General features: G+C 43.1%; 3 protein-coding genes across 6 annotated transcripts; 1 reads left to right on the top strand and 2 right to left on the bottom strand.

Moving 5' to 3' along the window:
* Nucleotides 1-11,067: 11,067 nt before the first annotated feature.
* Nucleotides 11,068-77,500, bottom strand: NFX1 (nuclear transcription factor, X-box binding 1). 4 transcript variants are annotated; one of them, XM_027550006.1, is made up of 24 exons: nt 77,373-77,500; nt 72,861-73,859; nt 62,735-62,893; nt 60,964-61,041; nt 57,276-57,381; nt 54,092-54,163; nt 52,441-52,580; nt 48,874-48,973; nt 48,573-48,790; nt 42,984-43,081; nt 38,426-38,498; nt 33,988-34,070; nt 32,863-32,971; nt 27,971-28,090; nt 25,666-25,745; nt 23,184-23,414; nt 22,243-22,316; nt 21,346-21,447; nt 20,572-20,613; nt 15,456-15,554; nt 14,730-14,796; nt 13,176-13,321; nt 12,404-12,505; nt 11,068-11,362 (listed from the first exon to the last, which is right to left on the bottom strand). In XM_027550006.1, exons 1-24 carry the CDS (start codon nt 77,395-77,397, stop codon nt 11,290-11,292), a joined length of 3,396 nt encoding a protein of 1,131 aa, XP_027405807.1. In that variant the 5' UTR covers nt 77,398-77,500; the 3' UTR covers nt 11,068-11,289. The 4 variants fall into 4 exon arrangements, with proteins under 4 accessions (XP_027405807.1, XP_027405808.1, XP_027405809.1 ...); XM_027550007.1 differs by having other exon boundaries at nt 33,988-34,067; XM_027550008.1 differs by having other exon boundaries at nt 38,468-38,498.
* A 10,986-nt stretch (nt 77,501-88,486) lies between these two features.
* Nucleotides 88,487-102,582, bottom strand: CHMP5 (charged multivesicular body protein 5). Its single transcript, XM_027550005.1, has 9 exons — nt 102,509-102,582; nt 102,303-102,400; nt 101,359-101,463; nt 99,920-99,966; nt 97,442-97,535; nt 97,241-97,312; nt 92,805-92,913; nt 90,319-90,431; nt 88,487-89,185 (listed from the first exon to the last, which is right to left on the bottom strand). Exons 2-9 carry the CDS (start codon nt 102,369-102,371, stop codon nt 89,135-89,137), a joined length of 660 nt encoding a protein of 219 aa, XP_027405806.1. The 5' UTR covers nt 102,372-102,400; nt 102,509-102,582; the 3' UTR covers nt 88,487-89,134.
* BAG1 (BCL2 associated athanogene 1) lies at nt 102,459-114,199 on the top strand. Its single transcript, XM_027550004.1, has 8 exons — nt 102,459-102,558; nt 102,941-103,205; nt 105,082-105,210; nt 106,699-106,781; nt 108,295-108,408; nt 111,187-111,294; nt 112,609-112,671; nt 113,199-114,199. The coding sequence occupies exons 2-8, from the start codon at nt 103,079-103,081 to the stop codon at nt 113,286-113,288; spliced, it is 714 nt and encodes a 237-aa protein (XP_027405805.1). The 5' UTR covers nt 102,459-102,558; nt 102,941-103,078; the 3' UTR covers nt 113,289-114,199.
* The last annotated feature ends 2,498 nt before the right edge of the window (nt 114,200-116,697 follow it).

Raw genomic sequence — 116,697 nt, 5'->3', positions numbered from 1 at the left:
GTTTGATCCCTGGGTTGGGAAGATCCACCGGAGAAGGGAATGGCAACCTACTCCAGTGTTCTTGCCTGGAGAATCCCATGAACAGAGGAGCCTGGTGGGCTACAGTTAATGGGGTCTCAAAGAGTCAGACACAACTGAGTGACTGAGCATGCACGCATGTGATGAAACTACTTAAAAAAAAAAGGGGGGGGGGACTTTCCTGATGGGCCAATGGTTGAGGATCCACCTGCCAATGCAGAGAACATGGGTTCAATCCCTGGTTCAAGAAGATTCCGAATGCTGCAGGGTAACTAAGCCCTTCGGCAGGCAACTACTGAAACCCGAGCGCCCTAGAGCCCAAGCTCTAGAAGCCGTCGCAAAGAGAAGCCCGCACGCTGCAACTAGAGAGTGGTCCTGCTCGCCGCAACTACAGAACGCCTACATGCAGCAACGAAGACCCAGCACAGCCAAAAATTTGAAAAAAGATAGTAAACTCCTTGAGAGAAGGGACCAACTTTTCACTAAAAAAAAAAAAGGCATACTTCCTTCATGGAGACAGAGACAGTGCTAAGATGGGGAGGAGCATGGGCATAGGGTAAGCTAGTAATGATTTTCCAGTTTTGGGGTTGGGGAAAATTTGGGGGTTCATTATGTGATTGTGCTTATACAACTGTGATACATATTCATTCAAAGGTATCATTTATTTTAAAAGATGAAGAAGAAATAGCAATAGCATGAGAACAGGTGATGGGAAGAGTGCCAGGGATGCGGCTCACTGAGATTAGTGGGCTGGGGGCACAGGGGGGAGGAGAGACGTGAGTGAGTCTGACATCCCACGTGGGAGGAACCTAGCCAGGGCCTGGGTCTGGGCGCGTCTAGGGAGCCGCCCACAGCTGTAAGTGTCAGTCAGCTGCCTCCCTCTGTGACCCTGGACCCATCCCTTCCCCTCTCAGCCTCGGCGACCCTGTGAACACAAGGAGGGTGGCCACTTTCTTCCCTGGTGTTCCTTGCAGAGCAGTGTGACCCTAAGACCTCAGTCATTGATGAGAGGGGCATATACAGACCCTCCTCTGCCCCACTGACCACTGCAGGCTTCTGGCATCCTCAGGTGCCAGGGAGGTGGCTTTGGAGGCAGGCCAGCCACGGGGTCCACCCAGAACCCCTCCAGCTGTCTGGAGCTATGCCTCAGACCTATAGTCGTCCCACTGCCTGGAACCTCCTGCTGAGGCTGAGCCCAGTGTCAGGCTCAGGTGACCTGGTCACAGCACTTCTGGGCTCACGGCGCAGACCCCTTCATTCTCTTGGCAGAGAACCAGACACCATCCTAGAGCTAAGGATATAAGCATTTAAAAAGTCTTTGTTCTCCTGGAGCCGATATTCTGTGCAAAACATGTGTTTGTGATACATGCTAAGCAGGAAAAGCGGAAGAGGAGGATAGGAAGTGTGTGTGGGTGTGAAGACTGGAGGTAAATGAGTAAAGACTTGAAGATGGTGAAGGAGTGAGCCATGCGGACATGGGGAAGAGCGTGCCAGGCTGAGGGAATGGCCAGTGCAAAGGCCTTTGCTGGGATGGCAAGAGTGGGGGAGCAGCAGAAGACAAGGTCAGAGAAGTGAGTGGAGGGTGAATTGCCCCTGCCTGGAGAGAGGTGAGGCCAAGGCTTGTGCCAGAGGTGAGGAAGGTCTCTGGAGGAGAGAGGCAGGTGACACGGCAGGAGGGAAAGAAGGGAGGGAGGCAGGAAGGGAAGCAGGAAGATGAGGTGGGGCAGGTGTCATGGTGCCTTATCCCTGCTCTTGGCTTTGCTCACACACACAGCCCCTCCTGTAAGTATTCCCTGGCTGGACTCCTGAGGGACATCTGTTCAGCTCTGGGAGCCAGGCTGGGATGTGAGCTATAGGAGTCCTAGCTCCTCTCCCATTCTTCTAGTCCTAGGCTGGCATGGACTGGCTGTGTGACCCACACATGACCCTTCCCTGCTCTGGGCCTCAGCTTCCCTATCTGTAGAGTGAGGCTGGGACCTCTTGGCATCTGAGGAGCCTACCTGCTCTGACTTCTTGCAGCACTTCAAAGCTTCATATCACAACCTCATTACTGCCCCCTGCCTCAGGCTGGCTGAGGCTCTGTTTGAGATGGGGACACGGATGGGACAAGAAGGAACCCCCCCAACACCGTCAGCTCCAGGCCAAGCTTCTCCAGGGCTTTGCCAATGAAGGCCTGGTCCTCAGTTTGGTGGTCCTGGCTTTGGGAAGGGCTCTTCTTACTCCTTGCCTGGCCTGCCGCTCTCCCACTTGCACTCAGGTGGCACCTCGGTCTGCCTGGTCTCACTGTCTCCTCCTCAGATGAGGTTCTGCAGATCTGGGAGAGGTGGGAGGAGCCATCTTGGGCTGAACCTTGATGCTGGCAACTGCAGAGGGAGAAGGCTGTGGCCACACAGCCTGCTCTGGCTCTGTACCCACCCTTGTGCTGAACCCAGAGCAGGTCTAGAGCTCTGTACCCACCCTCCCATGTGCAGGACTCATAACCATGGCATCTACGAACACAGACAATGAGGCCAGCCCTCCTGGTTCAAACAGCTGCTCTGCCACTCACGGGCTGTATGAGCTTAGGTAGGTCAGGACGTAACAGCACTCACCTCCCAGGCTGCTGGGATGACGGAATGAGCTCAGCCTGGCACGTGGGGAGGGAGCATCCTGTCACCACTCCACACTGTCTCGTGGTCCTCATGTCATCACACCCATCTGACACCCAAGGAATCTGGGGCCTGGGGAGGCTGGCTCAGCAAGGGGTACAGAGTAGGGATTCTAGTTCTTTGCTGATATGATCTCTACTGGGTTTTATTTGGTCTTTAAACTGTGAAATATATTCTGTATATATTCTGATATATTCTGTATATATATTCTGTGTGAATAGAACATACAGTTAAGGGCTTCCCTGGTGGCTCAGTGGTCAAGAATCTGCCTGCCAACGCAAGAAACATGGGTTAGATGCCTGATCTGGGAAGATCCCACATGCTGCAGGGGAGCTAAGCCTGTGAGCCCCAACTATTGAGTTCCTGTGCTCTGGAGCCCGGGAGCCACAAGAGAAGCCACCACGATGAGAAGCATGCCATCACAACTCGAGAGTAGTCCCCGCTCACCGCGACTAGAGAAAAGCCCGAGCAGCAATGAAGACCCAGACAGCCAAAAATGAAATTATTTTTAAAACACAGTTAAAATAACAGTGAAACACCAAAAAACAAATAAGTACACTCTATATAAGTGAAAAGCCCAAACATTCAAGTACCCTGACCCAGCTCTGGCAGGTTATTGAAACTCTCTGGGTCTCAGTTTCCTTATCTGCAGAATGGGGGTCATGTGGCCCAGAGGAGTGAGGTGCTTTAGGTTTCAGGTTTGCCACTGGCATTGATGGAGCAAGGCTGGGCAGAGTTTACCAGAGTTCATGGTCTCCCCTTGTGTATGTGTTCAGAAGCCAGGGTGGCAGTGGGCGGATACCAGAGGGTGTGTGAGGGGATGCTCAGAGGCTGAGACATACAGTTTAGAGGCAGGTACACCCAGGCACACAGCTGAGGTCATATGTCCAAGGCTGAGCCTTTGAGTCCTCCAAAGTGAAAGTGAAAGTGAAAGTGAAGTCGTGTCCGACTCTTTGCGACCCCGTGGACTATAGCCCACCAGGCTCCTCCGTCCATGGGATTCTCCAGGCAAGAATACTGGAGTGGGTTGCCATTTCCTTCTCCAGGGGATCTTCCCAAGCGGGGGATCGAACCCAGGTCTCCCGCATTGCGGGCAGACGCTTTAACCGCTGAGCTGAGTACTCCAGGGACCAAGCAAAACCCTTGCTGGCTGATAAAGAGTATTCCTCAGACGGGGGTTCCTGTTGCAAGGACGTGTTCTTGCCCTTGCTGCCCCCCACATTCCTCCACGTATGCCCTGGTTCCTCTGGTCCCAGGTCAGGGGACATTAACAGGAAGATGAACTCCTAATGGAGGCCCAGCCCCAGGGCAGGGGAGACTGGCTCGGGTAGACTGGCTGGTGGAGACACCAGGGGGCAGTCTGGAGGTTGGGTGTGTTGAATTAGAGGTACTTGAGGGCTATCTAGGGAAAGGCCTGGTCCCAGGCTAGAGAAGGAGCTTTTAAGCCGAGGGAGGCAGTTAAGAGCTTGCAGGTGGACGAGGTGGCCCAGGGAGAGACGGTGGAGCCCCTCTGAAAACGGTGTTTCAGGGATGGCTGAAGGGGAGCAGGCAGCCAAGGTCTGTGATCTCCCCTGACTCCAGGAACCTGAACTCTATGGGGCCTTACCTAACTTGTGCTTTGGGGCCAGTCCCTTCCCTCAGGCGGTTCAAACAAGTAAGGGCAAATGAGGGAAGCCCATACCTTCCTCGGCAATGTGTAAAAATGCCCCAGAGACGCTCGCCTTACAGGACTGCCCTGTAGCACTGAGTCACACAGCTCGGGCCCAGCTCTGGCTCTGGCAGTCTCTGCTACTCGCCCTGTCCTCATTTCCCTGTCCTCCAGATGACAGAGTGCCCATGGCAAAATCCTTGGACTTTTCTCTTTCACCTTCCCTCCCAATATGACTTCACCGGCTTTTTAAATACCACTGGATGCCAACAGCTCCCCAAATTAGATCTCCAGCTCAATCCTGTCTCCAGATTTCAGAGTCTCATGGACAACTGCCTGCCGGTCAGATTTTCCTCTCACAAGCTTGCTCCTCCTAGATTTTCCTATCCCAGTAAAAGGCACATTCAATCTTCCCATTTCTCAGGCCCCAAACTTTGAAGTCATCTCGGCTCCTCCTCTCACACTCCACATCCCATCTGTCCACAGACCCTTTAGGTATGATTTGCAAATTGTGTCTAGAATCCAACGACTTCTCAGAGTCCTTGGTTTGAGTCACTGTCACCTTGCTCTTGGATTACAGCAGTGGCCTTCTGACTTTTCCCAGCCTCTTCTTTGGTTCTGACTCAGCCCTACAGTCTAGTCCCAGGTGCTGCTGCTGCTGCTAAGTCGCTTCAGTCGTGTCCGACTCTGTGTGACCCCATAGATGGCAGCCCACCAGGCTCCCCCGTCCCTGGGATTCTCCAGGCAAGAACACTGGAGTGGGTTGCCATATCCTTCTCCAATGCAGGAAAGTGAAAAGTGAGAGTGAAGTCACTCAGTCACGTCTGACTCTTAGCAACCCCATGGACTGCAGCCTACCAGGCTCCTCCGTCCGTGGGATTTTCCAGGCAAGAGTACTGGAGTGGGTTGCCGTTGCCTTCTCCAAGTCCCAGGTGGCGCAGTGGTCAGATCAGATCATATCAGATCAGTTGCTCAGTTGTGTCAGACTCTTTGCGACCCCATGAATCGCAGCACGCCAGGCCTCCCTGTCCATCACCAACTCCCGGAGTTCACCCAGACTCACGTCCATCGAGTCAGTGATGCCATCCAGCCATCTCATCCTCTGTCGTCCCCTTCTCCTCCTGCCCCCAATCCCTCCCAGCATCAGAGTCTTTTCCAATGAGTCAACTCTTCACATGAGGTGGCCAAAGTACTGGAGTTTCAGCTTTAGCATCATTCCTTCCAAAGTAATCCCAGGGCTGATCTCCTTCAGAATGGACTGGTTGGATCTCCTTGCAGTCCAAGGGATTCTCAAGAGTCTTCTCCAACACCACAGTTCAAAAGCATCAATTCTTCGGCACTCAGCCTTCTTCACAGTCCAACTCTCACATTCATACATGACCACAGGAAAAACCATAGCCTTGACTAGACGAACCTTTGTTGGCAAAGTAATGTCTCTGCTTTTGAATATGCTATCTAGGTTGGTCATAACTTTCCTTCCAAGGAGTAAGCGTCTTTTAATTTCATGGCTGCAGTCACCATCTGTAGTGATTTTGGAGCCCAGAAAAATAAAGTCTGACACTGTTTCCACTGTTTCCCCATCTATTTCCCATGAAGTGATGGGACCGGATGCCATAATCTTCATTTTCTGAAATGTTGAGCTTTAAGCCAACTTTTTCACTCTCCACTTTCACCCTCATCAAGAGGCTTTTTAGTTCCTCTTCACTTTCTGCCATAAGGGTGGTGTCATCTGCATATCTGAGGTTATTGATATTTCTCCCGGCAATCTTGATTCCAGCTTGTGTGTGGAGCAGTGGTAAAGAATCCCAAGGCCAATGCAGGAGATGCAGGAGACATGGGTTCAATCCCTGTGTCAGGAAGATTCTCCTGGAGTAGGAAATGGCAACCCACTCCAGTACTCTTGCCTGGAAAATTCTATGGACTGAGGAGCCTGACGGGGTACAGTCCATGGGGTTGGAAAGAGTCGGACACGACTGAGCGACTATGAACATTCATACAGTATAGTCTTAAAACAGCAGCTGGTATGACATTTTCCAGAAACGAAACAGATCTTATCATTCACTCCTCAGCCCTGTTTCCAGTGACTTAAAGGCCCCTGCTACTCTCTCCTTTACTCATCCCGCTACTACCTGGTGGCTCTGCTGTTCCCTTCAAGGTACATGGCATATTTCTACCACTGAGCATTTGCCTTGGCTGTTCTGTGTGGGAGGGTCTCCCTTCAGGTGTTTGAAACTTTAGATGTTTTTTCTCCTGTGCTTATATTATGTATACCAATAAGCAGAGAGAAACAGCATTAAAAAAAAAAAAGGAAACGAAAAGGTGATTAACTTAAAAGATACCGGTTATAAACTCATCTAAAAAGTTTTAGTGTTTTCCTAAGGCAAAGTGTAAGTAATCCCCTGGCCCTGGTTTGGGGATACACACTGCCCCCTCATGGCCAGTGCACAAAAAGGCCTCACCGGGACGTGGTCTAAGCTTCCCTCCCACTTGTCCTGACCTGCTGGGCTGTGCAGGCTCAGGGACTTCAGAATGAGCTGTGTGAACAGCTGCTGCTCTGTCTGTGGAGCTGGCAGACACAGGTTTTGGAGTCAGAGCTAGTAGGGATTTCAGATCTCCAATTCACTGAGTGATCTTGGGCAAGTGACCTAACTTCTCCAACCTTCAGTTTCCTCATAGGTAAAACAGAAAATAACGATACACACTTCATGGGGCTTTGGGGAGTAAAAGATACGAGCACAGTGCCTGGTGTATCAAAAGTGCTTGAAAGCTATTAGAAGTGCTCAATAGCTACTAGCAGCTTTCACTTAGAAGCTTCCGCTATTAGAAGCTAATAGTTCTTCACTATTAGAAGAGAGTCTTGGGAAAGTGTGGGTAGGTAAAGACTCCTGATTCCCTCACCCATGTGGCAAGTGGTGGTAGTGGTGTAAGGGGGCAGGTGACTGAAAACCCCAGCCCTTGCCAGAGCAGCCTCACGACGGCTGTCCCTTCCCTCCCTATGCCCGAGAGACAGTCCCAGGACAGGCTCCAGAGGCTTGACCATGTTGAGCTGCCACATGACACTGGGAGACCCTCCTGACCCCTCAGACCCTGCCAACCCACTCTTCTTCCAAAGGCCCAGGGCAGTACACAGGCAGGAACTACTACTACTCAGCTGACAGGTGGGAAAGTCAGTGCCTGGACACTGGAAGCAAACTGCCCAGGAACAGAGTGAGCGGAGGGAGACAATCGGGCCCGGCTGTCCAGCCGAGTTCTCTGCAGTGGGTGTCCCGGGAGGCTGTGCGCGTGAAGCTGGGGCTGAGGGCAGGACTCCACAGGAACTCTGTTCCGGGAAAACAGATCCTCTTTTTCTGAGAACCAGCCCCCTCTGCTGGCCTAGCTTGGGGAACCCCAGGCCTGTCTTGGTCTGGCACACAGCCCTTGGAGCCCTGTCCCTTCTGGCTGGGTCTTTTCAGACTGGGGTGGGTCTGGCTTGGAGAACACCCTGGGATATGTGAGTGCTAAAAGGCCACGGGAGATACTATGGGACATCTGTGGAACTTTCCCAATGGGTGTGGCAGGGCGCGTGAGGGACTGAGGAAGGAAGGCAGGTCTGTGACAGTGAAGCAGTTCTGGCCTGTCCCTCCTTGCCCCACCAGTTCTGGAAGAGGGCAAACTGGCAGGTTTTCCTTAGAGAACACGGTCTCCAGGCATGAAGCAACACTGGTACCACTTGGGAAGGACCCCCCAAACCTAAACCTCAGGGCCACTGTTTGAGCCTCCCCCATGCATTGGAAAAAGAAATGGCAATCCACTTGTGTTCTTGCCTGGAGAATCCCAGGGACGGGGGTGCCTGGTGGGTTGCTGTCTATGGGGTCGCACAGAGTCGGACACGACTGAGGCGACTTAGCAGCAGCAGCAGCATCCCTAGGACTGACATTCCTTCTTCCCCTGGCCTGTCCACCACTGGCATGGCCAGGAGCAACCCCAGACCCCGCAATCAGGAGGACGGCTTTCATCTCCATTCTGCACACAGCCTCTCACAGCACACCAGAGTGGTACCACTGCTGAGTGGAACTAGCCCTGCCAGACAAGCCAGAGGGAATTCCAGAGTTCAGAACGTGGCCTCTGGAAAGCTCTGGTCCCAAGAGTAAACTCCCATTGGAGACTGGAGCTGGAGGGGCAGGAAGATACCACTGGATTCTCAGGGAGCAAAAGTGGGGTCCTGATACCCACAGGCCCCCTCCATGTAAGAGGTAGAGGTGTTTTTCCTTTTAGCCCACACACAGTGTAATGTACTTAGATTTGCAAGGTTTGGTCTAAGGGCACTGTTTAGTGGGGAATCCACCAAACCCATGAGAACCAGCCCCCCTTTGCTGAGGGGGTCTGGCTCCCTTCTGACCAGCAGCCTGTGCTCCCTCCTAGATCTCCTGACCTCTCCCCTTTGCAGCACCAGCTCCCACCACCTCCTCCTCTCATCTGCATCACTCTGGCAGCTTTGGGCTGCTTTCTTGCCTCAGTTAGCCCTCTCAACCCTTTGACACCCTCTGAGTGGCTACTCCAGAACAGGGTGGGCAAACTAAGGTCCTGGCCAAAACCAGCCTGCTGCCTACTTCTATACCGAATACAACCCACGAGTTAATAGTTCTCTCATTTCTAAATGGTTGGAAAAATATAAAAATATTTTCTGACACATTGGAATTCTATCAAGTTCTGATTTAGGGTCTATGAAGTGTCAAGACGAGAGCCACACTCATGCCCGTATTTATTGTCTGGGGCTAGTCCACACAAAAGGGGTAGACCTGGGGTAGCCACACCAGAAACTCACAAAGCCTACAGTATCCGGGCCTCTACAAAGACCTCTGCCGCCTCCTGCCCTGTTTTAAGTCCAGCTGTGATGCTCTGCTGAGAAACCCTCTATGGCTCCCGACAAAGTGATTCCTGTCTACCTCTCCAGCTTCATCACCTGTCCCTCCAGTTGTCTGCCCACTCCGGACAACCAATCCTTCCTCAAAACTCCCACAGACCATAGCCCTGGGCTTGTCTCAGGCCGTTCACTTGGAATGCCTCGCTCCTCCAAATGGCAGTCTGCCATCTCAAGACTCAGCTCAAATGCTTGTTTTCCTTCCCCATCCAGGGGTAGCTCCCCCAGGCATGAGGGCTGACTCCCTCCCAGCATGCCACAAAAAACTCCTTGTATGGCTCCTCAGCTTTTAATAAACAGACTGATGACCTATCTGTGCCAGACCAAACACTCTCACTCTATTTGTTCTGGTATGTTCCCCGCTCTGGATTACTAACTGCAAAAGAGCAGGCCATGTCTGTTCCCCACAGCCAAGCACAGCCCAGCACGGGCAGGGACACACGTGTTCACCATAAGTGGCTGGTTAGCATTCTAATCCTTTACTTGGCGGGAATGACGGAGAGAGAGGCCTACATATTTTCCGAATGCTGTCAAGTTTCAGCACGTGTAACAGTTCAGGCACCTCCATGTACATTATCTCATTTAATCCTCAGGACTCTGGTGAGGAAGGTGGTAGCTCCACTCCATCAGGCAGCTGCAGAGTGTCCCATGGCAGAGCTGGAAGCTAAGATCAGGTCTCCACCTCCTGCTGGTGTGGAGAGGCTCTCGCAGTACAGCTCACCCACTCAACCCACTGCTTCAAAGATGAAACAGATGCTTGAGGCCCCTATCGGGTGTGGGGCCACTGACCCTCTGCTAAACGGGCTCGGGAGAGGTGGCTCTGTCTCCTCCCTCCAGTCACCTGTCCCCACCCTCCCACCCGTCCTGCTGGACCTGATGTCTTTCGAGGCAGAGTGCCTGGGTCAGGACCAAAGGGCAGCCCTGCTTTTCCTGGTAAAACTAAGTGCCAGTTTTGTGACATCACTTCTCATTTCTCCTTCTGTTGCTCTGGGGTTTGTGGCTTTTCTGGAGCAGAACGAAGTTGCTGAAGTCTGGCCTCCATGTTGAAGAGGTACCAACGCAGAGGGCTGAACTAATGTGACTGCAGCCGCACCTGCCTTACAGGAGCCTGAAGAATACCTCGGGGGCGTGCTGGCGTAAGCCCTGGACCGTTCACATGGTTTTCTGAATATGCAAACAGAAGTCCAGAGCTCAGAGATAGGGAAAGCCCAATACGGTTGCTGCAGGCCTGGAAGAAAGTGACATGGGAAAGGCAGGCGCCCAGGAGACTCCTTCTCAACCAGACAGGAGGGGTTATGCCTGCACATGTCAGTGCACAGAGGCCGCAGTGTGAACCAGTGGGAGGAGGAGCTCATGCTATGTCCTCCATCATCATGGTGGAGAGGGAACCTGTCACCACACAGGATCAATGCTAAGAGGCCCTCTGTGGATTCTGGAAGACAGGTCCCCCAAACCCTCTCCTAGGTCTGCACTGATGCTACTGAAGACCACTCAGATAAGTTTAGCTAGGTAGACCAGGCAGAGCTTTTGGCAAAAGACTCAGCAAAGACAGCTGGGTTTAACCGCACACCTGACTTCAGATACGGTGTACCAAGCCGTTGTTTGGGACTTTGGACTGCGAAGTTTTAGCCTTTGTCTTTCCGAAGATAGTGATCACTTTGGATTAAGAATGCAAGGCATTGTCAGGAGGAGGATGGGTAACTGGATGGACATCTGAGGCCATGCCTAAGTGACATTTTCAGGTTAAAATTCCGGTTTGACTAAAATCAAGTCCTACGTTCCCCCAACCCTCAAAGCAATCATGGTGATGGTGTGAGGAGTCTGTGCAAATTCAACTGAATCACTAGTGATCATTCAGTCAGAGACATGGCAATAGTGAGACACAGTGAGACACTTTACACACAGCAGAGCGGACAAGGGGATTTCTGACACAATCGTGGTTTGCAAGTATCAAGGTCAAGACAGTAGGTGAGCTGTGAGTCCACCAGGCAGTCGGGAACAAGCATGATTTATCTGCGGGGAAAAAATCTCCATCACACCCAATGATTTTTTTTCCTAAGTGTGTCATGATCTCCTCAGTCCTGGACATCAAAGTAGTCAATTACGGGCTCCTTCGCTATCTTCTGTAAATTGCTGCTCCCAGGATTCCTGAAAAGCAAACACAGAATGAGCAATCTTTTCTTGCTTGGGGGAAACCGATTCAGGCAGGTTTCAGAAAGTGAAGGGTCAGCTTCTTTACTGTGTGTGAGATTCTGCTAAGACAGTGCAGTCCACACGAGCAAGTAACTGCTGGAATTTGGTGAAGGGCACACAGGAGTCTATATTAACACTATTCTATTCTAAAATTTTTCCAAAATAAAGACCTTCCCCAGGGCAGGACTGGGGCTGGTCCTGAGAGCTACTTGGCCCCAGGAGCTCCTGGCTGACGCTGTGCCCAGTGGGCAACACTGATCTGTCCCGTCCAGTTCCAAGGGAACAGAGATGGCTAGGACCCTCCTGGTGACCTTGTACACTTCCCTACCCACCCTCCCAGAGGTGTAGGAGGCTCTGGAGAGCTTCTGTGTGGAAGGCCAGAGCAGGAGGAGAGACCCCACTGGGTTCCCAACAGCTTCCAGCTAGGTGGCCTTGCTCTGTAGGGCAGCTGGTCCCCTCCTGGGAAGGGAAGGCAGGATGACGACCCCTCTCTGCTCCTGGCTGAGAAAACACCTGCCAGACCTGCTGCTTGCTTGTGCTATTTTCTTTCCTCTTTAATCACTAGCATATGGAAAAATGATTCAAACCATATGTAAGCAGAGCAAAACACGCAAGTTTCCCCCTTCACTGCCAATGCCCGCCTAGAATCCCACTTCTGTCTCCAGAGTAACTGCTGTGAACTGTGAGATGTTCCCACATCACCTGGTGTGGCAGACTGAATCCATTTCCCAGTGTCACCATCTATACCATGGAAATTACGGCTAGTGACTTTGCTCCCTGGAGGGCAAGTAGGCATTACAAACAGCAAACCTGGGACCCCTCTGGCATGAACAAATGTGTGTCCAGCATCTCAGTCAAACATCATATATCTGAATGCAACACCCCAAGGCCAGACCCAATGAGGTGCCAATGACTAGTGCAGCCCAGGGCAATTTACTCCTCGGTGGCATCTCCGAACAGACATGGCCCTTTGGGAAGCAGCTAAAGAATCCTTACTTGTCTGTCTGTCTGTGATGAGCAATCGGTGGCGGAGGCCGTGACTGATTCTCCTTTTCGAGTACACCTGTCAGTGTGGTAGAAGGACAAATGGACTTCCCTCTGTGAAGTCAGAACACAAAGTATTGAAAAGTGAGAACTGTTTGTGGAGACAGGCAGACAGCTGGAAATCCAGTCCATGACTCTTAACGTGATGCTGCAGGGCACTCTCTGATATGACCTGTCACCTTTGATTAATCCTCATCCCTTTCATCTACCTCTGCTGAGCCCACTACCTTCTTCCTCTAAACTCACTTGAGTCTTCTTTGTTGGGAGGTTCTTCCAATTCCCCCAGATTCGGATAGTGATCCTAGGTCTTGCAGTCCCCTCCTCGCTCATACTCCTGCTTCAGTCTCCTCTAATGGCAAACACTCTTCACAGAGGATGCCCTGAGTCCCAGGCCAGCACTGTTTCCATGATGCCAGGAGGACACAAGGGGACAAGGGATGGATCTGATGTGAAATATGCTTTAGGTGTGTCTGCTCTGAGGTCTGAGGCATGGGCTTTACTTTCTGGTTCAGAGCCTTAGATCAGTCAGAATGGCTGGCCCAGAGGCAGACTCTTCACCTAATCTTCCAAAGAAGGAAGTAAGAAAAACAACAGCCCAAGGCCAGGCCCAAGGAAGCACCAACGACTAGTGCAGCGCTCCTGCACTAGCCACTGGCCAGCCCAGCTTCTCAGGTCCAGTGTGCCTCACCGAGCAGTTTCCCCTCTGACAGCAAGATGCACCCACCTGACCGCAGTGACCACGACGTTGCGCTTTGGCTCACTGTCATAGCTCACGCTCTCCAGGCCGTACACCTGGGCCAGATCGTGGATGATCCGGCGGTGGTCTCTGTTCATGGGAGGGAAGCAGTGGCTCTTCTTACTACTTTTCCCCTGTATGGAAGGAAAAGAAGACTGACTGGTAAACATCATTTTGAAAAAAGGCTATGCCTATAGAGGTCCTTCCCACTCTCCTGGAACAGCCTGGGTCAATAAAGAGGTGACGGAGTTTGGGAGGCCCATGGTGCATGGCAACTCTCTGCCTGCGGGGCAAGGGTCGGGGCGTGGGGGGGCGTGGGGAAGGGCATGGGATGTACTTCCTGCATCTCCTCTGTGAGCCATGTGGCAGCAGCTGGCTGGGGCCAGGGGGACCGTGGGCAAGTGAACTGAGCCTGACGTGGATACTGCAATGGTCGCTCCCACAGGGCCTCTAACTGGGGAGTGAGTGATGTTTTTAAGAAATGACTAAATAAACTGAAGAGTTACAAAACAAGAAAATCTCACTTGTACACTCCACACTAAAAATTGTGAATTTATAGAGACAGGCTAGCAGAGAACTACATCTGCTCAGGTTTCCTAATTAGGAGGGGAACAATGATTCCATTTTCTTCTTTGTGCTAGTATCCTGCTGGGAAGCAGGAACAGAAGGGAGGCAGGGCAGAGGGTGAGTAGACAGCAGGAAGGAAACCTATTTTCATTAGATGTGGAGCCAAAGGAGCCATCTCTCCCTCACTCACATGCCCTCTGAATGAAGAGGGAGTCGCCGCAGGGCTGGCTATTGCTGACTACATGAGAGGCTTTTTTGATTAAAGCCACCTCCTCGACATCTCCGCTGCCTCCAGGACAGGCTTCCCTCTCTTGAAGGAACTGATACCATTACTGTTCAACTCTACTCATTCAACTTTATATCTTTGCCCAACATATTCTTTCCTGCCTTTGGGGTAATAAGAACCAGTGAGTCCAATCATACAACAGTCCTTCAGAGATCTCTGTATGTGCGTACTCAGTCACTCAGTCATGTCTGACTCTTTTGTAACCCCATGGACTGTAGCCCACCAGGCTCCTCAGTCCCTAGGATTTCCCAGGCAAGAATAAAATGGGTTGCCATTTCCTCCTCCAGGGGTTCTGCCTGACCCAGGGAGAACCTCCATCTCCTGCATTGGCAGGCGGGTTCTTTACCACTGAGCCACCAGGGAAGCTCATCAGAGATCTGAGGAGTTGGCATGTCTTCCTAAGTATCCCTACTGAATCCCCTTCATCGAGAGTGTTTCCTCCCATTCTTGGGCACAGGGCTAGGATGTGTATTTACATTTAATATTACTGCAGATATCTTTCTTGAGCCAGGCTAGAGCTTCCATGAAGCTATAATGGCTGGGCTCTGGAGAAAGGTAAGGATCCTCAAGGCAGCTCTGACTTTTTCCTACAACTACTTTACACTGATAGTGTTTCTGGGACTTGATTTTTTTTTTTTTTAATCAAGTTGGCCTTAGAAACATGTAGAGTTGGATATTTTGATTTCAACCTTATTCACAGCCTCCACAAGGGCTTCCATTTCCTTCTCAATGTCGCTGACAAACCTTAAGTCCTTCCTGAAATGAGAAATAGCCACAGTTAATTGCGTTTGTTTCTGCTCTTTTGAGATCCTTTCCATCCACCCTCTGCCTATACAGTGCAGAGAATGGACAATGTGGGCAGGAAAATTGCAGAGGCCAGGCAGGAACTGTCAGATAACAGAAGGCTGAATGTGACAGAACAAAGGAAGAGAAAGTAATAAGAAAACAATTATGAGAAGAGAGAAGACAGAAAGAGAAACAGTCATCAGAGGGCCAGGAGACAAGAGGAAAATAAGACCTGTTACCACCCAAGTGAGGACCACCCATGTGACAGAGACCTGGATGGGCAGAGGTGGAACATGGCCAGAGACCCTTCACTGCAAGCCAGTCCAACCCTTGAAGGGCCCCAGCTCCTATCACAGGGACTAAACACACACACACACACACACACACACACACACACACACACTCACACTTCCAAAGTTCAACTCTTCAATGGGACAGTTTTGAGAAACCAAGAGAATGACTTATTAAATACCATATAATTTCTTATAATAGATATAGATATAGATATATAGATATATAGATAGATATAGATATATATAAAAACTGACTCAACCACAGAGGACTGCATATCTTAAAAGAGCAAATATCTGGTAAGCCACACTTAAGAAAGTAGGTATCAAGTCACATACCTAGCATCTTCTTTCAAACTGTCACTGAATTTTGACCCTGAAGAACGTACGTTGAAAGGATCAGAATCATCACTGATATGAAATGCCTCTGCTAACCTCCTGAAAGAGAGTAAAGTATGTAAATGAAAGGAAAGAAGGGGGAGGAAAATTATCTCATAGTAACAGAGTGCCCACCAGGTTCTACGTTTTTTATACATTAATCATCTCATTTCAGTAAACCTGATTATTCAGGAGAATAAGAACAACTTGGGACAAGATATTGAATTGTCTTCACAGAACAAAATAAGTAAGATACATCTAGATGGTTCTGAGCAAGCTGTAGGCTGACACTGGAGACTCAGATTGTCTGAAGAGAAGGCTGAGGAGGGCGTGCACTGGGGATGGTCAGTGGGAAGGATTTCCTCTGAGGTTTCACCCAAACATCAGATGAATAAAGTAGAAGGATAATACTAAAATTAACGTCACTCTACAGAAAGTCTACAAAATGAAGAACTCCATTAACAACATAAGCGCTGTGTTAATTTTAATGCACTTCCTTTCATACTTTTCTTCTGTAATTTTAAGTAGTACATGAAACTCTGAATCTTTTTTTTAGCATTTCTCATACTACTGTTTGATTTTCACACTCCCTGTATTAACAGTTGCATAATCTTCTAATTTTATATGTCCCACAACTTACATAAGCATGCCCCATTTAGGTTCCTGTAACAGTCTCCCAGTTTTTCAATATGATAAGTAACACAATATCTCTGAGCAAAAACCTTTTAAGATTATTTCTCTGGAAAATGTCTCCAGGTGTGGCAATAACTGCATTAAATAGTATGGACCTGAGACCCAGATCATCATGGTCTAAGGGTTCCACAATGCTGTTTATGCTTTGACCGGCAGCTGTATGAGTCTCGTGGCATCTCACCAACACCTGGTTATGTCTTTTTTTTTTAAAGATAGTTAAAATTCAGTTTAGCATTTATAGTTTTCCTTTACAAGGAGACAGGGATCTCTTACAAGCTTAATGCCCATAAGAATTTGGTTTATTGTTGCTAGGTTTTCTAATTTTTTACCAGCAGTTTAGTTTTCAAATTTTCAAGAGAATTCCTAGAGGGGGAGATCTTTTGATGTTTTGATTAGCTGGCCACTAATTCAAACGTACACATCAATAAAACATAACTGTGGGATGCATTTGGTCTGTCAGTTTTCCATTTCTGCAATGGAGCATGTATTTGCAACTTTAGATGGCATTTTCCTTTTCAAATTCACATGTCTTTTTTTTTTTTTTTCAGGTCTGTGAGTAAGAAAGAATCCTTATATAGTGAGGGTCATTATGTCATTGTTCAAATATTGAGGAGAAATTCAAAAGGCTTTCAGAAATAGCTAGTTCTAATCAATAACTTTAATTTACTGAGCATCTACTATGTGTTAGGCTTGTGCCAAGAGTTTTACGTATAGTATGGTTAGTTTTAATGTATTAACCCTATAACAACTCAGGGAGGTAGATACTATTATTATCACTCACTATTCACAGATACGTGGGAAAATTAAAGCTTAGAGGGATAATGTGTATTGTCCAAGGTCACACAGCTATGTGAGTGAAGCTAAGATTCAATTCCGAGCAATCTAACTCTAGAGCTATGGCTGGCTCTAACTGCTGTACAGTACTGTCTCAACTACACAAAGGTGCACTTCCACGTTCTGGAGGCCTTCTACGCATTCACTACAGCATTTCTAGAATCTCTGGACTGCGGCAGAGAACAACGTGACAACAGTTCTTAAAGGACAAGAGTTTTGAATAGCAATTATTACAAAGTTACCATAAGAGTCAAACCAAAGGAAATTTGGGCAGTGCTATTAATCATATTACCATCTACACATTTAGTCACCTAAAAAGGTATTGTTAACAATTGTTCAAAGTTGCACTTCTAGGTAAAACAAAACTGCACTTGTCTGCATGTATCTGTTTCTGTTTAACTCTATCTTGAAAAAATTTCAAAGAACGGTTAAGTTACAAGAATATTACAATGGGACTTCCTTAGTGGTCCAGAGCAGCTTCGAAGCTGGTCCGGGAAGATGCCATTGCGGGCAGCTAAGCTTGTGGCCCACAACTACTGAAGCCTGCACACTCTAGAGTCCGTGCTCCGCAACAAGAGAGGCCACTGCTTGCCACAACTGGAGAAAGGCCACAGACAGAACGAAGACCCAGTGCAGCCGAAAAACAAATTACAATAAGCTCCTACACACTCTTCACCCAAATTCTCCAAATATAAACATTTTCACACAACTATACCTTTAATCTCTGTTGGAACTAGAAAGTCTGTCAGGCACTGAATAAATGCCCCTTAATCTGATAAAGAATATACTCAAATAACTTACAACAAACGTCACAGACAGTAGTGAAATATCCATTATCACTACCTTCTATTCAATACTGTACTGGAGGCCTAGCCAGTGCGATTTGCCAAGAAAAAGAAAAAAGTTAAGAATTAGAAATAAATTAGAAGGGGACATGATTGTGTACATGCAAAATCCAAAAGAAGCTACAGATAAACTATTAGAAATAAGTAATTTAGCAAGGTTGTAAATACTGGTCAACAAATATCAATTGTATTCCTACATGCCAGCAACAAGCAATTAGAGAATTAAAATTTTAAAGTGATAACAAGAAAAAAATACCATTTATAATAGCATCAAAAAACATCAAACAGCAAAGAACAAATTTACTTAAAGATGTACAAAATCTATATACAGAAAACTATAAAAAATATCATTAAAAGAAAACATGACTAAATATAAGGATATACTTTGCTCAAGGAGGAGAAGCCTCAATATTACAAAGTATCAAATCTTCCCAGACTGATCTATAAATACTAGCTCAATCAAAATCCCAGTTTGTTTTTTTTTTTGCAGATATTGATAACCTATTTCTAAAATTTAAATGGAAATGCAAATGGCCAAGAATAGCCAAGACAGTCTTAAAGAAGGACCATGTTTGAAGAGATATGCTACCACTTTTTAAGACTTGTTATAAAGGTACAGTAATTCAGATAATGTGATATTAACACGATGGAACAGAATGAACTCAGAAATAACCCATACGCAACATGACTACTTGCTTTAAGACAAAGGTGGCACTGCAGCGAACTGAGAAAAGGATTTCTTGATAAATGATACTGGTCGAGTGAACATTTGTTTGGAAAAAAAAAAATAATGGAATCATGAACCCTCCTTATATTATGATTTAAAAAAAAAAATCGGTCCAAGTCAACTATAGTTCTAAATGTGAAATGTAAAATAAGGTTCCTAGACAATAACACAGAATACCATTATGACCTCAGGATAGACAAATACTTCTTAAACAAGCTATAAAATGTACTATTAACTAAGGAAAAGACTGATAAACTGAACTACATTAAAATTAGAAATTTTTGTTTATTAAGACACCGTTTGGAGAGTGAAAAGTGAATGCACAGAATGTGAGCAACAACAGTCCACACAGCAGGACTTCCCTGGTGGTACAGTAGATAGGAATCTGCCTGCCAATGCAGGGGACATGGGTTCAATCCTTGGTCTGGAAAGATTCCACATGCCTCAGAGCAGATAAGCCCTTGAGCCACAATTACCAAGCCTGTGCTCTAGAGCCTGTGAGCTGCAACTACTGAAACCATGTGCCTAGAGCCTGTGATCCACAACAAGAGAAGCTAGTGCAATGAGAAATACATGCACTGCAACAAACTTATTCTTATTCAATGTAGAGTAGCCCCTCCTGGCCACAGCTCAACGCTCACAAGCAACAATGAAGACCCAGCACAACCAAAAATAAATAAATCTTTTTAAAGGAGAATAAATGTATTAAAAAAAAAATATATATATATATATATAAAGGTGGTGGTTTAGTTGCTAAGTCATGACTGACTCTTGCGACCCCATGGACTGTAGCCCACCAGGATCCTCTGTCCATGGGATTTCCCAAGCAAGAATACTGGAGAGGGTTGCCATTTCCTTCTCAAATAAAACAAAGGACTCATATCCAAGGACTCCCAAAATATATAAAGAATTCCTAGTAATCAATATGAAAAAGACAGATGATACAATGAAAAAATAAGCAAAGACTTGAACTGGTACTTCACAAAAGAGGATATCCAAATGGCCAATAAACATACGAAAAGGTGTTCAACCTCACCAGTCATCAGAGAAACATAAATTAAAAGCTCAGTGATATCCAGTTATACATCTACAAAAATGGATTAAAGTTTAAAGAGTATAACTTGGTACAACCATTTTGAACACTGGCAGAATCAACAGAAGCTGAAAATACGCATACCTTATTAATCAGCAATTCTACTCCTGAGTTTATTATCCAATAGGAATGAGTACATATATATAGCAAAGCTAGTACAAGGATGTTCTTTACAGAGCATTATTTGTAACAGCCCAATACCAATAACAACACATGTAATCTATTAACTATAGAATAGATAAGTAATGATACATTAAAATAAAATAAGTATTGTTCAGGAATGAAAATAAACAAAATACTGCCACATGCACCAAAAGGAGTATCACAAATATAATGAAAGAAACCAGACAAAAATACCACCCACATGATTTCATTAAAGTCCAAAAACAGACAAAATAATCTAAACTGTCAGAAGTCAGGATACAGGTTATCTCAGTGGAGTGTAAGAACAGCTTCTGGAAACTTTCTGTATCTTGACCTCATTGCTGATTACACCAATGTATTCAATTTGTGATGACTCACTGATCTATAGTTTTGATCTATATGTATGTTATACTTCAACATAAAAGTTCATTAAAAGAATTTTAAGCCTCTTATCTCCATTGGAATTAGGAAGTCTGCCAGTCCCCGAATTAGTATGCTGTGGGGCATGTAATGTTTATACTTGCCCCAAACCACTTAAGCTCATGTTTCAGAAACATGCTGAGATCACCTAACTGGTTTATCCTTAGGCACTTCAATTCTTGATGACTGAATTTCTTCTGCTCTCCAATAGCAGCAGAAGACTCAGAGCAGGTGCTGAATGAATGCTTGAAGGGTTGCCCCCTCCCACTAACTTCACAGAGCTCAAAGACAATCACATAAATCGTAGTTCAAACTACTTACTTTTTCCTTTCCAAGGCTGAACATTCCTCATCACACTCCAGCCTTGAGAAACAAAGAAAAAATTAAGTGAGAATGCAGGTTTCACAGCTCCTACTCTGAGCAGCTCAGTTGGTAAAGAATCTGCCTGCAATGCAGGAGACCGGGGTTCGATTCCTGGGTCAGAAAGATCCCCTGGAGAAGGAAATGGCAACCCACTCCAGTATTCTTGCCTGGTGACTCCCAAGGACAGAGGAGCCTGGCAGGCTACAGTCCATGGGGTCACAAGAGTCAGACACGACTTAGTGACTAAACCACCATCACCACTCAGCAATAAGTTCTTGGATGGTCACCCTAGAGATTGAGCATACTCTTGCCAGACAATGGCTGGATGAGGTCCCTCTCAAGGACAGGTGGGCAGGCCTTCGAAGGACTTCAGAGTGTCCCAAGGCTGCTCAGCCCCCCAAATGCTCCCAGCAGCCCTCTGACAGCCCCATCTCCCTCTCTTGACACAGCCACCTCTCTGTTCTCTTGCAGGTTAAAAGTACATACCCAGGTCTCTGCTTTCTCTGGCTACTATCTGGAGTGAGGCCCAGAAATGCTTCCTCTGGTCTTAGCTGTGTCCTGAGTAGGATTCACTGCACTGGAGTGGGTGTGGCCTCTTAATGTCAGAGGTCTGTTGAATACTGTGTGTGTAAGGCTTTACTATTGGGGACTGACACAAGTGAATGGTTCCTGCCCTCTGGAAATTAAGTCTAATGCGGGAAAGAAGGCACAGCTACACATTTTTTAAATTACCTGGCTTGGTGAATTTCCTTCTTGGTAATCAACTTGCTGATCTCCACTGAATCTCCAAGCTGCATGTCTGTTATTTTGGAGGCCATGGAAATAGCAGCTATTCTGAAGTACAAAAAAGAAAGGGAAGAAAGGCACTGCAGTTTCACAAGAATCTCCTCGCACCAGGCACACAAAATATGTCTTTCAAGAAAAATCTACCTCTTGACAATCTGTGTAGCCTTGGAAGCCCATTTACTGTAACTATCACACATTTACGAGGTATCTCAATTAGTCTAAACAGCTCCATAGGAAATGAGGTAATCAATTCCTTAGCACTCCCTTGAACATCTGGGCTAATGCCTGGCACTCAGTGGGTATTCACAGTCAATCTGATGTTGCATACTCCTGAAGTCCCACCTCTATGACACATCTAAGCATCTCTGCATCTCCAAGATGTTATCTCTGAATCTATTCGTCCATCCATCCTAACATCTCCACTCCTGTACTCAGATCCCCATGTAACCACACAGGTCCCAAGATTTCAGGAGTCTGTAAAGACAACCCACAGAACAGCCAGAAACCCCCACACTCCAGTAGGAGCACAGGGCCTGGCTGTGCCACCACAAATGGTGGGACATGAAAGCAATTCATGCAACCTCAGGACATCTTCCCTTCTGATCTCATGGTGAAATAAGACCAGAGGTAGAGAGAGAGAAAGGAGGAGAAATAAAATGGTTTACAAATTAAGGTTAGGGAAAGTAATAAGGTACATAAAGCAGTGCTTTTTCTTTGAACCTGAAAAACTAGACTCAAAATTTATTTTAAAAACTTTCCTTAAAAGTTGAAAAGATCCTATAATAAACTTCTGTATATCCTTTACCTAGACCTACCAATTGTTAACATTTAAGTAGCACTAACCTTTGATAAGTACTGGATGCTTCTGAGCAAACCATGATTTCTTTTCTTCGTCCACATTCACACTGCAGCTCTATCTGAAATAAGATGAACACGGAGCAGCGTTCAGCCCAGGGAAAACATGTGAATGGGCAGGTTTCATTTTTAAAGCCTCTCTCAAATCAAACCTTGGCAGAGAACAGAGAGACAGGGAAAGGCTCCTCTCCAAGATGGGGGAGCTAACCACACATGCAAACTGACAACGTGGTGGCTGACATGCTAGGATGGAAGTGCCAGGTTTACAGTGCCCCTTATTGGGAATTATTCCTGTCCTTAATCCTGCCTGAAGGGGCAGGCCTAGAATGAAGTTTCTACCACCAAACCAGAGGTAGACACTTGACCCAGAACCAGCCAAAGTCTAATCGACTCCACTTCATCCCTCCACTTTCACCTCCTTGGGGGAGACCTTGCTTCATCCCTCAGAACAGTTAAGTCCCCCACTCACATGTTCCCGTGGAACCCCTGCAAGGGTGTAACTACTTCACAATCCTTAGCAGAGTCACGGGTAATTACCTGAGTAACCAGTTAGTATCTGTCCATCTGATTAATGGAACCATGTGTCTCCTGTCCACTGGTAGAGCTCCAGCATCAATACAGCATAACATCTTATACAAAACAGACACTTAAATACTTGTTGGATGAATGGAGTGGGCAATCAGAGTCTCTTGAGAATTCGATCAAAGGGAGACAGAGACTGGTCAGGTGGCAGTGGGTACTTTCTGAACTAAAAGACCATCTCAAGCTTGGCAGACAGAAGTCCACCTTTCTCTCTGTTAACCTGAAGTTCCTTGTAACCAACGACCCCCAACTAGGATGTGTGCCAAGGTGCCACTGCAGACAGTTCTAGACTCATTAGCAGCACCAGGACCACAGCCAACACCCCACCCGGAGCCAGGACTACGTACCTTGGCCTTGCAGGTGGTCACTGGGCAGGGCAAGCTGAGGTGGCAGGGTGCCATACACGGGTGGCCACAGTTGGCTCTGGAGGTGGTGCAGGGCTGCTTGCAGATCTCGTCCCCCAGACATTCTCCTTTGTGACAGAGCCTCTGACACTTGTGCATCCCACATGGTAGCGTGGCACCACAGGGTAATCCACAAGAGATATCAACCAGGTGACAGGGAATGTTGCTTCGTAACTAGGAGAGAAGTAGCCGGGTTCTCATCTCCATTCAGGATCTGGGGTGGGTTTTAACTTCCTACTTAAACATTTCTGAACGTTCACAATCAGTATATTAAAAAAAAATTTTTTTTTTAAATCAGGCTGATTTTCGAAGTCTGAAAGGTTAGTTTGAAAAGAAAACAAACCTGAGCTTTATTTAACAATGCTTGTTACAGTTTGAAAGGATTTGTTTTAGTAGCCGAGTGTGACTTGCAACAAACAAGGTGAGTAACAGGCATGTGAAACCAGATAACTAGGGAGTATCTGAAAATGCTATGACTAACTGGGAGGGTCAGGGGATCTTCTACGTCTGCAAACAGCTAGGGCACTGAATTGACAGAAACCCCGGGGGTGGGGGCACCCTTGGCTCATGGTTTCCGGACTGCTGGCAGGGCAGTTTTATGTAATTACTCAGCTCTCCTCACATCTCCCAACCTCTGGTCTCCATATTTTAGATAGCTCTGTCATTAAAAAAAATTTAGAAGCAACAGTCCATGGAACCGCCATTTTTTCTTGAGAAATTGCCTTCATCCAGGATTCCTCACTCTAGGAAAAAGATGCTGGGATTTTACTTTTGTGGGACCAAAGATTACTCTCATGTACCCACTCAAAGTCTTTTAAGAACCCTCAAAGAGAGGAGTATACTTGGACTCTGATGAGGCATAACCTGTAATCTTGAAGAGGGCCCCAGAGTCTAGTACATACCTGCTTTGGATTTGGTACTTTAGTGGAAGGTATCCCCAGTCACTAAACACTCCATTACCACCGGGATAATTCGTGCACACGCTGTGCCCTGTGCTGCTCCCGCCCACATTATCTGCCTGCTATCTTCTCATCGTCCTTCAGGAGGTTACTTATGTTACTTCCTTTAAGAACACCTTCCCTGGGCAGGGGTCCCTTCAGTACTCTGTACTTCCCACACGGTTGTACCTATAATCGACTGCTCATTCATCTGCTTTCTGCCCCAGTGAAGGCTCCACCAGGGCAGGGCCAGCCCCTGTGGTTCATTTCTCAATCACTTGAACCCAGCCAGTTACCTGGTACAGAGCAGGCATGCAGTAAATATTTGCTGACTGAAGTCCAACATATGGATAACACATGGATCTCTCAGAATGGTTACTCTCAAAGGAAGTAAGAGTTTTCAGAGGAAGAATAAATACTAAGGATTATGACTTGAGAACCTCTGACAGGAAATAATGTCCATCAAGATAAGAATGCTGAAAGCATGTTGTCACAGTTGTCAAGAGTTTCAAGAAATGTTGGCCAACATGTTATGAAGTAAAAAAAGCAGGTTACAAAACAGTATAATCTTCATAGAGTAGAGGAGAATATGTAATACACATGCCTGAAGTCTACACACCAGAATGTTTAAGAGTATTTCTTTTTGGGTAGCAAAACTACATTAATAGTCTACAATGAATATGCCTTTTTAAAATTAAAGAAACTTTAAAATTGTTTCAAAGGGTCTATAATCAGCAGTGCCAAATACAGCTTAGATGCTAAGAATAAGGATGAAAATCCTTCATGGTAGTGGCAGTGGGGAGGGGCAGGTTAGTGGGGAGGAAGGCGTTTGGCCCATCAGCAGGATGGAAATCTGTGAAGGGAGTAGAGAGAAGGATTGGTGGTAACTGGCAGGGAGCCCGCCTGCACTCTTGGGATGTTCTCACTGTAACACTTTTCCCAGACTGGCAAGCCCTCCCCATGCTAGCTAACCTGGACGCTGTCTCTGAACACAGCTCATGTTCTCAGGGGCTACTGGCTGAGTCTCACCTCATTGTAACCAGATTAAAAATGAGAGCAGAACAGTCTAAGAATGCTACTGACTGAATGGTTCCGTTTATGTGACCTCAGGAAAAGGCAACAGACTTTGTTAGGACAGGCAACAGATAACTGGTTACCGGCGCTGGAGGAAAGTGGAGAGTAATTCTGAAGGGACATGAAGGAGTATGTGGGGATGAATGACCTGTTCCACATCTTGACTGTGGTGGTGGTGACATGACTGTATGACTGCTTGTGTCAAAACTCATAGATTTGCATGCTAAAAAGAGTAAATTTTATTTTATGCAAACTATACCTCAATGATTAAAAAAAGGAAAAAAAAGTGGCAATAGCAAATCTCTGCTTCTTTGGAGCATATTTACTTTGAGAAACAATGAGGCTAATCCTCTTAACGAAATCCAACCATAAATCTCTGGTTGGAACGATGAACCACTTGAGAGAAAGCTTACCTCGTGTTTGCCCATGCACCACTTCTGAGTGAGGAAAGTACAAGGAGGGCACTTGTCCTCACTATGACATGAATGATACACTGGAGGAAGAGAAAGGCAAAATCTGGAATTATGTTCAAATAATACCACACAAACTATTATACATATTATAATAGCATTTGACATGGAACTTCTAAATTTAGGAGCTAAAAGTACTTTTTAAAATGGTCACTGGAAAGTAAAAGTAGTTGGCTTTATATTAAAGGGCTGAAAGATGAGCATGAGAAAAAGAAACCCAGCTGAGGGGGGAGAGACACAGAAGCAGAGAAGGGGGCAGCTGGTCCACCCCATCTCCTGAGGCATGGCCACATGGTCTGTGCACGTTACTCAGTCATGCTTGTGGTCCTACCGTACACAGCTCCCCTCTGTTCAGACATCTTGGTTACTTACCTCATCTAACATGCTTCCTCTGCCTCCTTTCAATTTCTTTACTCGCAGTTCATTCAAACTCATCCCCTAAACGAAGCCTTCCTTGGCTGACCCCTCCCTGCCCTGAGCTCTCTTGCTCTCCCTGACCTCTTGGTTCTGAGGCAGAAGGCTTGTTGCCATGCTATCTGCCCCATCTTCAGGCAATCGCTGGTTTTGGCAAATGTACTCAACTCCCATCTTCTTCCTCCCAGAAACAACAGAGCCCCCTCCAGGTCCTGGGTTATTGTTTTCTTCCTCTGAACCTCCCTCTATGTCTGATACCATGCTGGATATACAACAATTGCTCAAGAAAAGTTAATGCTGAATGAAAGCAGGCTAAAATAAATCACAAATGGCTAAGTTCTCACTATGGACATTCATCAGCAGGATCTGGACTTCATCTTAACATCTGCAGGTGAAAGAAGTGAGTGCGAGCGAGTGTGCTGAGTGTCTGCTTGAATATTAACTTCACAGTGGCATGGACATCACTCACAGGCTAAGCTGGGAGGGTCATCTTAAGGTCTCCAGGGAAGGAGGGACTTCTCACTTCATAAGGAATTTACTTAATTCTTCTTCACTCTTAAAAAAATTAAGAACTGGTTGTTTCGTCAGTCTCAATCATATGGCCAGATTTACTGTAAGTATCAAATCTGATGACTTAAGTTATGTCAGGTTTGCCTCTGGGACATGACAAAAAAGGAAATGATGGGCTAGATACAGTCTGAGGGGAAAGCCAGTGACTAGACTGGATGGCAAGTGGGTGATGTCAAGTAGCTACTGGTCTGGTGTCTACAGCAGTCTATCACAGGAAAACTGGAAACCAACGTCCAGCAATATGAGACTGACTGAATCACTTATGGCCTATCCATGTAACAGGACACCCCACTATCATCTAAAAAAATATTTATTGATAAGGAGACAGATTAAAATTATAGTAATTAGAGAAAAAAATCTATTACTTAAAATAAGTTCAATAAAATTCCACTTTTATTTTAGGGAAAAAAAGGAAATATATATTTTTACCCATGGAAAAAGGCCCTGAAAAATCACCAGGCAAGAACACTAGAGTGGATTGCTATGCCTTTTCTCCAGGGGATCTTCCCTGGAGAAGATCCCGACCCAGAGACTGAACCCAGGTCTCCCGCACTGCAGGTGGATTTACCGCACTGCAGATTCTTCACCACCTGAGCCACCAGGAAGTCCGAAAAATACACAGGAAGGCATAATTCTTAAAAGGTTACATAAGATTTAATTTCAATCTTTTGATTTTACTTTTCTTTCTTTTTATATATGTTGCATCTACAACAAAACTGAAGTTACTTTTAATTTTATAAAAAGATGCTTAACTTTGAAATATGCACCAAAAGTGGAGGCCACAAAAAGGAAGACAAGACCAGCTGGGGCTTCTCCCGACATTCTGGGTGTGTTTGACACCCACAGGGTAAAGCAATGAAAAGCACTGTCATTCCCAGCTGTGGCCCAGATCACAGACCCATCTTCACAGAAGCAGTCCTGAGCACAGGGAACAAGGAGCAGCCATGACAGTGTGACCTGAAAGCAGTGAAAACTATCACGTGCTGTGCTAAGTCGCTCAGTCATGTCTGACTCTTTGCGACCCCAGGGACTGTAGCCCGCCAGGCTCTTCTATGGGATTCTCCAGGCAAGAATACTGGAGTGGGTTGCCATGCTCTCCTCCAGGGAATCTTCCCCACCCAGGGATCGAACCCATGGCTCCTGCATTGCAGATAGACTCTTTACTGCTGAGCCACCAGGGAAGCCCTGAAGACCATCATGCAACATCCTAAATGATACAGTGTGAGCAGGCTGTGAGGTGTGCAGGCAAGCAGATGGGACCCACCTGGATGGTCACATTCATGGACTCTGGCACAGGTCTGGGTACACTCAGGGGGCCTGGTGCCACAGGGAACTGGAGGGTAGATCACTGATGCACCACAGTGGCAGGTTAATTCATCAAAACCTGGTGAAGCAGCAGGTAAAACAAACCTTCATGAGTTTGAGATTCGCACACAGATAACTACAAACACACTTTTTTTTTTGGGTGGGGGGACTTCTATTTTTAGAGGCTAATTTTTAGGGGCCACCTTTTCTGGAGAAAAAAAAAAAAGGTTTTTATTTTATTAAAGTTGTCTGGTAGTGAAGCATTCGATTTTTACTTGCAACAATCTTTTAAGTCCATGAGTAATCCCAGACAGTTTTACATGTATTTTATAAACAAATGACCTACAGAACAGAAGACTTCCACCAGAGATACAGATCCTTTTGGTTAGGAAAATGGATACAGATTATGAAAGCCACAGATAGTTAAGTTCAGCAAACTCACAGGGGACTGACAACAAGCAGCTGACTGTGTCATGAGCTCTCCCAACCCTCAGACCCATAGGGAAGTTAGTTCAACTCTGGTCCAAGTTGGAGGCTGGGTCTTTGGCCATGGTTCTCAATTAGGAACCAAGAGTCAGAAGCCCAGGCCCTCCAGGACTCCTCCATTCAATGCTTTTCTCCAGTCAGTACTTCCAACAAACAGAGGCTATATAATGTGATGGAAAGGGTCCTGTAAATACAGTGGGAAATTGAGGCTTTTAGACCTGAACCTACTTCTCACTTACACAAGGACTGTAGGTAGGTAACTTAACACCTCTGAGATTTCTTCCTTTTGGTCAAAAGGGGATACCAAACTTTGACCTACCTACTTGGAAAGCATATTGTGGGCAAGGGCTAAAATATGTGAAACAGCTAGGTAAAGAGTAAGAGGCTACATATCTTTATGGAACTCCATGTGTGGGATTTATAACAAAGCACTGACTCAACTCCTTTTTAAAATATGGTAGATCTAGTATTTTCCTGAGAAAGTATGTTGGGGAACCGTGATCCAGGCTGATCTTTTAATGGAGCAGTTCTCTAAGTGTGTTCTGTTGACCCCTACGACTCCCTGAGATCCTTTCAGGGAGTCCAGGAGGTCAGCTGTTTTCATAATACTTAGATACTATTTGCTTTTTTCACTGTGCTGACATTTGCACTGATGGTACAAAAGCAACTGTTGGAAATACTGCCAAAGGCATTCATGCAAATCAAGGCAGTAGCACCAAACTGTAACCACTTTATAGTAGACAAAAAATGCAAGGTTCACTTAAGTCCTTGAAGAAGTAAAAAAATCTTAACCCTTAAATACATGTCTTTCTAATATTCTGTGTAACAAAGGAGGATATCTGCTTAAAGCACTTTTGTTGCACACAAAAATGCAGTCATCCCTCAGTGTCCTGGGTGGGGAAGGGGGCTGGTTCCAGGACTCCCATGGATACCAAAACCTAAGAATGCTCAAGTCCCTTATATAATATGGCATAGTATTTGCATATGACCTATGCACATCCTCCTGTGTACTTTTTTTGGGTGGCTATAATTTTGGATTTATTTCAGAAAAGCTGTTGACATTATCTTGTAAAGTTAGATGCCTACATGCCCTGAAAAGCAAAAATTCTACCCTTATGAACAAATTTTAGAAAAATTATTACATAAGTGTACAAGAAGACACATGTAAAAGGTTCATAACAGCAACACCAACAGTAAAAAAATGCTGGAAACTATACAAATGTCCTTTGACAAAGGAACAGATCAATAAATGATATTATATTTACTGAATCAAATATTACAATGCAGTGAAGATGTATGAAACCCAGCTATTTACAAAAATATGGATGCATCTTAAAATATAATGTTGAATAGAAATGTCCTATAAGACTAGATAAACAGAATTATTTTTATGGATTTCAACATAAGCACAATTGGATCATATACTGCTTTTGACTTACACACACATGTCAGAATAATGACATATATGGTTTTCTACAGTAGTGTAGAAACTACTACTATCAAGCTATTTAAATGTTCAACCAGTTTTCTCCAGGAGAAAGCACAGGATAGCCAAGTGTAAACAGGCAGATGAAATTCATATTAACACTTACGTTTTTAGGTTGCATAATGGCTCCCCTGTATATTTTAAATCATCTCTAGGTTACTTATAATATCCAATACAATATAAATGCTATGTAAACAGCTGCCAGAAGAAAACACATTCAAGTTTTATTTTTGGAACATTCTAGAATTTTTTCCCCTTGAATGTTTTCAACCCATGGTTGGTTGAGTCTATGGATGTGGAGCCCACAGATAGACAGCTGTCTGACCACTGTTTGTTTTAAAGAATTGCACTTTTTTGAGTTCTGAGCTGAATTAACTTTTTTTCATAACACACCATTTTTCCTGAAAAAGTAACAAACAAACTATGATTATTTAGACTTGGTTATTTTGGCAGATACTTCATCAAAAATTAACAGTGAGCCTGTCATTTCAAGAAAACCAACTCTGTTGCCAATGATAACATTCAAGCTTTCAAGTGGAAACAGAATTTTGGAAAATATGCACTACCACTAAGAGCTTGACAACTTCCTAATACTTTTCCTAAGACTTTTCTGATGGGATTGGTAGTATATTAAGGGATGTGAATTTTTAATATAACACAAACAGACCCATCTTAGAATCACTGCCTACAACCCAAGACTAAGGGACAACTGAGCAATTACTTGTTTTGAAGTCTCAACAGCTTTTCTGCCCATAGATTCCACGAGTAAGCACTGTTGAAGTCTCCTCTTTCTACTGCCATCATGTCTCAGAGTCTCCCAAAGAGCCTGAACAGCTGTGGAAGCTCTTCATTGGAGGTTTGAGCACTAAAACAACCAATGACTGAGGAGCCATTCTGAGCAACAGGGAATGCTCACAGACTGTGTGGTAATGAGGGATCCAAATACCAAGTGCTCCAGAGGCTTTGGTTTGTCACATATGCCTGCGGAGGGGGTGGATGCAGCCATGAGTGCAAGGCCGCACAAGGTGGATGGATGAGCTGTGGAACCCAAGAGGGCCGTCTCGAGAGAAGATTCTCAAAGACCTGGTGCCCACTCAACTGTGAAAAAGATTTTTGTTGGTGGCATTAAAGAAGACATTGAAGAACATTACCTGAGAGATTATTTTGAACAGTATGGGAAAACTGAAGTGACTGAAATCATGACTGACCGAGGCAGTGGCAAAAAGAGAGGCTTTGCGTTCATAACCTTTGATAACCAGGACTCTGTAGACAAGACAGTCATTCAGAAATACTACACTGTGAATGGTCACATCTGTGAAGTATGGAAAGCCCTATCTAAGCAAGAGATGGCTAGTGTTTCATCCAGTCAAAGGTTGATGTGGTTCTGGAGCCTTTGGTGGTGGTTTTGGAGACAGTTTTGGTAGGAACAACTCTGGTCATGGAGGAAACTTTAGTGCTGGAGGTGGCTTTGGTGGCAGCCATGTTGGTGGTGGATATGGTGGCAGTGGGGATGGCTATAATAGATTTGATAATGATGGAAGCAATTCTGGAGGTGGCAGAGGCTACAGTGATTTTGGCAATTACAAGAATCAATCTTCAAAGTTTGGACCCATGAAAGAAGGAAACTTTGGAGGCAGAAGTTCTGGCCCCTGTGGTGGTGGCAGCCAATACCTAGCCAAACCATGAAACCAAGGTGGCTATGGTGGTTTCAACAGCAGCAGGAGCTATAACAGTGGCTGCTGCTGCTGCTAAGGCGCTTCAGTCGTGTCCGACTCTGTGCGACCCCATAGACGGCAGCCCATGAGGCTCCCCCATCCCTGGGATTCTCCAGGCAAGAACACTGGAGTGGGTTGCCATTTCCTTCTCCAATGCAGGAAAGTGAAAAGTGAAAGTGAAGTCGCTGAGTCTTGTCCGACTCTTAAGGACCCCATGGACTGCGGACCACCAGGCTCCTCCATCCATGGGATTTTCCAGGCAAGAGTACTGGAGTGGGGTGCCATTGCAGTGGCAGGAGGTTTTAATTACTGCCAGGAAACAAACCTTAGCAGGGGAGGAGAGCCAGAGCCAGAGAAGTGACAGGAAAGCTACAAGTTACAACAGATTTGTGAGCTCAGCCAAGCACAGTGGTGACAGGGCCTAGCTGCAACAAAGAAAACATATTTTAGATACTACTCATGTATATGGGCAAAAACCTCCAAGGACTGTATTTGTGACTAATTGTATAACAGGTTATTTTAGTTTCTGTTCTGTGGAAACTGTAAAGCATCCCAACAAAGGATATTTTTTTCCCCAACAAAGGATTTTAATGCAGATTTTTTTTTTTTGCACCCATGCTGTTGATTGCTAAATTTAACAGTCTGATTGTGATGCTGAATAAATGTCTTTTTAAAAAATATGGTGTGTGTAAAGTTAGTCTATTCTGAAGCCATTTTGGTAAACTACCCAAACAGCGTGAAGTTAGAATTCCTTTAGGGTGATGCCAGGTTCCATTAGAAATTTATTTATAACTGGCTTGGGTGGAGAAGCCACTATCTTCAGAAACCTTGGTATAGGTGAACTGACAGTTACTGTTTTGTGACCTGGAGTTAGTAATGGAGTTTTTTTGTTATTAATATGATTGTTGGCACATCCAATGTAGTATGTCTAAACTGAATTATGGCACCAGATAGTTCTAGATGGGAATGAACTTGTGTATCATCCATTATCATGTGTAATCAATAAAAGATTTAATACTCTTTTTTAAAAAAAGCCAAGGTCTCAGTATACCTGAAATACTAAGGCTTATTAATTCAGAATCTAAGAAAGTCGACTGCCCAGGATCTATTATGCCTGACTTTCTAGAAAACTCTTATGATAAAGTATACAGTGAAGACACTCACTAGCTTGCCAGCACGTCTGGCAGTTTCCACGATGACAAGGTTCTTCACATCTATGAAGGCCACAGCGGAGTTTCCTCCCACAAATCAAAGGACACTTGTGCTCCTTATCCTAGGAAAAGAGGTTTATACATACATATTTTTTTGCAAGCTGGAATCTTAGTTCCTAGACCAGGGATAGAACCTGTGCCCCCTGCAGTGGAGTCCTAACCACTAGACTGCCAGGGAATTCCTAAGAGATTTATTTATACTTGCTTACAAAATTATCTCCATTTTATATTTTCCATAAACAAGATTAACAAAGAAGCTCTCCACAATTAAAGATTGCATGAGGTCTGCAATTAGCTTCAAAATAATCAGGGGAGGGGCAGTAGGTGGGGATGTGGATGAAACAAGATTAGTCATAAGCTGATCACTACTGAAGACAGATGTTGGGCATATATGACACATACTTCTCTCAGCTTTTATATATGTCTGGAGTATTCAATAAGAAGTCTTTAAACTTTCAAACACTGGCTTATAAATAGGTCTTTATCACGCTTCACACTGTCAATATAAACGCCAAAAATAACAATTGTGTATTACATATATATACATATGCGTATATATATATGTACTTTACTATTAGTAAACTGTGTTACCTTGTTCATACACCCACAATAACACAGCACCCACTGCCAGGTAATGCTTCCTCTATTTAGTTTCACAGACGTGAATATTTCAGATAACTGAAACTTGTTCCTTTAAAAACTGCCACTCTCACTGTGCCCACTGATCTGACCCAAGGAACATACAAAACTTGAATCCTGAGTTACTAAGACCAGGTGAGTCTGTGTGCGGCGACAGTACTCAGTCTCTTGCAGATGACTACACACTCATCCAGCGGTCTTGGGCTCTGGGGCCTGAGGCCCTCTTTCTTCTTCCTTCATGGTGCCATAGGCCGACTTCCTGACCGGGCTGAGGACTAAAAAGGCCCAGCCTGTGCCTCTGGCAGCATTCTGACTGTTGCTCAGGGGCCTCTCCCAGTGATTTCCAAATCTGGGCTGCATTCTTAGATGGCTAAGGCTTCCAGAAGCCCAGTCCCTAGATGAATGCAATCTGACTGTACCTAATGATCGATCCACTTACCACACAGCATATCTCATTACATTTATGCCGTCCACATAACCGCTTCTTGTTACACCTCTTGTCGCACATAAATGTAGCATCTGCTATGAACAATTAAGAAGAAAAAAAGTCAAAGGATATGAACATTCATTCAACAAGTATCTGTGTGACTACAAGCTGAAGAAATACAAATGTAACAAGGTAAACAAATTAGTTATGGTGAAAGTGCATATTTAAATAAGATCATTTTTCACTTGTCAGTCAAAAAAACAGAAAACAGGAAGACTATTCAAGTGTCCATTGATAGATGAATGGATAAAGAAGATGTGGAATATATGCAGTGGAATATTACTCAGTCATTAAAAAAATCTTGCCATTTTTGACAACATGGATGATTCTAGAACACAGTTATACTAGGTGAAATAAGACAAATACTGTATGATTTCACTTATATGTGGAAACTAATGAACAAACATAACAAAACAGAAATAATATAGATACAGAGAGAAAACAGATGGTTGCAAGAGAAGGGTAGAGGGAAGAAAGAAAATAGGCGAGTGAGATTAAGAGAAACTTCCAGTTACAAAACCAATGATTCATGGGTATTAAATGTATAGTGTAGGGAATATGGTCAATAACTAAGTGATATCTTTGTATGGGGGCACACTGAAACTAATCTTATTGTGGCAATCCTTTTGAAATGTATAGAAAAAACACTACATTGTGTGTAATGGGCACTAATACAGTGTTGTAGGTAAATTATATTTCAAAAACAAACTCATAAAAGAGATCCTATTTGTGGTTATCAGAGGCAGGAGGTGAGGGAGGTGGAACTGGATGAAGGGAGTCAAAAGGTACAAACTGCCAGTTACAAGATACATTAAGTATTAGGGATGTGATGTACAACATGATAAACAGAATTAACACCACTGTATATTATATACGAAAGTTGTTAAAGGGTAAACCCTAAGAGTTCTCATCATAGACAAAAAATGTTTTCTATTTCTTTCATTTTGCAACTATATGAGATGATGAATATTCATTAAACTTATTATAATCATTTCATGAGGTATGTAAGTCAAATTATTATGCTGTATACTTAAAATTTATACAGTGCTATACATCAATTGTATCTTAATAAAACTGGAAGAAAAAAAGGAATTAGGAAGACTGGGTGAAGATGTAGAGAAAAGGTACACTCAGTGGATGGGAGAATAAACTTTTGGACTACATATGTATCTATTAAAAATTTAAGTGGTGGGACTTCCCTGGTGGTCCAGTGGTTAAGACTCTGGCTTCCACTGCAGGGGGCACAGGTTCAATTCCTGGTCAGATCCCACAGGCCGCTGGGTTCAGCCAAAAAAAATTTAAAGTGGTAATTCCATTTTAAGGAGTCCTCCCTACAGACACACTTCTGAAAGCAGCTAGGACACCAAAAGCACAAGCAACAAAAGAAAAATAAATTAAACTTGACCAAAATTAAAAGCTATTGTGCATCAGAAGACACCATCAAGGAAAGACAACAACAATAATGGGAAAAAATATTTGCAAATCAGTTATCTCATAAGGGTCTAGGGTCCAAAATGTATCAAGAACTCTTTCAACTCAATAACAAAAAGACAACTCAATAAAAAAGGGAATAAAGGAACAGACTTTTCCAAAGAAGACATATCAATGGCCAAATACATGAAATGATGTCCAACATCATTAGTTATTAGGGAATGTAAATCAGAACCACAATGGTTTATCATTTCATACCCACTTAGGATGACAGTAACAGTAATAACAATAATAGTAAAAAAAAACCCAGAAAATACCAAGTGTTGGAGAGGATGTGGAGAAACAAACCCTCAAACATTACTGGTGGGAATGTGAAATAGTGTGATGGCAGTTCTTTTAAAAATTCTACCTCTAATCAACACATAACCCAGCAATTCCACTCCTAGGTACATACCCAAAAGAATTTACAACAGGTACTCAAGTAAAGGAGGTAGCAGAGAAAGAGATGGTTAGATAGCATCACCGACTCAATGAACATGAATTTGAGCAAACTCTGGGAGAGAGTGGAGGACAGAGCAGCCTGGCGTGCTGTAGTCCGTGAGGTCGCAAAGACTTAGTGACTGAACAACAATAACAACTCAAATAAAAGTTTATGTACCAATGTTCATAGTGGTACTAGTCGCAATAGTCAAAAGAAGGAAAACAGTTAAAAAATAAAATAAAAAAAAGAAGGAAACAAAATTAAACATCCATTAACAGATGAATGGATAAACAAACTATGGTATATACATACAACAGAATATTATTCAGTCATAAAGAGGAATGAAGCATTGATATGTGCTACAAGGCAGATGAACCTAAAAAACACGCTAAGTGAAAGAAGCTAGAGACAATATGTAAAGGTTACATATTGTATCAAAAATTCAGAATTAAATCCAGAGATAGGAAGCAGATTAGCAGTTGCCTGGGGCTGGAGTTGGGGTAAGGGGGAGTGAAATAAACAAAGGGTTTCCTTTCAGGATGCTGAACATACTTTAGAATTGATAGAGATGACGGTTTTACAACACTGTGAAGGCACTAAATGCCACTGAATTGTATAATACACTTTAAAATGTTTCATTGTATGCTTTGTGAAGGTGTTGAAGGCGCTCAAGTGTTTAAATGGCTTATCCTCATAGAGAATGCCCTCAAGAGGGAGAGCTGTACATACTGACATGGAAGAATATCTTTGAAACATTGTGCAGGGGGAAAAGAGCAAGTTCCAGACAGTATGTTTACTAAGAACTTAAGTTTAGGGAAAAAATAAAACCATACCAACACATGTATACATTGGTATGAATACAGAAAAGATCTGAACTCATCCTTGACAAATTAATGAGGTAGTTTTATCAGGGGAGTAGAACTAGGAGGGGAAAATGGGGGTGAGGGTGTATTTTTACTTCATATATTTAACATCTTATTAAATTTTTTAAATTACTAAAAAGTGTACTAATATAGTAAGTTTTCAAATTATGCCTTTTAATCACCAAAATTTTGACTGTGGTTTTGAGGAAGTTACTTTTAGTTACTTCAAGTATTCAGATATTTGAAGCAGATATTCAGCCCTTGTCCACCTTCCCCAGGCTAACAGATACTTCATTTTGTTCAGAAACTAGGCACCCATGTGTTCCCCCATTATACTGAATAGTCTAGCCTATCATGGTAATTCCATTCCCTTTGTGACCTAAGGGTTTAGGCAGAAACATATGATAAAGTGCACTGAGGGTCTTTCAGGGCTGTCTTCTTTGCTCTCAAGAAGGAAAAGAAGGTTAAGAATCTCTCTTCTTTCCTTTAGATGCATTGGGAGAGGACATAATGTATGAAATTGCTGTAGCTCACTTATACCTATGAGGGCAAAACCGAGAAAATCATAGGAAGCTGAACTGGAGACCTAGAATCATTGCGTTTGGATTTAACCAACCTTGGACTTGTTCTGCCTGTACACTTCCTATTACGGGGAACAGTAAAACCTCCTTAGAGCTAAAGTCATTTTTCCTTGGGTTTTATGATACCTATAGCCAGGAGCACCCTAACCAGTACAGCTTTCTTCTTGACCAGAAAAATAGCTTTTATTCTGTGTAAGTTTATCTTCTATCACTTTTCCAGAACAGTTCTAAGGTGGTTTAAACAAAAATTACATGATGGTTAGTAAAACAAGGGTAGAACCATAATAAAGTGGAATATCAGGATCAAAGACAAAGGGAGAAACAATATTCTAGGTCTGAAGGCTGAGAAGGCTGTTGGCTGAGTCACCCTGTTCTAAGTATCCAACAGGCCTATCAAACCACAAGGAGATCAAGCATCGGAGTCAGTTTTTACAAAGCTTGCTTCATTAGATGCTATTTACCTTCTCTTCCTATACCAACAATTTATTATGAAAACTTTCAAACATATAAGAAAGTTGAAACAAATTTATAGTGAACACCTATACATATGCCTATTACCTAGATTCTACCAGTAGTTACACGTAGTTTTCCACATTCATTCTTCAACTATTAGTTTATCTTAATTTTGGATGTTTTTCAAAGCAAGCTACATACATGAATATATTTCCCTTATATTTTATAGCATTTCTTTAACTAGAATTCATGTTTGTTTGTTGTTGGTTTTTTTTGAGATAAAAGTTACATGGCTTCCCTGGTGGCTCAGTGGTAAGGATATGTGCCTGCCAAGCAGGAGACGCAGGTTCAATCCCTGGGTTGGGAAGATCTCTTAGAGAAAGAAATGGCAACTCAACCCAGTATTCTTGCTTGGGAAATCCCATGGACAGATAAGCCTGGCGGGCTATAGTCCATGGAGTTGCAAAGAGTCCCACAAGATTTAGTGACTAAACAACAACAAGTTACACACATGTACAAAGTACCTTCACTGAATTCTAACAAACACATAACCCATCTCCCTGTCAAGATGCAAAAATTACCTTCACCCCAAGAAGTTCCATCACACCCCTTCCCAGTCATACCTTCACTTTTGAGACTGGTACAGGGAAGCTCCTACAAAAAAAAAGAAAAGGGAATAGTAACTATTTTAGGAATAAATGAAACAACACAACTGCAGTACAATGCTGAATGTAACATGCATATCCCCAAATACCCAGGACCCCTCTGGCAGTCACTATCTGGAGCTGGGTCAGCCCAGTCCCTGTATTCTTTACTCACAATAGGTCCCCAGGTCTAACAACTTTTCATGCAAATATAATTATAACATTCTTTGTGGTCTGACCTCCAAACTCACAGTAGATTACATATTATAAAATCTGAATGCAAACAAAAACTACTAAGGGTATGCAAAGCAAAGAGAAATAACTGTCTGGCAAGGGTATAGACAGAAAAAGAAGATATAAGAATTGAAAATATGTAACAATTAGTACCATATGATGCAGGGGCAACCAGCTCTACACACTCAGGAGTACCACAGCAATGCTGCTGAACTCTAACAAAGTGGAATGCAGAACTCCTTGGCCATTCAAAATTTTATTACCCTGGTTTGAATTATGTGTGAACAGCCTCAAAAGTCTATCACATGTAATTTTACTGATGCATGTTCCTGAATAACATGCATGGTGAGGCTGCTGTGTGAAGAGCGAGTCAGTCACTTGGGAGACAGGGTGTCTGGCCGGCTGCCCAGCATCTCTGTCCAAATTTGGCTTCAATGTCATGGACAGGCTGCTATATACTCAGAAATAAGTTACATGATAAAAACATTTCTTCTTTGTGAAAATGACCCCGAAAAAAAGGAGCAGCTGCTAGAGTTGATAACAGACATGAAGCTGTCTAAGAAACTGAAGCTTCTTGGCTAGAAAAACGTTTTCAATAAATTAGTGAGTTGGCTGGGTTCTAAGATAGGAAGAAACTCCTCATACGCTCTCTAGAGATATAAAGCAAAGATGACTCAGGAAACTGCTTGAGCGAGTGCTTTAGTTAACATGAACACTGAAAAACGTAAGAAATGACATGGTAGGAGTCTGGGGTTTTTGAGCACAGGCCATCCTTCTTGCTTGACCCTACAATAAACCTCCCTCTGCTCCAAAGTGCTTAGTTTCATTGTTTGGTCTCACTGTGCCTCAGGGACGTGACTTTGTGTTTGGTAACAATTTTGGTGAAGCTGGCCTAGGAGTCTGTGCTGGTGTGCGATGACCCTGGCCAGAGGTAGCCCCCACCCTGAGACTCCAGCAGCTGCCAGAGCTGAGTCATTCCAAGGAATGGGAAGGGATTCTCCCTGACAGGTGCCAGCCGCCCCAAGACATGAGGCTCTTTAGAGCTGAGAGAAAAAAAAGAAATGATATGCTGGAGTGGTATCTACACCTGTAGGGAAAAGCAGAGCTCCCACAATTCCCTACAATATGTATGAATTTCAATAAAAACTTAAATACAGCATTCTTTGTTAAGAGGTAATAAGATACAGCATACATTTCTTAAAGACTCCTACCAAAGGGGTTAAAAGAGAACCACCTTTGAAGCTTTAAGAAATTAAGTTTTTATTTACCTAGAAAACTCACTTCCATGGAAAAGCCCATTCCATTACAAAAGACATTTCATAGTTTTCTATATATAGGTCTTTAGTTTCTTTAGGTAGATATATTCCTAAGTATTTTATTCTTTCCGTTGCAATGGTGAATGGAATTGTTTCCTTAATTTCTCTTTCTGTTTTCTCATTATTAGTGTATAGGAATGCAAGGGATTTCTGTGTGTTGATTTTATATCCTGCAACTTTAACCACTATGAAGTACCATTTCACACCAGTCAGAATGGCTGCGATCCAAAAGTCTACAAATAATAAATGCTGGAGAGGGTGTGGAGAAAAGGGAACCCTCTTACACTGTTGGTGGGAATGCAAACTAGTACAGCCACTATGGAGAACAGTGTGGAGATTCCTTAAAAAACTGGAAATAGAACTGCCTTATGATCCAGCAATCCCACTGCTGGGCATACACACTGAGGAAACCAGAAGGGAAAGAGACACGTGTACCCCAATGTTCATCGCAGCACTGTTTATAATAGCCAGGACATGGAAGCAACCTAGATGTCCATCAGCAGATGAATGGATAAGAAAGCTGTGGTACATATACACAATGGAGTATTACTCAGCCATTAAAAAGAATACATTTGAATCAGTTCTAATGAGGTGGATGAAACTGGAGCTTATTATACAGAGTGAAGTAAGCCAGAAGGAAAAACATAAATACAGTATACTAACGCATATATATGGAATTTAGAAAGATGGTAACAATAACCCAGTGTACGAGACAGCAAAAGAGACACTGATGTATAGAACAGTCTTATGGACTCTGTGGGAGAGGGAGAGGGTGGGAAGATTTGGGAGAATGACATTGAAACATGTAAAATATCATGTAAGAAACGAGTTGCCAGTCCAGGTTCGATACACGATACTGGACGATACACGATACTGGATGCTTGGGGCTGGTGCACTGGGACGACCCAGAGGGATGGTATGGGGAGGGAGGAGGGAGGAGGGTTCAGGATGGGGAACACATGTATACCTGTGGCAGATTCATTTTGATATTTGGCAAAACTAATACAATTATGTAAAGTTTAAAAAAAAAAAAAAAAGACATTTCAGGAAAAATCTGGCTGAACAATGAGGTGATTATTCAAGAGATCTTTCACTTTGTTAAATAAACTGTTTAACAGATGAGCTCCTCCAGCAATTTTAGAATAAGACTTTTATTTGCAAAAATTTAATTTACACAAAACTTTCAAAAGTACACTCACTGCCATGGGGTCCACTATTCGAGGGAGTGAGGTCACAGAGTGAATGAGAAGCTAAAAAGCACAGAGAGAAAGAGATTGCTGGGAGAAAAGCAAACTGACAGGAGTCATGTCTAGTTCGTGTATCCCCATCCTGTTTGTAACTCTTGGTCACAAAGAGCATCTCCAAGGCATTACTAAATTTATGATTCCTAAATCAAAGTATCTCACAGCCTTCAAGCTGGTATCTACAAAGCATAAAGTGGTCCTGTACCTGACATTCAACATATCTTTACTATCCTATGTATTATATGATTTCATTCAGAAGAAAACCCCATGCATCTTCACACAACTTTAGTCTCATATAAACTACACTAATTACTCTGACATTCTTTCCTTTAATTCTGAAGCTTACCTATTAAGCTAGCTCCTAATTTATGGCCAATATCCTCAGAATCAATTTGCAGGTCAGCTGCTATCCAGACCGTGGGCTGTATTTAACAAATAGTATCAATGACTCAGAATTCTGTCTCTACTCCAGCCTGTGCTCTGCTGGGACAGGTGCTAATTATGCACTGAAATGACCAGAAGTATGTCAGAGATCCGGGCAGATCAACACTCAGTATGTTCCATGAGTAAAAGTACCCAAAGATTTCCACAGAAAGTTTCCTGCCTCTTCTGGTTACACAAACAGAAACACGCATCAATTCCAAAACGGTAAGATGACTTTTTTATAACACATGATCCAATCAAGGTTGCCCCAGGCAGAAAGCAGAAATTGACAAAACAGTTGTATGGTGAAGAATTAACATTACCTGAAGAGAGGTTTGGCTTTTGTTACTGGCTTCTGGGAGATAATCTTGGAATATCATGCTTGATAGGAGTCTCACTGTTTGCCTGGGGCCTTGGGTCCCCACAAAGTCTGATAAGAGTTAGGGTGCAGGCTGGCCATACAGTGTTAGCAGACTTCTGGAGGGACTGGAGGCTGAAACTAGCTACATGGACAGTCAACCATACCTACATGATGGAGCCCCAGTAAAAACTGAACACCCATGCTTGGGTGGGTGAGCTTCCTTGGTTGGCAATACTCCACACATACAGTCACACACTGGTGGTGACAAAGTAACACTGTTCCAACTCCATGGGGAGAGGACAACTGGAAGCTTCATATTTGGTGCTGTCTTGCATTCAGCCCTACATACTTCTTCCTTTGATTGATGTTAATCTGTAATCTTTCCCTGCAGTAAACTGTAATCAAGCATATAGCAGTTTTCAATGAGTTCTGTGAGTTCTTGCAGCAAATAAACCTTGAGGGTAGCCTTGGGGACCACTGGACTGCAGCCGGTATCAGAGGTGAAGGTGGTCATGTGGACTAATTCAGCAGTTGTCTAAACTCCTACAACGTGTCAGAAGTGAGGGAGACCTTGTGGACTGTGTCCCCTTTAACTTCTTAGTGAGCTAAGTGCTTTCAGTGGTGCTAATGTTCTTCTCTTCTGGCATCTAGCACTGTCACACTTGTATTTAGTCGAGCTACTTGTATATGGGCCCTGAGCCTGTCAGTGGCCTCTGAGTCTTGCACGCTGGACCCCTTCATACCGATTCTAAAACTGATCCACAGTAGGTGTCGGTATATACTGGTTGGATTGAATGAATCATACACAATAGAACAGGAATAAGCCTGAGGTTATTTTGATTCCTTCCCTCCCATCATCACCAACTGATCAACAAAAAGCACTGGTGGCAACAACTCTAGCATCGTGAAGGATTTACCTTTGTTCTGAAAGAGCATCTGCAGGAAATAACTGATGTGCGAGAGCATGGTCCACAGTCTCCTTCATGACAGAGCTTTTCACAGGTATGAATGAAATCTTTAATAAAAATGAAAAGAGCTGGGGATGAAAATTGCAACTACTCATTTTCAGATTCCCAAATTCACTAGCCACAATGGTTCTCCACCTCTGTGTCCTGTAACTCCGTCACCAGAGCTGAGGGAAGACGGATGCTGTTAATGTCTCTTGCTTTATCTTCCCCTCATCTGGCCAGCTGGGCCTTTTCCAGCAAGGAAAGGCCCCAGCATTAGTCACAGGAATATGCTTTGGGGCACAAGGTACTCAAAGAAAAGATCTTCTGACTCTTTATTAGACCTCAAGTCTCCAAATTAGACTTGGATCTCCTTAAAATTGTAGCCATGGGTGACTTACTAAAGTACTCGTGACTCCAGGGAGTCAAAATCATCTAGGGATCATCAATAACCAGAAACCACGATCCATAATCTCACTAAGTTCGATGAATGTCTGGTGATAGGTGGCCTGCCACTTGTTCTGTTAAGCTAGGTTTTAGAACAAGTCCTGTTTCGTGGACTCCCCAGGGATCATCCATAGTCTCTCTCCATGGCTGCTGTTTACATGATGCTTTTTTTCCATCCCTTTACCTTCAGCCTAACTGAAGATGGCATTATAGTTGCTTCTTTTTAAATTCATTTTGATAATCTCTGCTTTTTGTCTAATTGTTTAATCCATTCACATAAATGTTGTTATTGATATAGTTGGATATATATCTGCCATTTTACTTTTAGTTTTATGTCTCATGGCTTTTTTGTTAATATAATCTTCCTTCATTGTTTTCTTTTACATTAAGTGAATATTCTCCACGGTTAACATTTTCCCCCAATAGTACCATTTTCCACTATATTTTGAGTTATCTTCTTAATGGTTGCTCTAGAGCTTATCAGTGGTACACATCTGAGTGGACTTCAGATATGTACAAACAATTCCTGTGATATATAGAAGCCTTATACCCATACAGCTCTATTTTCTCTTCTCTTTTGTGCTATTACTGTTATATATATTACATCTAAATGTGCTACGAATTTAACACTACAATGTTAAAATTATTGCTTTATATAATGTTATGCCTATTAAAGAAGCTGAAAAAAGAAAGGAGAGCAAGTATACAACATAATTTGTTATATTTATCTTATTTACTGTTACTGGTTTTCTTCATTTGTTCCTGAAGATCTGAGTTACCATCTGATATCACTTCTTTAACTGCAATACAACCTTAATTCCACCTACTCCCTTTGTGCTGTTACTGTCAGATATATTTCTATATATTATAGGCCTAACGACACAATTATATTATTTTATACTATCACTTTTTAAATCAGTTGAGAATGAAGAAATATGCACTTATACTTTCTTTTATGATTATGTAATTAACTTTCCTCTTTGTTTTTTCTTGTGGATTTACATGTATCAGCCAGAAGACCTCTCTTTAGTATTTACTGTCAAGTAGATCTGCTAGCAGAGAACTCTTGATTTTTTCATTTTTGAAAGCCTTGCTGCATGTAAGATTCCTGGTTGGTAATTTTTTCTTTCAGCACTTTGGATAGGGCATCTCACTGTCTCCCTCTTGTGATCGTGTTCTCCACTGTTTCTGATGAGCAGTCACCTGGGAGTCTTATAGGGGTTCCCTAGTATGTAATGTGTCATTTTTCTCTTGCTGCTTTCAAATTTTGTCCTTGTCTTTGGCCTTCAGCACTTTTACTATGTGCCTTGGAATTTATCGTATGGAGTTTCTGAGTTTCTTGGATGTGCAAATTAATGTCTTTCAATAAATGTGAAATGTTTCCCACCAGTATTTGAATATTTGTCTGCTCCTTTCTCCTCTCCTGGTGCTCCACCATTCTCCTGATGTGTTTAAAGGTGTCCCATGTTTCTCTGAGGCACTATTCATTTTTTTTCACTTCATTTTCTCTATGTTTTGGGGATTATATTATCTCTATAACACAGATCTATCTTCACATTTATTGATCCTTTCTTCTGCCAGCTCAAATTTACTGTTGAGTACCTTTGATGAATCTTTAATTTTAATTACTGGACTTTTCAACTCCATATTTTCCTTTGGGTTCTATTTTTATAATTTCTATCTCTTTACTGATACTCTATTTGATGAAACACTGCCTTTGTACCTTCCTTTAACTCTTCAAGCATGGTTTCCTTTAGTTCTTTGAATCTATTCATAACAGCTTCCTTGACAGCTTTAAATCTGACACTGATCACTGTCACAGAAAACTGAAAGTTTCTGTTACCCATGGGTTTTTTTTTCTGTTTGCATACTTTGTAATTTTTTTGTTGGAAACTGAACATTTTTGGCAATCTGCTGTTGGCAGTAACTGGATACTGCTTCCTCCTCTCACAGCCTGTCTGGTTGCTCACTAGGCTATTTTAGTGAAGTCTATTTCTGTCACAGTACAAAGACACTGGTGCCATTCTTTTGATGGCACAACCCTAAGCATGTGCACTGTCACCTTGGGAAGACAAAGGTGTCAGCAGGACTCTTTGTCTTTCCCTGATCCTTCTGATAAGTCGTCTGCCTCTCTTAGTATTACATTCAGTCCTGAGGCTTCACTAATTGCTGGTTGACTGCAGCGTCCTGGGGCATAAATTGCTCAGCAGTCTGATCTAATAAAATTTGGGCAGAGGTCTTTGAGGCAACTCTATGAAGTTTGTTCTGATCCCAGGATGGTTCCTCTTGGTATTTCCTTCCCTGGTTCTCTCTGGTGAACCAGGTGGCCTATAGTTTAGCTTGTTGCTCTTAATTAAGAGGAACTATTGTTTTCTAAAGGGCCCTTAGGTCTGACTTCTCCACACTCTCTTTCAAATTAAACTCAGTTCCTTTAGGGAATATTTTGGAGCTCTCTTTCCTTATGGACTGTCTCTCCCCACTGGAAAAGGTCACTCAGTCACTGGGTGCTAGGTGGGACCACAGCCTCTAGTTTTCTTGGCTCATGTCTCACATTGTGAAACCTCTGCCCTACAAGTGAACTGGGGTGAGGGTGACTGAGGCCCCAGCACTCCTGCCTGCTGTGACTGGAACAGGGCCTCCAATCCATGTGTGACCAGTATGGAGGAAGGGAACCCCAAACCCGGCAGTAGTGCTTACCAGAAATTTAGCCTTTTCAACTTGGAACTGGGGGGATAAGAAATGCTGATGGTCTGCTCCTCCTAGCAAGTAACCCTTGACTGGGAACTGAGGGTGGATGAAGCCCCGATTTCTTGGGCACATCCATCCTTTAGTTGAGCTGATTTGGGAAGGGGCAGGGAAGGAGGGAGTAGGTTGTGACTCAAACAACACAGACTCTTGCTGTTCTTAACTCAGTTTTAGTAGGTTTTTCAATATAAATTTCTGCATTGGAGTTATGTGTGTAGGACACTTTCCAGAGACTTTAAATGGTTGCTTGCTTTTTTTTTTTTATAGATTTCCCTAGCTTTGCTTGTTTTGCTCCTCAGGCTACCATCCCGAAAGCAGAATACCACCTAGTCTTTTGTACTAAAGCTATGTGACTAGGATGGAAATTTCTTACTGGGTAAGATACTAATGGACCTAAACAAGATTTCTATAGATAAGCCAGGTCTGAATAAACATGAGATCCACTGTTACTGCTAGTTATGGGCTTTTCTTTGAGCTTCTCAATCCAACTCACCTTAGCTCCTTAAAAGCTTTCCATGATTAAAACTCTGCTGAAGTATAGCAGTTACTCTTTAAACTCCTGAGCAGGTCTTGTCCCATCCCGAGGTCTGTTCATACTGACAGCTACTGTCCTTCTCTTGCTCAAGGCCCTCTGCAGTAACCCATTTCACATTTCCTCTTTCTCTCCATGCCAATGAGCTACGTGAGCATCAGAGCAGTATATCTAGTCATATACGAAGCTCTTACGAAACTGACCCATGTGCTTTCTGAAATGGGAAGATCTTTACTGTCTCTCTGGATTTGCAAGTCATTTGATCTCTGTTTCACAGGGCTTATCTGAAGATACATTTTCCTGGTAGGCACAGAGAAGCAACAGACAACCGATTTTCCTGACGAGGTTGAAATGTATTAAAATAAGAGAAAAGGGCATTTCTTCTCTCTACATAATTTTAAAGTCAGACTGAGAAAAGGAATTAGGTAGGGTGCTCCTACTGGTACTTGGAAGAAATGTGAAATCTTTCTGCTTGAAAAAATGGAAACCAAACTTAAAAGAGTCTATCTTTACCACAGATAGTTATAGGAACACCTCTTTTATACAGACCCAATTGCTCAGTTTCATTTTTCTAAATATGCAGCTTTCTGCCAACTCACTGTAAAACTGTACATGCACATATCCCAAGGACTGCCTCAGAAAGTATCAGTCAGAAGCTCAGACTATTGCTTTACAGCTAATCTCAACAAAACTTTTCTGGTTTCTATATCCAAGTAATCAGAAGCCCACAAGTCAGAAGAAAAGGAGAGTCACTAAAGGTAGGCAGATGGGCATACTGAAAGCATTCACAAGAAAATTAAACAACCAAAATGTTTAACAAATAAGTAAAATAGTCAAACTGCACCTTGCTATGGGGAAATACCTGAGAAAACTCAGCAAGCCCAGAGGGAATCAGTGTATTCAGTAGAATACAATAACTGAGGTTCAGGGAAATGATGACTCTCAGTCAAATAAGGGGTAAGAAATTATCTTCGGTAACCTCTATTCAAAGAAAGAAGGTAATGTAAATTTTGAAAAATGTCTCTTCAAAATGATTTTCAGGAGGTGTTATTCTCAGTTAGATGGGAAACCTATCTGAAGAGAAAGATGTTTCTTGAGTGGTTCAAATGAATAAAGTTTAAGTGCACTTAAAATTTCAGTTCTTAGAGGGAGAGGGTGGGGACATTTGGGAGAATGGCACTGAAACATGTATAATATCATGTATGAAACGAGTCGCCAGTCCAGGTTCGATGTACGATACTGGATGCTTGGGGCTGGTGCACTGGGACGACCCAGAGGGAGGGTATGGGGAGGGAGGAGGGAGGAGGGTTCAGGATGGGGGAACACAGGTATACCTGTGGCGGATTCATTTTGATATTTGGCAAAACTAATACAGTATTGTAAAGTTTAAAAATAAAATAAAATTAAAAAAAAAAAATTTCAGTTCTTAAAATGCCTCACCCAGTTAAAATGTTTCTATTATACGAAAATGCTTCTAAACACTTGCCGAACCCTAAATTACTAAAAGGATACCTGGCATTCATACTAGTATAGGCTGCTAAGAGAAATCATAAACACCACAACCTCTCCCCTCCGCCCCGCCCCAACAAAACAGTATCTAACCACAACTGACTTGGCAATACCTGAATTACTAATAGAAAGATCATTCGGGCAAATGTGAGCTTTCACAGGTATATTTTAAGAAGAAAGAAAAAGTAACCACACAAATCTGATCATATTATTTAGAAAAACCTCTGATACTGTAACTGGAATTAAATACTATTTTGTTTAAGTAGTCATTGCTGCCAAATATTTACGTTTACTTTTTTAAAGACAACTTTCCGCCCACTAGTTACCTAGGGAACCACATGGCAGAGGCTTGCCACACACTTTTCCACATGAAGGCACAGGATCCATGCATGTCTTCCGACCACTACTTCCAAGTTCCAGCAACTGGCTGAGAGGAGTTTGCCCACAAGGGCAATAGCGCACCAGCTGGGGAAGCCGTGGGCACGGCTGGCAGGGCTGAGGGTGACACACTTGAGAACACGTATGGTTCCCACATTTCAAGTCCCTGTTAAGAAAAACAACACACTATTACATAATTGTTGCATTAAATACAGCTTTATTCTAACTGAGAAAAACATAAAACCTTACTTGCCACATATCTTTAAACAGCCAAAGTCCCCAAATCCATCAGACTTTCCTATGTCTGTTCCACATAACACATCTCGGGAGGTGCTGCCACAGTAGCATACTTGAAGACACAATTTCAAAAATGAAAGATTAGTAATCTGCACAAGTGCTTAAAATACTCTAGGCAATCTATAAGAAGACACAAAATCCTATTCACCACTGTTGATCAGACCCAGCACAGAAATAAATGTGGCATATACAGCAGCTCTAAGCCCCACCTAAGAGCTCTACCATAGGAAAAAAATTTAGAAGGTTTTGTTAATTTTAACACATCTCATGGTACCCCTGCAGCACACCTCAACGTGAGCATTAAAGTGAAACAGACTAGTCTCTGGTCCATAAGGCCATGGTTGGAAACCATGGATCATGAGGCTCCCTGGGGTCCTATGGAGATGCCACACAAGACGGAAGCTAAACGGGGTAATTATGGAGGCACTGATGATTGGATTCCACCCTCATTTCAACCAAGCAGCATAGATGTAATACTTCGTATCTTGGGGTTCACATAAAGTGCTTAGGAAAAGTGTCTGCTGCTAAAAGAAAATTTAAGATAGATACAATATAAAATCCTTATTAATTTGTATTCTACTATTGTTAAATTTGAAGTAATCATGTCTGAGTCTTGACACTGAGTAAAAAGTGTTTCAAAGAACTTGAGACTTTTATTGACTATACAGAGAATTCAGTCTAATATCTATAGATTTTTCTGTGGGTTGAAGAAATAATGGGTTGCTTTATGTGCTGCACTTAAGGAGTTATTTTCAAAGCAAACAAGAAAAGAGTTGGTTTCTGACTAATATGTAACAAAGTCTGGTAAGGACTAAATTTCATCAATTTAGGTAATTTTTCTGATAAGGGCCACTTTACATTTTTAGTTTATAATGAAAACTTTTTGTCAATTAAGATATTAACCAAGATGCTTGATTTTTTTAAAATATACATTTACTCTCCCAATAAATACATGGGCAGTTTCATTCCCTATTCTAAAACTCATTAAATAAAGATTTACTTATTAGATGAATGATAGGTGCAGGATATGCAATCAAGATTGGCAGAATCAACAAATTGGTAAACAAAATCCTAGCAACAGGCAGACTGTGCAAGCAGGCTTTTTTTTTTTTTTACTGTCTGCTCAAATAGAACAGACTTCTTTTTTTTCCAGAGGTATAAGATAGCTATGAACCAAAGAATCAAGGGTCAGAAAATTGACAATTCTTTTCAAGTACACACGAACATTCTCTAGGACTGATGACAATACTAGGGAACAAAACAAACCTCAACAAAACAGAAACTAAAAAACACCTTGAGACAAAAAGTCTACAAACAAATGCTGGAGAGGGTGTGGAGAAAATGGAACCCATCTACACTGTTGGTGGGAATATAAGTTGATACAGCCTAATTGATACTCAGTTGATACTGATGGCCTAAATACTTTGCTAGATATGTAATATGGACAAACAAAAAGTCTTTAATTGGGTTTGAAAAAATCAGCTACATACCCAAAAATAGAAAGGAAGAGACTGGGATCCATACAAATCTGACAAAAAAGTGTCATTTAGTCCAATATAAATCAAGAGCTAAAAATGGTCCAGATCAAAGACAATCTATACTGCTAAGACCAAACTGCCAGTAGAGATTTACTCCTGCCTTATCTCAAAATAGGTTTAATGCAGCATATAAGGATATATGAGACAAATGAAGAGAACATAAAAGATGTGAAAATAAAAAGGAAAATAATGGTAAGGATACAGAATGAATCATAGCTAAAAAGTACACACTATAAAGATGGACATTATATCAGGTCAGTTATATCAGCTTCCTAAGATATTATCTTTGAGGAAAAACAACTATTCTTGGAACTAAGAACAAACAGGACCTTCTTGTCAGAGGACCCATTAACAAAACACTAAATAATATACAGCACAATTCCCTATGTAACATCCTTATAGTGCACACCACAAAACATTTCATAGGGCTATTTCTTATTTTAAGTGACAACATAGATCAACAGTATCACATCAAAGTAAAATTTAATAAACTAAAACTATAGGACCAATGCATTGCAGCCCAGGATCTCTGCAGATTAAAGACAGCCATAAAAACAGAGAAAGCATACAGTAAGTGGTCTTTTGAGACTCACTTCTTTCACTTAGTATAATATTTTGGAGGTTCATCCACTTCATAGCATGTATCAATATTGCATTCCTTTTCACGGCTGAATAATACACCTTTTTATGGATATATCACGTTATTCCCTTTATCAGTTGATAGGTATTTGCGTTATTGCCACATTTTGACTATTACGAATAATGCTGCTATGAACATCCATTTAGAAGCTTCTGTTGGGTATATGCCGAAGAGTAGAACCACAGTCACATGGCAACTCTATGTTTAACCTTAGAAGGAACTACTACACTATCTTCTTTTTCCTTTTGGCTGCACCACACAGCTTGTGAGACCTAGGTTCCCTGACCAGGGACTAAACCTGGGCCACGGCAGTGAAAGCGCAGAATCCTAACCACCAGGCCACCAGCAAGAGTCCTTAGACTGTTACACTATTCTATTCTTACTGTGCCTTTAATTTACAGTTTTCTAGTGTTTAAAGGTGTCAAGCATCTTCTATGTGTTTATTGACCATTTATAATGATTTTCTTTTGTGAAGTACCTCTTCAAGTTGATTTGTAGGAGACTATCTTTCTGTTTTTCTTTAGAAGGAGTATTTTAAATATTCTGCATACAATCTGTGATTTATCTATTCATTTTCTTAATGTTGTCTTTTGTTGAACAGAAATTTCTTAATGTGATAAAGTTCAATTTAACATTTTTTGTTGCTCTATGAAATCTTTGCCTGATCCCAAAGTCATGAAAATATTCTTTTATAGTTTCTTCTGGAAACTGTTCCTGGGTTTTACATTTAAGTCCAAGATCCATATAGAACTAATGTTTGTGTAAAGAGTGAGACAGGGGTTGAGGGTCACTTTTTTCCCATATAAACATCCAGTTGTTCTAGGACTATTTGTAAAAAGACTCCTTTCCCCACTGAATTAACTTAATATCTTGGCTGAAATAAACTGACTGCAATATACCAAGGTCCATTTCTGGACTCTGTTGTTAGAATCTACTAGTCTACCTTTATACCGATAACCACATGTCATGATTACTATTACTTTATAAGCCTTAAAATCAGGTCTTTCAAATTTGTTCTCCTTCAAGATTGCTTTGGCCTTTTCTGCGCCCTTTTCAAGTAGTCACTGCAAAAAGATTTCCCAAGCAGTTACTTTTAAACAGCATTAAAAAAACCCCTACTGTCCAAATTCTATAGGACAATGACCTATATTGGTATTATGTGACCAAAATAATGAAAACCATCCAATCATTCATATATCTCCAGCTCTTCTACCCAAGATAACAGACCTAATAGAGTCTTTGTGAATACAGGCTTGAGAAAAATCCATGTCATCAATACAACTGTAAATAAGGTTCCAAAAAAGTCCCTAAGTAGGGCTGGCTGGTGTGCTCACCACTTACCCTGGTTCAGTATGACCCGACAAGGTTGGCATGGACCCCCATGGCACAGCTCAGCACAGTGGTGCTGACCACAATTCAAAATATTGTCACAAGGGTTCGAACAGTGAACTGAGACAGCCTGACCGCAGCGAACTGTGTGCCTATAAAAAGAGAAAACATAAAGACGGCATTAGCCTAATGTTGGACATTGAGGTCCTGTTTGACAGCTAAACTAACCCTTCCCCAAAACCTACTAAACCTCTCTAGGCCCCATTTCTCCTACTTCTTCTCTGTTTCCCTCCTCCAATCACTCCCTCAATTACTCTTCCTTTCTCCACTCTTCTTTTTCCTCCTTTGCTTCTCTGTCCCCCATTTTCTGGCCAGAAAGGAACTGAGGGCCTAAGTATTTGTTACACTGTGATTTCTCCCCTGAGCTGAAGCAGCATGCAGGAGGGTAAAGAGCCTGGAGCTCCCACAGTATCTTACAGATCTGGGTGGAGAAGTTGGAAGATGTAGTTCTAATGAATATTCCTGCAATGAAAGCACAATGGCATTCTCCTGGGACCCTGCACTCTGGCATTTTCGGTAGCTATAATATTGTACTTAAGAACATACTGTATGTGACTTTGATTCAGGAAGGGAAATAATTCTGGCTTTGTTCTAATAAACATCCTGATTTCGCTGACCTATTAGCCAGAGAAGGATATGAGGCCACTGCTCTTACATAATTGTCTTCAGGTTTCTTTCCAGGGTAATGGTTTAGAGCTTGCAGTCTACTCTCCCACAAAAAATTCTGCTCTATTCCACTACTCTCACTTCAGCTGTGTATTTTGTTTTAAAAAGTCACTGTTACATACATAGATGATCAGTTTCCAGTGCTAAGCATCACAGCTAATATCAACCCCTTGAGGAAGACATTATTATTTCTACCATAAGAAGATAAGAAAAATGAGGCTCAGCAGGAGAAAGCAACTTGCCCAGGTCAACAACTAGTTAGTGGCAGAGCCCAAATGTGACCTGGGCTTTCTGACCAGAAGGCCTTGCATGTGATTCTCAGGCTACACTGCTACTCTTGTAAGTTCAGTAAACACTTAAAAAATGTTTATCATTGAAAAATCTGCACTATTCATCTTGTCTTGTGGTTCAGGAATCACTGTATGGTTTTCACTGGACCTCAGAAGCACTCCACAGCTTTGCAGCTACCAATGGTCCCTGCACTGATAAAGCATAACTTGCACTGTTATGAAAAGAGGGCGGGCTCTGGGGGCCACTTATTCTTTCTTTCAACAATATTCACTGAAAACCTCCTAGACACCAGATACTACGCTAGGCACAGATAAATGATCCTTGCTTCCCGAACCTTAGCAGGCTGGGGTTCAACTCCTGGTTCTTTCATCCACTGGACATGTTAAGAAAAAAGTCCCATAGTATTTCACCTAACACAATAATCTCACTTTTTATAACGTTTTAATCACTTAAAAGATTGCAAAACAGGATTAAGGCAGCACAGGATTTACTATTTACAGAAAAGTACTATTTATACCTACCATGTATTAATGACAGTAAATAAATACTATTTGCACCTACCTACTAATCTTTCATTTTAGAAATTCATACATAAACCATCAATGTGGAAACTGAAGCCTCTTTTGGAGTACAAGTCTAACTTTACCTGGTCCGTCCACATTCACATGTTTTAGTCATAAAGGCAGGGCAGGGTGGGCAAGGTCCTGGATGGCACAGACTAAAAAAGAAAAGTTTTGATGAATAAAACATATTTATGTATCCAAACCTGAACAAAGCTGTCCCAACTGACCCCGACTGTGAATATGGCAGCAAATAAACTTACTATGACATGTTTTAGTATTTATCTAAAGTTGATTAACTATTTAAACAAAGATACCAATAATGTTTTTATATAGAAAGGATTGATAGCAGTACCATTTTAGAATATTTAACTAGAAAAGAAAAGCCCAAGTCAAAATACTGGTCTTATTTGGGTCTGACCAGTCAAAGAAAGCATTTCTAAATATGGTCTTGGCCCACTTAGTGCAGTGCGTAGGGATAAAGAGGTTGCCACTCAGGATGGTCAATAGAGTCCTTTAGCAGATCAGAGGAGAAGGCAATAGCAACCCACTCCAGTACTCTTGCCTGGAAAATCCCATGGATGGAGAAGCCTAGTAGGCTGCAGTCCATGGGGTTGCTAAGAGTCGGGCACGACTGAGCGACTTCACTTTCACTTTTCACTTTCATGCATTGGAGAAGGAAATGGCAACCCATTCCAGTACTCTTACCTGGAGAATCCCAGGGATGGGGGAGCCTGGTGGGTTGCCGTCTATGGGGTCACACAGAGTCGGACACGACTGAAGCAACTTAGCAGCAGCAGCAGCAGCAGCAGCAGATCAGAACTCAATCAATGTTCAGTTCAGTTCAGTCACTCAGTCGTGTCCAACTCTTTGTGGCCCCACGGACTGCAGCATGCCAGGCTTCCCTGTTCAGTGTAACAGACCTCAAATCTGCTAGGTCCATGAGAAGTACAGACATGTTCTCATCTGCTAATGAAGTGCTAACAGGTGATGGGCTAACAACTCGAACAGTGAAAAGAAGGCGGGGGTGAGGGGAGGCATGCTGGTGAGTAACAAAGGGAAGAGGAACTCATGGAAAGGACTGGGCTCAATGATACGCTGTAGGTCAGAATCAGGCCTCTGAACAGAACTTTTTTTATAGGAGCTATGATAAAAAGAGACCAAAGGAAAAAAATAACAAAATGGATATATTTAAACAAATACTACCCTCTTCAAAGCAGACACCCCTGGTAATTACACAGAAATATCACTATTTAAAACATTTTGGGAACTTGGTGGGGGAGGCGGGGGGAGGTAGCATCTGCGTGATGGCAAATCACAATCCTTTGGGAGTTACAAGCCAATCAGGGATGAGTTGAATTCATCAAATAGGTATCAGAATTTGCTATAAACATCAGGTGTGCCTGTGTGGATTTTTTTATGTAACTCCTAAATTAGTAATAATAATTACTAAATCAGTTTTAAACACTGAAAACAATCTAGAAACATGTGTCCAATCTCCTAAGGTGACCCATGTGACAGACTGACCCACAGAAGACTAAGATTAAGCGTGCTTCTTTAAGGATGAGTATCATTATTCAATAGCTACATTCCATATGACACGCCTCAACACTTTCAGAAGAAATTATTTTCATGGCTGGACAGTTAAATAACTTTAGACTGAGAGACAAACTGTTGGTCAGGTGTGGATGATTCCAGGTTATTTCAAACATCCCTGAGACCTGGACTTAATGAGTAATGATTCACAACACTGCTATGTATCAGAATCACTTGGAAAGCTTTTACAATTACAATGCTTAGAATGCATTTGAGTTAGTTCCAGTGAGATGGATGACCCTAGAGCCTATTACACAGAGTGAAGTAAGTTAGAGAGAGATAAACAAATACTGTATATTAATGCATATATGGAATCTAGAAAGATGGTACTGACGAATCTATTTCAAGGGCAGCAATGGAGATGCAGAGACCAGACTTGTGGACAGAGCAGGAAGGGGAGGGTGGAACAAATGGATAGGGTAACATGGAAATATATACGCTACCACAAGTGAAACAGACAGCCAGCGGGAATCTGCTGTATGACCCAGGGAGCTCACACCAGTGCTCTCCGACAATCTAGAGGGGTCAGATGGGTTGGGAGGAGGAAGGGAGGTTCAAGGGGGAGGGGACATATGTACACCTATGACTGAGTCATGGTGATGTATGGCAGAAACCAACACAATACTGTAAAGCAACGATCCTTCAATTAAAAATAAATAAAAATTTTAAAAAACAAACAAAAAAAAACACTACAAAGCTTAGACCCAACCGCAGGAAATTCTGATTTAACTGCTCTGAGGCAGTGACTGGGCGCTTGTGTTTTAAAATGCTCCTTCAGTGACTGACCATCTGGTCTGCATCACTGCTGGTGTCCTCTGATAGTCACAACAGGGGCCCATTTCTATTGAAGGCTTCGGAAAGATAACTCATGCAAGGGTTAATTTCTTATTACTGAATTTACTCAAAATGCCAATTGAGGGAAGGAATAGATGAGTTTCTGGATTCTGATCTATGAAAGCAGTCAAAGGAAGAGGAGGGGCTGACTGCCCAGCAGATGGCAGACCATGCTGTTTAGCCCAGTCTGAACAGCTCTCCCACTGACGGTCCCCAGCACCACCCCCACATGCTGATCACAAGACCTCTGATCCGACTCCTGCTCCTGCAACAGAAACTAGATAACAGCAGAAGCAACTATAACATTCTGGTGTCTGTATTACTCTTAGATTTGGGTAATAAAAGCAAGTATTACCATTTTTTGACCACTTACCATGTGCCAGGCTCTGGGCCAAGTCTCTTAAGTGTGTTAATTTAATATTCGTAGAATTCTGCAACTAGTTTTGATCATATCATTATTACCTTGCAGGTTCAGACACTGAGGCTCAGAGAAGTAATTTGTCCAACATCACATAACTGTTAAGTGATGAACACAGGAATTAAACCTATGTCTGAAGTCAGTCTGTAGAAATTTATTTGTAACTGATCAACTGTTTATTATGGTTCATTTCTTTCCTCATCTGTAAAATGGAGATGATAAATACCTATACATCACCGGACTGTGGTTGGGATTCAGCGAGTCAACTTTTGTAGAGTACCTGGCACACAGCAAGTGCTCAGTGAATGATACCACGCTGTCCTTCTCCCAGGCCTGTTACACACTAACCAAATATGCGCACTGAGAGCCACAAGCAAAGCATGTTCACCAGGAATCCCCCGGAGTCCAGGGTTCCAACTTACAGGTTACAGGAATGTGGGCAGTCCTGGCCAGGCTGTTTCCTTCTACAGACCTCACCACAACTATGTGGAATTTCATTTCTGCTCCATTCAGGATTCTTTACCTTGCCTAAAACATATTAGATCAGAGATGTTATTAATTTATTAATTAAATAATTTCAACTGTTATCCCGTAGACTTCAGTGAAATCATACAATATAACCAGACAGTATGAAACACAAGTGAGGTTTTCATTAGTTCAATAAACACATTATCCTCAAATAAAAAGTTGAATGTAATGCTACTTGTCAAAAGCTTTACCGAGTATGATAAAGTTGGGATTACCTGGAAAAGACAAACTAGTCATTTTTACTTACAAAAATGTCACTTTCACTAATTTAATCTAAGATTTTAAAAATAATCCTTTAAAATAAGTCCTTCTATAAATGGGTCTTTGAATTGACAGGGGAATATCTAAGAACCAGATAGAGGAAATAAGCGAAGACAGCACTGGCGGGGAGGCAGCAGTGATGGAAAGAACAGAGGCTCCCCAGCATAGTAGGAACTTGCCTACTCTAAAGTTGTAATATAGGCATAAAAGGGTTACAGTTTTATAATCAAGTCACTCAAAAAATCTTTAGTAAGCCTCCTTCATGAACTCAGTGCATGGGCAGGAAGAGTAAAACTGAGAGCATGGGACTGCCCCTCAACCTTGAGGAATTCATTCTCACTCGGGCAATTTACACCCTAAATGAAGCCAATTCCTGATCCTTGGCCTCTGCTTTTCTCTCTTGCCTGTCTCTTTCAGAAATCTTGTTCATTTCTGTGAGGTTCCATACACCTAAAGGCCAATGAGTCCTAAATCTTTATTTTCTACATTGCCCTGAACCCTCAGTTTCAGTCCCACATGTCTAACTGTCTGCTGAACATCTGTGCTTGAGGTTTCAGCCACTTCAAATTGCCTATGTATCTATTAAGTTAGCATCTTTTTTCTTAGGCCCCAGCTTCTTCAGGGTTCCCTGTTTCTGTTAGTGATACCATCACTGTCGAGTCTCACAAACTCAAAAACTAGAGTCATCCTCCTTTTTCTTCTATATTCTGTTTAATCACCAAATCTTGTCAATTTTCCTACATAGTGTACCTCACACCTTGTCTCCCTCCACCTCAGCTCCTGCTCTTCCTCTACTGGCCAGAACCTCATCTCCACACTATCAGAAAAACCTCCCTGACTCTGCTCTCTTGCTTCAACATGGTGCCCAGGTTTTCTCCTACCATCTTTCAGTGGCCCCACCTCCTTCCCTGACTCTAAAAGGTGGTTCTTTCCCCTTCACCTGCCAGGGTTCTGCAGTATCGACTTCTTTTCCCTCATTACCCTTTCACCTACTAGCGTCTCTCATCTATTGCTCTCAACTGCGACTATCATCTCTAAATCCTGATCTTTCTTCAAATATTCCTCACTTCCTGTAGAACATCTTTCACTGGTTGTCTTACTCCTCCAACTCAACATTTCTAAACTGAATTCACTTGTTTCCATCAAACCTGGTTCTCTTGACCTGCCCATTTCTGTTCTTGGTATCACCATTTCCAAAAGCGTGGAACTCTGGAGCCACGTTTGGGTTCCTTCCTTTCCCACTGTTGTTAATTCCTGTTTACCTTTGAAATTTTACACTCTTACCTTTCTGTCCTACTCTAAAACCCATTCCAGACTTTCAGTATTCTTCACCTGAGTTACTCTAAGTCCCCAAACTCTTTAGGTCCCAAAATACTTTACTCATTGCTGCCAGACTGATCTTCATAAAGAATCACTTTGATGTCCTCAGTGGCTTCCCACAGCCTGACAAATGAAGTCCCAACATCTAGGCCTGGCATGAAGAAGTCACCCCTATCTTTCCAGTCATCTCTTACTCCTCCACCTTCATAGGCCCTGGGCTCCATAACCGGATGACTCCTCACAACAGACTCTAAGCCTTATTGGTTTTAAACCTAGTTTCCAAGTCCATTTCAATTTCACCTCCTTCATGAAGGCCCCTTTTATCATCCAGCCAGAAGTCACAGGCTCTGTACTTCAAGTAGAACAGCAACTTAATTGTGTCTTAAATCTTAGCCTCTAACCTCTGGGAAGTCAATTAATAGTCTCATTCCTCTGTTTCTTCATGGTGCCTGGTACATTAATAAGTTCTCAATAAAGTACATTAAACCTATGGTCTCCCTGAAGAGCAGAGTAGGGCAAAGTCCTCAGGTACAACAAGGCCATTATTCGCACTGCCACATCACTCTACCTCACTCAAGCATCTTGACCTTCACCCCCAGATTCTTTTACCTTCTTAGGTTCTCACATACAGTTTGTCAGTGAAGGCTTTAACAAGATTTTAAATTTCATTATGGTGCTTCATGTTTAAAAATCCTTTAAAATAATTAAGCCTTGGTATTGGTCTTATTGTCCAATTTACAATTGATATCTTGCTGCCTTTTCAGTAGTACATTCAAGAATATTCATTCCTTCAACTAATACTAATTCAGTATCTACTAAGCCTCAGACTTCTGCAATGAAACATATGAGACCAGCAGAGTTTGGATAAGAGTGGCCAAAGTGGGAGTGGAGATAAGAAAGGGAAGTTTTCTTTGGAAGAGGACGGTTGGGGTAAGATCTTGAATGAAACAATGGATGAGGATTTAAAGAAAAGAAGATAGTTGAGTTCACAAAGAGGTTGAGTCTAGAAGTTAAAAACTGTTGATGGTCAGTGACCAACTCTTGGTGGAAGCTGGCAGTTAAATAACAAGAAAGGAGAAATGTGAGCAAATTAGTTAGAAAAAGGACAGCAAGCAGAAAAGAAACAGAGCTAGTCATTTCAAGAAGCGAATGGTCAAAAGTAATAAGGGCTGCTGAGTGGCCAAAAAATTTAAGAATTTATAAAATCAGCCCTGAATTTGGTTAGGAAGGGAGTCATCGATGACTTCTGAATACAGTTTCAGAGAGGTAATGAGGACAGAGTAAAAATGAAGTAATTTAAGGAGGGAGAAAAATGGTTAAGAAATATAATCTGAGAAATCAACAGCCAGATGGTAAGTTCAGTTCAGTCGTTCAGTTGTGTATGACTCTTTGCGACCCCATGGACTGCAGCACACCAGGCTTCCCTATCCATCAGGTGGTAAAGTCTAGCCATTAAAGACAGGCAGGAAACAGAGAGAGAGAAAAGACATGTAGGAAATATGTTAGCAACAGATACAAGCATCTGGATCACAAAAAGCGTTTTTCCTAACACATGGAAGAACCAAGCTATTTCTAAACAGGAAGCAGTATTCCATAAAGAGGAAGAGCACAAGGATACAGTTTGTAATGCTGGTTTACAGAAAATCTCTCTTTATTATAAAGGCCAATGACTGATTTCTTGAATTAAATAAAGTACACTTCACACTACCCTTCACTCACGTTATCCAAATCTGGAATTTCAAAGTGAGTTACAGTTAGAGGTGAGAAGCAGCCTGTGCCCACTTCTGCCATCTGATTAGCTCTGCTCTAAAGAGAAGACCAAGGCCTGTGACTCTAGCTGTGTACACACCACATGCATGTGATGTCTCAGACACCGTAGCTCTGAAGTCTCGTTAGTAACTTCTAAAGCACGCCCAGCACACCGCCTCTCCTGTGCTGGGAAACAAGGCACAATGCACAGAGCGAAAGCAGCACACACCAGTGTATGTAAAACAAACTCACCACAGAAACAAGTATAGGTATTAGGAACATGTGCAGAAACATTCTGACATGCGGGGCACCTCCAACCACTCTGGCCATCTGTCAAGAAAAATGAGAGGAAATCAAAATACTTTCCTTACAAAAGCACGTGTAATTTAAAACATTTTAAATCTATAGGAAGCCATTAATACCTAAGCAGTGGCAGTAGTTTCCATGTTAAGGATCAGACTTAAAAGAAACGAGTTCACAATACTGAATGCTTTGCTTAAATACTGGATTTAGGCTTATATTTATAAGGACTTCAGATACTGTGAATAAAGTAGGTATGCATTTCATCCTACTTTTTAAAATTGAGATCAAATCAGCACATAACATTGTGTGAGTTTAAGGTGCACAGCACGTTGATGTGACACATTTAAATATTACAGTATGATTATCGCCACAGTCTTAGTTAACATTTCCACCATTTCATAAAATTAACTTTTTATTTTGTGGGAGAATGTTCTATTACTTTTAATATCAAAGTAATCATCTGAACCTTGGTTTGAAAAAAAAGGTAGGATAAAATACTTGAGTACATGCAGGAAAACCCAAATGTTTTCAATTAGAAGTGCCCAAGTTCAGAAAGCATATATTATTAATAATACTTGCATTATCCTGCCCAAGAATACTAGAGTGGGTAGCCTATCCCTTCTCCAGGGGATCTTCCTGACCCAGGAAATCAAACTGGGATCTCCTGCATTTTAGATGATTCTTTACCAGCTGAGCTACCAGGGAAGCCCCCAAACACTTGAGTACATGCAAGAAAACCCAAATATTTTAAATTAGGAGAGCCAAAGTTCAGAAAGCATATATAATTAATAATATTTGCATTATCCCTAAATATTACTATAACTTCAGGAAAAGCCCACAAAATACTATGGAGAAGATCTGTTAAAGCTATAGCAAACTCAAAATCCTAAAAGTAAATTAAATATTTCTTTCTATAAATTTTCTAAAGCAAACTATACAAGAAATCGTTTCTAATGAATAAGCTACAAGGATCTATAGTACAAAACAAGAATCTACAGTACAACACAAGAAATATACTAATATTTCATAGTAACTATAAACAGAATATAACCTTTGAAAATTCTGAATAGCTATGCTGTACACCTGAAAGTTACGTTACATTGTACATAAACTGTACCTCAATTTTTAAAAAGCTGTTCTCTATAGTTGCTATTTGGATAAAACAACCATTTTCAGTAAAAGTCACTGATTATGTTGTACCTTAAGTATATTTTATTATTTTTTAATTTTATTTTATTTTTAAACTTTACAATATTGTATTAGTTTTGCCAAATATCGAAATGAATCTGCCACAGGTATACCTGTGTTCCCCATCCTGAACCCTCCTCCCTCCTCCCTCCCCATACCCTCCCTCTGGGTCGTCCCAGTGCACCAGCCCCAAGCATCCAGTATCATGCATCGAACCTGGACTGGTGACTCGTTTCATACATGATATTATACATGTTTCGATGCCATTCTCCCAAATCTCCCCACCCTCTCCCTCTCCCACAGAGTCCATAAGACTGATCTATACATCAGTGTCTCTTTTGCTGTCTCGTACACAGGGTTATTGTTTAATGTGTTATGTTTAGCTGGTTTAAGATTTATAGCTTAATAATGGTCATCCAAAATATGTGGTCAAGACAACATACTCTCCCTGCAGATAAAATACTCAAGGAGAATTAAACCTGAACATACCAAATGGATGAGAAAAACTACTCAGAAGACAGAAATGACTGACCTGCTTGAGATGCTGGAGACCTGGCCCATTTCTTTATGCAGTTCAAATGAAACACATGGTAACAGCTCTGACAACTCCACACTGGGGCTGTGACACGAACCAATTCACAGCACACCATGCACTCGTATTTTTCTGTGGTGAGCTGTTCAATCAGAGAGCCTGTTTAAAACACAAAACAGATAAACTCAAACACAGAAAAACATTCCTTAGTCAACCAAGGATCAGAAAGGCATCTGAGAGAAGAATGCAAACACAGACTTTAAGGGAGGTCTGGCTCTGAGCAAGGTGGTTGTTCAGAGTGTCAGGCTGGGAAGGGGCAGGGGTATGCTGAGATGGAGGACTCAGGAAGCAGGTCTGGGACTCAGGAAGGGATTCACACATCTGAGGAAACATTCCCCAGAAACTGCCCAGGATCCCACCAGTATCTCCTCCTAACACACGGCTAGAGAGTTCATAGGACAGACTCCTGGCACCATGCCTTGCCCTCTTTGAATTTACCATATCCATGAATTTACGTTAGGGAGGGGCTCACGAAGCTGCAGTGGTCGGGTGCAAGAAAACTAAACCTAGACAGGTTTCAACAACCCATGGTCGTGAGACAGTTCTAGTAGATACCCTGGAAGTCTTTCGTTGTTCACTCAACAAAGACAGGCTTGGTGCCTACCACAAGCGCCACGGTAGGGTTACTAGACTGAAGGAGACACAGTCTCTGGTTCCAGAAGCTCAGCATCTATGAGAGAAACCAGGGTCTGATGTCATAAGAATCCTCCCACTTCCAGACTTTTGCCTCGAACACGATTTCAGTGAAATCTTTCTAAACACAGAACACAACGCTGTCAGCTCCGGAGGCAGGACCAGGGCCCTGATGACTGTAGTACTCCCAGGCCCATGCCAGGTGCTCAGGGATACTTCTCAATGAACGACTCAAAGAATAAATGAGTATCATCCAGTCTGTTTCATAACTTCTCTCCTTGCAAAGTTTTAGGCTTTAGTAAAGTTTAGTAAAGTTTCTGAGATAGCGCTTTTCCTCTGGAGAAAGCCGGAATGAAGATACTGCGATTGACTGATGAAAGGGAAATTGATCTGCTCTAGACACAGATGGATACATTATAAAACTGAATTCTATTATAAAAACCAAGGAATCAGATTCTTTCTTAAAAGTAGGGATACCCTACCTTGCATAGGTTAACATTTCTGAATAACAAAGTTAATTATATTTCCTACCAGTTACCATGCTACATTTGGAAGATTCTGGAGGTAAGAGGAAGCCCATAAGAGAGCGAGATTTAAGTTTGAGACATTTATATATGAAGCTGATTGGGGCAGAGGAATGGTCAGTGAGACTTACACTTAGGGTGAATTTTATAGAAAATGCCTACTGACCATTCCAGAACAGCGCTGAGTTAGAATTAAAGCACACAGAAAGGTTAAGTGAAGTATGGAGCATACCTGAGAACACTACAGTTTTCACCCTGAAGACTGTCTTTTTATTTTACTGTTTCTCTTATTCATTAAATTTATTGCTTGTTAAGAAATCACTACTGTGATGCTTCTAAGTCCAGTCACAGTGAAATCTGACCACTAGGATGCACAAACATTTAGTTACGTGGTGACGGTTGTCGACTTTGAATATCCTACATATCCCAGCCTTTCCCATGTCTGTTTCATTCCATGTTCAGTATGTTCACAAATCCTGCTGGTTCTACCTTCAAAACGGATCCAGAATCCAATCTCTGCTGCTAACACTCTGGTCTAAGCCACTATCCATTCACCTGGATTATCACAATGGCCTCCCACTTCAGGCTATTCTGCCCTTGCCCACTTCAGGCTATTCTCACCACAGCCACCAGAGGGAGCCCATCAAATGAAAAATTAGAAGATACACTCTTCTGTTCAGAACTTGTCAAAGGTTCCTCCATCACGTGCCTCTGGAAGCCAAAATCTTTACAATGCCCTTCACCATCTTCCAGTCCTCACCTGTGACTCCTCTTTCCTCAGGCCACTACTCTGAGACAACATCAGCCTCCTTCCTAGCCCAAAACTGGCAGGCAGATTCCTGCAGGGAGATTTTTACAATTTGTCCTTCCCTCTGCCTAGAGAACACTTTCCCCCGACATTTGCACAACTCAGTTCCTCAGCCCCTGCAGGTGTCTACTCAAACTATGATCTTCTCAACAGGGCAGTCTCTGGCCACACTTTCATAACTGGAGCCCGCTCCCCTAAGCATTCCATATCTCTCTCAGCTTCCTTCATATCACTTAGGTCTAATATCATATATTTTACTTATTTTACCTTATTTCCTAACTCTATGCATAGAAGGCACTCAATAATACTTGCTGTATGAATAAAAGTAATAAATGACAGTAAAAGGTTCTAGAAAGACACTAGAAAGGGAGACAGTACAATTCTTTCATCAACATTTCAGTTTTATCAAAATGTGTAACATATGTAAAACAAGGCACTAACCAAGAATAGCTCTGTGCCAGTGAACTGTCACATTTCAGGTGTAAGACTCTTGTCCAGGCTGGGTGCAGCCCTATCCTGACCACTGGATCTTCTTCACTCCTAAACCCTCTCCCACTAGGGCTTCTCCACCATTCCTCAGTCATGACTGTGTCTACTTTATACTTATTCTTTGACAGCAAGTCAGTAAAGAGAGTGACAGCCCAGTGAAATAATCAGAAGAACAGAGACCTCTCTGTAGAAGTGACTACAAACTTTTCAGATACACCAATAAATTATTAAAAACAAAATACCTAAAACAATCCTAACCTGAAAAATCCAATTGTAAAAAGGCATTTTTTTGAGGCAAACAGGGAAATTCAGTTGTAGACTGGGTATTATATGATTTCAAGGAATTATCACTAACTTTGTTAAGCACAATAATGGCACTGTGATTAAGTAAGAAAATGGCTATATTATTAAAACAGATGTAACCTAAAATACATGAAGGTGAAATAATCTGATATCTGGAATTTAGTTTAAAATATATCAGAAAAAAGGAGGGAGACTGTTTAAATATTAATGCATACCTATTTATGGCATATATACGTTAAAGTTTACCAAAATTTCTTAATGAGTGGGAAATACTACATTATAATAAGCAAAAAAGGATAAAACTTACGTTATATGGTTTCAACTATGTACAACTGAGCACTGAAAAATTCTTTAAGGAAACAGATTAAAAGATCAGAGCTGATTACATCTGGATGGTGGAAAGAAAGGTAAAATTACTTACCTATCAACTTTAGTAAGCCATCTTATTTAAAGCAGCTGTTTTTAAAAAGCTGATACAATGTTAAGCATGATCAATGTGTTTATGATGGTCTTGCTGAGTCTGAAGCATATGTCAGAAATCACGTTTATCTGTGTCAGTCTAAGGCTTGTGGCAGAGTTTAGGGGCTGCAGGTAAAGGTTTTTAAGTCAGTACAGCACAGAGGCGGGCTTCCCAGGTGGCTCAGTGATAAAGAATCTGCGCACTAATGCAGGAGATGTGGGTTCGATCGCTGGGTCGGGAAGATTCCCTTGGAATCTCCCCAGACTCGGGAAGAGCTTCAGGCAGAGAACTTGGAGGAGCAGATGTACAAAGGTTGATGAAAGGAAATAAGGAGATCTCAGAATGAAAGAAAAAGAAGAACAGGCACAGATGTCTCTGAAGTTGCAAAACGTTGAGAAAAGTATGCCTTTTCTAAAGTGATGACCTCCCCTTCCTCAGCGAAGTAAAAGAGGCAAGGAGGTCCGCTGAGGTCGGGAGATCAGTGAATGTCAGGGAGGTCTGAATAAGTGTGGGAAGGGTTTGTAGTAGTCTTAAATGAAAACGGAAAGGACAGCTGCCCAAGGTCACTTAAGGGGAAGTGGGCAATGAAAGCCAACTGAGCTGGATGGAGTGAGCGAGCGTACATGCGTGCTCCTTCACTTCACTGGTGTCTGACTCTTTGCAACCAAATGGACTGTAGCCCGCAAGGCTCCTCTGTCTATGGGATTCTCGAGGCAAGAGTACTGCAGTGGATTGCTGTGCCCTCCTACAGGGGATCTTCCCGACCCAGGGATGGAACCCACATCTCCTGTGGCTGCCACACTGCAGATGAATTCTTTACCACCAAGCCACCAGGGGAAGCCCAAGCTGGAGACCACTATTTAAAAATATTCACTGAGAACCAACGATGTACTGGGGTGGCCAAAAAGTTTGTTTGGGTTTTTCTGTAACATCTTATGAAAAACCCAAATGAACTTTTTGGCCAACCCAATACTAGACACTAAGGATATACAGTGCACAAAACAGAAAAGAGTCTTCTCCCCTCGTGAAGTTTACCATCTTGTGGTGGAAGGCAGCCAATAAACAAATAAATATTGAAAATGAGCAGTATCATCAAATAGTGACAAGTGCTACGGAGAAAAATAAGCCAGGAAAAGAGATTAGCGAGAGGCGGGTGGGGGCAGTATCAAGAGTTTGAAATAAAGGCTTCACTCAGAGGGTGACTGAACACCAAGTCTGTGCTGTTACACGATTTCCTGGAATAGCGTTCTGTCATCCAAACAGGGTAGAAAAGCTGGATGCAGCAACCAGCCAGGGTCGGGATTCCTCAAAATGTCTTGGCCGAAGGGTTAGCACTTCAAATGGCATACAGTAAGGTCCAGCCTGAAGAGGGGAATGAAGGAGGAGAGGAAACTGGCAGAACTGGTAGTGGGTGGAAGAGACTGGGAGAGCCAAAAGCACAGGAGGCTGTGGTCAGAAGGCAGCACACAGGACTTTGGGATTGCAGAGACGGGGCATCCCCAGGGTCACTTCCCTGGTGGTGGATGTGGAGGAGGAACGGATGTGCAGGTCACTTCAGCTGACAAGATCAGAAAACCCACATGACCACTGAAGCCACTCAGAACAACAGCAGGATTTATGGTACATCAGTAGTTCTCAAACTCGAAAGTGCATGAGAATCTCCTGGAGGCTTCTCAAAAGAAGAGATTATTGGGCCCCACACCCACAATTTCTGTTTACTAAGTCTGAGGTCTAAAAATGTGCATTTCTAACAAGTTCCCAGGTGTTGCTGATGGCTGCTGATCTGGAGTATACCTTGAAAACCACTGGGGCAGAGAAAAGATAGAGGCTGGATGCATTAATAAATGAGGGTTGGGAGGTTTAGAGGCTAATAGATGACAAAGATGAGACATGGAAGGTGATGGAGAGAAAAGGTTCTGTAGCATTAGCTTCAAATGATACAAAGGTAGAACAAAAATAGTGTAGAAATGACCCTGGGGAAGGAGTGTGCTCTTCCTATCTTCCAGAAACTAAGGCGAGTGGGATAAGTGAAAAGAGCAGGCTCTAAAGTTGTAAGGAAAGGCGTCACCAGAGAGGAGGCCACGGGTCATTTAAGAGGGGGCACAGCTAAAACAATTTAAGGACACAGGGGATTTCGTTACCGCAATGAGGGATCCAGACAGCTGGGAGGACTAGGCAGTGCTGGGCTCTCTCAGCAGAGTGAGAGTGAACAAAGGCGGCTCTCAAAGAGCCGTGGAGGCATATCTGGGGTGAGCCTCTCTTTCCATTCCAATCAAGCTTTCATCTCTACTACTCCACTAAAACTGCTCTTAGCAAGACCAACACCCTTCAGATTGCCAAATACAACGGTCAGTATGCAGTCTTCCTTCTGTGCTGATCAACAGCATTCCGCACAACTGATCACTCCCTCCTCTTTGAGTTTATTTGGTGTTTAGAACGTTTCACCTCCTAGTTCAGTTTACTCTTTTACAACTTCCTTTACTGGATGCTCATTTTACAGCCAGGATGAAGTAGGCTCCATCCTCACTCTTTTTCTAACTGCACTCACACCTTAGGTGACCTCCTCTAGTCCATTAAACACCATCTGTACACTGACAATGCCCAAATTTAAGTCTCTAGTCCATATCTCTTCCCTGAATTTTATATCTGACTCTCTAACAGATCTATTGTCCAGTAGACAATTTAATTCTAACAAATTTAACCAAATTCTTTATCTTTCCTGAAAAAGGAGGAGACAAAACAAGAGATATACAAAAACACCTTTTCCAACAAGAAATTGTCATAGATTGGAGGAGGCAAAGGACACATCCTGATTAAGTGCAATGTGGTATCCTGGATTGGATCCTGGAGCAGAAAAAGGATATTAAAGGAAAAACTGGTGAATCCAAATAAAGTCTGGGGGAATCCTTGGCAGTCCAGTGGTTAAGACTCTCTGCCTTCACTGCCTAAGGGTTGGGTCCAATCCCTGGTTGGAGAACTAAGCTCCTGCAAGCCTTGCAAAGAAAAAAAAACAACCCACCAAGTGTGAAGTTTAGTTAACACCATGGTACTAGTGTTAATTTCTTAGTTTCGACAAAGATGTTAACATTAGAGGAAGCTAGGTGAAGGATATATGGGAATTCTCTCTACTACCTTTGCAATCTTTCTATAGGTCTATAATTATTCCAAACTAAAAACTTTAAAAAAAACACCGCTTTCTCTCCCCAAGCATTACCACCGCAGTGAGTGGTATCTCGCCTTCTGTGCTGCTCAGACACAACATCCTGGACTCCTCTCGTTTTTCTCAATCCAACAACCAATCTATCTATAAATTCTGTCCACTTCATCTTCCAAACACACCCAGAAACTAAGCAATTCTGACCTCTTCTACCACTATTACCTTAATTCACATCTCCATCAAGTACCTGAATTGCTGCAAAAGCCTCGTAACTCGCCAGTTTGCATCCTTAGAGCCTACTCCCTATACAGCAGGCTGGGTGATCATTTTAGATCATCTCTTCCCCAAAAAGCCTCCCAGCCTCCTAGCTGCTTCTCATCTTCTGACTCAGAACCAAATCTAAGAGCCTCACACAACCCTGCCTCTGCAGTTTCTCTGACCTCCTCTCCTACCCACCTCTTCACTGCTCACAACGCTGTCCCTCCCACCCCAATCTACACTTGCTTCTCTCTCTGCTTGAAATGTTCTTCTCCAGAAAGCCATGTGGCGCACTTCTGCACTTCCTTCCGGTCTCTGTTCAAATGCCTCCTCATCAAAGAGACCGACCTATGTAAACTGGCACCCCTGTTATTCTGTCCTCTTTATCTGCCTTGTATTTTATTTCTTATCATCACCTGACTGACTGAATATTTAAGTGCTTTCTGCCTGTCTTCCCTGCCAGGAATGTAAATGCCATTAGTGCTGTATTCCTAGTACCTAGAACAGTGCTTAGCACAAAGCATTTACTCAATAAAAATGAATAAAGAGGTCTCAAGAAAATGACGGTATGTGACGCCACGAGAGATTCATTAGGCAGAACTGAGATGGCCTCCAAGACTCCCAGCCCTGGTTTGCATGCCCTGGATAATCACCCCTTGAGTACGGGAGGAACTGATCTAATCAACTGAGTGCTTTTTAAAGAGTCTGGTGATCAAAGACAGAAGTCATGTAAAGAATCTGGAACAGATGGCTTCCTGCAGGCCCTGAAGAAATAAACTACCATGTGAAAAGAACCACATGGTAAGGAACTGCAGGTCGGCCCTCAGAGCTCAGAGTGACCCCCAGCCAACAGCCAGCAAGAAAATGGGGACCTTGGGACTTCCCTGGCAGTCCAGCATTAAGACTCTGTACTTCCACTGAAGGGGGCACAGATTTGATCCCTGGTTAGGGAACTAAGATCCTGCATGCCACGTGGTGCTGCCAAAAAAAAAAAAAGAAATGGGGACCTCAACCCTGCACCCATGAAGAACTAAATCCTACCAGGACTTCCCTTGTGGTCCAGGGGCTAAGATACCACACTCCCAGTGCAGGGGGCTGGGGTTTGATCCCTGTTTAGGGAACTAGATCCCATGTGCTGCAACTGAGACATATGCAGTCAAATAAAAAAAAAATATATATATATATAAAAAAGAACTAAATCCTATCAACAACCAGTGAGCATCAAAGAAGACCCCATCCCTCAGGTAACACTGTCCCTAGCCAAACTGCAGTCCTCTAAGACCCTGAGTAGAAACTCAGCTAACCCGTATCCAGACTTCTGACCCATGGAAACTGTGACACAGTAAAGTTGTGTTACCTTAGGCCATTACATTTGTGGCAATTCGTTATGAAGCAATAGGAAACTATTAACCAGCCTTGAGAATTCAAAAACAAATCTGGTATAATACTGCCTTGGTTCACACTCAAAGTCCCAAGGAGTGCCTGATGAAGCAGACAAGAACTACATCACTAGGCTTGTGTAAAAACAGGCCTGGGCAGGTGGTGGCTTCGTGTGTTAGGCTGTATGTTACATTAAACTGGAGGGAGACCAGGATGGTCCATGAGGAAGAGCTGGAGGAATGAACCTACTGATCCTGGATAAAAATATATACTCCGGGCAAATGAGAAGTATCTTCAATACTGCAAAGAGCTGACTTGCCATAAGTGGGAGGGAAGCGGAGAGGAGAGAGACTAGTTGCTGTGTAGCTCCAGAGGACAGAACCTAAACGAGGGGATAGGAAGCATTTACCAGAAAGAAGTTTTCAGTTTAATGCAAAGAAGAACTCTCTAACAGTCAGAGCTGAGCAACTACTGTGTTCTAAGACCTGTGTTAGGCAAGAGAGATATAAAAATGAAAGGAAAGGTACATTCTTTGCCTTCAAGGAACATGTCAACTGGTGGAGGGCACTGACACGTGAACAAATGATGGTTTCCAGTGGTGAAGCTAAGTGCTACAAGAGAAGCATGTATGTGGATGGGGAAGACATATCACAGGGCGAGCAAAGATCAGTGCTATCTGTGGGGGTGAGAAAAGGTTTTCTGGACATGTAACTAAACTATAGCTTTTGAAAAATGAGTATGGGGCTTCCCTGATGGCTCAGTGGTAAAGAATCCACCTGTCAATGCAGGAGACATGGGTTCAATCCCTGGTCTGGGAAGATATCACATGCCTTGGAGCATCTAAGCCCAGGTGCCACAACTGTTGAGCCTGTGCTCTAGAGCTCAGAAGCTGCAATTAGTGAAGCCTGCACACCTTAGGGCCTGCGCTCTGCAACAAGAGAAGCCACCGCAACGAGAAGCCCGAGCACTGCGACTAGGCAGTAGCCCAGCTCTCCACAACTAGAGAAAAGCCTGAGCAGCAGCGAAGACCCAGGACAGCCATAAATCAATAGAGCAACAATGAGTAAGAATTCACCAGTGAGCTGAGTAGTTAGTAGCTAGTGTAGACAGAAGGGACCACATATGTGACCATGTGGAAAGATGACAGTACCAGAGTCCAGGGAGTAAAATGTGGTGGGGGCTGAAGCAGCAGCAGATGAGGCTGTTGTGTAAGGCAGAATCTGTAGGTGATGAGAAAAAGTGAACAGAATCAAGCAAGGGAGTGACACAGGTCCATAAGTGTTTTAGAAATATCACTTTTGGCGGGGACTGTGTAGCATGGCATCCAGGATCTTAGTTCCCTAACCAGGGAGCAAACCCATGCCCCCTGCAGTGGAAACTCAAAGTCTTAACCACTGGACCAACAGGGAAGTCCCAGAAATACCACCTTCTGATGCTAATGTAAGAAGTGAACTAAAAGAGAGAAACTGGAGATGGCAAGATTAGTCAGGAACTGTTGCGACCAAGGAGACAAGAGATGATGCACAGGCTGGAACTAGAAGTAGTAGAGATGTTACCATCCCTACTTGTGTTTTTTGACAACTCAAAAAAATCTTGTAGCCAAACATCTGTATCACCCGTATCTGTGCTTTTTAAAACCCTTACTAATTTCCTTATTTGTTAAGAAAAACTTTCCTTATTTGTATTTGCTTATAATATATAATGGAGAAAGAAATGGTAATCCACTCCAGTATTCTTGCCTGGGTGATCCCATGGACAGAGGAGCCTGGCAGGCTACAATCCATGGGGTCACAAAGAGTTGGACACAATGGAGTAACTAACACTTTCACTTTTATGATAGATAAAAACTAAGTCAGTGGACATCTCCTGGGAAGAGGAGCAGGTGGTGGCAGGACCCAAGCAGAGGATGAACAAGAACAGAAAGACTTTCTACTGGTACCTTTTTATATTTTCTGATTTCTAAATTGTGTGAGTGTATTACCAATTCAGAAATTAAAATTTTTAAAAAAAAAAAGGAAGAAAGAAAACATTTCCAACCATTTAGGTAGGCTTACCTGTGTGTGTTTCCACATTCTTTAGCATGTGGTTCTGTTTGCCTCGGGGAAAAGATGCTACCTGGGGATCCTGCCTCCTTACAGCACATTTCTCCGGGTCAGCCCTTCTAGAAGACCTGCTGACGACTGCCAAGTTCCCACTGTCACAGGTGGATTTTGCTGGCCTCTCATTAAGATCATCCTTTGGAATGGAGGCCATGTTGTCTCTGGACCCTGCGTTTGTATGCCGTTGGCCCTCCTGTTTTGGTGGGTTCCTGCCTGGTCGTGGCCTGGCTCCCTCCACTTCCCAGGGAGACCTTTTCTGTGGGTGTCTTCTCTGCTCGCCGCGTCTGGCCCCATCTGCTACCACTTTTCTAGAGGAAGCATCTGAAGAGTCAGGGTGGATAACCCCTGCTGGTTTGGTGTTTTCAGGTCCTGCCTCCTCAGGTTTGGGAGTCATTCTGTGACCCCACTCACTTTTGAGTTTCCCCTTGACTTTTGGTCCTCTCCCATAGCTGTATATAAATTGGGTTGCTTTCTTGGGTTTTGCTCCCCTTGGATCTGCACCGACAATTTCCTTCTCACTCTCGGAAGGACTGTGCTCTCTGAGGTTTGTCCCACTCTCTGACTTGGCCACGTTTTCTAGGCCAGGTGCATCTGAGGTCTGGTCAATGAGGCCCTGTGCTCTCTTGACTCTGATATGCTGCTTTTCACTCCTCAATTTCTGCCAAGGTTGATTCTGAAGGCCATGGTTCTTGAGAGATTTGTTAGTAACAGAGGACTGGAAAGAAGTCTGCTGACTCTTAGGTTTGCTTCCTGAAGGATAAAAACTGTGCTGATGAACAGCAGAGATGTCATCATAAGAGATTTGCCTGGAAAGGTGACACGGAGGTGGTGAACTGTAATTTCTTCTACCAATTCTATTAGAATCTAGTCTCCTTTGACTCCCACAGTACAGACCAGAATTTTTTCTCTCCTGAGGAATGAACTCAGCAGCATCCGTATTGAACTTAAAAGCACCTAGGACATAAGAAATAGACACGTAAGTAAAGAAATTAATTGGTCACTCATGAAGCCCCAAAGACTGTACGCCAGACCTAAGAGTTATCTTCCTAAGGACTTTGTATAAAATAGTCTCCGCACAAGGCCTGTTTTCTGTGAAGGTGGTGGGTTCAAGTTGCTTGTGGAAGACTGATTGGCAGCCTTACCAACAGCCACTGCTGAACTGCCAAGTAAAACCGTTCACCTGGGCTATCAGGCATTAGTTATAAATGTGTTTATTTCTATTGAGAAATGTAAGGTCAGCGAACAGTTCAGGGATGAGACATCAATCGGCAGGTTCCGTGTGGTCTTTCAAAACTCTACGGTAGCATTGTGTAATATTAAGTTAACAGGCTTTGGAGTCAGCCCAAATCAGTTTAAAGCCTGACCCTCCAGTTTATAGTATTAGCTCAGGAAAATCATTTGATTGCTTTTAGCCTGAGTTTCCACATACATGACAAAAGCTGATAATACTATTTCAAAGGGTCATTGTGGAATTTAAGTGAAGACTTCACATAGACGTACTTAGCAGGAAGAATACATCCCATCTCATCCCCCCTGGAATGTATTTTAGGTTTTCCATACATAACCTCTGTTAATACAGTCAGAATCCCAGAGTCTCAAAAATTAGGCCTATGCCCCTTCAACCTACTCATCCATCCCCCACCTCCATCAGCCACATGCTTCTTTGTAGTCAACTTTGTCCCTGAAGTCCAAAGATAAAACAATTCGCCTAAGGACACAAAACCAGATAGTAGCAAAGTCAGACTATGCGCAGTGTATAGAATATTCTCTGAATCAGCAGGGCCTGGGAGATGGATTTAAGTCCCTGTCCATCACTTGTGTCTTTATGCAAGTTATTTAATCCCAGTAATGGAATAGTAAGAATCCCTACATCAAAGAGTTGCTATGAAGATTAAAGCAAGGTTAGTAACAAGTATAAAGTGGTTAAAATAGTGCTTTATTGTTGCCGTTAAGATTACAGACTATCTGAAACAGACCTGACCGCAAAAGGCTGCAGTGCACAGCCTGCGAGTTTCAGGTTTAATAATAAGCCCTAACATTTATTAGGTACTTAACACATGCCAGGCACTATTCTAAACACTCTGCATACGTTAATTTATTTAATCCTTACATTCCTGATGAGAAAACTGAGACTCGGTAAAGAGTAACTTCCCCAAGGCCACAGGGGTATTCCAGAGCAGATTCAGGATTCAGGCCATGTGACCCTAGAGACCATGCTCTTAAATTACACTCCATTGACAGAAGTTGAGTAGCAGGTACCATAGAAACATATACTTAAGAACTGAGCGAGATCATAAAGGTAACCTCTCACTCAATCCAGGATTCGTCCTGAAAGCTTTCACACAGGCAGGATTCTAAGGATGGGGTTGGAGGGCCTTACAAAACGGCAAGAGGATTAGACAAATTCAGAAGGTGGCAGAGAAGGTGTTCCAGATACATAAGAGAGAACTTAAGGGGGAATGGGTAAATTAGACCAAGTAGGTATTGTGTAGTTTTCTCCTGCTTTAAGAAGCAAGGTTGTAAGAGGGGCAGAAAAAAGGTCAGTAAAGTAGTCCAGAATAGCCAGGTTAAAGGATACAAAGGGTGTTTCATGTTAACCAGCAAAGGGTTGACTCAACTTGAGAATCTAGACAGAGCAGCATCTATTCATATAAAGTATGTGTTCCACCAAATGTGAAGTAGTGGACAAAGCCCTCAGATCATTCACGGATACGAGGAAGGGGAAAAGGGCACAGGAAACTGGACTCAAAAATCTGAGACACCTTTATTTTTTCACTATTTTGAGCAGCTGAAGTTACTAAATAGGATATCTCATCCCCAAGGCTTGGCTATAGTGCAAGTGGTACTAGAGATCCAAGACAACACCATGGTGGGTGACCTACAGGTGGGTGGAGCAGAGTAAGGGGAAAATCCAACTGCAGATTATAAAGTCCAGAGACAAAATTGGCACTGGAGAGTCTATCCGTGGGTAGAAAGACACCCCTTGGTGTTTCAGGAAAACAGCAGGTAAGAGAATTACACTGGAGTGAGGATGGAGGTGTGGGCTAGAGATAATGCTGAAATAAGAACATGGAATAGGAACTAAGGCCAAAGCGAACTAAGGCAGAGGAGACAAAGTGGGGAGGTCTTTGGATTACCCGACTTTGCCTCAATAGATGAGACAGAGGTTGTAACCTGGAGAGCAACACCAGAGGCCAAAAATAAGATTCACAACTAGCCCCACTCATTCGTTTCTGCTTCAAACACTGAATGGTGCAGAAATGGGCCAGATATGAGCCTAAGGATAGGAAGACCAAGGGATCCAATTCAGGGGATCTGGGAAAAGAATGAGTGGGAGAAATACAAAACACCAGGCTAAACGTGGTCCCCACTCTCCAAGATGAATTAATACCTAAATCAGGACTAGGGTAAACAAACAAAAAATGGACTAGGGTATGCAGCGTGTTAGCCAACGTTTTTGACCAAGATCCATGGTAACAAATATATTTTACCTGCCACCAAGTACACAAATACATATATAGGTTTCTCGGTGCCCCAACAGGCTGGTAGGTAGCAGAACTGAGACTCAAATTAATGACTGTTCACGAACCTCATGCTGCAAATTGCTGCCCTGTTTTTCCGAAAGAGTGGATCATGAAATCAAATTATGTAGTGGGTTGTGACAAGAATTTTTTCAAACGAAATATGTAGTATAGAGTGTATTGGAGATAATAAGGAAAACCACTGCTTCCTGAAATTTTTGGTTCGTTTTTATATTTGTGTGCGCTGAGATCACTATGTAAAATGCTCCTTTTCCGTCACTGTCCAAAGAGTTGGGAAAACAAAGATCTAAGGTACCCTGAAGTAACTGGAAATCGTGTTACATTAACAGCCATATGAGGCTGTCTCTACACATTGAGACAACTCTGGGAGGAGAAGTAAGCTAACAATTGTGTAACACGTACAGTAGCGGCGGGAACCTTCAGACTAATTGACTTATTTACTCCCAAATCACAGATGAAGAAAACGAGACTTCACATTGCGAGCTCATGGCAAGCTGAGACTGGAAACCACGAGTGTTCGGCTCGCGCCCGCGCTGCTGCCCCAGGACGCACGAATGCATATCAAGCACAGCGAGCAATCCCGCCGCGCGTCGAGAGCTAGCCGCCGTCACGGGCCGACGCCCGCCTGTGGGATATCACTGCCCCAGGAAGGCCGGGAAAAGCCCTGGAGAGGGCGGGACACCCGCATCGACTCAGCGGGACAAACCGACTCTCCTAGGAAACCCAGCTGCCGGGCTTCATCACCAACCAAGGATGGTTAAGACCTCGGACGCACGACGCGCGTGGCTTGGCCCTTCCGAGCCACTATCCCCAACCCCTGTACGTGCCACTCTCGCGATACGAATGGCCGGTGCCCTAGGACTCGTCACTGACTCAATTTCCGTTCCCCGAAAGGGGCCCAGTCCTGCGAGGGCCGGTACAGTACCTGAGACAGGAGGCGCCTCCGCCATCCCGTGCCGCAACACCTAAAGCGAGCCCTGCAGCCCAGCGAGCGCTGTCACCCGGTCATGTGCTCTGGACTTCCGGCGCCGCGAGAAAACTCGCTTCTGCGCGCGCGGTAGACGGCCACGGAGTTTGCGCGGCCTGAGTCAACTATGCGGAGCGTCGGTGACGTCAAACAGACGCGCCCGGCGCCGGGCTGAAGCAGGGTACTAGTAGCTGTAGGTAGCCAAGATCCCGGGAGGGTAAGCATGCCCGGTCTTGCACAATCAATAGTTGTTTTCCTTTTGAGAGTCACTGTTCTCTACTGCTACCGTGTCCTTTAACCCTCCCACCCAACCAGCCTCGCCTGATTTTCTGGAGTCAGGACAGACCGCACCTATTTACTAGCGTGGATCAGATTTAGGATTAAAACAAAGACGAAGTAGTCAAAAGGCAGAAAGGGGAAAAAATGTCTGCAAAACAAACGATAAAAGGCTCTTACAAATCAGTTTAGAAACAAAAACCCATTTATTAGAAATGATAAAGGACTTGAAAGGGCAGATGACAATACTAAAGTAGTTACAGAGGGACTCAATGTGAGAGGGGGTAGGTTTGGGGGTACTGATTATTTTTTAAGTACAAAATGTTTTCAGTGTGTGGAATTTTTTCATTTGTGTGTTTTGCTGTTGCTCTACTAAAGAGAACACAGTACTTAAGTGTTAAGCATCTGCATTTGTAAAGTAATTCACTGCTCCAGACTTCCCCAAGAACACAAAATAAGAGTCATTCATTCACAGTCTAATGTATACTTTTAGGCATTGCTTTAACTGCTGGAGGTTAATGTGAAAAAGACAAACAAGTCCCTGCCTTCAATGAAGTGCATTGACTAGTAGGGAACGTTAAATCTAAGTAATGTGGGACTTCCCTGGTGGTTCAGTGGTTAAGTATCCACCTGCCAACACAGGGGACATGGGTTTGATCCCTGGTCTAGGAAGATCCCACATGCTTCTGGGCTACTAAGCTGATGCACCACAACTACTGAACCAGAGTTCTGCACCCACTGAAGCTGGTGTGCCCTAGTCGCCTGTGCTCTGCAACTAGAGAAGCCACTGCAATGAGAAGCCCAAGCAAATGAAGTAAGAGAGCAGCCCCACCCTCCCCCAAACAGAAAGCCCAGGTGTAGCAATGGAAGGTGCAGGAAGGAAAGACGGCCCTGTGGCCAAAAATAATTATAAAAAATATTTTGAAACTAAGTTTATTTACAAACTGGTGATTTGGGTTGTCAAAGAAATAAGCAGGGTAACAGTGACTTACTAGGTTCCGCTCCAGAAAAGGTGGCCAGCCTTCTTTGAGTAGAAGGATAGATGAGAATGATCAACTATGTGAAGATTCAGAGGGAATAGCAGAAGGAAGCAGGTGCAGAAGCTATGGAGGAAGGAAAGGGCTCGAAGTGTTAAAGTTATTGAAATATTTGCTGGAGAGCAATGAGCAAGGAGAGTGGCACAATATGAAACTGGAGGAAGGTAATTAGATCACGTGATAATGGATTTTATTCCAAGAGCAACAGGAAGTTAAAAGGTTCTAAGCAAAGAATGGTACTGTTAACAAACTGAACACAGGTCTGCTCATGCAATGCAATGCAAAGCAAAGTTGGTCCACTGACACCAGGCTTTGGTGAAGTACAGTGCTTACTTCAGGGCGCCAAGCAAGAGTGTGAGAGACAAGCCTTAGATCCACTCCAACTTGGTCTTTGAGTTAGTTTTTGTTTTTTAAAGGGAAAGATAAAAGAAGCTGGAATTAATCATCATCTTGTGACATTTCCTAATCATAGTTTCCAGAGTCAAAACATTTCTGGTTTACAAGTGTCTGGCTCGGTGGCCCACGGCTTGGGGAGCTAAGCTTGTCCTGAGTTTGTATTTAATGATATATAATAGTAATTTTAGTACATTAACAATGTTATTGACAACAGCAATTTTAGTCCTCTGATTCTGGTTGATTAGTGTTCAGTTAGCACAGGATTGAGGTCAGAGGGGACACAAGAAATTGAATAAAGTTTTGGATAGAGAGATTAATCATAAACTGGGTAAGGGAACTTGGTTTTAGGGGCACTCAGTTTCAGTATCTGAATTACCCTTAAAGATTTCTCATACTCCCAGGGGAAGAGTGAATTGTAGGGGAGCAAAAATAGAAGTGGGGAGAAAATTTACATTTTTCTATTATGCTAATATGGAAGATGATGGTGGCTTTGAACTAGAGCGACAGCAAATGTGATTGAGAGGAGAGAGCAGATCTAAGATATATTTGAGACAACCTTCATCCAGCTTCCAAATGTTTTCTAAACCAAAAGTCATGATGTGCTATCTTATTGTTAATTTGAGTTTATCTGATTACTGAGTCCGAACATTTCTTAGTGACTTTTTGAGTTTCTCTTTTTAGATTGCTTAGTCACATCCTTTGCCGTTTCTCTGTTGGGGTTGCTGTATTTTTCTTGCTGATGGTTTTCTGTACTTTGTAGATATACAAGACTTGTATGTTTTGTCGGTTTTAGACATTTCAATTGCCTTCTCTTACATCCATTAATTTATTCCTTTATTGAACATAAATCCTTAATTTTGACAGTTCATCAAAAACCTTACTGTCCCCTACAGAAATTACCAGTTGTATTAGTCCAAGTCAGGTAGAAGGAAGGAATCATACAGTAATTTGATCAGGGAAGGTTTCATTTAATTTTTTTTGAAGACTTTGTCCAGTGAAAATCATCCCAGAGCTGAGGTGCAGACTTGGTTAGAAGGGATGTGCCTGTGATGCCTAGATAGGGAAGCTGCTGTGGTGCTGCATGGAAGTGGTCAGAAATCTACCTTATATGGTGCTGGGGAAAGCCATTCATGGGGAGGTGTTTCACAAGAGGCACTCTCCTAGAAACCACTTGAGGAGGGTGCCAGGAGAAGTTGCTGGCTTTTGACCACTATACACTGAAGAACCAGGTACAGGAACCAGACGCTGGGGAAGCTGCCCACAGCACCTTAGCCTGTCCAACCCTCTCTCTCTATTTCCCTCTACTGACAAAGCTTAATACCTGCCAGCTGGTAAAGGATAAATATTTAAAGTGCCAAAATCCATTCCACAGAGCAGGCAAAAAAGATAAATTTGGAACTGAAGGTCAATAGTTCATAACTGGCATACTAGAGAACCCACTCATTATTCCCCAAACTCGTAAACAAATGGAAGTAAGCAAGCATTTATCTTGCCTTTCCTATACAGACACTGCTTCGCACAACATACAAAGTTAGGACAAGCAACGAAAGCAATACTCAGATGGAAATTTATAGCTATAAATACTTACATTAAAAAAGATATCCAAACAATGGGAAATTACTCTGCACTAAATAGAAACGAGTAATCATGCCATGAAAAACACATAGAGGAAACTTAAATGCAAATAATAAGTGAAAGAAGGCAATGTGAAAAAGCACATACTGTATGTTTTCCACGATTACATATGACATTCTGGAAAAGGCAAAACTATGGAGACAGTGGGAAAAAAAAAAAGCAGTGGTTTCCAGGTATTAGAGGGCAGGAAAGGATGAAGAGACAGAGCACAGAGAATGTTTAGGGAAGAGAAATAATTCTGCATGGTACTATAATAGTGGATACATTGTCAAAACCAATAGAGGGTACAACACCAAAAGTAAACTAATGTAAACCATGGACTGAGGGTGATGAGTCAATGTAGGTTCATGGGTGGTAACAAATGTACCACTCTGGTGCAGGATGTCTATAGTAGGGGGGTTGTGCGTGTGTGGGGACAGGGGCATATACTGGAACTGTCCATACTCCCTGCTCAATTCTGTTGTGAACCTAAACTGCTCTGAAAAAATTTATTAATAAATTAGATCTCAAATCAGAAGCCTAATCTTCTACCTTAAGGATCTAGAAAAAGAAGAGCAAACCAAACCAAAACAAGTACAAGGAAAGAAATAATAAAAGAGCAGGAATTAATGAAATAAATAAAAAAAAACAACAGCAAAAAATCAACAAAGTTGACTCATTAACCAAAACCATAAAAATTGATCAACTTTTAGCTAGACTGACCAAGAAAAACAAAAAAAGAGAAAATTCAAATTACTAAAATTAGGAATAAAAGAAGGGACATTATTCCCCAGCTTATGAAAGTAAAAAGAAGCATAGGTAATACTATGAACAAGTGTATGCTAGCTAATGGGCTTCCCTTGTGGCTCAGATGGTCAAGAATCCACCTGTAATGCAGGAGACCCAGGTTTGATCCCTGGGTGGGGAAGAACCCTGGGAGAAGGGAATGGCTACCCACTCCAGTAGTCTTGCCTGGGAACCCCACTGACAGAAACACAATTGTGTCACACACACACACACACACACACACACACACATGCTAGCTAATCAGATCACCTAGATGAAACAGAAAAATTCCTAGAAATACACAAACTATCAAAACAGACTCAAAATAAATAAAAAATCTAAAGATACCTATAACAAGTAGAGACTGAGTTGGTAATAATTTTAAAAATGTCCCACAAAAGCTATCCCCAGATAGCTTCTGGGGTAAATTCTATCAAATGTTAAAAAAATTGACACCAATCCTTCAAAAACTCTTCCAAAGAACAGAGGAGAACATAATACTTCCCAACTCATCCTCTGGATGAAAACTCTGCCTTAGGGCAATCATTTACTGCCTATCTCTTTGTTGCAGAAATTTATGGCATCAGACTGCTGAAAACAGGTTCTGCCTAATCAGGCACCCTTGGGCAGTGGTTCACTGACTACACACAAGAACACCTGGGGAGCTTTTAAAACTTCAGGTGCCTACACTGTATCTAGATGTATTACATGATACATGTCCTGTGGGATAGGACTCAGGCAGCAATAAAACAAACATACAGACAAGCTCCCTAGGTTGGATCCCCGGTCACCACTAGTCCATGGCCTGTCAGGAACCAGGCCACACAGCAGGAAGTAGCAGCAGGTTAAAACCAAAACTATTCCACCTCCCCCTACCCCCCTCCCTGGAAAAACTGTCTCCCATAAAACCAGTCCCTGGTGCCAAAAAGGTTGGGGACCGCTGCCATAGGTGATATGCTGCTGCTGCTGTTTACTCGCTGTTATGTCTGATTCTTTGCAACCCTACAGACTATAGTCTGCCAGGATCCTCTGTCCATGGAATTCTCCAGGCAAGAATACTGGAGCGGGTTGCCATTTCCTTCTCCAGGGGATCTTCCCAACCCAGGGCCTGAACCCGAGTCTCCTGCTTGCCAAGCGGACCCTTTACCACTGAGCCACCATGGAAGCCTGCCTTAAGTGATAAGAGAATGTATAAAAAGAAAACTAAGGGATATGGATAATAAGGGTAGAAGTGCCAAACTTCTCTCTATTGGATCTTCCAATCTCCTCCACCATTGTTAAACTCCCAGAGCTACTAGATTACAATGTAAGGAGACCATCTGCCCTCAATTCTGCTTGTAATGGTTAACAGGTAAGATACTGACAGTGATGCTAATTGGTGGGAACTACAGCAGTGACCACCAGAGGGCCCTCTACCACAGCATTCATCCTCTCCACTTAGATAAATTCACTGGGATTGACAAAGACCAGGGCCTTGCTTTTGGTCTTTTCCAGTACTGCAAGAATTAGGAGAATGACAAAGGTGTTAAGGAACCTCTGAAACCGACTCCAGTTCCCCTACTGAGTTTATGATTAACCTCTCTATCCAAAACCTTGTTTCTGTATTGTTCCCTTTGACCTCAATCCTGTGCTAACTGAACACTATTCAACCAGAGTCAGATGACTAAAATTGATGTTGTCGATAACATCATTAACATACAGACTCAGGTTGTTTTTCCAGGGCAAAATGAGCCAATAGACCCCACCGCCCCCACCCCACCAGGTCATGGACCACCAGACCAGAGACTCATAAACCATAGGTATCCTGACTTTTGAAACTACAGTTAAGACCTGTCACAAGGGACTTCCCTGGTGGTCCAGTGCTTAAGATCATGCTTCCTAGATCCCACATGCTATGCAGCACAGCCAAAAAAATGTCACAAAATGATGACTAACCCCAGCTTCTTTGTTCTTCTCCCTTAAAAAGGAACTCAAAGATCAAGCTGGAATGGATCTGAGGCTTGTCTCCCACTCCCTTGCTTGGCCCTGCAATAAACCCTGATTTTGCTGCCAATACCTGCTGTCAGTTTGACTTTCTGTGCCAAGGGCACATGAGCCCATTGCTCACATACAGCTCCAGGGAGGGGAAACTATATCAGCAGAGGTAGGGAATCATGACTGTATGGCCGATTCAGGGGAACTAGAAACAGTTATTAAGAGCATAACAAGCAGATGCTACAGAGAAAATTTTCAGGACTCTTACTAGCAAGTGACAGGAACCCATGTCCAATCAGTTTAAACAGAAAAGGGGGTTTGTTGGCAGAATTCTCAGCTCACAGAACTAAAGGAAGAGCTGCAGAGACTTGAAGCCATCTGAGAATCTCAAGGATCAGAAGTCAGGGCTCAGTGGCATGAGGATTCTTTCATTCTGCCTCTTGGCTACTCTCTAGACTCAATATCTCAAACTTATCAGATTGATATATATATATAGGTAGGTAGGTAGGTAGGTAGGTAGGTAGACAGATAGATTTAAAAGTAAGCATTTCCCCTAGTTTCCATTTATAAAATTTGGGAGATGAACTTCAATAGGCAGAGCCTGGTTACAAGACCACTCCTACCAGGGTCCAGCCCTGGTGGATCCAGGGAATTCGAAGGGGGCATGGCGTCGGCAATCAGGAATTAATAGCTTGATTAAGTATTAATTAGAAATATAAAGAGTGATTAAATAGGGATAGCTCAGTGAGAAAATTCAGTGGAGAAAAGAGGCTGAATAACTTGGTTTACGTGGAAAACCAATAAAATCCCAAGACAAGGAATTTGTGCCACCTATGTAGGCTGCAGGCGTCCTCCCGTTCTCCTGAAGGAGAGGAGACACTAAAGCCTCCCCGGTCAGATCTTAGAAGCCCAGGCAAAATTAGTAGGTTTGGCGAGCCTCCACGCTCCAGATGGGAATTCAGCCAGAAGGTGAGAAAAAGAACGACATGGGGAGACCAAGCTTCGGTGAGCAAGGCCCATAGCTTTATTTTCAACAGGGGCTTTTATACCCTAAGTTGCACATAGAGGATAATAGGGGGTGTGAAATCTTGCAGAGTCAGCAGTCTTTGATTCTTATCGAAACCAGGCTTTCTTTTCTGCAAATTTATCATATACAAATGGTTTAGGTGATTTACATCATCTTCGGGCCAGAAAGCCTGTTAACATTTTATGACTCTGACAAAGGTTTGTCAACCATAAGACTTATTTTCTCTAAGAGTAATTATTTAAAGTTTGGCGCCATCCTCCGAAGGTGTTAGACAAAGTTGCATTCTTATAGGGCAAAGGTGCAGTGGGATTACAACAAAGGAAAGAATTTATTATCTTAAGGGTCTAAAGTTGTTAACACCAAGGCCACTACTTATTTTTTCTACATACCAACTATATTAATTAATACACTTCCAAGGATACAATACAGGGGATGTGGAAACTTGGCAGCAAGCATTGGCTCAACCATGAAATCTTCTATTAGTTATATTCTGACAATTTCTAACTCTCCCAGAGGCTCTATACTATTTGAATATCTTAAGCTTCCTGTGCCTCTTGCGGTTGGGAGACTGTAAACAATCATATGCATAGCTGTAGGAGTCTGGGTAAGCCTGTCAGGCAAGTTAGAGAGCCATCTGAGGGGTTTGGATTGAAACACTCCTATTATGCCCAGGAGGCTAATTAGCTAGAGATCTAAGTTGATTTCCTTCAGAGAAAAGGTGGTTGGGGATAGCCCCCCGCTGCCCCCAGACCCCCTCCCCGTGACTGTCAGAGGAGTAGGTAAGAGCACAAAGCAGTAAAGTAGGCAGACTCTGGTTTTGGGGGTAGATGCTCGAGAATTTCCAGGGGGACTCCTGAGGCTTGATCCCGCCTTTGCATATGCCAAGCCTCCTTCCTCATGACCTTTGCCATGGGTGGAGTTCCTCATGCTGGCTCCCGGCACACTCCCATAGGAGAGAAATAAAAGTAGGGCTACTCTAATTGGTATTTTCACAATAATCACTCATTTGTAATCAGGGAGGCAGTTCTTTAAATCAGGGGTCCCCAACCTTTGGGATATAATGCCTGATGATCTGAGGTGGAGCTGATGTAATAATAATAGGAATAAAGTGAAAAATAAATGTAATGGACTTGAATCATCCCCCCTACCCCATGCTGTCCATGGGGAAAAAAAAAAATTGTCTTCCATCAAACTGGTTTCTGGTGCCAAAAAGGTTGGGGACTGCTACTCTATATGAAAGAGAATTCTGTTCTGAAGAGACTACGCAATAAACCATTACTGAGAGACAGGGGCCAACTCATAGGCAGCTTTTTATGTCTTGTTGGAGGTGTCAGGAACCATGACTTTAAGTAAGAGAATGATATGGTCAGATTTGTATTTTAGAAAGATCAGTACAGCTATGTGTGATGAATGGACTCAGGAAGTGAAATTATGCAAGAGGAGAAAGCAGGTCATTTATTTGGAAAGACTACGTGAGGGGTGTCCAAGCCAAAGACAGCTGCGAGAGGAAAGGAGGGATTGGATTTGAGAAACATAGGCTTCCCTGGTGGCTCAGACAGTAAAGCGTCTGCCTGCAATGTGGGAGACCCAGGTTCGATTCCTGGGTCGGGAAAATCCCCTGGAGAAGGAAATGGCAATCCACTCCAGTACTCTTGCCTGGAAAATCCCATGGACGGAGGACCCTGATAGGCCCCAGTCCATGGGGTGGCAAAGAGTCGGACACGACTGAGCGACTTCACTTTCACTTAAGGGGTTAAAAGCAGGGTTTAATAATTATAATCGAATATGTAGGATGAGGCAAAATGTAGGCATCAAGGACAACTCAAGAGCTTTCTGTTTTGAATGATGGAGGATAATGGTTCCATTAGTTGAGGCACACAAAACGGGAGAGTCAGGTCTCGGGGGAGAGACCATGGGTGTCTTGGCCATTTGAATGTAAAGTGTCTGTGGGCTTCTAGAACATCCAAATAACTGTCAGGCGATAGCTGGATATAAATAGGATTCTGAAACTCCGGGGCAAGACCAGGGATACAAGTATAGATTTGTATAGCCTTCTAAGTCCACAGTTAAAGCCATGAGAATAGTTGAGATTATTATTAAATATAAGTGAGCAGACAAGTATGGTGGATAAAGGCTAGACTCCTGAGGAACACTAACATTACAGGGCTGGAAAGCTGAGGATTTCAGACAGCAGTCTTGGAAGGAATAGTGGAATAGTCAGAACAGGAGAACCAGAGAGAGTACCATCACAAAAGCCAAGGGAAGAGTGATTTTGATAGAATGATTGTTCACTGGTATCCAATGTACTAAAGAAGTCTAGCTGGAGGACTAAATATCACTCATTAAAACTGGCAATATATGGGTCAGAGATTGAACAGTGGCAAGATAAGCAATACAGCAGGAATGCGGACTGAGTGTGAGCTCAAAGTAATGAGCTTAACTTGGATGTTAGGTTCTAGGTAGTGGTAGAACATTTAATTAGGAATACCCAGAATTGAAAATAAGAATAAGTAAAGGGGTTGAAGTTAGTGAGTTATTTTCAGTCATTAGTTCATAGGTAATAGTTAAAATCATGGGCATGAGGTATCTCAGGGAAACTATGAAGACTAAGAAGCCCAAGACAGGAACGACAATGGAAGAAATATTTAAAGGGCTGAGTGAGAACTTCTCAGTCAGGAAGCCAAGGAAGGTTTCAAGAAGGTAATGATGAATAGTGTAATGTCTGTGCCACTGGAAGGTTTCTGCAAGTGTGAGGTTGGTGGGGGTGGGAAAGGGTAACATCCGTGTTCCATTCTCACCTATAACAAGACAGTGAAGTTGTGAGAAAGGAGCTGTGACTGTTCTTGGCATCCCTTGGGTCGGTATACTCTGCTGAGCTGGTGTTCAAAAAATGTTTATTGATTTGCTGACACACGAAAGGCTGGTGCAAGTGACATTGTGAAGCCCCCAGCGAGGCTGGCAGAAGGGAGGATGGGTCATTTAAGACCCTGAAATCTGGCGAGAATTTGGACTTGCTGCAGCACTCCAGGCACCTCCCAAAAAAGGAATAAAGCCCCTGGGTTTTTTTTTTTTTTGGCTGCACAGGATCTTAGTTCCCTGACCAGGGACTGTATCAAGGGCTATGGTAGTGAAAGCTCCGAGTGCTAACCACTGGAGTACCAAGGAACTCCCAACCCCTGTTTTTTTAGTGTTAATAATTATTAATTTATTATTAATAATTCCTCATACTGTTAGTAATACCTTTGGCAGTTAACAAAGTACTCAAGACAATTAACTCAATTATTACTCACAAAAGCCTCATGAAGTAAGCATGATTTTACTAGTAAGGAAATAGAAGTTGAGAGGTGTGACAAGGCTACTTAAGAGTTATTAGATGCAGACCCAGGGCCCAAGCCTGGATTGCTCCTTGCTCTTTCCTCTACACCAGGGCCTCATCCTCTGGGATCCAACACTTGATGATCTGAAGTGGAGTTGCTTTACTAATAATAAAAATAAAGGGCACAATAAATAGTGATGCACTGGTAAAGAATCCACCTGCCAATGCAGGAGATGCTAGAAACTCGGGTTCAAATCCTGGGTGTGGAAGATCCCCTGGAGTAGGAGGAAATGGCAACCCATTCCAGTATTCTTTGCCTGGAAAATTCCATAGACAGAGGAGCCTGTTAGGCTACAGTTCATGGGGTTGCAAAGAGTCAGACACGACTGAGTACACATGCATAATAAATATAATGCGCTTGCATCATCCTGAAACCACCCATCCCAGCACCCCAGCCCCCATGGGAAAACTGTCTTCCACCAAACCAATTCCTGGTGTCAAAAAGGCTAGGGATCAACCACAGCACCACAATGCTGCCAGTTAAATTTGATTTCTGTAGTTTTTAAGCTGAATTGACATTAAGATTATATTAAATTTGGTTTCTGTAGTGGAGGTTTCAAGCGGAGGTAGTATTATTAAAATAATATCCTTTTGAAAAATATTTATTGAGTATAAATAAATGTCCTATACATTAAATATCAAGAAATATTCATTACTGATTACAAGTCAGCTGTAATACTGCAGGAACCACAGAATCAAAATATCCACCCATGATACAGTAGTGATAATTCCATTCCAATACTGGACACAGTAATGATTTACTCACAAGACACAAGAAAACTCACCCAGAAAGGCCATCACTTTAACCAACCTATAACACCACAAGAGAAAATGGTTTTGAATCATAATATGGATAGTGCCACCATTCTCATCTTTGCCATCAATTTATCAGGTCAATCTGAAATTGTGGAGATATGCTGTCACAGAACTTAAAAGATTTCCATTTCCTTGGTTTTATTTCAAAATTATTATTAAGGAATTAAGACGGACATATCCAATGATAATTTTAAGTAAGTTAGTCTTTCATAAGAGAAAAGGAATAAAAATTTAGTATAAAGAAAGCCTCCTCCAAGCAACGAGTCTCTTATCGGGAAAAAAAAAAAGTAAAATAATTAACTTTTCCTCCAAGGAAAGGAAAGAAACCTAAATCTGTTATGGCAAACTTGGAAAGATAAATATTCCCCAGTCCTAGAATATGCATTTATTTTACACGATGTACTTGAATGATGCAAGTCTACGAAGCAGGGATCTGTGGCAATCCAAATTCATCCACCAGGACTCCATCCTATGAAAAGAAAGAATTGTTCAGTGTCACTATTCTCCAACTGACTTTAAAAAAAAAACTGATTTCAAACATTTAGTGGTCAAAATTCATTTCCAAGTGGTTAATCAATGAAAACAAAAATCTCACTGAGAAGATGAGAACAACCTTTTTTTCAAGAGAGGTAATGTAGCAAGTGATAAACCAGGAAAAGAAATGCAAGGGATCAAAAGGGATGACTCTGAAGAGTAAGGGAAGAGTGAGAGAAATTTAAGAGTAAACCTTGAAAGGGGAGAGGGGGCTGCGAGTATCCAGGAGTTAAGGAGTGTCCAGAGTAAAGGCTGCGGAGTGAGCACTTGCCTCCAGATTCCCACTTTCACTCTGGTCCCTAAAGTGAACCAATATCTTTTGTAGCCTCACCAATCCTCAAAGGAGTGGTGCCCCAGGACAGGAGTCACTGCCATATCATACTTTACTACAGACTTCTAGGAGTGACTGGGCATCCCTGGTAGCTCAGACAGAATCGGCCTGCAATGCAGGAGGACCCAGCTTTGACCCCTGGATCAGGAAGATCCTCTGGAGAAGGGAATGGCAACCCATTCCAGTATTCTTGCCTGGAGAATCCCATGGACAGAGGAGCCTGGTGGGCCATAGTCCATGGGGTCGCAAAGAGTCAAACATGACTGAGCGAGCGACTAAGCATGCACCCACAGGCAGACTATCAATTCAGAAACCATAGCTCAATAGCGCATTTAAATCAGGAATCTGTGATCTTCTAAACATGGAAATAACATACATGCTTCAGGAACCTGTTACCAGGGATTTAAAAAGATGTGCTATGGTAGTGTTAATAAAAACTATTTCAGGAATGCTGAGAAAAAACAACATATGCACCTGGCACCTTGAAGTCAGAGTGGTGTGGATGGCATGGGCAGTAGAAAAAGATTAAGACAACTCCAGGCTCAAGGAGGAACGGGGGGTAAAGTAGGGGAAGACTAACCCCAGTCCATTGTAGGAAAACTGGGCTTTAAAGGGTTCCCAAAATAATGAGAGTCTTTCCTTGTTCTTACTTAGTACCTTTTAGATTCCCAGGCTGATGATTAGGCATAAAGTCTTTACCATTTTGCACAGAAAATATGAACAGAAAAAGCTTTCACCTTGTTCTTCGTGTCAGTGGGAACACCTTCTGGAATTGCGGGTGCAGCTGCTGCTTCATCCAAATAAGAACTGTCTTCATCGGCCAGAAGCTCATCGCCCAGTGCATCCAACTCTAAGTTGAAACAGTCAACATTTCAAAAAAATGTAAGCAAAAAAATTGGAGGCTAGGGATGACTTCCCTGGTGGCCCAGTGGTTAAGAAATTCGTCTGCCAATGCAGAGGACATGGGTTTGATCCCTGGTCTCAGAACTAAGATTCCACATGCCACAGGGCAACTAAGCCAATGTGCCACAACTACTGAGCCCACGTGACTGGCAGTGAGAAGCCACCACAATGAGAAGCCCGTGCGCCACAACTAGAGTAGCTCCTGTTCAGTACAATGAGAAAGCCCGCACTCAGCAATGAAGAGCCTGTGCGCTGCAATGAAGACCCAGTGCAGCCAAAAAAAATTTCTTTCATTAAAAAAATAAATAAATAATTTAAGAAAAAGAAAATTGGCAGTTAATGTTAAGAAAGTCAGCCAAATTATTTGAAATAAGATGAAAATTTAAAAACAGAGAAGGGATTATTAATTTCTATTTTCAAAATAAAAGATGGCTATTTCAAGGAAACTGGGGTGGTAAAAGTCCATGAAAAACAAAAATTAAAACAACTATTTCCCACAGGTTTATAAAGCCCTAGTATTCATGAGAAGACTGTATAGTTATTAGTACGCCAATTCAAATTAGAAAATCCTGACAATACAAATGTAAAAAATTATTTTCCATTTACTGATGAAAACAGCCAGTGAGAGAAGGCATGAGATTGTTGTAAAAGGAATGACCATGACATGAGATCAGGCTTTAAAAGTAAGTCTATGGCAAAGTTGGAAGTGACCAGGGGGAATAGCAATAGCAGGCAGAAACTCATCAGAGGAAACTCAAGATGAGAAATAAGAAAACAGAAATAAACGGGGTAGGGAGGAGAGAAGGGGCAGGGGAGGTTATAGTTAAAACAAGAACATGGAGATAAAGTAGTAGTAATGGGACAGGACAATCATCCAACAGAAAACCCAGTTACTCATGCTAGAAACTGACAAACATCTTTGACATCTCCCTCTATTTCTGCTGCTGCTGCTGCTAAGTTGCTTCAGTCGTGTCCGACTCTGTGTGACCCCATAGATGGCAGGCCACCAGGCTCCCCCGTCCCTGGGATTCTCCAGGCAAGAACACTGGAATGGGTTGCCATTTCCTTCTCCAATGCATGAAAGTGAAAAGTGAAAGTGAAGTCACTCAGTCATGTCCGACCCCTAGCGACCCCATGGACTGCAGCCCACCAGGCCCCTCCGTCCATGGGATTTTCCAGGTAAGAGTACTGGAGTGGGTTGCCATTGCCTTCTCCGCCCTCTCTCTCTACATCCAATCAATCAATCAATCAATCAATCATTAGGTCCTGTCCATTCAACCTTCTAAAATTTCTTCAGTATGTCCATTTCTCCCTGTCTCTGCTGCCACCGCCTTAGTTTCAGGCACCATTATGTCTTAAATGGACTACAGCAACAGTTTCTAAACAACTCTCCGTGAGGCCACTTCTTAACAACCCCTTCCACTTCATCTTGCTGCTGCTGCTGCTGCTGTAAGTCGCTTCAGTCGTGTCCGACTCTGTGCGACCCCATAGACGGCAGCCCACCAGGCTCCCCCGTCCCTGGGATTCTCCAGGCAAGAACACTGGAGTGGGCTGCCATTTCCTTCTCCAGTGCATGAAAGGGAAAAGTGAAAGGGAAGTCGCTCAGCGGTATCTGACTTTGAGACTTCATGGACTGCAGCCTACCAGGCTCCTCTGTCCATGGGATTTTCCAGGCATGAGTACTGGAGTGGGGTGCCATCGCCTTCTCCTAACCTCTGCTAATCCTTCAGGTCGTATGCCATCCCTGACTCCCAAATAGGTTGGATTCCTCTATGTTCCTATGGTACCCCATACTACTTCTTCCCATCAGTCTGTGCTCTTATAACTCATGCAGTTTCTTACTAGAAACTAGAGGAGAAGGTTCAGGAGTGCAGGGATGATGTTTGTTTTCTTCAATGCTGAATCCCCAGCATCTAACACAGGGCCTGGCATATAGTAACTGATGCACACCAAGTATCAGTATCTGCCAACTACTGTTTCTTGATCGGCTTTACTGTTCTGAGGAAGAGGACTCACGCAGGAAAATGACAAGAAAAAAATCAAAAGGAAAATGGCAGGGAATGACAGTGTTTGGTTACCAAGCATCAGGTCAGCAGAGGCCTTTGCCCGGATGTTCCTTCAGAGCTTGTCCACCTCAGAGTTGGTGAGGTATGCCAGTCTGATTGGCTGCCACCCAAGCTCTGTGCCCAGAGCCTGTACCATAGACAAACTTTCAGGGGACCCTCATAGAAATTTTCTCTATTGCTTAGGAGAAAAGATCCCTAACAGTTGTTCCTTTCAGAAGCTAGGCTACATATACTTTGCTTTTCCTATAACTTACCTGCTTCGAGGTCATCTTCATCTAATTCTGGGGTGCCGTAACTACGACTCAGTGCTTCTTGGATTTCATTTGCATCTTCCATCATATCCTCTAGCTGGTCTTGTAGATCCTACAAAAATATATATGACAGGATTTTTATTCAATTCTTACCATTTTTCTTTAACTACCCCCTTTCTATTCTCTCCCCTGAATCTTAGAAATAAGCCATGGACCACATAACCGTCCCCTATTTTTGGTGGTAAAAACGTAAACTTGAAAAATAAAGAACAGAACTACTAACCTCGCATTTGAATTTAAGATGCTTCGTGGAAAATCAAACTGCTATTGCAAGAAGAGATGCCCATCTCTCTCTTTAGAGAAAGTTTGCTTGAAACAGGAAATCAAGCAACATTTATACTATCAAAAATCTTCAAGTTAAGAGGAAAGAGGGTAACTGATACAAGCAAATCATGCTTCTAGAGTCAGTCAAAAACTGACTGCACTGTGGAGGGCAAGGAAGCAGTAGCAGAAACAACTGGATAGTACAAAAAGTTGTACTGGGCCCACCCTATATGGCGAAACAGAAGTGGATTCAGGATAGGCTGGATATCTGAGACAAGGCTGGTGAAAAAAATTGACTGAGGGCATAAATTATCTGGGAATAATCTGTCTGTACTTAACTAGGAAACTACTAAAGGGCCACAAAGAATGTAAAACCCATTTGAGAAGTGGTCCAGCATAATAAAGGGCAGTTAGTACAATGCTAAGAAGAGCAGACTGTGGTTAAACATAACCAAGCTAAAGTTTTATTCAACATTCAAAAGTTTTATTTCATATTCAATAAAAGTAATGTCTCTTAGGCTTAATTTGCTCATCTATAAAATGAGGTTATTAATAGCCATTCTTCATAGGTAATGATGTATTGTAATAACATATGTCATAATATGTGTCAAACACTAAACACTTAATATTATATATTGTCTGTTAAGGATGTGCAGAACAATGTTTTTCATATGCTGAAAATTCCACACAGAGGGGAATGGACTCTTGCTGATAATGCAGAGGTTCTAAATCAACACTGCTTATTCTTCAGAATTTCCAGAGCAATGCAAAACATTTAAAAAACTCCTTCTTCACCCCCAAATTAGAGGTTAGTTTTTCCATATAAAGGTTAGAAAATAAAATGGAAGAAAATACTTTTTTAAAAAGAAAATGCTTTCTGTTTCCAAGTACCAAACTACCACATTGCATATACTTTAACAGTCTGCTACACAGAGCAGCACTGGCTGAAACAGTAATTAAGAGGGTGAAAATAACATAACTAATCAAGTTGAACTTATTTTAGACTTTTACATATCAAGGTAAGTCACCCAAAATTTCAGAGTGATCTGAAATTTTTTATATCTAATAGGATCTTATAATCCTATTAGAAAGAGTAGGATTTCTAGCAAGAGATTCCAGGATAGGCACAGGAAAAAAATCATCACAAAGAATTAGCAGGTTCAATTCTGCAAAAACAAAAGCAATGCAAAACAAATACAAGCACTAGACTGGACCACAGAAACTGGGAAATAAAAAAGAAATAGGAGAACACACATGTAGAGGCAAAGTTTTAAAATGAGCACTGCTGCTGCTGTTGCTAAGTCGCATTAGTCATGTCCGACTCTGTGCAACCCCATAGACGGCAGCCCATCAGGCTCCTCCATCCCTGGGATTCTCCAGGCAAGAATGCTGGAGTGGGTTGCCATTTCCTTCTCCAAAATGAGCGCTAGAAAACAATAAAAATGCTTTTCAAGTAAAATATTTTAGGAAAACAAATGGGATTCAAACTATCCAGCCCAGTCAAAGACACACACCCAAACACATCAAAAAAGTTAAGAAAGAACCGGGCTCTCCACCTATTATGCAAGCAAGTCTATTAGGGCAGGGGTCCCCAACCCTCAGGCTACAGACTAGTACTGGTCCATGGCCTGTTAGGAACTGGGCCTCACAGTAGGTGAGCTGTGAGTAAGCGACGTTTCATCTGTATTTTCAGTTGTTCCCCATCACTCACTTTACTGCCTGAGCTCTACCTCCTGTCAGATCAGTGGCAGCAGCATTAGATTCTCATAGGAGCATGAACCCTACTGTGAACGGTGCATGCAAGGGATCTAGGTTGCACACTCCTTATAAGAATCTAATGCCTGATGATCTGAGGTAGAGCTAAGGTGGTGACACTAGGGCTGGCGAGTGGCTTCAAATACAGAGTATCATTAGCAGAGAAGTTTGACTGCACAAAGACCATAATAAATCAATTGCTTGCAGACTCATATCAAAACCCCCAGATGAGCCATCTAAAAGTTGCAGGAAACAAGCTCAGGGCTCCCATGGATTCTGCATTATGGTGAGCTGTATAATTATTTCATCATAGATTGCAATGTAATAATAATAGGAATCAAGTGCACAATAAATGTAATGTGCTTGTATCATCCTGAACCCACTGCCCACCCCACAGTCTGTGGAAAAACTGTCTTCCACAAAACTGGTCCCTAGTGCCAAAAAGGTTGGGGACCACTGTATTAGGGGACAGGAGAAGGAAAACCAGGTGGGGAGACAGCCAGACAACCACAAGTGAAAGATGAAGAAACATAGAGAAAACCAAAAATACCAAAATTTCTATTTTGTTCATTAAACAGCACTAATTAAAACACAAGGAACCCTGAAAGTAGAAAATAAAATTCAGTTCACTGTGTTTGATTATCAAATAATATGATACAAATAAGGCAAGCATACTCAGAACATTTTTCTCAGTGAATCTCTGTCACTAAGCCTAAATTCTTGGAAGCAGAAACTGGTGGAGGATTAGAGAGGGTCCCAGCATTAGTATAAGGAGGGGTGCTGGAAAACAGCAAGATAGGAAGAACACCTTCACTTAAGACTGGAACTATCAGGGAACACTGTGCAGAAGCAGTAAGATGCTGGAGACACAATAAGAACTCAACTAACAAACCCTGATTAAATGGGGCAAAACTGCTTTATGGCACTGAATAGCCTCTCCTTCATTTGTTCACCAACCATTAAGTAAACTGAAGGCCAGGCACTGTTTGGGGCACTTGGGAATACACTTCGGAATAGTGAACAAAACTGAGTCCCTGCCCTCTTAGAAAGAGACATTCTACTTAGTGTTTAGGGGGAAAGACCACTATCATTATGTGCAGAAACGCCTTCTCCTCTGACCATCACCACTCCCTCTGCTAATCCTGTCTGCCATCTGGGCTGCTCAACTGACAGAGTTAAGAGATGCCAAGCTCCTAGGGCTCGCCACCCCAGCTAAAACAGGATCTCCAAAAAGAAATGCTAATTTTAGGGACATTATTATTAAAAACCTAAAGAGATGGGGGGAGGTGATTAAGAGGCACAAATTACTATGTATAAAATAAATAAGCTATAAGGATATATTGCACAACACAGGGAACAGTCAATATTTTACAATAACTATAAATGAAATATAACCTTAAAAAAAGAAGATGACTAAGTTCTGGGGATCTAAAGTACAGTATGGTGGCTATATTTAACAATACTTGAAAGTTGCTAGGAAAGTAAGCCTTAAATATTCTCATCACAAAAGCAATAGTAATTATGTGAGGTGATCTTACAGTGGTAACCATTTCACTATGTATTTCAAATCACCCCCACGGTACACCTTCAACTTACACTATATTCTATAGCAAGTGTATCTCAATAAATCTGGGGGTGGGGGTGGGCAGGGAATCTAGAGAGAATTACTAGAAAAGGGAACCAATTCTATACCAAGAACCATGCTAAGCATTTTATATATATTGTCAATATACATATTGTCCCAAGTGTTACTTGGGGACAATCCTGGGAGATGAACAGCAACATCACTACTTTATAATTGAGGCAACAAGACTAAAAATCATTAAATGAGTTAGTAGTAAAAGGAAACTGGGCGTTTATTCACTGGGTGTTTATTATGTGCCAGGCATTGTGCACTTAGATACACCAGATCATTTATTTCACCCTCATAATAACTAGAGAATCCTGTGGACAGAGGAGCCTGGTGGGCTGCTGTCCATAGGGTCGCATAGAGTCGGACACGACTGAAACGACAGAATGCATGCATACATTGGAGAAGGAAATGGCAACCCACTCCAGTATTCTTGCCTGGAGAATCCCAGGGACGCAGGAGCCTGGTGGGCTGCCGTCTATGGGGTCGCACAGAGTTGGACATGACTGAAGTGATTTAGCACCAGCAGCAGCAGCATAATAACTGCATGTGGTATTAGGATCCTTAGGTTAACAGTGAGGACCTTTGACGCTTTCCCAAAGTTACTCCATTAGTAAACGGGAGGCCCAAGATTCCATCCCTCTCCTGGGCTCTTCCCATCACATACACATTCATTTGGGTGCTTTGAGAAACCAGTGTACATTCTTACAGAAACCAGCACACATCTCACCTCAATCTGGTCAATTTTCACTTGCTTGTATGCTTTCTTCATTTCCTTTACTCCCAATTTCATAGCATCAACCTAAAAAAAGCAAAGAGAACATACCATTTCTTGGCCATGATGGTTAACTGTCTTTTAGAAACTACAGGAAAAAGAGCACAGGAGTACAAAAATAAAATGACACCGTGGGAAAAAGTGCTTTGGGAGTACCGTGGTCTTGGTGTCCTTCAAGGACTGGATGGTGTAGTTGGCTTGCTCCATATTAAATGACTGTTGGGCGAGATTGTCCCGCTGTTGCTCGTACCTTTTCAGAGTCAAATGAAAACGGTAATGTGAGGCAGATAGAACTCTTCAGGAAAAAAGTATCTTTAATGCTAGATAAAAGAATCTTCTTAAAGACAACAACAAACCTTAACAAACACACAGAAAAAATGAGAAAAACAATTCAATCCATCTTAAACAAACATCATTTGACGTTCCTCCAATTTTCTTCCTTGGAATGTTCTGTAACTATAACACTATTTTCCACTTAACATTATTACTGCTGTTTTCTACATTGCTAAGAATATATGTTTTAATATATGTTTTTATGTTTTAGATTATTTCCAATGCTAAATTCTCAGAAGTGGAATTCTTAGGGGGAAGGAGCAAGACTATATTTAAGATTCTTCGTATATACAGTGAAACTTTTTCCAGTAGACTGAACTGCTTGAGGACTGGTATTGTATTTTATTAATCTTGTATCCATAAATAGGTAATCTATCTAACCTAATATATTGCCTGGCACTCCAACTATTTTTTTTAATGAAGTTTTATATCAACTGATAATACTATCTCAAAGACTTACATCACTATACTCTTTATACAGTATTTGAAAACCATCTAACCATTCAAGCAGAAGAAAAATGATCAATGATGCAGGCAAATGGTGGTGGAATATTATCACACCATTAAAAAAATATGTTTCCAAAAAATATTTAGAGGGACAAAAATACTTGTGATACAACATTAAGTAAAAAGGATAACTGATATAATACATGCCATTTGTTTTCTTCTAAAAGATTATATGCACATATGCCATGTATGCACAAGCAGAGAAAGAAATTAACATTTTAAAGGTGGTTATTTCTGGCAATAGGAATCTTGGTGAATTTTCTTTTCTTCTACTCATGTTTAAGTACTTGCCAAGTTTCCACAATGAACATGTATTCTTTTATCAAAAAAAAAAAAAAAAGCTACTTAAACATTGCAGTGCTGGACTTCCCTGGTGGCCCAGTGGATAAGAATCCACCTGCCAATGCAGGGGACTTAGGTTTAAAATCTGATCCGGGAAGATCCCACATGTTGTGAAGCAACTAAGCCCATGCACCACAAGTACTGAGTCACTGCTCTAGAACCTGCGAGCTGAAACTACTGAGTCTTCATGCCTCAAGCCTGCGCTCCACAAACCAAGAGAAGCCCACCTGCACTGCAGTGAGAAGCCCACACGCTGCACGGAAGAGCAGCCCCCACTCTCCGCAACTAGAGAAAGCCCACACAAAGTAACAAAGACCTTTTTGGTGTTTGTTTTATTATTTATTTTTGGTGCAGCCAAAAATAAATTTTATTTTTTTTTATAAAAATTTTTAAATTAAAAAATTGCGATGCTACCAATTTAGGAGGTAACAGTTTTACTACACACTTTCATTGCTCTAGGCATCATAATTTTCTTTTTATAACTCTGTCTAATCTAAAAGGAGTAAGATGGTATCTGATGTTTTATAAGAAGTCATTTTGTAAACAAGAATAGAGATACCAATATCTTTCTGCTCTTTATCAGCTGATTCCACCTGACCTCTGCACTCCTGCAGAAGGTCTCATCAGCTGGAGAGCCCACAAGGTTAAGAACCAAAGATAATGTTGGGTTTCTGCTCAAACACTGGGACATAGTCACCTAAAACAAATTAAGGACTGCTAAATCTTCTGAAAGGAGGGAACAAATATTTAGGTTTCCCAATTTTACAGGCAAACAAATGAAATTTTAAAAGGCACATTCTAATTACATAAATGGGAGAATTAAACTCTACAGATCTGGGAAGTCTATACAGAAGCCACTAGACATACATGGCTACTTAAATTGTTAAAATTAAATAAAACTGGACCTTGAGTTCCTTAGTCATACTAGCCATGTTTCAAGTGCTCAATAAGCACACATAGCTAACAGCTATTGTACTGACGAGCACAGATAGAAAACATCTCCCACCACAGCAAAAAGTTCTATTTAAATGGACAGTGGTGCAACAGATGTTGCTGAACATGCAGGGGGAGAAATTCTAGTTAAGTGTATGTGTAAATGAAATTTGCAGTTAACTGAAGAATGCTTATAAAGCGGTGCATACATGCTAAGTCGCTTCAGCTGTGTCCAACTCTTTGCGACCTTATGGACTGCAGCCTGCCAGGCTCCTCTGTACCTGGGATTCTCCAGACAAGGATACTGCAGTGAGTTGCTGTGCCCTCCTCCAGGGGATCTTCCCAACCCAGGAATTGAACCCCCATTTCTTATGTCTACCTCTCTGGCAGGTGGGTCCTTTACTACCGTGCCACTTGGGAAGCCCTTATAAAATGGTATGAAAATTTAAAGGAATGGAAGACCATTTCCCTTTTGGTTAAACCTGTTAGAGGAAAGGAGATTATACTTATAGAACTTACATCCGCTTTTGCTTTAAAACCCGCAAGGCTTTCTGCTTGACCATATTCTAGGAAGAAAAATAGATTTTAATGAATGGAAGTAGAAAATATACAAATAGTCAAAGAAACCTCCCATATCCTCAAACTCACATACCTACTTCCTCTCATCTTCAAAGCAGTAGACATGTGGCTCCCAGACTGTTTACCCCCCCAAGCAGGCTCTAAGCTCCAGCCCACCTCAGTCTTTTCACCCAACAACTCAGTACATTCCCTTTTCTAGGGCATATTATTTCTACTCCAAGAGGGCCAATTTTGTATATTCAGGTGCCTTAGAGAGATTCCAAATTTGGACAGTCTGCTATCCACTCAAACTCACCATGCCCAATCTCTTCAACCTGCTATCATCTTGGAAATGACTAACAACGGCCTCACCAGTCTCTCATTTCTCTAGGCTGAAAACTGTTACACCGACCTTACCTTTCCTCTCCTGTTATCTCCTCATGCACTGTCATTGTGTTAGATTTCCGAACTCACTTTCAAATTGATTCCTCTCATGTCATTCTCATGACTACCACCACGGTTTAGGCTTTCATCTCCTCAAGCCTAGGTGGGCTGTCCTGCCTCTGGTTACTCTTCACTTCATGCCATCCAACTACAATGGCAGAGAAAATCCTCTGATCACTTCGCTTTCTATACTGTTTCATACATCACTTTGTCTCCTCCAATGAAGACGGAAAAGCAGGTATTATTACTTCACAGATGATAATAATACCTAACATTTACTGACTGTTTCTATGTACTAGACATAGTGCTATGGATTACCTTGACATAGGTTGCATGAATTACCTTGTTCAATCTCACACTATAAAGTAGATATTATCCTCTTTTTACAGATTGGAAAACTGAGGTTGAGTGATGCTAAGTAACTTGCTCTCACTTAAATGCTTAATAAGTTACAGAGATGGGGTGGGGGGAAAAAAGCAGCTCAAATCCATGCACTTACATACACCACTCTATGTTTCTTCCTAACAGAAGAAGAAAGGAAGAAATTAAGTGACTTTATAAAGGTCACAGCTAGTAGGTAGTGATGGTATTAATAGAATACTAGTACTTTTCCCCAACATGCTATTCCTTAACCATCTATTATAGTTACCTAACCTGACCAGCCAAGCAACTCATTAGTCTGAGCAGGCCCAGCCTGTCCAGATTGCCACCTTCTCAGTAGAATATGCTAATTCCCACATACATGTTTCTGGGTGTGATCAACATCTCTCCACCAGGTCAAGCCCCAGTTTTCCTCTCATGTCTCCTCCCTGAAGGACACACCATCACATATGTTTTCCCTTTACCAGACTGTGAGCATCTCTTCTATATTTCTCACCAGCCCTTACCACCAGGCTCTACTTCCACAGGTACTCAAATCAAGGTGTCACAACTTCTGCAGGAGCTGTCTACCTTACCTTTGCAGGTCCCTCCCTCATCTTCTTGATCTGATCCTTATACTTCACTAGTTCAGCATCCAGCCGAGAAATCTTCTTGTCAATGGATTCTGCTCTGCTGTCCACCTTCAGCGGAAAAACATAAAAGGCAGTAGTAGTTACTGCAATACACTGACATGAAAAGTGGTAGGAGAGGAAAGAATATAGAGGAAGAAAGGAAAAACAAGAGCATATGGTGATGGTTGAAAACAGCAATTCCTAATTGTGGGGAGGCGGGATTCTCAGAAATCCTGGGGGGCGGGGTTTAAACTATTCCACCCCGCTAGATTCTAATATTCCAGGGGCGTATTCAAGTATTTGAGCAGAAAAAGAATTTGAGAATCACTCGACTGAGTCGAAATTTCCCAAGAATTGGAGACTAGGCCAGCAGAGTGCTCAATCAGAAAGTGTGTGAAATGAGTTACTGCCCAATGGACCTCGGCTAGGGCTGTAGAGCTAACGCTATTCACTTGGATAAAAGGTGGTGGCCTAATGACAGGGGCTAGAGTTCTGAATTTTGTGTAACAGATCCAGGATTGGGTTACAGATATACTGAGCTAGGATATCAAGCCGAGATTCCTGACGTCGGAGAAGGATGAGGGACGGAAGAGGAGGGAGGAGTAGGGCTGGATGAGGTGGGAAGGGTGTCTGGGCCTATGGCTGGTCGGGGTGACCAGGTAAGTTAACAGCGAGTGGACGCGGCGCTGAGCACCAGAGGGGGTGGGGCGCAAGTAGGGTTAAGCAATGATGGGTTAGGGGTCCCTGGTTTGTGGCGTCAGCAATGACTTGGTAACAGGAACGAAAGTGGGGTGGAGAGAGCTAAGGTGTAATAGGCCTGGGAGCCAGGAATCGACGCCGAAGTCGGGGGTGGACAGGTTAAGGGGTGTCAGGGTTCCTGAGCCTAATTAGCAAGTCTAAGTGCCCACCGTGCCAATGCAGTCAGTCAAGCTGGGCGGCGGAGCCTTGGGTTTCGCTTTCCCGAAGAATCGGTTCATCTTGGGCGGCCGCTAAGAAAACCTAAACACTGGAGCAAAACCAGAAACGGAAGCAGAGTCACCTCCCTCTCCGACTTGACTTCCGGCCCCCCATGCGCAAGCGCAATGTGCCTATTGGCGTTTCCCGATCCTTTTACCGGATTTTCAGCCTGATCTTCCGGGGAAGGGGAGCTCCGGGAAGTTGGAGGTGAGGGACCGAGAGTCAGCAGGGGGCGTGGCCCCGGTGGCGGGTGTGGGCGTGGCCCCAGATAAGCCAGGCGGGGCCTCGGCTGAGTGGGTGGGGTAGGGGGCGGCTTCAGAGGAATAGAGCCCGGCTGCAGCCGGGCTGCTCCGAGGGGCGGGGCCGGTAGGCCCGGGAGGGGCGGGGAAGTAGCCGAACTGGGGTGGAGGGCCCCTAGCTAGCTACTATAGCTGGGCGGGCGACAAGCGCGGGTCTGGCGGAGCGCGGAGGCGCGCGAAGACCGCGAGGCGACCGGGAGCGGCTGGGTCCCCGGCGGCGCGCGCCTCGGCCGGGCCGGGAGCCGCGCCAGTCGGTGCCCCCAGCCGAGCGCGGTCCGCCTCCCTCCCAGAAATCTGCCGTCCGGAGCGTGACCAGAGGGCATGCCGGATCCACCAGAGGCGCCGCCGCCTGCGCTCGCAGGCCGCGGGTGAAAAAGAAAGCACAGCCTCGCTCGGCCCGGAGCGAAGAGGTGTGCCGGAGCGAAGAGATGTCCCGGAGCGAAGAGGTGGCCCCGAGCGAAGAGGTGGTCCCGAGCGAAGAGGTGGCCCTGAGCGAAGAGGTGGCCCAGAGCGACGAAATGGCGGCAGCCGGGCTCAGCGTGACCGTCACCCACAGTGAGCGCGGGCTGCCGGGTGGGCTCCGTGCTGGGCCACGAAAGTCCGGTGGGGTCTCTGGGTTTGGTCGCCTGCCCTCCCGAAGTGTGTGCTCTTGTATTTGGAGTCCAGAAGCGTGGGATCTTGTTTGTGTTCGTGGGACCGGCTTTTTCTTTTTTTTTACTGGTCTCCTGTCAGCACACCTTTCCACGTGGCAGGTGTATTTTGTCTCAGGCCATTTGTTAGGTCCTTGATGCTTCACGTCGTGGTTTGGTTGTATGTCTTAGGGTGTGCCTGCACAGTTGTGGGACGTTGTGCCTGGCTTGTATTTGGCCATGTTGTCTATGACTGCTGTGTATCTGGACACCTACTTGTGTGCAGGAGTCAAAACTCATGTGTGCTGTTTGAGTGAGGCGTGGGTTCAAGTGTACACTGTGGGCACCCTTGGGGTCTGTCTACTGTTGGAGTTGACACAGAACTAGGCAAAGACTGTTCTCCAGGGAGCTGAGTCCATAAGGTTTCCTCAGGACCAACTAGGGGAGACCCCAGGGCCTCAATAATCTGGAGACCAGGATTCTGCAGGTTTGGGTGACCTTGGGATGTCTCCTTTCTAGGCAGCTGGTTTCTTCTATGCGAAATAGAGTTGGTAACACCTGTCCCGCTGACTTCATGGCTGTTGAGTAGGCTTAAGGCTTGGCGTGATGCACTGGACACAGGCTATGCCCTTGCTGTCCACATATCCAGAAAAGAATTGGCACCTCTGCTCCAAAAAGAAATTTCTGCTGTTTGAGTTTTTTCACTCATTTGTTTATTTATTGGCCACACTGGGTCTTCGTTGCTTTGCTCGGGCTTTTTCTAGTTGCAGCGTGTAGGGGCTACTCTTCTTGAGATGTTGGGGCTTCTCACTGGGGTGGCTCTAGGCATGTGGGCCTCAGTAGTTGCAGCATACAGGCTCAGTAGTTGTGGCACATGGGCTTAGTTGCTCCACGGCATGTGGAATCATCCAGGACCCAGGGATTGAACCTGTGTCCCCTGCCTTGCAGGCAGATTCTTATTCACAGCACCATGAGGGAAGTCCCTCATTTATTTTCTGGGCACCAACCATATGCGTCCAGGTGTGCCCAGTGGGAGAGACCTGGAAGAAAAGCAGTTGCTTGCCCATTATAGCAAAGGAGATAGAAACAGTTCCTCGCTCAGTACAACACAGAGGAGAGGACAGTCAGGCTAGAGGAGGCAGATGGCTTGTAAAGAAAAGCACAGAATTTGAAATAGATCTGAGGTTAAGTTCTGATTGTAGAGATGGGTCTCACTAGGCAAGTCTTGACTGATCTCACGTTTTGCTTATCTGTGAAATGGGGAATAATAGGTAATACCGGCTTCATGGGTACTTCATGGGGTTGTTCTGAGGATTAATTAAGATTATGCATAAAATAAGCCTGCTGCTGCTGCTGCTAAATCCTTTCAGTCATGTCTGACTCTGTGTGACCCCATAGACAGCAGCTCACCAGGCTCCTCTGTCTCTGCGAGTCTCCAGGCAAGAATACCGGAGTGGGTTGCCATTCCCTTCTCCAGTGCATACATGCGCGCTAAGTTGCTTCAGTTGTGTCCGACTCTGTGCGACCCTGTGGACAGCAGCCCACTAGGCTCCTCCGTCCATAAGATTCTCTAGGCAAGAATACTGGAGTGGGTTGCCATTTCCTTCTCCAAAATAAGTCTAGTCAGCCCCTTACACATGTTAAATGCTTAAAATGTTAGCTGATATCACTGATATTGTTAGTTCCTGTAACAATTCCCAAGGAAACAAAAATCCTTGAGCAGGTCTTAAAGGCTGGGAAAATGAAGTGTCAGCCTCTGTTTATTGGTTTGTGTTTTATTCAACACTTTTCTCTATCCCCAGGCAATGAAAAGCACGATCTTCAAGTTACCCCACAAGAAGGCAATAGTGAGCCAATTGTCCAAGACCTGGCCCAAGTTGTTGAAGAGGCTACAGGGGTTCCGCTGCCTTTTCAGAAACTCATATTTAAGGGTAAGGCTTTCTCTTCCAGCTCTGAGCCTATTTAAAACTATTTAACCTTTAAGAGTTGACTCATCTGAAAAGACTCTGATGCTGGGAGGGATTGGGGGCAGGAGGAGAAGGGGACGACAGAGGATGAGATGGCTGGATGGCATCATCGACTTGATGGACGTGATTTTGAATGAACTCCGGGAGATGGTGATGGACAGGGAGGCCTGGTGTGCTGCGATTCATGGGGTCGCAAAGAGTCGGACACGACTGAGCGACTGAACTGAACTGAAATGAACAGTAAGGTTAGGTTTTCAATCTAGGACAGTTCTTATTTGCTTGTTAATTCCGTCATTCCTTCAACAAATATTTGTTGAGTACCTACTATGTAGTGGACACTTGCAAACACAGGCACAGGTATTAGAGTTGAAGTCACATGAGGGTGGCAGAAACCTTACCATTTTTGATGAGGCACATGGGCAGTCTTCCCTGGCTAAGTTAGATCCTCTTCCCAGTGTATATTCTTGTAGCACTCCCTCCACCTCTGCATAGCTTGTATTGAAACTACTATTAAATAATTGTTTCCATAGTCACCAAACATCTGTTTTCTCTGGTACAATACAGACTCCATGAGGACAGAGATACTTCTATGTTTTCAGGGCTTGGCCTAGTTCTGACACAGGGAAGGTACTGAACAGACTAAAGGACCTGGATGTAGCAGGCCCAGTGGAATATGGTGATTTCTGCCAGGACACACCTTCTCCCATCCCCATTCTCTGGTTTTCTCATTCCCATGGGAACCCATTATTTTGTATCTGATGAAGCTAAGTTCACCCCATTTGGTGCCAATCATAAAGAATTTAGTGATGGGAAGCATTTACTTTTACACTTCATATTGTAACTCCTTGTCTTTTCTTTTTAAAAACATTTCATTTTACAATTATAAAGGCAATAGAAATTCATGTTTCTAAATAGAGAAAAACACAAAAAAGAAAATGTTCTCCTGGATAAAACCCCTCATAACAATTCAGTATATTTCTGTCCAGCCTTTGTTTGTTTGTCCTGACATCCTGAAGTGTGGGTTCTCATTTGTGGCTTTTTTTTTGTTTCTGTAGTGGATAAAACTAGGATCATTTCTTGTGATCTTCTTATAACACTTGGTCATCAACACATATTGTGGCATTGAAGTTTCCTGAAAAATGAGCTTTAGTGCCTACAAAGTCTTCTGTTGTTATGATGTATAGTAATCAGTCCCCTATTCCTGAGTTTTTGACTTTCCAGTTTCTCACTGTTATGAATAATAATAATTTTGTAACAGTTATTTAGGCACATGTCCAGTTATTTGTTAGGATCAATATCTGAAGTGAAGTTATTGGGTCAAGAAACCTTCTAAAAATGTTATACCAACTCATCCTCTTCTCAATAGTGAACACACTATTTCCTATACCCTTGCTGAAATCTATTTTCACTGTTGTACAAGTTACCTTTGACATAACTGTCTTCTTTTTTCAGGAAAATCTCTGAAGGAAATGGAGATGCCATTGTCAGCACTTGGAATACAAAATGGTTGCCGGGTTATGTTAATTGGGAAAAAGGTAGATTGCTTTTTCTATCAGAAATACCTCAGAGCCAAATGACTAAGGTGTTATACATGAGTGTCCATTTAGAAGGCCAAATTGGGGGCTCGGGTTTGGCACTGGTGAAGTAGGGCTTGCCACACAAATGTCGTTACTATTTGTTTAGTGAAGTTACCAGTTTTATTGTTCTCATATCCTTCATCTTCTGTTCTTTAGGGTTTTCACCCTGGGAATTAGGAGTGGTTGTATTGCCTCAATTATGTGGGTTTTGTGCTGGTGGTGGGATTTCAGTCTGGATAAAATGGTGTCTGAAGCAGTCGCTACTCACTTGGAGAGGAATTTGCAAGAGACTGTCAAACCTGTAAATTTTAAAAATAAGTAACTCTACAAATTTCAGGAACCTCTCTTCCTTTAACCATTCTTTTTGCTAAAATCTCCCGTGAGGTTAAACACTCTGGCTGGAAAGAAAGGTTCAGACTAGAAGTGAGGGAGAAAAAGAGTCAGTTGGTGACAAAAAGGGTTGAGGACAGTAGACCCTAGGGCCAGCCATGCATTGTGACACAGTGGAGTTGTTGGTCAAATGAAGTTCCCTTACTTTAAGCTGGGTGTGGCTGATTTAAGAGTGGAAAGAGGGCAGAGGTTAGCAAGGTGGAGGTAAGGAAAGTCTAGTGCAGACTTGGAACTGCCAGGAGACTGGCACTTAGGATCTGGCCACCAAGGGAGATGGTGGGAACAATGGGAGACAGTGTAAAAGCAGAAAGCTGCTAGCTACCAATGAAGTTGAGAGAAGGGGAAATAGTCTAGATTTCTTGCTCAAGGGTCAGGAAGAACGGTGATGGAATAATGAGCACAACCCAAGGGTTGAGTTTGAAGAAACTTTAGGACCCTCAGCTGGAGTTGTCCTGGGGTGTGAGAAGCCAAATCACATTCAGGTCTCAGCTTTACCTCTTTGGGCTGTGTGACCTTAGGTTACTTTACAGTTACCTCAATTTCATCATTGGATTGTGGTAAGGCTTAAATAATAATACAGGTAGAATGCTTAGGATGGTGCCTGGCACAGAGGGGATGCTCAGTGAAAGTATGCATCATTACATGGTCATACTGAATGAGAGAGCTCAGGAATTCCATTAAGGAAAGGATAAAATTCTACCTGTCTCACCTTTCTGGACTCCTCACATGCTAGGCGTTCACTATAATTAGTTAACACTCTGGGCTTCAGTCTGGAGTCAGTTGGTGGTCAGCCCCAGGCTAAGGTCAGATCTGGCTCATGGATCAGCTTTGTTCTCTGAACCCAAGCCGTCGGGCTATCTCACCAGAACTTGTACCTGGTACCTTCTCTCTATCTTGTCTAGTGTCTTTGTAGATAGAAAACCTTAGTGTATAACCCTCCAGCTTGCTTTCCAAGAAGCAGCAAGTTTAAGATGATGTTTTCCTAGGGGAGTAGTTTGACCGCTTGTGGTCAGACTTTTTTATCTGACAGAAGCTACTATTTTTGGTGATTATTGACTTCCTTTTATTCTTAACATTTTAGAACAGTCCGGAGGAAGAAGCTGAACTAAAGAAGCTGAAAGATTTGGAGAAATCTGTGGAGAAGATAGCTGACCAGCTGGAAGAACTGAATAAAGACCTTGCTGGAATCCAGCAGGTAACTCTCCTGGTAGACTTGACTTTCTGCCTTCTCTAAGAATTCTCTAGAGACACAAATGTGTGGTTATGAGGGCAAACTTTGTTTTCAGCCCCTGCTGGGTTCAGACCCTGACTCTTCCCATTCTGTAACTGGGCAAGTTTGCCTTTGTCTCAAGTTCTGTAAAAAAGGGAGTGATGATGGTAACTCCCTCTTGGGCTGTTGTGAGGATTCAATTACATAGTTTGAGGTTGACACATTCTAAGTGCTTTGTAAGCCCATCATTGTTATTTACAAACCCCAGCCAGCATCCATTTGTGTTCCTGTGAGAATACCTGTCATGCTAGGATCATGTGTTGTCTTAAATAGAATAAATAGTTTCTCTCAGTCTAGTCAGTTATAATGTATTTGGCAAGGCAAAGAACACTGATTCATAGAATGTCCAAGTTGAGCATGATATTGGCGAGGGGTCATCCTATTCAATTCCTTGTAGTACTAGAGGTGGAGGACCGAAACCAAATTAGAATTAGTTATGGCCTCAAACCACGTATTTATTTTTGATCTCTTCATTTTATAACATTAATGGATGTATGATTGTGTTTTAATTACTAAAGTACTGCATACTGATTGTACACAATTTTTAAGAAGATGTGTGGGCACCAATATGAAAAATAATAATTACCTTTAAGACCCCCAGCTCAAAAGATAACCATTACTAAAACCTGGAATCTGTTTTTTTATCTTAAAAAATCGGTATAATGTTAGGTATACTTTGTAAATAGTTCTTTCTTTGGTTTAAGGAATTGAACACTTTCCCATGTCATTTAAAATGATCATACTTAGTATACCTGAAACTTACACAGTATTGTAAATCAACTATACTTCAATAAAGAAAAAATGTCTGGGGAGGGAGGAGGGAGGAGGGTTCAGGATGGGGAACACATGTATACCTGCGGTGGATTCATTTTGATATTTGGCAAAACTAATACAATTATGTAAAGTTTAAAAATAAAATAAAATTAAAAAATAAAAATAAAAAAATAAATTAAAAAAAAAGAAAAAATGTCTTGATTGAAAAAAAAAAAAGATCATCCTTTTCAAATCTCGTATAATATTGCATCACATGAGTGTATCATGGTTTACCTAACCAATTCTTTATTATTTATCACCTTATGTTATTTAACATTATGCATAATGCTTCTTTGAATGTCCTTGGGCTTAAATCTTTTTTGGCCATTTCTCATTTTTTGGTCGAGTAAATTCTTTCAGTTGGAATCGGTAGCTTATTTCATTACTTGTGAAATCTGCATCTGTAGCTTTTGACTTTGATAAAAACATCCTCAGAGATCCCTGCTATCCATCTGCTGTCACCAGCTAACTGATCATTAGGCCAAGTAACGTGAATAAACAGATAATTTAATAAAAACAATTAAGTAAGTGCTGCCATTTGTTAGCAATATGTCTGTGTCAGGACTCGTATTAAAGGTCTTGTATTTCCCTTTATCCTCATGGTAACCCTCTGGGATGTGTGTGTCATGGTCTCCATTTTATTTTATTTTTTTTGTTTTTTTCTTTTTGCCTTTGTTTATTTAGCTGCTTGTTTATTTGGGTCTTAGTTGCCTATGCAGGATCCTCATTATATCATGTGGGGTCTATCACTGGGGCGCATGGACTCTCTAATTGGAGTGCAAAGGCTCAGTAGTTACAGCACATGGGCTTCGTTGCCCAGCGGCATGTGGGATCTTAGTTCCCTGACCAGGAATTGAATCCTCTTCCCCTGCATTGCAAGGCGGATTCTTTTTTATATATATATACATTTTTATTTATTTACTTATTTTTTTCTGTGCTGGGTCTTCATTGCTGTGTGGGCTTTTCCCTTGTTGGGTGAGTGGAGGCGGCTCTCTGGTTGCAGTACTCGGGCTTCTCATTGCAATGGCTTCTCTTGTTGCAGAGCACAGACTCTAGGGAGCGCAGGCTTCAGTAGTGTGGCACGTGGGCTCAGTAGTTGTGGTTCCCGAGCTCTGGAACACAGTCTCAATAGTTGTGGCATGTGGGCTTCGTTGCTGCCTGGCATGTGGGATCTTCTGGGATCAGGGATCAAACCTGTGTCTGCTGCATTGGCAGGTGGATTCTTTACCACTGAGCCAGTAGGGAAGCCCAAGGTGGATTCTTTTTTTTTTTTTTTCCCTCCGCAAGGCAGATTCTTAACCATTGGACTGCCAGGGAAGTCTTCCATTGTATTATTTCATTTATTTAATTTGGCCAGCCTGCTCAGCATGTGGGATCTTATTCCCCAATGGGGAATGGAACCCGTGCCCCCTGCACAGAAGCACAGAATCTTAACTACTGGACTGCCAAGGAAATGCCTTGATCTCCATTTTAAAAATGAGGACAGCAAGGTACAGATAGGTTAAGGAACTTGCTTAAGCTCACCAGCCAGTACACAGCAGTCAGAATTGAAGCCCAGGCCTATCAAACTCTAAACCCTGTGCTGTTAATATCTGCCTCTTATATGCAGGTATTCACTGGTGACTGAGGGCTTCAGCAGAGCCAGGCCTCTGGAAGCATTTGTGGCCTCAGTAGGCCACATGAGATAGAGGGGCCTGCAGCCTATTACAGTGCTTGAGGAGGCCCAGGGCTGGCTTTTCTGTTTTTCCAGGAGGTGGAGTTGTGGGCCTGCGATTTGGCCCAGCCTATTGGGGAACGTGGACTCAGGGTGTGGCTGCTTCATCAGTGCCTGGCTTGGAGTTTTTGTCAGCCTCAAAGAAACACTTGGAATAATGCATCATTCCTCCACAGGGTTTTCTGGCCAAGGATTTGCAAGCTGAAGCTCTCTGCAAACTCGATAGGAGAGTAAAAGCTACAATTGAGCAGTTTATGAAGATCTTGGAGGAGATTGACACACTAGTAAGTAAATACTCAGCTGAGAAGGACTAGTTTCCTTTGATGGCTTTTCAGTCAGTTTCACTTTCTCAGTATCACACTCATTGCCTGAGGATACTGGGCACCTATTGAGCAGTGTACCAGACACTGCTAGGTCTTTGGTGAATATGCAGAAAGATAAGACAGTTCCTGACTTCCCCTATCTCACCAACATGGGGTTTTTGTCATTTTTATATGTACTAGTGGCATCTAAGGGGGCTTCTCAGGTGGCGCAGAGGTAAAGAATCTGCCTGCCAATGCAGGAGACAAGTTTTCTATTCCTGGGTTGGGAAGATACCCTGGAATAGGAAATGCCAAGCCATGCCAGTATTCTTACCTGGAAAATCCCATGGACTGAGGAGCCTGGGGTTGCACACAAAGAGTCGGGCATGACTGAGCACACACATACAGTAGCATCTAATCCTCACAAAGCAGGGACCTAAGTGATACATGGTCTCGTGGTCAGAGACATACAGGGTGTCACTTTCCTGACACTCTTGTATCTGACATTCCACTGGGCCCATTACCCGTACAGAAGGCAGTCAGACCCAGCTCTTGGGAGGCTGTTAGGAATCACTGATGCCATGTTCCCTTTGAGAGATAATATCTCTCCCCTGATACCTCATTCTTAGGGTGAACTATTCTGCTTGGGATTCTTGAGGGGAGGTGGTATGCTGCTGCTGCTGCTACTAAGTCACTTCAGTCGTGTCCGACTCCGTGTGATCCCACAGACGGCAGCCACCAGGCTCCCCCATCCCTGGGATTCTCCAGGCAACAACACTGGAGTGGGTTGCCATTTCCTTCTCCAATGCATGAAAGTGAAAAGTGAAAGGGAAGTCGCTCAGTCATGTCTGACTCTTAGCGACCCCATGGACTGCAGCCTACCAGGCTCCTCCATCCATGGGATTTTCCAGGCAAAGTACTGGAGTCGGGTGCCATTGCCTTCCCCGGGGAGGTGGTATAGGGGGTGGTAAAGAAGGGCAGAAAGGCACTATGCTTTTCATGTCACAGTGAGTGTGTGGCCCAGCCAGGACACTATCCGTGCACAGAAAATGATGAAAGGACAAAGCCCATGCTATAGGTCTACAGTCCAGGCCTCGAGAGCTAAGGAGTGCTTATGGAGCTAGAGCCATGGAAGGGGATGTGTAGGTCAGAGATCCAGGGAAGTGACTCCTGAAAATGCCTGTCATCCACATTGGTGACCTGTGGCCAGCTTGGTGTGCTATGGGTGTTTCTGACGTGTTCCTATGTCATTTTCACTTACTCGGATTATTTATATGTCAACTTATTCTTCCATAGATTCTGCCAGAAAATTTCAAAGACAGTAGAATGAAAAGGAAGGGTTTGGTGAAAAGGATTCAGGTGAGTTGTGTGGTAGGGCATCACAAAGTGTCATGCATCAGTGCATGTATCTCCTCAAAGTAGCGTAGAGTACATGTGTGGTGGGGGCTCTCTTTAGCTGTTACTTCTCAGTATGAACCCAGAACGCAAGAGCTCCTTTCATGTCCCTGTAATTGAATTTGGATTAAACTGATCGGGAAAGAAGTTTGCTGGGGAGCAGACAGGGCTGACACGTTATGCAGTTCTAGGAGGTGCCATTCCTATGGACAGGGCCCCCATTCCTGTGGACAGGGCCCCCTGAAATCACGCCATTTCAGTGGCAGGGCTTCCTCTCCTCAGCGCTCTTTGGAGGTTGTTAACTGAGAGCACTGTCACTTCCCTCTCCTGAGTCTGGGGCCTGGACTATCTCCATCCCCACACACCCATTTAGCCTGAGTCAGTCACCCAGGGGTTCCCTAGAGTGGCTTGGCAAAGAACCTCTTGTGGCTAAGGTTGGCATGGGTTGGCTGGCCTCCAGTGGCCCTCACTACTCTGCATTTATCTTTTAGGCCTTCCTAGCCGAGTGTGACACAGTGGAACAGAACATCTGCCAGGAGACAGAGCGACTGCAGTCCACAAACTTGGCCCTTGCTGACTGAGGTGAGGCGGAGAAGGCCGTGCTGCACTGAAGAACAGCCCCACCAGCCCTGCCATCTCTGGAACAGAAGTTACCTGCCTTCCCCAGCGCTGCTGGGAGCAACTGGCCCGTTGCCTTTTCCTTCTCTTACAACCCGCTCTCAATGAACAAGTGTCATCCATACAATCTTTAGCCTCCTATCAGCTTCTCGTTCTGTCTCTGTGGATCTGTGCTGTCCAGCAGCCCACCTTGTCTGGAGAGTGCCCCCATGACCAAGTCTTCCCAGCTGCTTGGACCTTTGGGTGCTTTCTTTGGGCTGGTGAGAGCTCTTATGTATCCTGAGGTAGTTCTGAGTTTATTGGCCATTTTGGTCTTCAGATCCAAGAGGCCTTTTTGTTCTTATGATCCCATAAACCTGTCTGTGTAAACCAGAATCACCAGGAGCCCGTGTCTGGTGAGGAAAATCAGGAATGGGTCAAAACAGTAGCCCGAGTGTCTCTCATGTGATCTCTGAAACAGCTGGCTGGTTGTGGGTTCATGACCCTGTCCTCAGCTCCCAATGACCCTGATCAGCCATAGGTCGTGAGATCTCTGGTTCATTCCTGGAGTGGGGCCTGTGGTTGATATATGGACTGCCTTGCTCCCAAGCAAATCTCTAGAAGGTTAGAACCCAGAGTTGACTAAGTCTCTGCTTGCAACCAGGTCAGAACCCTGGCTTACGAGGGGCAGTGAGGGGGCCAGAGTGAATTCAGCAGGCAGGTAGCGAGGGCAACCATAAACCTCTCAGGAGTTCCTTCAAAGGCATTGTTAGGAGCCATCCCCTTCTGAGATCTACATTTTCTTCAAGTTACTTTGAGGTTGTTTCTGTCTGTTTTGTGGTCCTTTCCCCCTTCATTTGTTATTTAAAAAATAAAGCAGTTTATATACACATCAGCAAGCAAAAGAGTGTTAAAACTTTTTTTTTATTTGAACTTGCCATACAGCATGTGGGATCTTAGTTCCTGACCAGGGATCTAAGCCATGCTCCTGCATGGACTTGTAACCACTGGTCCACCAGGGAAATCCCAGAAGAGTGTTTAAACTTTTTTTTGTTGATGAAGTATGAGAAACAGAAGCCTTCTGAGGTTCTAGTCTAGAAGTTTAGAGGTGGTCTGTGTACTTCAGTGGCCTCTTAAATGGGTCAGCTGATGTTACCCCCATTTTTTTCACACAGTGCCCAGGGGAAAAACTCCTAAAGGCCACTCTGAGGCCAGTCTTAGTCTGGCAGAGAGGGAGTCGGTGAAACCCTAGGAATTTAGGGCTGTGTGGGTGGGGCCTAGGACAAAGTGGTGGCAAGTGGACGAGGCTCAGGGGGTCCCATTGGCCCACCCCCAACTTTAATCAGAGTCATTCAGTATTTACCTGTTTATATGTAGTAGCTGTGTGGTCTTGGGCCACAGCAAGTTCCTATGTGCCAGATACCATTCTGAGTTCTTCAGGTGTGTTAGTCATTTAATCCTCACACAGTCCAGGAGGTAGACAGATACTCTGTTTTAGAGATGAACTTAGGTGATTTGCTCAGGATCATAGAGTAAGTGAAAAGCCAGGACACAAACTAGGTGGCTCGATTCCAAGCCAGTGTTCCTAATCTCTACTGATTTTTGTCCCAGCTGACATGGGGTTGCTCACACCTTCTCATTTTCTCTTCTCGTTCTATTTATCTCCTGTGTTGGTCTGTGTACTTCCTCTCTGGCCCTCTCCATTCTCCGTAGAGCAGTTGAGTGATCATGATCATGATCTCGTCATGTCAGTCCTGTGCCTAAAAATCTCAGTGACCCCCATTCTCTTAGGATAAAGGCCAAGGTCCTTGCCCTTTTCATCTTGCTCCACTCTCCTGTTTATTCTGTGCCATCAGCCACTCTGGGCCAGTTCAGGTCCTCAGGTGCTCTGAGCCCTCTCGCCCTGGGGTCTTCGCATGCGCTCTTCTTCTGCTTGGACATTTCCCCACCATCCTTACCCTACCCCTGCCGCCATCCTAGGCGACTGCTGTTCATCCTTCAGAATGTAAATCTCTTCCATAGAAAAACCTCACCTACTGATGTCCCTGATAGTCAGTCTGAGAATGTCAATCCCCCAGGTGATGTCCTCTCACAGCTTGTGACTATTTTTATGATAAACAGCATTTATCATGGTCTATGATGATTTATTTGTGGGATTATTTGATTAATATTTGCCTTTTAACGCTAGTTCTTTGGATTAAGGAACTTCTTTGCTTTGTTAACAGTGTATTTCAGGCACTTTGTTAGGCTTATATTAGGTGCTCAATAAATATTTGGAGACTGAATGAATGTTGACCACACATATTAATAGTGAAATTTTCACTGCTGCACTCGCCCACTGAGGCTCCGTCAGCATAGGGATTTACAGCATCCGATAGCCCTTGTGTTCTTTGAGGATGAGCTGCCCAGCAGACATGCAGGGTAGTGACATGGCCCGCTCACATAGAGCTGCACATCTGCAGGGCATCTCTGCCCAGGGAGAGTACTTGTCAGTTGCCCATTTCCGCAGGACATGATCAGTCCTGCTGTAGGGAAACAGATGGTGCTCTGTGATCCCACGGACATTGTTCAGCCTCACAGAGTTGGAAGGATTTTCCCATACATTGTTCCGTCAGTTATTTCTTCTTATCCTTTAAGGCACAGCTTAAAGACTACTCCCTGTGAGAAGCCCTTTATCTGGTAGTCAGGACTCTTTTAGTTGAAAACTGTTGTTTAGTCACTCAGTCATGTCCAACTCTTTGTGACCCCATGGACTATACAGTCCATGGAATTCTCAAGGCCAGAATACTAGAGTGAGTAGTCTTTCCCTTCTCCAGCAGATCTTCCCAACTCAGGAATCGAACCAGGGTCTCCTGCATTGCAGGCGGGTTCTTTACCAACTGAGCTATCAGGGAATACTGAAGTGGATTGCCATTTCCTTCTCCAGGGGAACTTCCCGACCCAGGGATCGAACCTGGGTCTCTGGCATTGTCAGGTGGATTCTTGACTGAGCCCATAGGGAAGCCGTAGTGGAAAATACCAGAAACCTATTCCAAAGAGATTGTCGAAATAGAAAATTTGTTGGTAGGATGTTATCTCATGTAACTTTGGAAAATTCAAGGGCAGTTGGACTTCAGGAATACAAATGCTGCCTGAAATCCCTGTCTGTCTCTCTCTGCACGTCAGCATCATTCACTCAGTCCTGCTTTTCCCACAAAGTAGGAAACGTGGCTGCCAGCAGTCCCCACTTGGCGTATTTTACAACTTCGCTACCAGAGAGGAACTGCCTCTGTTCCCTGATTTCTGACTTAAAAAATCTGGAGAAGAATCTTCTGGCCAGTGAGCAGTGGCCAGGGCAGCAGGGTCACATGCTGCAAACAGGCCTTTAGGAGTCCACACTTAGGTTGCAGGGTT

This window comes from Bos indicus x Bos taurus, chromosome 8, assembly GCF_003369695.1.
Source record: "Bos indicus x Bos taurus breed Angus x Brahman F1 hybrid chromosome 8, Bos_hybrid_MaternalHap_v2.0, whole genome shotgun sequence".
Taxonomy (NCBI): domain Eukaryota; kingdom Metazoa; phylum Chordata; class Mammalia; order Artiodactyla; family Bovidae; genus Bos; species Bos indicus x Bos taurus.
The sequence above is the reverse complement of the archived record's forward strand: the minus strand, read 5'-3'. Positions and strand labels throughout refer to the sequence as shown.

What these genes read in the sequence shown, in the direction of transcription:
- NFX1 (XM_027550006.1), bottom strand. Translation starts at nt 77,397, where the DNA reads ATGGCGGAGGCGCCTCCTGTCTCAG. An exon ending in GGTGCATGGGCAAACACGAG is followed by an intron (nt 23,415 to 25,665) that starts GTAAGCTTTCTC and finishes CTTCTCTCCTAG; the next exon opens with TTACGAAGCAACATTCCCTG. An exon ending in TGACCACCTGCAAGGCCAAG is followed by an intron (nt 22,317 to 23,183) that starts GTACGTAGTCCT and finishes ATCTTATTTCAG; the next exon opens with ATAGAGCTGCAGTGTGAATG.
- CHMP5 (XM_027550005.1), bottom strand. Translation starts at nt 102,371, where the DNA reads ATGAACCGATTCTTCGGGAAAGCGAAACCCAAGGCTCCGCCGCCCAGC. An exon ending in TGACTGACTGCATTGGCACG is followed by an intron (nt 101,464 to 102,302) that starts GTGGGCACTTAG and finishes TTTCCGCTGAAG; the next exon opens with GTGGACAGCAGAGCAGAATC. An exon ending in TGAAAATTGACCAGATTGAG is followed by an intron (nt 92,914 to 97,240) that starts GTGAGATGTGTG and finishes ATATTTTTGTAG; the next exon opens with GATCTACAAGACCAGCTAGA.
- BAG1 (XM_027550004.1), top strand. Translation starts at nt 103,079, where the DNA reads ATGTCCCGGAGCGAAGAGGTGGCCCCGAGCGAAGAGGTGGTCCCGAGC. An exon ending in TTATGTTAATTGGGAAAAAG is followed by an intron (nt 106,782 to 108,294) that starts GTAGATTGCTTT and finishes TTAACATTTTAG; the next exon opens with AACAGTCCGGAGGAAGAAGC. An exon ending in TGGAGGAGATTGACACACTA is followed by an intron (nt 111,295 to 112,608) that starts GTAAGTAAATAC and finishes ATTCTTCCATAG; the next exon opens with ATTCTGCCAGAAAATTTCAA.